Source organism: Drosophila nasuta, chromosome 3 (assembly GCF_023558535.2).
Source record: "Drosophila nasuta strain 15112-1781.00 chromosome 3, ASM2355853v1, whole genome shotgun sequence".
In the NCBI taxonomy this organism is placed as follows: domain Eukaryota; kingdom Metazoa; phylum Arthropoda; class Insecta; order Diptera; family Drosophilidae; genus Drosophila; species Drosophila nasuta.
The window spans coordinates 31248148-31374410 of NC_083457.1; the positions used below are offsets into that span (position 1 = coordinate 31248148).

Here is a 126263-nt window from a genome sequence, read left to right on the forward strand (position 1 = left end):
ACGGACCTTGAAATATATTTTCGGCTCTCTCTCTTTCTCTCTCTGTCTCTTGCCGCATTAAAAATTTGTTCGGCTGGCGCGGCACATGTGGCATGAGATGGGATCGGGGCACAGTTGCCCTCAGGATGTGTTCAGGTCTAAATGTGTTTATGTGTTCTCATGTGTGTATGTGTGTGTGTGGGATCGGAAATGCGGCGACGCATGGAACCTGTTCCACACTGATTTTGCTTTGTTAGAAGGCCATTCTAAAATTAAATAACGCATCGAATCTGTGGGGTAGTGGAGATGGGAATGGGATCGTGTCATATTGGTCTCTAATAGGACACAAATAAACACGAACATAAAAATACACACAATGAGTAGTCGCTGTTTAACCCAAGTTATGGATTTATGTGCGTTTTGTTTGCAGGCAACAAAGCGACAGCTATAAGATACTCTATTATTATATTTTCTATTTTATTTGAAAATGGCGTAATGCGAGCGTTGCCAGACTTTGCATTCACATGCAAATGTAAATACGGGCGATCGTGATTCGCCAATTAAGTTGCGATAGTGCTTAACTATCGATGGCGTCGATAGTACTATCGGTATAGCTCCACTTTCAGTTTCATCTTAGTTGCTGTTAATTGTAGTTTTCCGAAAATTCTTTTTCAGTGTCATAAAAACAATTTTCATATGATTGAAAAGCTGTCCAAATGATGGATGTGCATTGCGAAATATTTAATAAAGTGCGTGGGAGGGGTAAAAACGAAAACCCTTTAAACGCAATCAGTGAAGATCTTATGTGCTGGCTGAAAAAATGCACTGATTTTGGCGCCATACTTGTGAAATGAAAAGCGCTGAGCTGAGAGATTAAATTACAAGTCAAGGCAAGGCAAGGCAAGGCAAGGCAAAAAGACAAGACACGTAAATCCTCCCCCAAAGGAAATGAAGAAATCTTTGATGAAATGCGGCAGCTCAAGCGCCAGACTCGTCACGCACAAAACCCCTACAAGGCAAAAGGGGGCAAGGTGTCCATGGTGGAGAAAGGGAGTGAAAGATGGAAGACGGAAGATGGAAGAAGGAAGGAGTATGGAAATGGAAATGGGGAAAATTACGCTGCAACACTCACGCATGAGATACATTTCAGTTGCTCAGCGCTCTGCTGTAATGTATGAGATACTTTGGCTCTGTCTAAATTAAAAAATTCCATGGAGAGCCGAGCACATTATAATGCTGCTGCCGCTGCTGCAGGATGGTAAAAGAAAAAAAAAACAACAACAAAATACAGCAAGTAAAGAAAGAAATGTAATAAAGACATGAGTTGTGAAATTATTAAGATGATTATGAAAAACGAGACGAGTCTGCTGCGAACTGACAAGGAGCTCAAGCAACCGACGATAGACGATGTAAGTTGTAGCATAAGTCTGCCTTCTTAGTGGTTGATGGAATGAGGAGGCATCTAGGAGCTTCATAGAAGGCTCCCAAGGGAACGATTTGTTTGTGAAAAAGACTTCAATTAACCTAAGATACGACAACATCTAAGAGAAACAGCTGGAATGCCAATTCCAAACAACAACAAAAAAAAAACAGTTGTGAGAACGTCTACGAATTATGCATATGACTTGATTTCCCAGGAATGCTGACTTATTGGAAAAAACGAGCAAAGGGAAGTTAGAATTCAGATAATGAGCTGATTTATTTGCATTATTAAAAGCAACTTAGATTAGACTGCAACACTGCATTGAGTATTTTACAATCCAATGAAAAGTGCTTAGCTATAATGCATTTTCAAATATGAATGCATAGTAAAATCCAATTATACTATATATCCTAAAGACATGCAGAAAATCAATCACACGTTGGCAATACTGCCAGCTGTGTTTAATAAATATATCATACAATTTTGTCATAGGACTGGGAACCTCTTCAGATTCCAATAGAAAGACAACTGGAAGCGTTGACAATCAACATTACAACACAAAAGATTTCTTCGATGACTTTAGATGCCTACGGAGCATAATTTTAACTTGAAATTGACTAGACAATTCTACAATCAAAGGAAACCTCAGCTTAATTATTAAATAACAGAAAAGCAGATTTCTTACTGGAAAGTAAGCTTTTCTTCTCGAATATGCAACGAATTTGCATTCCAACAGAAAGAAATTTTGACTTTTATTCAATTACTATAATCAACTGAAAGTTCAACTATCTTATTAACAAAATAGAAGAATATATATTCATTGACAGCGAAGCAATCTACTGAAAGCTCTGCTTCCAATTAAAAAAAAATTAAAATAAGATTTTGTACGGGAAAATAAATGTAAATTACACTTTAATCTTGAATGAATTTGCATTCCAACAAAAAAACGAATTTGCGCAGGAAGCTTTTAAAGTCGAATAGAATTTTAAACAAATTTCCAACCACTGGAAGCATTGACAGCGCAGAAATCTACTGAAAGCTCTGCTTCCAATTAAAAAAAAAAACTGAAAATAAAATTTAGTACAGGAAAGTAAATGTAAATTCGATTGGAATCTTAAATGAATTTACATTCTAACAAAAAAAAACGAATTTGCACAGGAAGCTTTTAAAGTCGAATAGAATTTTAAACAAATTTCCAACCACTGGAAGCATTGACAGCGCAGAAATCTATTGAAAGCTCTGCTTCCAAATAAAAAAAAAACTGAAAATAAAATTTAGTACAGGAAAGTAAATGTAAATTCGATTAGAATCTTAAATGAATTTACATTCTAACGAAATTTCCAGCCACTGGAAGCATTGACAGCGCAGAAGTCTACTGAAAGCTCTGCTTCCAATTAAAAAAAAAACTGCAAACAAGATTTTGTACGGGCAAATAAATGTAAATTACACTTTAATCTTGAATGAATTTGCATTCTAACAAAAAAACGAATTTGCACAGGAAGCTTTTAAAGTCAAATAGAATTTTAAACAAATTTCCAACCACTGGAAACATTGACAGCGCAGAAATCTACTGAAAACTCTGCTTCCTATTAAAAAAAAAACTGAAAATAAAATTTTGCACGGGAAAGTAAATGTAAATTCGATTGGAATCTTTAATGAATTTACATTCTAACGAATAAACGAATTTGCACAGGAAGCTTTTAAAGTTCACTAGAATCTCAAACAAATTTCCAACCACTGGAAGCATTGAAAGCGCAGAAATCAACTGAAAACTCTGCTTCCAATTAAAAAAAAAAACTGAAAATATGATTTTGTACGGGAAAGTTAATGAAAATTTCACAGAAATCTTTAATGAATGAAACGAATTTGCACAGGAAGCTTTTAAAGACGAACGTCTACGCGCTGACACATTTAACAAAATTGAATACCCATGGTGAGTAGATTCATATTTTCGAGTACTCTCTAGCATGTACTTTGTGTACGCTGAAAGCGTGGAATTTTCCATAAGCTGCAGCCCAGTCATTTGGGGGTTGATGTGGTGTTGGTGCGGCATCAACACGGGGGTGCATTCAGCACACATCGCATCGCCAGATGCCGGGCGCACAAACAAAAAAAACGGGAGAGAAAAAGCAAAATTATTTGTACCTATCGCAGAAGGGCGAATTTGATCGCTTGTTGCTAAGCGGCAATGGTAAAGGACAAAGGCAGCCGGCAGTCAGGACGAGCACTCGTAACTGGGTGAGTGGGTTCAGGACTCAGGACTAAGAGCTAAGGACTCGACATGCGCTGCTCTCCCACTGACTCACTGACTGACTGAGTGATGGACAGAAACTCGGTAAAAACTCGGGGGTTGTTGCACAAATCGCATCATTAAAATAGCTGCAAAATCTGTTTAAACAAAAAGAATGTCGAAAGCCGGCTGCGTTGGGTTGTTTCTTCAATGGGTGGCAAAGCAGCAGCAACCCTCAAAAAGGGGCGACAACAACAATCGACAGCGACAACGACAACAACCACAATGACAACGACTAGAACAACAACAACAGCGACGTCGACGTGTGCTTGTGGCTGCTGCACCTTTCATTTTTCGGTTGCAAATCTTTTTCTGAATTTGCGTCATCAACATCATCATCATTGTTGTTGTTGTCCTTCCCCTGACGAACGTGCCTGGCACGCATCGCTCTCACTTTACTACTGCTACACATCGAATATCCTTTCGCATCCTGGCAGGGCAATCTCGTATGAGTAACTGACATAATTAGGTCTTAACTGGAAGTCACGCGTCGCGCATTCGTAATCCAAGCACGACCCTCGCTCACTCTCACTCTCTCTCTCGCTCTCTCTCCGTCTCACTCGCTCCGCTGGATGTCCATGATGACGACGATGATTCTTTTGATTTCGAATTCAAGGTCACAATTCAATATTGGGCTGCAACTACTACAACACAAAAACACAATTAACCACTCAGCGTTAGCTGCGATTTAACCTTGACGAGACTTCTAGGGCCCGGGGGCGAGGTCGAGTGCAATTTTCGTTTGGGTTGCTCAATTCATCACGGACATATTGAAGGGGCCACTAATGATTAAAAAATGCTCAACTTTGCCAGCGACTATGATTTTGTTATTGTGGGGAGTGGCGAAATTTATTAAACCTTCACATTTTACTACATGAGAAGGAATTAACATATAAATTATGTAAAACTTTAAGTTGAAATCTTATTGTTTTTTACACATTTTTAATGGAAAATCCAAATAATATGAAAAAGCCAACATCGACATTAAGAAATTTTACCACTGATATATATTATATTTTCCAAAAGTAACCTAAGCAACTTCTGTATTTATTTTTTAAATTGGCAACAATTATTTTTTAATTCTAATTTCATCAAAAGGCATTTTTTTTAATCAAATTGATTACTGGAAATTTATTATTATTTGCTTAATTAAAGTTCTGTTTTTGGAAAACATCACTTAAGCACATTTTTAAGGTATACAAAAAATACACCCTTTAACCGCAGAACTAATCTTGCTTTGTCTGAGGAAAAAAAAACTCCTTGAAATGACTTGACAAATTACTTTGAAATTATGCACTTTAATATAAAAGAAAATAGATTAGTCACGCAGCCTTTTCTTCAGGTATCATCTAGAAGAAAACTACTTGATTTGAGCTATTGCATTTTTTTTTTTTTTGTAATTGTAATCCCATCACATTTTGGGTGAATTTCTCGCACACACACACATTCACACATTTGCTGCAAATAAAAACGCAATTACCTAAATTACAAAAACAAAAAGAAGAAACACCAAAAACGTTTCGGTGATTACATATTTTACAGTTACAAGCGGCGCCAAGGCTGCAAAGGCGTATGTATTTATTTTTCCAAGTTTTCGTCAATTCGCTGCCGGATGCGTTGGAGAAGCGTGACGGCAAGGGGTCCCTCTTTAAATGGGTGGAAGGGGGACAAACAGTACATGCAGGCAGGCAGACCTTGAAATCCAGCTAAGAAAAAGCAAGTCAGCAGGCGTTCGGTAACAAAACACACACAGCCGCACTTACTTACTCCTTCTCTCACTCTCTCGCTCGCGCACACACACACGTGCCAGCCGAAATGGATGTTTGTTTGTGTGTGTGCTGTGTGTAATTTAATTATGGGCTCGGCCTGCGCGTGTGTGTGTGTGTGTGTGTGTGTGTAAGCACTCAGCGGAGTCTTTTGCGATATCGCATGCGATATTTTTGTGCATATTCCAAACGAGAGGCGATATTTCATTGATATAAGTCTTTGTTTGCCAAGTATTCCATGCGATACTATTTCCATGCATATTTTTTGCTCTCTTCTTCTTGCGATACCTTTTGTGAGACGCTTTTAATATTTGAATCGAGAAGCAGTCGAGACGCGTGCGGCGGCGGGTGGCAAATTGCCAAAAATTGTACGCATATCCTGCTGTTTAAAAGTCCTGTCCACCACACACACACACACACACTCGGTTGTTTTCCTGGGTTTTCTGCCCCTTTTTTCCCATTCCTTCCCATTGTTGCCTTATTTTGGCTCAAGCTGTGCACATTTTCGGTTTGATTATCGAACACAATATTTTTTCCGCTTTCGTCGCTTCCTCTTCCTCTTCGTCTTTTTTTGTTATTTTTATTTGTATGTTTCTTTTTTTTCGCCATTACTTCTTGTCGGCCCATAATTGACGATTGCGCCATGAGTTGCCGCAATTTGTGCTCCAACCCGCACCCCTCACCCTCCCCCCTTGACCCATCTCCACGCACTCACAGGATGGCAGCATCATCGTGAGTTTCGGCTTCTTGTCATTTAGCTTTTGCTCCTTTTTAATAAAATTGCATCGGCTGTTGGTCGAGTAAACACATTAAACAGATTTCAAAACGAATTTAAATATTTGCTTGGTCCCAAAAATAAAAAGGCAGAAATTAATTTCCAATACGGAAATTGTAAAAAGTAATCAAAAACGGCAAATTTCAATGTGATTAAATGGCCAAAAAAAACAACGTGTGCTGCGAAATTGAAAATGCGCAAAACAAATTTAATTACGACAATTCATAATTGATTGAGGCAAATGTTAACGAAGCAACGATTGAAATCCAATCAACCAGATCGATGGTATTAGAATGGGTTATCGATAAGCCAAATAGTAATTATCTTAATTGACCGATAGTCAGAGAGCAAAAGTTACGTTGTTGCATATAGAGTAAATAAAAATAAGCAAAATTGCTTAAATTTCAATAAATTTGTTGACATTCGATATTGTCTACAAATTTGATTAGCGTTTTGTAACGATATGCATAAATTTTAAAACGTGAATACGTATAGTAAACTATATAGTAGAGGGGAAAAAAGCGTCAACAACAAAAACTGAAAACCAATTTCAGCGGTTTCTGCGGCTAGCGTTAACAATAGATCATGAGCCGAAAATGGAAAATACATGCATTAATAATAATAATAAAAGTCGTAAAAGAGCAGTAACCGTTAAAGCCATGAAAACCCGTTAAGCGCACGAGCAACACCCACTCACAACACACACACACACATCGACACACACATACATATATACACACACTTTGACACACAAGAGATATGTGATAAAAAAAGAAAGAAGCAGCTAGAGCCAAAAAATATTGGTAATACAATGGTTCAGCCCATAAATGGCATTACAAAGACACACACACACACACATACTAATACACACACACACGCAGATATATTGAAGTATTTTTTATGGTCTCTTGTGCGTTGGTTCATTCGTGCGTTTCTCAATGCTATTGATTTGTGACGCTGCCTAATCAAAAAATATAAAAAAACGACAAGCAACAGAGTTAAAAGAGCGACATAAACGACTTTCCAATACCCTGCACTTAAAATACAACTATGAGTATATTGTGTGTATTCTTTAAATCATGTCTTATTATCAAAGTACCTTAAGTTAGCGACCGCAAATAAAAGTTATTAGTTTCAAGATAAAGAAGAGAATCTTTATATATGGGTAATCCTCTGGCGAAATTTGTCGTCAGCGATATTTTTTACAGTGAAAAAGACATCAATAAACTGAAACGATTTTAAAAATAAGTATTAATAGAAATAAGAATGTTATTCTTAAAGCTCTGAATTATCACTAAATTTAGAGCTAAGGTTGATTTTAGGATCCTTTTTTTGTTTTACGATTATGTACCTAAATTCTTTTATTTTTGCAATAATTTTAAAACAGAAAAATAATTTCAAAATCATTCGCAGATGGTGTCGCACAACATTTTCGCTAGAGAATTACGCATATTCATACCTTTTATTTTAGAATTTTATAAAAATATAAAAGAAGTACTTTTGTGTTTAACTTTTCTTTTAATTGAAGAAAAGAGGCATTTATAAATTAATTTGATTTCAATAAAAAAAAGAATTATTAACTTATACAAAGTGCAAAACTACTATTGAGACTCTTTTATATGCTCTATATTTTGCAATCTTCAAATCATCACATATTATATTATAAATTCATATTATAAGTTCATCGATATACCTTTCCACTGCGGTGCAGGGTATCGTAAAAAGCCATAGAGAAAAGGTGTACAAAATTAAGGAAGCAACAAACAGCAGCAACGCCATAAAGCGAAACGACGACGAGTCTCAGTTGTTGTATCTGAGCGCCATAGAAACTTGTGTGTGTGTGTGTGTGTGTATCCGTAAGATACTCCTGCTAACCGAAATTGGGTTCTGACTTATTGTTATTATTGTTGCTGCCAATCCATTTGGCAATGCTCAAGTCGATCTGGGCCAAAATGAAGCCTCAAAAAACCGAAACGAAAAGAAAAGAAAAACAACAAAATCAAAACGTCAAATGTCAAACGTGTCCATAACCACTGCCAATTGTTCAGTGCCCCTTCCCCTTGTTGCTCTGTACTCCACTCCACTCGTTTCCATTTTCATTTCCCTGCCCTTGCCCCCAGGTTGAGTATGAGTGTGAATGTGAGTGTCACACCTAAAATGAGACGAAAAACTAGTTTTCACTTTCGTTTCCAATATTATTATATCTTTTCTTTTGACTGCAACGACTATTTAATTTGTATTTATTTCTTTTTATTGTTGCCTTTTCGCTTGATTAACTTTTGGAGTAGACGTGTTTCGGAAAACAATGAAATCCCATTGCAAAACTCATAGAGCTGAGCTGCTTACTAGAGAAATAATGCATTATATAAAAGACATTAGTAAAAGAAGAATAGTAAAAGATTCCAAAGGATAATTGAAAGATTTTTTGAAAACTTAAATTCCATTATGATTTATACCACTTTTTTGATTATAATTATTCAATATCTTAATATATTTTGATAGATCTAATTGTCATACCCTATCACTCAGTTTCGAAGCAACCTTATAAATCTTTCAACCCATTTGATCTCACACTTTTTTAAAGTTAGCGAAATGACATTTTAATATGTTAATTTTTATATTCTTAGATATTTGGTTGGATATTGCTAAGGCTTCTTACTTGAGAAATATTGAATTATATGGTAAACAGCAAATACGTAATAATACTCGAAGAATTGTTAAAGACTCATTAAAAGATTTCTTAGAAACTTTTATATTATTATATTATATTTATTAACTACCTATATAAATATATATTTATATTCACCTCTAATATTTAATCGTATGCCAATAATTTGTCTCCCACAGTTCCTAAGCAACCCTATAAATCTGTCAACCCATTTGATCTTGCACTATTTCAAAGCTAGCGAATTGAAATTTTGATATGTTACTCTTAATATTCTCGGATATTTGGTTGAATATTGCTAAGGCTTCTTGAATTCTTCTTGTTCTTTTCAATATGTTTTTACATTCTGGCTATTTATATGTCTCCATCTCCCTCTCTCTCTGTCTCTCGCTGTTTCTTTGTTTACTCATTCTTTTCTATTTCTTTTCGGTTTTACGGCCTGCATGCATTTTGAGTTTTATTTTAGACACTTTTTAGTTGTTGTTGTTGTGTCTTTCTTCTCTTCGGTTGTTGCTGTTGTGCTGTGTTTTAGAGCCACTTAGAGGCGTTGTTGTTGTTGTTGTTGTTGTTGTCCAAGCAACAGACACTGGATTCGTCTGTCGGATTGACGAACTGACGGACTGAGTGGATGACTGACTGATTGCATGACGAACTAACGAAACTAACGAATCAACCAAGCGAACGATGCCATACACACACAGCACACACAACACACACACACATCTAAGTACAAACAACAACAAAAACAACGTCGACCTCTTAAAAGGCTGGCAACGTTGAAGAAACACAATAATGGGCTCGAACTCGGCACCGACCGGGCCTAAGTTTACTTTTGCCTTTTTCACTTTTGATATTTTGACATTTTCATTTGACAGCTGATTGAAGGGCCGCATGAAGGCGACGCGACGCTTGCCTTAGCAGCGACGTCAGCGTCGGCGTCGGCGTCGACAGCGAAGCAGTATGTTTCGATTTCGATTGAACTGAACAATACGGAATAGAGCGAGACGGAACGGAAGGGAACGAGACGGGAGATCGGCAGTACGACGAAACGTTGAAGCAACGAAGCAACGCTGTTGCTAGGTGCCGTATTGGGGCAGAGCGACGGTGTCAAGTGCCGCACAGTGGCACAACACGAAAAGCCTTTCATATTTTGTGTACGACAATAATATTTATTTTTTTATAAAAATTTATGTACAATAATAATTGCATGCAGGTCACATTTTTTATAAAAATTTTAGTACAACTATAATTGCAGATTATATTTAATCAAAATTATATCCTGATATGATATACAAAAACAAATAAATTATTTAGTTTTTTTTCGGAATATTGCAAGTTCAGAAAATTTTGATTTTGTAATTATAGAAATTATAGAACACATTTTAATGGAATTTAATAAAATATAAAAATTCGAATTCATATGATAACTACTTAAGGGGCTGTCCATATATTATGAAATCACTAAGAGTGCGGAGTGGGTGAGCGAAATGATTATGTTCCTCGAAGCATTACTTTTGATAATATGGGGGGTCAAAAATCACGAAAAACGTGATTAATACATAAACGATATCAAATGTCACATCAAATTTTTATTTTTATGCAGCAATTCACGTAGATCAACTTCAACTTTTAAAACTTAAATTCAAATATTCGGAAGATTCCAATTTCTGATTATTTTAAATATTTTACAGCTCAAAAGTTAGACATATCGATTAGAAGAGCATTAATAACTATATTTTACAATCGATATGCAAAGATATCATTTTATTACTCAGGTGAAGTAGTAATTTTGAAATATTAATGTATTTATTCTCATAAATATATATTTCAAAATGTGTCACATTTTATTGCTATACGATTTTTGTATTTGTATATATATAATTCTTTTATTGAAATAATAAAGAGTTGTTCGAAAGTTTAATTGTCCATATATGTAAATGATAATTTTCGCAACAAAAAAAAAATGTCATATAAAATAAATGTTATACCAAGAATAAATATTAAATTATTTGGTATACGCAAATCTATTTGAAGTTATTATTAGATTGCATTCTATATAACTATGCCTTGTACCACTGTGCGTTGGCTAGTGTGAATCGACGGGGTTTCTGGTTGCGGGGGCGTTTTCAGCGTTCAGCCCATATGAATGTGTGACATGTTTGTCGAAAATGTTCAATGTTGTTTGGCTCTCATTGTTGTTGTTGTTGCTGCTGTTGTTGGTTTGCCTTTTGCCTGATGGATAGATGGACGGGGATGGGGTGGGGAAGGGGAGAGGTTAGGTGTTCATTTGCTGCAGGCCAAGTTTGCGCCTAATGGCGTCGCCAGCGTTTACTTTTAGCGTCAAGTGTCGCATGCGTTGTTGTTGTTTATGTTGTCGTGCCTGGGTGTGTTTTTTCTTCTTTCTTTTTTTTTTGTGTCTTTTTGCCGTGTTTGTCTAACTGCACTTGACAGTTGGTGAGCATTAGCCTTATTCAATTTACTACTTTGCCCCGCCCCGCTCCGCCCCATCCTCGCCTCCGTCCACATCTTTGCCTCCGACTGTGACCGACCCCGTTGGCCACTTCGTGTCCAGCTTGGTTGGAAATTAAATGGTCGCCAGCTTCTTGGAATCGCACTTCATCTTTGCATTTAATTGCCCCAAAGGCAGCGGGTTGTGTGACCTCTGCTAATTAGCTAACAAACTTGGCTTTTATTTCCCCCCACCTCAGTAAACTTCTGTTGCCTCTTCACTCTCGCTTTCCTCGTCATTATGCTATTTAATCGAAAAGGTTTTTCCCTTTCATTAGCTGCAGGTGAAAAGAAATTGTAGTGGGCAGTAAAAGTGGAGGAACTATTAATCTATTATTAATGCGTTACATATTTTTCACTTGCAGATCTTTTTATTTCCAGAAATCATTGCATAGAAAGAAGACGACGAATAAAGAATACTTATAAAGAAACTTGTGTACGAAAATAATTATAAAAAGAAAAAAATCAATCATTACAAAAATCAAGTTTAGATTTGTTTTGTTTATTGCATAACTTTAATGTTTTTAATCGATTTTATGGATGTTTTCAAGTTGGTTATATAAAGTTATTTGTGTTAATGTATACAATAATTTTTTTTTTTGTAATCCTAAATCCAAATATTTATGATTTATTTTACTCCTTCATTTATTGCCTGGGGCGAATAAGCATCTTAACTTCTTTAAGGTCAATCGAATACCATTTTAGCTCTTTCCCATTTCTTACATTTAAGTTACTGTAAAAAATGCAAGAATGTATATATTGAATGCACAAAAACCATTTGAAATATAATATTTACCACTGCTGATAGCAATTTTCGAACCACCAGCCAGAATGCTCATAACTAGCACAGCTATAATTGTAAATAACGTCATTGTCGCGATCGTATGTTGAGAATTTCATGCTTCGGTGGCGTCTAAGGCAATCGTCAGTGCTTGCATTTCCATTGTATTTACCCAAACGCAGTCGGTAACCATTCCTTTCGTTAGCTATTTGAAAGTCGTCGTAATGAGCGTAATATGCGGTGCCATTTAAGGCAACCAAATGCACATAAAGCTCGTGGGGTCGAGAGCTCGTCAGACGATGGATTTTCTCCAGTCCAAGGAAAAAGTCGCTTTGCATGGAACCGAAGCCTTCACGATAGGTGGCCCAATCTCTATTGAAATCCTCATCTCCACCAACTCGCTGTTGTATGACTATCCCACCTGGTCCAACTAACTGACTATCGCATAGAACATCAAAGGAACCTAAATCATCAAAGTTGATTTCGTGTACACCCGGAACATAGGGAACACAACTTGATGGAATTTTATTTTTTAATTTAATAATTTCTGACTTATTTTGACTCGCCTCTGTTTGTAACTCTACAGTTTTCTGATTATTTGCCACACTTTCATCCTTTTTATTAGGACTAGAATTTATTTTCTTGAATTCATGTTCACAATTTTCTAATTTGTTGGATTTTTCTGCTAAATTCTTTGTACATTCTTCAAAAAGTTGTTGTATGTGTAAATCAATCTGAGACTGCAATTTCTCACCAAATTGCAGACTATTATCTGTCGTTTGTATATTCTTTTTCGGCTCTTGTAATACTGATTTATCACTGATATTAATCTTTGCAATTTCTTTGTCCTTCTCAAGAAGACTTGAATTTAGTTTTTTGATTTCAACATTTAATCTATCTAACTCCGCAGATTTACTCGCTAATTCGTCTTTATATTTCCCATTGCTCTCTGTTAAAATACTATCTATTCTCTTTTGGAAATCGATTTGAGATCGCAATTCTTTTATCAATGCCTCATTCATTTCCTGCTGAACTAACTTTTCTCTTAAGTCCTTTATGATTTCATCTTTTGATTTGCTTTCTTGTAGCTCTTCGCTCACTTGGTGCAAGTAATCTAGCATAGGCTTAACAACGGAGTAAGTATAACTGCGACACTGTTGTTCCATTTCTCGGTTCAGATCACAAGTCTGGCAGAGATAAAGAATATTCACTTTACACACTCACTTTACGAATGTCTTCTCTCACCTCGTCCATAAAAGCTGCAGCAGCGGAGAATTGTTGTGCTAAAAGTATCACAACTACATTTAATAGAGAACGTCTCATTTTGACTTGACAACTACACTCGATGAAGTACATAAGAGAACTAATTTCGAATTAAATTGCATTTAAATATGCGCATTTTCAGATCAAGTGACGCAAAAGTCTCAATTGATTAATCAGGTCTGATAACCTATTCAAACGCACATCGGAATTTGTCAGGAAAATAGTTGCATTTACTGTGAAGAATATGCATTGTAGACATTCGATTAAGCGGACAGTTTGTATGTTTTAATAATGTGAGTTTAAAATTGTAAACTTTACTCATTAGTGCGATGCATTCTCTAAGGTAGATTTCCTTTTAAGTTGGAGGACTTTGATAGTTCCACCAGGAGAGTTTTCACTGTATTTACGATTATGTACATTGGCCGTATTATATATTGATAATACAGAAAAGTACAAAATAAAAGTACACAGCCAAGATTAGCATGAGTTAGACATTGAGTGCTGTCTTTATAGGAATAGGGCATCATACCTGATACAAATACAATGAATGTCACAAAATCTTTGCAGCTCATTTTGAATTTATTATTTATTGTTTTATTGTTTTTTTTGGATATCCGCAATCCATAGGCAACAGATTCTTCTGAGATGTTTCAGTTAATTGCTCTCTTCTCAGCTACATTGAATCCCGCTCTCTTCAGCTTAGCGACTGTTCAAGAGCACTGCTTCTGTCTGCGAATTTCAAAGCAAAGTCGCTCTCGAGTTTCAGTCGCTTATCAGCGAAATGCTGTTGTCACTGTTTGTCTCTAAGGTATCAAGCTGCTTTGGTGACGTCATTGCCAAGTCCGAGGAGAACAATTAACACACAATGCAGAGTGCCAAAGCCTCTCTCTTGTTAATTTTTCCATTAATTAATCACCTGAAATGGCTGCATCTATTAGAATATTGAATATTAATGCTAAATATTTATTATATTATTGAATATTGCACTTTTATTGAAATATTTCTTCGACTCACAGCATTTTATATAATATATATATAACAGATTTTCAATTTCGATTTTATAGTTATCTATAATTATATATTCACTATATTGGGCGTATCATCATAGTAAGTTCTTTAACATGGACGCCGCATATTAAATTAGAAGGGAGTCCAGTTCGTTCACTGTATACAAAAGCAATACAAAATTTATTAAAAAGATGTGTATATTAACTGTACACAAATCATCTAAAATATTTACCAAGTAGCGCAATCCTTGTACCACCAGCCAAATTTGTTTAAAGAAGCACAATTATCTTTATGCTTGTCATTGTCTCGATCGTATGTTGAAAATTTCATGTCTTCATATAGTTTAATGTCGCCTTTAGAGTACGCTTTAAAGAGTTTACCCAATTTCAACGCGTATCCACTGTTTTCATCAGATATTTGAAAATCGTCATAACGAGCGGTGTAAATGCTGCCATCTTTGGCAATCAAATACACATAAAGCTCGTGCCGTCGAGAACTCGTCATACGATGGATTTTCGGCAGTCCAAGGAAAAATTCGCTATCCAAGGAGCCGAATCCCTCGCGATAGGTAGCCCAATCTCTATTAAAATTCTCCTCTCCACCAAAAACTTGATGTCGAATGACTAACCAACTACCTTCAACTCTCGAGATATTGCTACATAGAACATCGGATAAACCAAAACAAGGAATGTTAATCGCATGAATGCCAGGATTACTTTCAAAAGGAGAACAATCTAATGGAATATTATTGTGCAATTCTCTATTTAATTTATCATTTTCCGCTTCACATAACTGGTTATCTTTTTCTATATTTAGCAACTTTGCTTGACTCTCCTTGAATTGCAACTCAACTGTTTTTTTATATTTTGTTACATTTCGGATCTTTGCATTATATCTCGAAATACTTTTACCCTTTGTAAGAAATATTTTATTTTGGTTGATTTTCTCAACTTGACAATCTTCATATTTTTTAAGAATTTTAAGCTTAAATTTCTTCAATTCAATAATTTCTTCATACTTCTCAACAAGGCTAGAATTTAGTTTTTTCATTTCAACATTTAATCTATCTAACTCCGCGGATTTTCTCGCTAATTCGGTCTTGCATTTCTTATTGCTCTTAGTTAGACTATCTATTCTCTTTTGGAAATCGATTTGAGATCGCAATTCATTTATCAATGCCTCATTCATTTCTTGTTGAACTAACTTTTCTCTTAAATCCTTTATGATTTCATCTTTTGATTTGTTTTCTTGTAGCTCTTCGCTCACTTGACCCAAGTAATCTAGCATAGGCTTAACAACGGAGTAAGTATAACTGCGGCACTGTTGTTCCTTTTCTCGGTTCAGTTCACAAGTCTGGCAGAGATAAAGAATATTCACTTTTAGCACACACTTTACAAAGAGAGGAAATCTCTCTCACCTCGTCCATAAAAGCTTCAGCAGTAGAAAGTTTTTTGTAATAAGAGTATCAAAACAACAGTTTTTATAATTCGATTCATTTTGAGTTTGAGAACTGCACTCGATTCAGCGTAAAACGGAACTAAACGATGCCGAATTAAATTTAAATTTATTGTGTTAAATTCAAACTAGGCGAGACTAAAAAACTTATTTGTGTAGCCTACGAAGTGCAAGTCACAGCAAATATCAAAATGATTTGACATTAAGAATTGACCGAGGCTATTTTTAAAATCGAGTGTGATAACCGATGGCATGCAAAGCATTATTTGGCAATCATATATAAAAGCAGTTTTAACTCTCCAAACTTCATCGAAAACTCTAACTAAAAATGTTGGGTGTATAATAACTACAGATCAGATTGAATTTCAGATTTCATTCATTTAAAATGTAACTTAATTTTTATATTGAAATGTAATATACAATGAAATATTAAAAAAAAAAAGTGAAAGATAACTCCTTTTTATTCAATATTTCCAAAGAAAATCATAATAGTAACGGTTTCTGAAAAATATAATATAAGAATATAAATAATTTATAACTACAAATAATATGGGATCTTAAATTTCTGTGTAGAGAAGAAAGTCTAAATTGTAAGTGGTTATAATAAGTTATAATTTAGCGGACCAGTATCGAAGCCAGCAGCAATCACAATAACAAGCGACAATTTAAAGCTAGAGCCGAGCGAATTTTGGTACATACAATGCTAACAATAGTTTTTATGATTCTTGAAAATTGGGTTGCAATCAGATAAAAATTTTGAAGTTATTTAAAAAATTCTCTTGTATAGGGAAAAACGGCTGCTTACTAGGGGTCTTAGTTACTTTGTCTGATAATCTGGTATGCTTTGCACTCTACGGTATATTTCTCACTATATCTATATACCAAATATAGCCTCTGGAATATTTTTAGTATTTTCCCGCATATTTATTAGGTATATTTTAACCGGTATAAGCACACTGTTTTGCTTTTATTTGAAATGAATTTATTGCTCTCTCTTCTCTGCAACAGTGAATTCCACTCTCTAAAGCTTAGCCAATGTTGCTTCCGCCTGCGAATATCAAAGCGAAGTCGCTCTCGAGTCTCAGTCGCTTATCAGCGAAATGCTGCTGTCACTGTTTGCCTCTACGGTAGAAAGTTTCCGTGCTATCGCCCTGATGACGTCATTGCCAAGACCGGGGAGAACAATTCAAGTGTGCCAAAGAGAAATTTTGGCTATTGTCAATTTTCCTGTTGATTAATCACCTAAAATTGCTGCATCATATATGTAAATAGATCAGCAAATGAATTGCCGTACTGCAGCTGTTATTGATAATCGAATATCGAATTTTAAGATCATCCTCTTCTGCTTACAATGACAATTAACACACCAATTGGATTTTCATTATAAACATATCGCCAGCAGTAAATTTCTAATGAAATATCTCTTCGATGGATAGCATTTTATTTAGAAAAATATTCACAAAACAGAGTTTTTTAATTCCCATTTTGCAATGATTAATAATTATGCCATTATATGGGGCGTATCAGCATCTTAAATTCTTTAATATGGACGCCACATATTAGATTGGACTCCATTCCATTGTGATTACTGTGATGCAAAAATAAAACATTCATTACAAATATTTGTATAGAAATCTTCAAAAATATTTACCAAAAAGAGCAAGCTTTGTGCCACCAGCCGTACTTGGTTAACGAGGCACAATTAAAATCACGCATGTCATTGTCTCGATCGAATGTTGTGAATTTCATGCCTTCATGGTAGCTGAGTGTGATGGGATCATGGGAATTCCATTTACCCAAATTCAGCACGTATCCACTGTCTTCATCAGATATTTTGAAATCGTCATAACGAGCGATGTAAATGCTGCCATCTTTGGCAACCAAATGCACATAAAGCTCGTGGCGTCGAGAACTCGTCATACGATGGATTTTCTCCAATCCAAGGAAAAATTCACTCGTCATGGAGCCGAATCCTTCGCGATAGGTGGCCCAATCCCTATTGAAATTCTCCTCTCCACCAAAAATTCGCTGTTGTATGACTAACCAACTATCACAAAGAACATCGAAGAAACCAAGACCAGGAACGTTGATCTTATGAATTCCATAATTGCCTCCAAAGGAAGTGCAATTTGATGGAATATTATTGCGTAATGTTCTATTTAATATATCATTTTCTTCTTGACATAACCGGTTGTCATTTTTTTTAATTAGTAACTCTTTTTGCTTTCCCTCTAACTGCCACTCAACTGTTTTCCGACTATCCATCAAACTACCGATCTTTTCGTTATTTCTTGAAATAGTTTCATCCTTTTCAATAAGACTGGAATTTAGTTTGCTCAATTGAACCTCACAAGCATCTAATTTGTTGGATTTATCAACTAAATCGTTTTTGCATTCTTCAGAAAAATTTGATTCTGTTGTTATTCTGTCAATAATAGTTTGTTTCTTTAAATCAACCTGAGATTCCAGTTTACTTAATTTTTCGACTTCAGTTTCACACAATTTAAGATTGTTCTCCGTATCTAGTATTTTGTTTTTCTGATCTGTTAACTGCAATTCCGAATTCTTTTTGCTGATATTCATTCTAGCAATTTTTTTATTCTTTGTAGTAAGAATAGAATTTAGCTCTTTCAGTTCAGCATCTAAACTATCTAACTTCATGGTTTTACTCTCTAATTCGGCTTTGCATTTCTCATTGCTCTCAGTTAGACTATCTATTTTCTTTTGATAATCGATTTGAGATCGTAATTGCTTTATTAATGCCTCATTCACTTCCTGTTGAACCAACTTTTCTCTTAAATCCTTTATAATTTTATCTTTTGCTACGCTTTCTTGAAACTCTTCTTTCATTTGACGAAAGTAGTCTAACATTGAGCCGCATTGTTTTCCCATTTCTCGGTTCAGCTCACAAGTCTGGCAAAGATAAAGAATATTCACTTTTAGCACTCACTTTACACATTAAATATTATCTCTCACCTCCTCTATGACAGTTGCAGCACTAGAAAATTGTTGTACTAAGAGTATCAAAAATATATATTTTATATTTCGATTCATTTTGATTTTGACAACTGCACTCGATCCAGCATAAAACGAAACTAAACGAGTCCGAATTAAATTTAAATTTAATATGTTCTCAAAGTGCAAATCACCGGAAAGATCAACATGATTTGACACTAAAAATTGAGCATGTTTATTTTTAAAGTCGAGTGTGATAACAGATGACCTTCAAAGCAGTATTTGACAATTACATAGCATAATATTTGACTTTATGAACTACAGTGAAAGTTCTCATAGCAAACATCTCTTCTAATACAACATTTTTTGAGTTGAGTAAACTTACGACTCCACAATATTCTCTCACCTGCTTCACTTATTATTCGAAAGTGTCCGGCCAAGTGAGTTGTCACTGTAGCTTATAGAATAAAAATTGCTTCTATATAATTTCCAAATACTGCTTTGCTGGTATGTGCCAAGTAAATATATATGCATCTGTATGTCGAAATCATAGATCAGCATGAGTTTAATCTTGGATTGTTATGATTTTATAGTCCCGAGTGACGCATGACTAAATGACGCACAATGAGATAGTGACGCTTAAGCTCAAGGTAGTGTATCAAAGTGTAGTTCAAAATCATGTATTATTTTGTGGATTGTGACTATAACTTGCGTTCAAAAACTGTTTGCATTGGTTAATGGAAGTGTCTCGAATTTGAGTACATACAATAATTACTACAGTATTTGTGACTCCCGAAAATTTGGTTGCGATCGGATTAAAAATGTTGAAGTTATTTAAGAAATTCTTTTGTTTGATACTTACTTTATGATATATTATGATTGGAGTACTATATAATATTAATTTGGCATATTTTCAGAATAATACCGCACTGATTTGCTTTTAATACTAGAATGAAGTGAGTGAACTGCGTCATCTGATTTTCATTTTTCGCTAAATAATACAGTTAGATCAAATTTGATCTATGTACGTGAACTACTTTTTTATAGTTTTGATTGGTTAGTTTGTGGTTTAAATTTAAATTCTTTCACTTTCTGAAATATGTATTATCACGTTTTGCAGTCATGAACAGTTCGCCAGCCTCATTTCGTTGATAAACTGCTGAACACTTGCTCAAACTCGAGGCATACTCATTCGTATAATTCATATTTGTGAATAGAATGTGGCAACTGAGACTCTTCACGTCGAGTGTTATGCAGACTTGCCGTATAAGTATACATTTAATGTAATTGTGTAATCCCAGGAGAAAAACATCCCAAAAACGTTGCTGTCGTTGTGTTGCAGGGTAGAGACCTATTGTAGATGAACTGAAGAACAAATTACATTGCCATTTCCACATTTCTGCGGGTGCTTCTCGTGCTTCTACTTGTTTTGGCTGCACTGCGTTTTCAGTGTTTTTTGTATTTTATTTTATTTTATTCTCATTTTTTTTTTTGCTGCTGAGATTCTTGAGTGCTTGAAAGCACCATAGGTCGTCGCCAGCTATACGAAATGGGAGGTTAGGAGGTAGATAGGGAGTTGTTGGGTTGCTCGTACAATACACACACCATATATAGAGAGTATAGTACTACCTCTTGGGTCGAGGTAGTCGCTGCGTGGCTGGACGAGCGCTTGGAGTGGCGTTCAAAACGAATTTGCCACAGCACTTGAGCGCTTAACAAGCTGCCAAGAAGGACGCAGGACGCTGAACGCTGAGCGCAACGCGAAGGATATGGCAACGCTGGCCATGTAATATTCAACAACAAACAGCAACAACGGCTGCGATAATAATGACGGCAAAAACAATTGCAACAACGGTAAACAAGCATTCGCTCGACACGCTCGCCACTTGAAAGGCAGGCAGCAACAACAACAAGGTGGCAAGGGTGGCAAGAAGACTCCTTCAAGGGAGAGAACAAGCATGAGGAGCAGAAGCAACTCGAATGGCAACTGCAGGAGGGCTCTACACAGAGAGAAATTACTATATACATATATGTATATTCATTAGCCATGAGATTAATAATACTTTCCCCAATATTATTAATATATTTCATTTTTTAAATGAAATTATGTTGAATTTTATGAATTTCAAATAAATTTAAAATACAATTTGAATAAATATCGAATATATTTTAAATTAAATTTTGTTGAATTTAGGAAACATTTTCCCTTTGTGCATTTTTTTTGTTTTGTTTTTCAATTAGTTTAAGTTAGTATATATAATAATTAATATAATGTGTAATATTAAAAATGGTAGTTCTTCCTCTTAAACTACTTTTTAATATATGTTAAGGCAAAGGTTATTTCCATGTGTTTATAGCAGAGTCTTTTAATAAAAACTTATAAATAAACATATATACATAACATTTAATATTACTTATTTTTCGCAATTACAATGTGAACTAAGTTCCTTTTTTTCTCATTCTATAATTTAGATTGCATCGCTATTGAAAGTTCATTTTTTTTAGTTTGAATGTAGTTTGTAGTTTTTCGCTCGGTGTAGCTAGGGAGTGTGAGTTGACATTATGTAGAGAGTTCACTGTAGTAGCACGCAATCACGCGCACTCGCTGCGCTTAAAGGACACCCAGACACACAGGAGGCACGTCAGGGATCGAAATGGGATGGGTGACGGTGAGGTTGCGGGGTAGGGTTGGGAGGCTGCGCTGCGCTGCGTTGCGTTGCCCATTGTTGCTGTGTAATAAGCATTAATAGGGTGCTCACCGGGTGCTGGCGTTGCTGTTGCCGTTGCTGTTGCTGTTGCTCCTGCCGGTTGCTGTCCTATTCATTCCGAAAGTTGTTTTTGTTTATCTGTCAACATGCAACGGCGGCTGCACAAACAACTTGCCACCAGCCACGTTACCATGGGGCAAAGCTGCAAATAATAGATCTACATAGATACACTTACATATATACTATATAGTATGTATATATACTTGTCTATATACAGTCTAGTTCTTAACTTTAATTCTAATTGGTTTCTGTCGCGGAATGTGGCCAGTGGAAATGACAAGAATGTTGTGCAAGTGTTGAGCGATTGCCTAATAAATTGTTCGTTTTTGTGGCGTGAAATAAATGAGTTCAAGTAGGTTTTTATCTGCAACTGCCTAATTACAAACTCTACACAATTTCTATAACACTTGTGCAAGATTTTTACATTTCCATATAATAAGCATTTATATAAACTTAGTAAAACTATTTTAATTTAGAAAACTATTTTACTTATATTGTCATTGTCAGTATACAATATATAATATTATATATTAATATATTAATATTTTGATTGTAATAGTATATTATAGTATTCAGTATATTTTAAACATAATAGTATAATGATTTACCAAATATACTTTTCGGTATATTTTAGTATTCATTTGGTGTAATTCACCAAATATTATTATATTCATTTGGTGTAATTTAAGAATAATACCGCACTGTTTCGCTTAACTTAAACTTTCTTTCTTATTATACAAATACTTATTGACTTGAACTATTTTTCTTTTATACATTTAGCGTTTGAATTTATGGCTTGACATATTTGTGGCAATGGCTTTGGCAAATTTGCCCACAGTGCCACGTCAGCATCATTCGTCAATTGCCAGTTTGCTTACCCAGCGTCATCTCCATCGTCATCGTCATCGTCATCCCCGTTCTCCATTCTCCATTCTCCATTCTCCATTTCTATTTCCATCTCTGTGCTATGCTTATTCCCATTAGCGTTGCTTCTTTCGCATTTCTTGCTAACATTACGTTGATAATAATGATGAGAATTGCGATGATGCCGATGCCGATGACGATGACGATGATGATGATGATAATGACAGAGAATGAGAATGATGTGAATGACGTTGGCGCAACGTCAGCAGCGCGTGTGAGAAATCATCTTTTTAATTTTCACAATCAAATGTTGTTTTTCTTATTATTAATAATCTTTTTTCCTCCCATTCTTTTTGCCGCCCATTCGCATTTGCCAGGCTTTGGCATCGAGTGCCATTGGCAGTGGGAGTTCAGTGCTAAGGGGCAGGGACAGGGGGAAGGGACAGGGGCAACGCAGCTGGCCAAAATTGTAGCTGTCGCGTTGTGTGGCAGTCAAGACAGACAGACGGACGGGGGCGACTGTTTGCAGGGTGGGAGGGTGAGAGTCACGAGTTTTGTTTTGTGGTTTATTACACGCAAATAAATTAAATTTATGTTTGTTTCCATTTCCCCTTTCCCATTTCACTACCGCCGCTCGCCTCTCTATTCTCCTTTCCCTTCATCGCTCTGCGTGTGCACATTTGTTTCCATTTGCGTTTTGTAATTTTTCCTATGCGATTTTCCCAAACACTTTTATAAACTGCCCCCACCTCGGATACTACACTGTAAGAAATTAGAAGGAATACATCTTATGGTATATATTCTAAAGGGTATAACTGTCGCCCACCTCTGCTTATTATTATTTTGGTTAAATTTACTTTTGCAATAATATTTCTTATAATTAAATTGTTTTCATTATAATTCGATATAAATTATTTTTATATTATTCGTTTGATGAGATTCATTTTAGCAAGCATAAAATAAGAATAAAATATTTGCATTTTAGGCTTGTCTTATAATATCTATTTCCATAACTGATTCAATTTGATAGTAAAAAAAAATGATAATGCAAAGTTATTATTAATTTGCGAAATATTTTACTTACTATATGTACTGAGAATTTCAATCACTTGAATTTCTCTCAGTGTTTTGTTACCTCTCTCACACTTATACTCTCGCCCTCATTTCTTTTTTTGTGTGTCGTTTTTGATTGTCTGCAGCTCTTTATTAATTTGATCATTTTATGATTGCTGTTGTTGTTATCGTTGTTGTTGTAATTAACCTTTTGTCTTTCGCCCGTTTGCTTGCTGCTCATTTGTTCGCTTTGCTCTATTTGCCTGTCCAGTGCCACTTTCTCTTCCCTTTCCTCGCCTCTAAGGGTCCCTTTGTCTGTCTGTCTTTGTGCTAGGACCAAACTCCAGTCCCAATCCCTATACCATTGCCATTCTCCTTCCCATTCCCAATTCTCCCCATTGGCACAAAGGTCTGGGTACCCTTACCTTTTGACCTGTCGTTGTTGCCGTGTGTTGTGTTTGACTTCTATTTTTGGCTCTTTGTCGGCAGAGATGGACACACGAAACACTTTTTAGTGGGCAATTATGCACTTGACATTTGATGAGGGCTCCCTCTCTTTCTTTCTCTGGCTTTATACGCCCAGTGGATGTCAGTTGTACCTGTTGACTGTGCTGTGCTTACCTGTTATGCAGTCTTCGTGTAATTATCGCATAAACAACACTGTGTGAATGAAATCCCCAGGGCGTATTTCGGATTGCGGCTAGTTAGGAAAATTCTCTTAGTATCATTTACTCAGTGGGGTTCTGCTTCGATTTTAGGTTGATAGCAATTGTATTATATTATAGTTGTATATTTGGTGCACGTTTAGAAGCCTGCATTTTTAACGAATTTCTGACTTTCAAGATTTCACCATAATTTAATTCCGAGCTCAACAATATTTTCCGGTTCACTGAAATCAGATTGTTTTTTATTTAAATTCTCCAAATGAATTTATTTTGTTGTTGCTCAACATTTTAATTCTTATATAAATTTATATTAAGATTTTTCCTCTTTTGGCGTCAATTGAGCATTAAAACAGCCGGGGCAAAGTAACCAAACGTTGGCAAACTCATTAAAATTTTACGAACTTGGGCGCAGTTTTTCACATTTTATGACTTTTGCCAGCGTCTTTTTATCCGGCGATTCACTTCTCTCTCTTCCCTTCCCTCTCTCTCTCTCTTTTCCTCGCTCTTCATGCTGCGGCACTTTGTCTAATTTCATAGCGAAAACGACTTTCAAGGACCTTCAAAAGAAATTCCAAATTTTGATCACGTTACGTTTTTTAATTGTTCCCCTGCGGCGTGGCTCATTTAAAAAGAGTCCGTCCCCTCTCTAGGCTTGACTGTTCCTGGTCCTACCCTCTTTCCCGTTTCCCCTCCTTGTAATTGAGACCTTGGCATGCGTGTGAAGAATTCTCGGTTGCTTATTTAAAATAGGCAGAAATTACTTCAAACTTTTATTGAGATTCGTTTTTTTGCCAGATATTTTATTTTGTTTTTCCTCTTCCAATTCCAATTTCCATTCCCATTCACGTTTTGTTGTCTCTTTTGCCTTTTTCCAATAATTGCATAGAAGTTTTACGAGGACACCCGACGCCCCGTCAGCGTTTTTCAAATTAGCCTCAAGCAATTTAAATGCTGTAAAATATATAAAAATAACATTAAGTAACCCAACACCCAAGCATTTTGTTCCCTCTCCTTCTTCATCTCTCTCGCAAGCCATCATCATATATGTATGTATGTTTTTTTATGATACATCTTTAGCTGACGGTTAGCCCTTAAGGGACTCAAGCCAAGGATGCAATTATTCTTATGCGAATTGCCTATTAACTGACAAATAGCCCCATTTCAGTCTGATGAGTCACTTTTAACGCTGACATAAACTTATTAGCGATACATGGCCTGTAAACATATACGAATTTATTGGCTACACTGCGAGAAATGCGGATGAAGTATTTTTGCATGTTTAAATATCTATATCCATATCTATATCTATATCTATATCTATATCTATATCTATATCTATATCTATATCTATATCTATATCTATATCTATATCTATATCTATATCTATATCTATATCTATATCTATATCTATATCTATATCTATATCTATATCTATATCTATATCTATATCTATATCTATATCTATATCTATATCTATATCTATATCTATATCTATATCTATATCTATATCTATATCTATATATATCTATATCTATATCTATATCTATATCTATATCTATATCTATATCTATATCTATATCTATATCTATATCTATATCTATATCTATATCTATATCTATATCTATATCTATATCTATATCTATATCTATATCTATATCTATATCTATATCTATATCTATATCTATATCTATATCTATATCTATATCTATATCTATATCTATATCTATATCTATATCTATATCTATATCTATATCTATATCTATATCTATATCTATATCTATATCTATATCTATATCTATATCTATATCTATATCTATATCTATATCTATATCTATATCTATATCTATATCTATATCTATATCTATATCTATATCTATATCTATATCTATATCTATATCTATATCTATATCTATATCTATATCTATATCTATATCTATATCTATATCTATATCTATATCTATATCTATATCTATATCTATATCTATATCTATATCTATATCTATATCTATATCTATATCTATATCTATATCTATATCTATATCTATATCTATATCTATATCTATATCTATATCTATATCTATATCTATATCTATATCTATATCTATATCTATATCTATATCTATATCTATATCTATATCTATATCTATATCTATATCTATATCTATATCTATATCTATATCTATATCTATATCTATATCTATATCTATATCTATATCTATATCTATATCTATATCTATATCTATATCTATATCTATATCTATATCTATATCTATATCTATATCTATATCTATATCTATATCTATATCTATATCTATATCTATATCTATATCTATATCTATATCTATATCTATATCTATATCTATATCTATATCTATATCTATATCTATATCTATATCTATATCTATATCTATATCTATATCTATATCTATATCTATATCTATATCTATATCTATATCTATATCTATATCTATATCTATATCTATATCTATATCTATATCTATATCTATATCTATATCTATATCTATATCTATATCTATATCTATATCTATATCTATATCTATATCTATATCTATATCTATATCTATATCTATATCTATATCTATATCTATATCTATATCTATATCTATATCTATATCTATATCTATATCTATATCTATATCTATATCTATATCTATATCTATATCTATATCTATATCTATATCTATATCTATATCTATATCTATATCTATATCTATATCTATATCTATATCTATATCTATATCTATATCTATATCTATATCTATATCTATATCTATATCTATATCTATATCTATATCTATATCTATATCTATATCTATATCTATATCTATATCTATATCTATATCTATATCTATATCTATATCTATATCTATATCTATATCTATATCTATATCTATATCTATATCTATATCTATATCTATATCTATATCTATATCTATATCTATATCTATATCTATATCTATATCTATATCTATATCTATATCTATATCTATATCTATATCTATATCTATATCTATATCTATATCTATATCTATATCTATATCTATATCTATATCTATATCTATATCTATATCTATATCTATATCTATATCTATATCTATATCTATATCTATATCTATATCTATATCTATATCTATATCTATATCTATATCTATATCTATATCTATATCTATATCTATATCTATATCTATATCTATATCTATATCTATATCTATATCTATATCTATATCTATATCTATATCTATATCTATATCTATATCTATATCTATATCTATATCTATATCTATATCTATATCTATATCTATATCTATATCTATATCTATATCTATATCTATATCTATATCTATATCTATATCTATATCTATATCTATATCTATATCTATATCTATATCTATATCTATATCTATATCTATATCTATATCTATATCTATATCTATATCTATATCTATATCTATATCTATATCTATATCTATATCTATATCTATATCTATATCTATATCTATATCTATATCTATATCTATATCTATATCTATATCTATATCTATATCTATATCTATATCTATATCTATATCTATATCTATATCTATATCTATATCTATATCTATATCTATATCTATATCTATATCTATATCTATATCTATATCTATATCTATATCTATATCTATATCTATATCTATATCTATATCTATATCTATATCTATATCTATATCTATATCTATATCTATATCTATATCTATATCTATATCTATATCTATATCTATATCTATATCTATATCTATATCTATATCTATATCTATATCTATATCTATATCTATATCTATATCTATATCGATATCTATATCTATATCTATATCTATATCTATATCTATATCTATATCTATATCTATATCTATATCTATATCTATATCTATATCTATATCTATGTATATCTCTGTATCTTTATCTAGTTTATCTGTAATTTCTCTCAGTGCTCCTTACAATATGAAGACATAATAGCAAGCCCATATGATTTTAACGATTGAAAATCAGTATTCTGTCAAATTTAAGTATGATTGAAATTAGCGCGAATTACGATTAATGTAGGGGAAATTGTTAAACGGAAGTCTGTTTTATTATTGAGCATGAATTTATCTGCGAATATTTGCATTTTATGTGGATTCCACCATTTTTAAAGCGGATACATCTAAAATTAGACTAAGATATGCTTAAACTAATATTCTTAAATAAAGTTCATCACCTTTATTCATATATATTATTAAGCTTTCGATTAGCTCGTAGCGCATAATCTATGGAGAGTGTTATGAAATTTTGCTGTGGTAATTATCTGTGGCAAGTGGCAGCAGCAGCTGGTCGTGTTTTCAGCATCTGCCACATGTTTTTGGGTGGGGCGGTATGCGAATTATGCATTATGCACGTGACTTGCCACACGAAGTGGCAAACGTTCGTTGTCCCAGTTTAATTCACGTGCGAATTTATTAGATTTTCATCAGAATAAACAATGCTTCGTCCAACGGCATTTAATTGCTTAATTTATTAATAAACAACTGAGAGCTTCTCGGTCTCATTTGAAACCAGCAGCCAGCTGTCACTACGATGAAATTGACGATTGACGCTGCGAAACCTACAGGAGAGAGAGAGAGAGAGGGTGGGAGAAAAACTTGCGCAACAAATTTGATTTTCATCACAGACAGTGAATTTTCGTCAATTTTCGCACACGCCCAAATGAGTTTTCGCCTGCGAGAAATATGCTTGAAATATGCTTCAGAGAGGGGTAGAAGCAGAAGCTGAAGCAGATGAAGAAGAAGGACCAAAGCTGGCCACGGGTTTGGGATGTAATGCGAGGCGAGTCCTTTGGGAAAATTAACACTCTTTGATTAGCCTGCTGCCTGATGCCTTGCTGGCTGCTTATTACGTATACGCCCTAATGGCAGTCAATCAATGGACACTTGAGCCTTGCGTCAACTCCGCACACCCAACACGCACACGCACACACCGATGTCCTTTGCCTGTTGTTCTTGTTGTGCTTCTTGCTGTTGTTGTTGTTGTTGTTGTTGTTGTTGCTGCTGCTGCTGCTGTCAGGCAGAAAGTTACGCAATTTTTGCTTATTATTTTCATAATCAATATTCAATTTGGGCAAAACACTTGCCAGTCATCAGCACGCTGGCTCCTGTTGCCGCTGAAATGAGCTTCAAAGGATACACACAAGGCAACAACTGCAGATACTGTGACTGCACATTGGGCAGAGATCGCAATAAATACTAATAATTTTGGTTCTATTCATTTTTCATTACAAATAGAATAGAAGTAAAACCAGCATTTAATTTGTTGTATATATTTTTTACGAAATTAAAATTTTAATTTAAAGTAATTGAATTGTATCGTAACGTTCTAATAGCACTTTTGTTTTGAACAATTTCAAATGGTTTTAAATTTGATTATTGATTTGTCTTTGTGGCCACTGTGCTTGGCCCTTGTGCAAATTTCCCTTGTGGCAGCTTCGGCTGCTGAGCTGAGAGTGGTTGTGGCATCAACAGCGGCAGCAGGCTTATAATTAAACATGGAAAACGTGGAAAATGTGGCAAACGTGAGCACAAACAACACTAACAACAATGGCGGCTGCTGAAAGGGAAGCGATGTGGGTGGCAAGGGAGAAGGGAGATGCGGGAGTGGAAGTGGAAGTGGGAGTCACGCGGCAGGCGTTCAAATTGAAAAAGTTATTTTGCATTCGATTATTCCACTGACAGAGAGGCAACACATTGATGCCAACGAGCATCATATTTCAGAGAGCAAACGTTCCCCATCAACCAGACAAGCCATGTCTATGGGGTCGATGCTAGTGCTACCCCACACAGATCATTTCATTTGGGGCTGTGCGGCTGTGGCTTCGGGCATATTTTTGCAATTTTGCGTAATATTTTGCTCATTTACACTTCGTTGCATAGTCAATGGCAATCTCTATCTCCCTCTCCCTCTCTCTGTCTCTCTCTTTCTTTCTATATCACCATCTCTTGTTGTAATTGACCAGCCATTGCTGCGTGGCAACAGGACAACGGATATTGAACGAGGACATCATCAACAGCTCCCAAGGGAGCGTTTTTGTTCTAGCGAAACTTTTGATTGCCATCGAATGAATAAACGAATAAATGAATGAATGACATGTGAGACTTCTCACAGTTAGCTGCTAAATTAGTTAGTTCGTTAGCTAGTTAGTTGCAGTGCACAGTTGTTTGTTGCGCTTTAATGCAGTTGCGATTCATTAGCATTAATTAGCATTTTCTATGCTGAATGTGAGAGAGAAACGATTTCCTGAATCTGAATCCTTCTGTTCTCAATTAAATTATGAGGATACCTTTAAGTTCCAGCTGTGACTTGTTGAAACTGAAATGTGCTTTTTGCACTTATCTGCAAATAGTTAACAAATCATCTACGAGAACCAAAAACAATGAAATAAATCTCTGAGTTGAGTAAGCCAAGTGGATGTAGATTCAACTGCTGCCAAGTGTCTTGTGTTTATCTTCAATAAATTTTGAGCTATGGCCCCTTAAGCAAATTCAACACCCGAACGCAAAGTGTAATTAATATTTCAAAGCGCAACATTTATCAAAAAGGAAAAAAAACACAAATAAAAACAACAACAACAACAAAAACTTACAAACATTTTCGAAAGTTGAGCCAAAAACAATTAATGGCACACTCTAAGGGTCCCCTCTCCCCGCTTCCCTCAAGTCTCTCTTCCACTGTCTGGCCAAACGAAGACAGACCATAACAAAAAATAACAAAAAAAAAAAGGCAACTCCAAACTTGGGAGTTGTAAACTCAAACAAGATGAAAACTCGCTTCGCATCCACACTCGTACATGGATTGGGATTTCGAGCCCAATAATCTGAAGGGCCCCAGCGAATGGTCAGCAGACAAGACACAGTAGCCTCTTGAGTATACACTGAGAGAAAATTAACTGTATACTTAAAAGCTAAATGTATTTGCTTTACAAAGACTTTCAAGCACAAAATTTCATCAAAAACGGTAATAAAAATATTATGTTGTATTTCAAAAATGCAAATGCTCAGAGTAATTATATAGACGGCAAAATAAATAAATAATTGGTTTTGTATTAATATAAAAAATAAAAAAAAATTTTTTATTATTAAAATTAATAAATTCGTTTAAAAAATATACATTTATTTATATAGAAAAATAACTAAATAAATAAAAGGTTTGTGTATTAATATTAAATATAAAACAATATTTATATTATTATTAAAATGAATAAACTGATTTTATTAAATCAAATCAATCACAATTTCATATATTTCAAATTTTATACTAACGAAATGAACCTACTTTTTTCCACTGTGTAGTATTTTAATTCCAACGATTATTTATTTTATTAATTTAAACAAATATTTTTGTTAAAATCTTATGATTGTTGTATAAATGTTTTTTATACTTTGTGCTAGACTTTTTCTCACTGTGTTGTATTTTACTTTCAGCGAATACAAAAATAATAAATAATAATAATAATAATAAATAAAACGAACCAAAAATTTAAACAAGTCTTTTTGTTAAAATCTTTTTAATGTTGTATGTATGTTTTTCATATTTTATACCAGACTTTTTCTCACTGTGTAGTATTTAACTACTCCGCCAAACTTCGCCCACTCCAAATGCCATGCATGTATCCATGGCTTGCATAAAAGGGCCAACAACTGATAGTTAGCTGGGGAATAGGGACGCGAACTGAGGTGGAGACGGTGACGGCCTGTCGAACCCGTTGAAGCCAACTGTGATTAGTGTGGCAATCATAAATTGACCAAAAAGAGGGTGAGGTTCAATCTGTTTTTTTCTTCTTTTGTTTTTTTTAGTTGTGGTTGCTCCGCTATTAAGTTCGCTTTCGGAGTGATTTACGAGTATGAAACATATTCGAACACGAGTATCTGAAGAGACTTATACACTACACAGTCGAGTCTCGATTGATTTTTTGTTTTAAATAAACTAACTGTATATTTAAATAACATTTTCAGATTTATTTAATAGGAAAATCTTTGAGTAGGTAAGCTAACTTACAAATTTCTCGAAAATGAATAAAATTCCTATTTAAAATTCTATAGAATATAGAAACGTATACGTTCTTTTCGTTTATACTCTTATGATATATTTATATTATATTATTTTTTTTATCACCGAACATAGTTTATAGGTCCCTACTAAAATCCCTACTTTTTATTTTATAGTTTTATTAGTGCTCACAGTTTTATTTATAATTCATAAAGATTCAAAAGTATCAAATCATTTGTCTATATTATACATTCGTAGATTTTATTTGCTGTATTTTTAATCAAGCTTAATTTAATTTTAAGTTTTAGCTGACAACAAAGACAGCGAATTATTCATTAATTTATAAGTTAAACCATTTACCTTCAAGTAAATATTGCAAGATTATTTAAAGCAAGTCTAGCAACGAGTGAATTTATACTATTAAAAGGTAACTCATTCCTGGAATCAATAGACTTTGCTTCAAAAGTCAAATTATAGCGCAAAGAGTAAAAAAAAAACAAAGGCAACAAATCAGTTTCATTATTGTCAGTTGGTCATTTGTCTACCTCTGTGTCTGTCTTGGTCTCAGTCTGCTTTGTATTCCGTTTGTACCTCTTTTAGTTCCCCCCTTTCTGCGCCTCATTTGGAGGAGTGTGGAACGTGGTACTCGTATATCTTTAATGGCATATTCATCAGTCACTCGTGATAAAAATCGCTACACATATGTACATACGCACACATCGATACATAAAAACAAGCAAACAAACAAACAAACAAACAGGCAGACAAACATACAGACAGACAGACAGACGACAGACACATATGCATATGGTCAGAGTGAGACTATCTTTTGGGGTCTGGAGTCTCCGGTCTTGGGGGTTTGAGTCCGTCTGCTGTGTCTGGCTAAGGCGCACAGTCATTTAGTTAAGTGGCAGTTGATTGGAACCAGTCGCAGTCATCAGCAACAGCAGCAGCATCATCATCATTATCATCATTGTCGTCAGCGTTATGATGAGGAAAGCCAAAAGCCTATTTGAATTTCTTGTTACTCGTATTTTCTCCAACAGATTTGACATGGATTTTTCCTATTTTCTGTACCCGAAGAAGAGTTGTATAACATATAATATTATATTTTATATTTATATTTATATTTATATTTTTTGGAGTAAAAGATAGGATTATAAAATAGTCTTAAGTAGAGCCATAAAATGGTTATAATCTCTAGGTATCTCTAGGGTATCTCAAAGTCGAACCCACTTGATTGCTGTCTTCTTACTTCTGTTGTTTTTCAGCCGAACATTCTCCTTCCTCAAACTCTTTCAGTTCTCCTCAACTACTCGAAGTCTTTGTGTCTGAAATTGCTGTCATTAATGAGTTACAGATATTACACTTTTATAGCTCGCAGACACGCTTATCCACTCTCCATTCTAATCGTGTTGTTGCTGTCTCCGCTCTCTTCTCTTCTCCTCTTCTCACCTCTCCTCTCTGCCAAGCTAGACTCGGCTACTGTTTTGGGTTAATGATGACTTGTGTATTGTCCGTTGTTTTCCAATATTCTTCCATCGATTTTGTGGCTACTGTTTTTTTGTATAATTTTTTTGTTTTGTTTTTTTTTTCCTCCTCTTTAGCGTTGTCTTTCGCTTCTCTTGAAGAGTCTTCTATTTTATCTGCGGCTTTCTGCCTGATTGATTTTTGAGCTTGTGGATCTAGTTACGGCGATGAGCAATTGCTTCTTCGGTTCGTTCTCCTATCGCTCGATTCCTTTAAATTACTTTAATTGATGGCACATTGCCTACAGTCTTGCATCTCCAACTCCGACTCGATTTGAAGCTCCATTTTCCCACTCCAACGAATGCGATTCCAATGCTCGGCTCAATGATTTTCTTTCATCGTTGATCGCCATCTGTCGTGCAACAGTGATCGATTGAATCGAGTTGGTTCTGGTTCATTTCTAGTCCACTTCAGTCCATGCTCCATTTTCAGGCCTTTCGCTTTATCATTCTGGGGTCAGCGCGTTTAGATCTTGAGCAAGTAATCGATTGATTATCAAGTCTAATAATATAATAGTTGAATATTGGAAAGAATTCGAAATTTTGGTTCATAAAAAAATCGATCGCAATAAATCTAGAAATATATTTTGGTAGTTGAAGTTTTATTAGAAAATAATTTAATAATAAAAAAAAAACGAAAATTGTTTTAGATCATTCATTAATTTAAAAAAAAAAAAAAAATGCAGTGAGATTTTTCGGTAATTAAAGTTTTATTAGAAATTAATTTGGTAATAAAGAAAACACAAAATTCGTTTTGACATAATCTATTAATTTAAAAATTTTTAGTTTAAAACAACTAACTAAAAACCGACTCCAACGCATTGCTTTTAAAGTTCAAAATTAGCTAATAAAATATTTTTAAAATCAAATTATTAACTTGGTTATATAAAATCTATACAGTATATGTGATTATATTCTATACATATGTTATATACAATATCGTATTCTATGAAAAACTGTTTCCAACTAAAATTGTCTCATTTACTTCAAGCGAAAGAAGTAACGAGGTCAAAGGACAGCTGTCAATGTGATCAGTACAGAGGGGAGAAGGGGAAAACAAGCAGCACCTAGAGATATAAGGCGAAACCATAAATCAGGACAAATGAGACCATTCTACGGCCTGTTCGTCCTGACATTTGCCGACAAGTCTAAAAGCCATAACAAAAGTTAATAACATGCAGCAGCGAAATGATAGAGAGAAAGAGAGAGGGAGCAGAAGAGACCAGTTGAGCGGAACGGAAAAGGAGTGGAAGTTGCGAGATGGAAACATGTGCGAACTGTACCTCTAAGGACAACAGTGGTCGGCAAGGACAAAGGCAATAGTGATGGCTAAGGCGAAGGCAAAAGCAAAGGCAAAGGCAAAGGCTAAGGAAGGCAGTGCGCATATTAAAACCGGAAATAGTTGAACCAAGTGCCAAGGCAACCGACTGACGCACTGACACACATTTCGCTAACAAAGGACACGACAACAACAACAACAAATACAACAACATAAAAAGGAGTCGACACACACACACACACACACACACAAAAAGAGAAGAATGAAATGAAATGGGAAGGAAAAAAACGAACTGAATTGAAGCGAATAAAAAGCTCAAATAAAATGCTTTGTCCAGTGCCGAACTAAACGCCGGCGGCGAATGGCAACCCACCCTTAATGGCAGCAGGACATGCAGGACAAGCCTGAAGCTGCCTGCCTGGCAACAGGCAACTGGCAACTGGCAACAGGACGCTGATGTTGACGGCTGCTGCATGCCACACACACACAAAGGACACCGCATAAAATAGAGATCATAATAATGCGAAAACTTGAAACCAAGGATACCCGCCAGGATACCTGCCAGCAATGTGTGCGTCTGCACTCTCGCTCTCTCTCTCGCTCTCTGTCGTCTGTCGCTCAGATTGCATCATAAATTCCAAGGATATGAACCCAAAAAGTGAATCATACCAAAGAGAGAGAGAGAGAGAGAGAGCGAGCGGGAGAAAAGGACTAAGGCGAAAGAAGAATAAATAAAAATTAACTTATTTGCATATTTCAGTGAGCGGGTGCAAAGGATACGCTGCAAATGCACAGGGATACAGCCACACAGGCACATGGACACGGACATGGACATTCATGTAGCTGAAATTAAATAAAAACCAAAAACTCACACACACTCAGGCAGGATGTGCGCAAGGATGTGCGTGCAGCGAGACTTAACCAAGCGTATGAACATTGCGAAATCCTCGCACGCAATTTTTATACTTTATTTTCCATTCTTTATTTTACACCGCGAATCCCCTTAGCACCCTTCGCAGCACTTTGCCTGCGGCTAGGACGAACAGCCTGATGACCTACATGCAAGCTATAATCATTATGATGTTCCAGTGATAAGTTTATAAATGCATTTATAAATAAATAACAACATGCAAAGTAATATTGTATATGAAATTCGAAATTTGCATAAAACATGTGAAGGCAATAAACGCAGTTTCTATAAACACATTTTGCACTCTTTTTCATTTAATTGCCTCTTTTTTAAATTGTCCAATTTTGTATGTTGAAATAGAAAAGTTAAAGTTCTAGTAATACTGATAAATTCTACAGATAAAATACATACAGATATATTATATATTATATTTTAAATTCCTTTTAAAAAAGGTTTTTTTTGTATCATTTTATTTATAATTGTATCTAAACATCTTTTTCAGTATTTAGTTGAACTCAACTTAGGACGAATTTGTATATATTTTCTTATCTCTCTCAAAATAAGTTTCTTTTTAATGTATTCCTTAACTCTTCACAAATGTTCGGAACTTTGAAAGACAAAAAATTAAAAAGCAATTCTTAAAATTTTTTTATCAAAAGAATGAAATGTTTATTCATGTATTTTTTGAACATAGTTTTGAAATTCATAAAAACTTAATAAAAATAAACAGTAATTAATAAACAGTAATTAATTACTGCATTTCATCAAGTTACCTCATAAATTGGAATCACATTTTTACTCTAAGAATATCTTTAGCTCTACAGTTTAAAGTTATTTGAATTCTTTAACATATTCTTTTAACATATGTAGTATAAAGCACTAATTCTAAAATTGTCTTTGCAGTCTAACAACGTTGTTAGATCTTTGTTAGGCAAAACACATATGCACAACTGTAGGGTATTCCGGCAACGGCAAAAGGGAAGTATAGGCCACGAGAAGGGGCAACAACAAACACGAAAAAAAAGCAAAAGCAAAAAACAGGAGAAAAGGACGAAGGAGAACTGGTGAGTGTGGTGGCGTGATTAAGTGATGGACGTGTATGGACACATGCAGCGTTATATTTAGCATACAAAAACCCAAACATATACATATGTAAATACGTGTGTGTGTGTGTGTGCCAGAGAGAGAGAAGAGTTTGAGGTAGTTGACGAGTCCTTGCGCTTTTAATCATAAATAACAAAGGACACATGGCGCGTAGATGCTCGTATAGCATTTAGCTTTCAACCAAACAAAAGCTTGGGCCACCCTCGAGGGTCGCTTCATGTTGACCAAGAACACACACACATGTATGCCTGTTGATAATACTCCAACCAGTGACCATTGTGGCCCCCCTGGTTTTTGTTGCTCTCCCCCCGCTGCCTTGTTGCCATGCGCTTTTCATTTCCGCCTCATGGACGCCAAACATGCCATTCGCTGCTGCTCGTCGTCGCTCGCTGCGATTCATAGCTTGACCTGGCCCCAGGATATATATTTGAAGAGGAGGGGGAAGGGTCTTGTCCTGTCAGCGCTAAACAACTGCGCAGTTGTTGCCCTCTCTGTCTCTCTTTCTCTCTCTCACTCTGTGTGTGTGCAGAATTTTGATATTAATAGCTTTGGACAGTTTTATAAACGCCTTTCGGGGTTAACATGTTCAAGTGGTATTCATATTTTCCACTGACCGACCTGTCACTATTGTGTGTGTCAGCTAACTGGCAAAATGAAACCCCAAGTGGACCACAGCACTTGGTTTAGATTTACCAGCCAGCCAGCCAGCCAGCACTTTTTTTTTATATTTTTGTTGCCTCGCCTTGGAGCAACTGCAACTGGAGCTGAGCTCTTGTCAAGCTGAGTGCACAATTTATTGATCAATGATCCACACACACAGACACAATTAGAATTTATCTTTTGCGAACTTCTAATAACACACTCGTTGCACTTTGCTTACACATAAAGTATCTTAAAGATACTCAACACAATTTTCAACATAGAACAAGTAAGAAATCTAGAGATCTGCTTCCTATCTCGAATGTACCAAAGTTATATACCGCAAAAATACTAAAATATGCCAAAGGCTATATTTTGTATATTAATATAGTACTGTATACAAAATATACCACTGAATTCAAAATATAGTAGATTGTACCTTTAAATCAAATTTTCTATCATTAGAATAATATTTTGAAATCAAAATTTATTCCACATTTACCATTCTAAAATAAGTGCAATGAAAATTCTGTTTTTTGCCTTAGAAAACTTTTCGCTTTATTTGAATTGTGCTCTTCAAAATATAATATTAAATCGAATTGTAAAAAATTAGTTTACTATAATAAAAAAACTTAATAATAATATTACGCACCATAAATAAATTTCAGTTTTCAACTTTTTACTAACTTTTCAACTCTTTTCTTCTCAAAAGAAGCTTACAATTTTCTTGTTTTTAAATCTCTTCGAATTAGTTTCGACTCATAATGTTAATTTTCTATGTTGAGTTAAGTGAAAACTGTAGTCACGAATATATTTTGATTTCCAATATATGAAATTATGCACGGTTCGAGCTCAAAAGTGATCCACTTTATTGTTATTTGATGGCTCAGCTATTGTCTTAATGAATTCAAGAGCTGTTTCTGATAATTTATGCTGATTGCAAGTATCTACCAGATGTTTAGATAACACTGATCGAAATTTGTTCATATTCATTAAAAAATTGCTATTAAATTTACATATTTGATAGATTTAAAATGGAGTAAGGCAAAGGTGAACGTTATTTCCTCAAATATAATTTCGATGAACTGCGATTGATAACTGTTAACATAAATACTTTATTGTCGCTTTGCTTGTAATGTAATAAGGAATACTTTATTATTTAAATAAAATTAATGAGTTGTATGAACTTTATATTCTCAATCATAATTTTGATGAAACGCATTTGATAACTGTGGTAATAATATTGTAACAAAATGTTCTATTTAAATAAAATTACCGAGTTGTATGAACTTAAGCTTAAATTCCCTAACGTATGCTTGCAGTCATCAATGTGTTTGATTGTTTTTTCTAAACAGTAACGAAGCAATCCATTTGGAATTTTCCAAGCTGTTGCTGTTGATGAGGTTTTTCCTGAAACTGTACACTCATCGCTCAGCGCTTGATTGAATTAAGGCGCTGCGATTACAATGGTGTTGTTGTTGTCTTTTGGTACAGGCGATAAAATCGAACGGTAGTCCTTTGTCGTGCCAAGGACGATAGTCAAGGCGTCAGCAATTGGGGGGTTGTTAACGGGCTGCTTTAACTTCAATTCAGCTTCAACGGCAACTTCCAGAGGGTTGCTTGCAGCAAAGACAAAACGCAGTTTCCCGAATTGCGTCTCAGACGTTGAAAGTGGTGTCTTTTCCTTGTGGGAAAACTGCAAGCTTTTTCGCTACGTGAAGTGTACAGTTACAGGAGCACAGGAGTTACGCAGCAACCACCAGGACTTTATGCTGCCTTTCGTCCTGCGCAGCATAAATTACGCATTTCCATTTTTGTGTTTCTCTGGGTTTTATTTTTTTTTTGGTTTTGTTTTTGAGCTGAGTGTGTGTTCTTTTCGCTGCGACGCAGTTGGCGTTTGTTGCTTATGATTTATGTGCTGTGATGACACACAGGACTCAGGACCAGGCTCAGCCTGAGGACGTACAGTTGCAGCCAACTCCGACTCCGACTCCCAACTCCAACTCCGAGCGTCTTTCGCTGCTCGTTGTAAAAATTACACGCAAATTGCACGCAACACGCAAAGCCGCATGGAAATGACGGCGAAAATGCCACTCATGCATGCGCGATAGTTGCTGTCACCGAGCACCCAGTTACGCTACACTGAGAGAAAAGTTATACCAAAAAAAAAATATCTTTTAAATTTTAATTTTTAGCAGCAATAAATTTAGTTGAATTCACAGTAGACTTAATATTTCAACTCTAAATCTAAATTTATTGTGCTTTAATTTTTTATTTCATTCCATTTATTTATTCTCATTGCTTATCAAACTATGGAAAGCAAATAGTGCATATTCTATTTTTGAGATGTGATAAAACTAACATTGAAAAGTTTTCTTACTAAACCATGCATGGAAAGAAAGAATTTCAGATCTTGTGGTCTATATTTTTAAATATTTTACTACCTTGCAATTTATACAAATTTCACTTTAAGATTTTCAGTTTTTTTTGTTCTATTGCTCATTATATCCAAAGAAAGAACCTAATGTATAAATTCTTTTAATAAAAATAATGAGCTTTATAAAAGAAATATATTAGATAATAAATGTTAATGCGAAATTTATATAAATTTTACTGAAAATTATGAACATAATAACCACGAATTCTTTTCATTAGAAATAATGAGCTATATCACAAATACATAATAAAAGCTAAAGTGAAATAAATGTATATAAATTTTGTTCCTCATTTTAATATTTTAAAGAAATTGTTTTTGTTTTTCATATTTTTCTATTTACATTTTATTTAAGTACTAGGGAAAATTAATCTATGCACCAACAAGTAATTTTGGATTTCATTTTGTATTATAACATAAAAAAACAATTAATGAAAATTTATTTTATTTATTATCTACACATTTCAACCGTTTTAAATTTGCTGTTGACAGAATTTCATCGCAAATTCAATTTTAAAATTTTCAAAAATTCTTTAAATTTTTTTGGATTTTTTCTCTGCCTACATGCTTTCGTATCCCTATCAGCGTTAAGTCGTGCGTCATCCTTGACGGGCAACGGCGACACATGCGTGTCTCTCCCCATTCCCCGCTTGATATATCTTAGTGCCAAGCATAAATACGTTCTTAAATGCTAATCCTTAAATGCGAACACCTTCTCCACGCACAAAACCACCAAAGTCTCCTTCTCTATGTATGAGTCATGCTCTCCTCTCGACCCTCCTTTTGCAACAATTATCGGTCACTTGAGCGAATGTTGCGGTTGCGGTTTGCACTACGAATTGAAGTTGCACCTAAACGGGGATTACAAATGACCATTGAAATTGAGCTCAACACTAGCAATTTTATCAATTGAATGCGATCTTAGAGCATGCATACAAAGCCGATAAATTTATATGTATATGATAAGCCTATCATATAACCTGGGGAGCGGAACATGCTTTTCTTGATCTGAATAAAAGATTACTTGTGTCTATATTGGATATAAAGTGCAGCTTTAATTTCAGTTTCTGACATTGTTAAAAAATATGCATATTTTCTTTAATAGGCAATATAACTAGAATTTTTAAATATAACTTAATGTGATACAACAAAATGCACTGGAAAAAAGTCCAATTTCTAAAAGAAAAGAAAATTCGTCCTAAAGATTCTGTTCTTAAAACAAGACCGTTTTAAGAACCTTTTTTAACGTTCATCTGAAATACATATGCCAAATTCTTAAAACAATAATATTAGATTTACAAAATTCTGTAATCCATCGAAATGCTTATGTAGCCTTGAGTGTTTTTATTCATAGCTCATTTAGTCATCTGTCGCGATCATTCTCCTTAATTGCATTTCAAGAGAGGATGTCCTGGGATCAAATACGAATCCATAATAAGGATTTAATAAGTAGAATGATTAACATCTGGGGGCGCCAATTAAATAATAAAAAAAAAAAATAAATAAAAATTATAATGCAATGTTTTATTTCATGTTATAATTTTTTGCCTTAAAACTATACAATTTTGTTCTTTTTAATAAAGAGAATTTGAATCATATATCAAATGTTTTTGAAATGAAGGTTTCTTTTCAAACAATAAGATTTTTCGACCAAAGTTCTCAGGTTAAGACTAAAATCTTCATTTAATATCGTATTTTTTTCTTAAAATAACAAATATAAAAAAAGAAAAAAACCTGCACTTGAATGAATGTTATGATTGGTAATTTCGGTTATGAAAAAAATACATATATGTAATTAGAACTCAAAGCAAAAATTCTGATTAAATTGAATTAATTGCAGCTGTGATTTCACTTGGGCTCAATATTTCGATTGAGCTTAAACGCAAAATGAACAAAATAACAATGTATGAATGAGATTTTAATATGAGTTAAAAACCAACTTAAGTGCTGCATTAAATTTGATTGAAAAATTGGCCAACAAGCTTTAATTTTCAATGAGTTTTCACTGTGCCGTTAGCAGCTGGCCATTTGGTTTTATTTTTCGCCCAATGTTTTTGACATTTTTATGGCAGGAAAAGTATGGAAACAACAAAAGCAAAAAAGACAATTTTATAAATACATAGACGACGTATGTTATTGGGGTGTATGTTCGGTTCGTGTGTGGCACAACGGATGGGCCTGCAGCCGCAGTTCACTTTTTAATCACTTTTCATGAGCTTTTAATTACAAGTCCGTAGTTAGTCCGGGTTGGACTGAAGCTTGGCCGAGCTGCGAGTCTGTCGGAAATTTATGAAAAAACCCAAACGCATAAAATGCTTAACAAGCCAACGGTGGCTGAGGGTGCCAACGGTGTTTTTGTGAGAGCCGCCGCAGCTGCTAAGCTTGCAGATACCCTGTAATGTCTGCGCCTTTTATACTTTAAGTAAAAACTTTGATTTGAAAATTAATGTGATTTATAAAACATATTCGAGAGCAGTGAAAAATATGGAAAATATTCATGAATGAATGAATATTGAATGATTAGGGGCTGCATACTGATTGAAAATATTTTTAATATTATAATAAATAAGGTATTGTTGGAATATAATATGCACAAAGAAGAAAATGTCCAAGCTCTAAAATAAAGAACATTTGTCTTAAAAAATTGTGTTCTTGAAATAAAACCACTTTAATAACAAATTCTTAAAGCATTCGCCCTAAAAAATATAATATTTTGTTTAGCTTGTAATAAGATTTTTGATCGTAAACTTTAAAATTGTTTTCTTTATATTAATTAAGAACTTCGTATATTAAATGTTTTTGAAATCAAGATGTGTTTTCTAAAATTTGAATTTACATGTTCTTGACTCTTTTGATGACAAAATCTTTATTTAAAACTTTTTTTTTATGTTTTATTACTTGATATATAACAATAATTATTATAATTACTGATGATTTAATGATTTAATATAATTTGAATGTGTTTTAGAACAACTATTTTTATGCCTAAACTGATACTCCTACTTTATCTGATAAGCATGCAATTGAAATTGTTTTTACCATTGTTGAATATGAAAATATCGTGTTATATTTTTAAAGGCATCTCTGGTGCAGTTCTAAAGTGTTGGAAATGAATTATTTACGCCAAGCAAGGAGAGAGAGCTAATGTAATTTTCAATAGCTAAAATCTAGACCTGAAACTGACCGATTTTCTTGTTGCTGATACATTTAGTTAAATCAAATACATTTATTCTAACGTATAAGGTATGTTGAATGTTGGTTTACCCCATGAGGAACATAACGAGCAAGTCTGTAGATTGTCTAGTGAAATCATTTGGTCTCCTCGGTGTCTGCTGCTTAGTCAATGCACGTGATGTTTACAGGGTATCGTTGGGTGGGCATATCCGATACTATGCGAAACCTCCCGCTACTGTTTTCATAATAATAATGTGTGAAAGGATATTAATTATGAAACAAGCGAGAGGCAGGAAGCTCTGGCAATAAAAACAGCAAGCGACAGCCAACACCATGCGTGACCAACACCAACAAAAACAACCACAACAACAACAGCAACAACAACAACAACAATAAATGGCAATACTCATTACAACAACAAGAGCAACAATTGGAACAGAACCAATCTTGTATACAATATATTGTATTTTATGCGAATGGCCACATGACCATTTGTGGTGGTGGCGGGCAAAGCGGTGGAGAGGGGGACTAGAGAAACGGAAACGGGAGCAACATGTGCAACATGTCGAACGGAAGTGTCGGCCATATTCCACACACGCACACTCACACGCACACACGCATATGTACAAACATACATATGTAAGCCTAAATAGGCCCACGTCTCGCTACCTCTCTTCTTCCCTCTCTTTCTCTCTTTCCTCATAGCACATCATCTGCCCCATTTCTCTCTCTCTCTGTCTTTCGTTCTGTCTCTGTCGCCCACGTTCAGTGGCCAGGACAAGAGTCATTAGGAGCTGGGCCAAGTAGATTTTTATGTAATGTCGCTTGGTTATTGCTTTTATACATTTATTTTATTTCATTTGCCCCACACACACACACACATATCGAACATATACGCACAGCACATGCGGAAATTTCATATTTCTCCTTTTTTTTTTCTTTTTCGTTATAAGTTGTAGAGTATACGCAGCGTATGCATTTTGAATAATGTTTGCCTTCTATGGAACTTGATTAAAGAAGTCGACATTTTTAAAAAATGCCAATTATTTATTTGCTAATAGTTGAACACATTTTGCAAAGTGAACGCAGTTTAAATAACAAAAAAAAAACGCGAGAGAAATCAAATTTGAAATCCATTCCTCTACAAAATATTATATTTCTTATATAATTTATCTTTAAAAAAAACCATAGTTTTTATATAATTTGTCTATAAATTTTTCCGTTTTAAGTATTTCTATTTTAAAGAGTTTTTTAATTAATATGATTAAAATAAAATATAATATTTTTAATGAACTGAACCTTTTCAAAAAGGTTTATAGGTTCCATTTATGATATTAAAAAATATTCTCTCAAAGGTATTTTTATGTAATATTGAAAGAATTATATTTAAATGTTGCGTTTAACTATTGCTGAAATTTCAAAATATTTAGCAAAGTAATTTTGTGTTTAAAGCTTTGAAAGTTAGTTAATTTAATATTGATATTGATTTTAGAAATTTAAAGATAATATAAGTTTGAAATCGATTAAAATGTTTTTAACTATAATAACATAGTAATATTTTTAATATACCCCTCTTAGTTAGTTTTAAAAATCTGACACTATCCGAATTAGGCAACGAGAACGAATGTAAATTAAGCAATTCCGTATTGAAATAATTCTGATACGCTCCAATTTCCCAAGTTGCTCATTAAATAAAAGAATTTGTCAAAAGTTTTATTAAAGTATTAAAATAAAACACAACATTACGATAATGAAATAGTACAATCGAATAAGAAAGTAGAATAAATAAACAAATTCACTTTTAAAATATCAAAAAATGGTGCAAGGTATTTGCAATTCGAATTCTTTGGTTAGCAAGAGAAGCCCGACAGCGAGCAGAAGGCAAAATTGAAGGAGGATGAGGAGGAGAGACACAGAGAGTGGGAGTAGGAGGAAAAGCAGAAGCTGGAACAGTTCGCCTGTCAATGACAGCGTCGACGTCAACATCAACGTCAGCACTGACTGTCGTCCATCAGAGGATTGTGCGTCAGGCAGACGAACCGAGCTGACAGAGAGACAGACAGACAGACAGACAGGCAGACAGACGATGATTCAGTCAGTGAGTCGGTTGGAGCACATTGCCGCTTCACGTGACACTGACGAGGATGCCTGGGATGCCAAGGATACCAAGGATACCAGTTGGCAGTCTCTGTCGCCCACGTTGCGGCTGCCTCCTGCGTGTAATTGCCGTTGTAATGTGGCCCGAACGCGAATATAATTGCTAAAATGTTGCCTGACTCCAAAACGAATCCGACAGGACGTGCCAATGGCCAATGGTCGCTCATTGCGAAACAGAAACAGAGACAGAGACAGAGAGAGAGAGAGTGAGAGGGAGAGCGACAAATGCTACGACACTTTTCCATTTGAATTTAATTTTAATTTACGCCCAACGGCCGCTTTTGGCCCCCGGAAATTGGCAATGGCAATGGCATTGCCAGCGAGCATTCCACATGCCACACAAACCTAGAGATAGTCTAGAGTCCTCTCGCCAATGTTCCTGCCACACTTCTCACACTCCTGTTTTCTGTCGCTGGCCAAATTCGAGAGGTCGTTCTGTCCGCACCGTTGAGTTAATGAGAGAACCGCCGCCAGACATTTGTGCAACTGGCCAAATTGTAAGAGGAAGTCTAATTGAAGCAGTCTCCCTCCACTTCCCCTTCCTATTCTCTTCCCCATCCACACCTGCTTCGTTTTAGCAATTACTTGACGAATTGAAGCAAACAAATGTAGATTGGAGTGCACATCTCTATATATCTATATCGATGTCTATCTATACATATTTACAGAAATATTAATCAAAATGTTTACTACACTTATAGCTGTAACTGTAATCTTAATCAATATCTATATTTAAGTATATATCGACAATTATTTTAATATCTATGTATATCTTTATCTTTATCCTCGATGTCCAATTCTTTATCAACCAATTTTATTTATATCTACTACAAAAACTTGTATCATTAAATTTTATCAATAATTTGAGATTTAATCTTAATCGATATCTATATTTAAGTATATATTGACAATTATTTTGATATCAACTACAAAAACTACCCATTCCAATTTTATTTATATCTACTACAAAAACTTGTATCATTAAATTTTATCAATAATTTGAGATTTGATCTTAATCGATATCTATATTTAAGTATATATTGACAATTATTTTGATATCAACTACAAAAACTACCCATTCGTATTCTTTATCATCATCTGTACATATATGTATCATTTATATCTACTATAAAAGCTCTTTTTATAAGCGTGTCATATAATTTAACCATTATCGCTATCTAATTTCATTTTTTATCTTAATCAATATCTATATTATGTATAATTATGTATCGTTATCTTTATAACCATTTCTATCTAATTTAATATATATATATTTAAAAAAAACTTGGATTATATTTGTGTAATATATTTATCTAATATTTCAAACTAATTATTTATCGGATATTATATTTATATCTACTATCCGGTAACTTTTATTTCAATTATTTCAAATTTTATATTAATCAATAAATTTATTATGTATCGGCTATCTTAATCATTAGTCTATCTAATTCTATATCTGCATATTTCATTTGTATCTACTACATTCATTCAATTTAATCTTTAACTAATTCTTTATCGGCAATTATATTTCTATCTATAACTGACTCGGTAACTATTATCTTAATTATTATCAACATCCGCAATTGTTATTTGTGTTTATAATTATGACAACCCCGCCTTTTATATCTGACAGTGCAATCATACGTATTATCAATATATAAACTTGCCAAATTAAAATAGCACAAATTTTTGTTTCTACCTTTTTTTATAGAACATGTCACTCATTTTTTTTTATAATTTAGTTTTAGTCGAATGTAATAAAAGTTAAATTTGGGTGTAAAGCGTTATTTTATTGTGAAATTTGTTTAGCGGACGAATTTTTGAAAGCTATTTTTCAATATTTCTGATGAACATATAATTTTAAATATAAAAGCTATGTTTATTTATGTATCTGTATATATGCATCCATATCTACAATAATTATTCATATCTATATGAACTTTTATAACTTCATTAATGATATCATATTTATATCTACAACAAAAACTACTCTTCTAACTATATATGAAATTGTAATCAATAACGCTATCTATTGCATTTATAACATAGTTTTCCATTTGGAATCTCAATCAATATTCATACGATACAGTGCTCTGCATTTTTATTTTTATAATTGTATATTTTATTATGTCTGTATCTGTAATCTTAAACTATATCTATATCTAATCATTTATCTGAAATTGTGTTAAAGTTCGACGGAAATTTGATGAGAGTTTAAAGAGTTTGAATAATTAATCAATACAAATTATCACAATCGTTTGAAATGTTTGTCAGAATTTTCCACAATTTCCACCCCTACGCTTTCCCCCATTAATTATCTGTCTTCACTGCGACCGCTTCGTAGGTAATTTTCCGCTGCTGCAAAGTCGTGCTCAGCAGCGCCGACTCATTAATTGTTAATGGCAATTAACAGAGAAATAAAACTAGAATACAGCTTTAAAAGAAACGCAGTTGGGAACAACGAATAATGAATGCTCTCCCATTTATGTGTTTTGCGTTCTTTATATTTTGATATGTCTGAAATCCTTTTAACCCTCTCTCTGTCTCTCTCTTAGTTTATGATCATTTGATCATTATCACATACATAAATATTCTCTCTACCTTTTAAACCACCCTTAAGAATGCCATTGTGATCTGGATCTTTTTTACTCTCTCGCTTTTGATCGCTCGTTCAGTCTCACAACTTTAAGATCTTGAGATGTTATTTTTTATTTTCTTCATTTTTTCAGGGAGAGCTAAGTTCACACTCTCTATCTCTCTCTTTGATATCTTCCCATATGCTAAAAGTTTCTTTTCTAAAATTATGTTCCTCGTTCTTCGTGCTTCATTGAACACCGAAGCTGCGAAGCTCTCACAGCAATTATAGGGTATGGTCGTCAAATGTTTGCACTTATTAAAACATATAGGCCCAGGCAAATACTACGTAAAGCATTACGGGGTATTAACATATATGCAAAAGATGGGAGATGGAAGAAAATTTGTTTTCAAATTTAGTAAAACTATTAACCACGCTATGTTAATTTCATTAGCATGTCTCCCCACAGTCTTTCTTGTTTTAGTGACCGGGTTTTATATTTATCTTATTAATTGCGCTAATTAGCCAAGCACTTAGCGTATCTTTACTGGATTTTCAGTCTGTCCCTGACGTCAGCGTCATCGAATGATGTCGCCAACTTAATAAATCAGTTTGAAATTAATTTTCAATATGCTAGTGATGCATCTTTTTCTTTTTGTTTTGTTTTTATTTCTATTTCGGTTCGAGTTTCTTTATCGCACACAGCTGGATGATTGGGTAAGGCAAACCTACCCAAAGCGCTACCTGAGTGTGAGTTAGGGTAACTTGATCGCTGAGTTACCTGAGTTCAGGGCAAAACACACATTTTGCAATATTGTTGTACATATTTTGAAGCGAGTAGAATTATGTTTTATTATTAAACAATTGTCAAATGTATGGAACAAAAATTTAAAGAAATTATTATTTAGGTCTGGTTGATAAAAATTCTCTCATCATATCGTTTCTCTCCTGCAAAAGTTGATTGCGTTGTCTTTGTATATCATTCGCTTCGATGAGTGCTATGCGAATCGAGCGTAATTCTTCAAGCCGTTGAACTTCCAATTCCTCTGCCAGATTCAGATACGGGCTGTCCACATCTACATCTTGTTCTTCATTCGTTGCTGTTGTTGTCGTCGCTCTATCCGAAATGATATCACCGAAATTGGATTCGTCGAGCATTTCATGGGGATAGACATCATATGGTTCGGCTTTGATCTCAATTTTTTCCTCCTCACACACGGTCTCATCGCCCTCGGATGACATCCATTCGCTGGATTGATTGCTCCCACCATCGAGTATCGCATCCATGGTATGAAAATATTCCCAGTTCGGTGCTTCCATGAGATTTTTTCGTTTAATATTGTTATACGTCCGCTTCATGTTGCGAAATTTGCGATCCAACTTTATGTAGCTGGTTGAGATGCCATGTTCCTCCATCTCTCTGACAATGTGTTGCCAAATCACAGTGTTTCGCTTCGGCTGGCCATGAAATTCCTGTTTGTACTTCATGTAGAGGGTAAGCAACAGCTTTGTCTCTTTGTTCGTCCATTTATCTGCGAATTAAGCATTAAAATTAGTATGAAAACAATTTAAGGAATCAATTTCACTCACAAGCCATGTTCAACCACTGGCAATTTAATGAAGTTTGATCAGCCGTCAGCTGTTTGAGTGCGAGTGAAAAAATCGATTCAGGGTTGCTCGTTATATCGATGTCTCACGACACGCAAAATATCGCATCCTTAATATCGATACTTTCAACTCATTTATCGTCGTCCCGTTTGAAACGATAACTCTTCAAGGATAATTGTGATCGATTGCATAAAAATTAAATTGGTATATAATGCAGCAATTTCTATTTTATTTTATTAATATTCTCATAAAATTGTGTTCAGCTGATTTACGGATCAGAGTCCATTGAGTTTTGTGTTGCGTCATGCCAGAATTGTTTCCATGTCTTTGTCTCAGCTGTCGTTTCATCCCCGTTAGAAGCAGAGCTTTCGTTTCGCTCACTCTGCATGTTCTCAAATTCGGCGAGCTTTTGCAGACGCAGCTTCCACCGTTGCTCAAGTTCGTGTGTGCTGTAAATTGAGCTCTGGCTGTGCTTAGCCTTCGGCTCAACTTGATCTCCCCCCGAAAGCTCCACAGCACTGCCTGTAGCTTGTTCAGTTGATCGTGCTTGAATCTGGTCTCCGTCGCCGGCTGCAAAGTGGTGTTCAGCTGTGTTGATCAGCTGAATTGTATCAGCTCGACTGGAAGCCGAGTTGGCCGACATGCTGGTAGAGAAGTAAATGATGAACGATTTTCGAGTACAACTTTGCAAAGCTAACTCTGTTGTTCAGTAAATCGACCCGCTTACTATGTACTATATAACTGAAAAATCTCAGGAACATTATAGTCAGAATGGTCTGTCCTAGAACTTGATTACTTTTCATCTCGCCAAATACAACGATTGATTCAGTTGAGAAGAGTATTACATAGTCGGGCATACTGCAATTCTTTATTAATAATGCTTGGTGGAACTGACTTGCAGTTTTGTTTGCAATACTCGCAACTGAATTATGTGGATTGCCACATAAACAGATCATAAGCACCTGCTCTCAAGCGAAATGCCAAGGTTCGCACACTTGCCACAGCAATTTACAGTTACAGCTAACTAACTGAGAAATATCAAAAGTTAAGCAAACTTTAAGTTGGCCTAATGCATTTGCTTGGTTTTGTCAGTAGTATATGTATTATTTGCTTTTGGGCTCGTTTCGACTTGTTTGTAGCGTTTCCCTTGTCCCTCGTCCCTCGTCTCTCGTTTCGGTTTCAGTTTCAGTTTCTGGGCAACATTGGGCAATGCAGGCACACACACACAGAAACACACCCATTTTTCTTAGAAGAGGAGAAGAGAAGAAAAAAAACTAAATAAATTTGGGTGCGTTAGTCAAACACTGATAAAAATCATAAGCCAAAGATGAGAAGTAGCTCGCCTGTCCATTGTGGGGAGCACACTCACACTCACACTCACACTCTCATACATCACACACACACACACACATGCGCAATTGTACGTGTCTGGAGACCAAACATTAGGACAAAGCCAAGCTAAAATATATTAGGCCAATTATGTTTCGGTAAAAATTTACATGTACTCGCCTCTCAAGTGGCCTCCTCTTTCCACCTTCCACTTGGGCGATATCACGATGCAGCCATCGAAACGTGCAGCGGCATAAAACGAACCCACAACCGAGACACACCAAAGTACAAGTTGCCAGGGTGTTGCCTATTCTACACTATTCCACTTCGGGCTTATTCAATTTGCAGTCTATGTGAACTCGGTTAGTGCTGAAGGTGTTATGAGGAAATTTGGTAAGGTACTTTCTAGAATCAAATACAGCAAAATTGCAATTATATTAATCGTTAAATAGTGCTTTATTCTGTGTATTTCAACTTCAAATTATTTTGAATATTTCATTAATTTGTTGAAGTAAAGCCACTTAGTAGTATTAATACAATAAATGAATAGTTCAATGAACAGTTTGTGAACTTTACATATAAAATGAAATATTCTAATTAATTATATTATTAATTCTAGTATAATTTTAGCTCTTTTCTCATTTCGTTGAAATTTTTTAGAGTATTCAACTCTCGACTAGGTCTTTGTCGTTTCTCTTTTCTGTTATTATTATCGCAGATTTTTCTATTTTCTATCTACGGTCATGTGCGCTGTCTACTATCTGGACACAAGCATCGCCAACGTCTACGAATATTCATTTGTTCTTTTTCGTTTTTATTATTATCTTCTTCGTTTTTCTCTCCATTTTTGTTCCTCTCGATTCTGAATAATACGAAGGAGAGAACGCATTATGAATGGCTGCACACCAGCCGAGGCGTTTGTAATTAATTTTGAGGATTTGAATTTAGATATTTGGCGATAACAACGTCTCTCCGCTCATATCAGGAATATTCATACGGACACGTACACACCATGTCGGAGTACCTGTCAATGGGTCTGCCTGCAGTTCATCTTGATGCCTCCTCCTCATCCTCCTCATTCTCCTCGTTCTCCTCCTCGGTTGGGTTCAAATGTGTTCATTTCATTTTATGGGTCAATGAGCAACCACTCGGTGATAATTAGACATCAGATTGCTGGGATTATTGGGTTACATTGCGCGTTGAAGGGCTTTAGTGTGGGCAACGCACAACACAGCACACTTGGACGCATAATTGATTCTTACATCGGACATCATTAACATAGTTAGGGCGCAGCTTCTGGGGAAATTAATTTATTCGGAAATTGAGAAATCATTGAATTCTATTCGACTAACTCAAGAGGATTCTGGGAAGTGTGTGTGCATATGTGTGTGAGTAGAAGGTGTCAAAGTATGCAATAGTTTGTGATTTATTTAATTACTAAAGCGAATGTTATCTATGTAAATGCTTTAAACTTGAAATAATCGGAAATTTTAAGTACATGATTGCAATACTAAATTATTGAAAGGTGTGGTAGTAAAAGATACTAAAGTAGTAGTAGAGTAATAGAGTAATCGGTATAAAGCACAACCAAATAATACTAAAAATAGTCAGAATTAGGTTTAATAAAATAAATGAAGATTCTTGATGACAAGTCGGAAGGAAGAAAACTACTTAAAAAACCAACAAATACGGTTTATACATAAACTGAAACTAGTATAAAGTAGGCTTGGAAAAATAAAGTTTAACATAAAGAAATAATCATGAAATGAATGTACTAAATAAAAGTTAAATAAGAACTTTTTAAACCGCAAAAAATATTGCATGATGGAATAGTTAAAGAGAATTAAATCCATATTGAAAGCCAATACATATATGCAACAACTGAATTAACTTATTTAATAATGTCCCACAAAGTACTATGAATAATAATAATAATAATTTAATATACTAGACTGAGTTCCACATCAATAAATATTGCAAATAAAATTATAAAAATTGACGTAATATCAATTTAATATTTTAGCTCTATCACGTTTACCCAACTCGGGTCTAATTTGTGGTTAGCATCTGGCTGGAACATTGAAGAGATATGCTTGAGTTTGGTCTCCGTAAGAATGGAATTGATAAATGCAGCCTATAAACATGGCTGATAAGTTGATATTTATCAAGGCGAGGGAGAAATGAGGAAAAGTGGAAAAAGGAAAAAGGGAAAAAGGGCTCAAGGCATCATTTGGCCTGGCGAGTGGAAATAGAAAATGACTTTCGACACGGTTATCAATAACCGGCTATCGATATTTTATGAAAATTGATACGGCCCACAAGCGCACACACACAGCCTCATCTCCAACCATCTCCATCATCTCTCACCATCGACATCAGCATCCACCCTGCTGAGAGCGTTACGAAATAAAAATAAATAATAATAGACATTATTACAGTTGATGCCAGCCTAAATAGTTTCGATGCCTCCTTCGAACTCTGTGTATGTGTGTGTGTGTGTGTGCGTGTGCACTGTGGAGTCCTTTTACCAAAATGCCACTCATAAGCGCACTAATCCGTCAAAATTTATTGCCATAACTGGAGAGATGGGCATCGAGGGCTGCAGATGAGCATGAGACACTCGTCCAGCCAATTGATAACGTGCGTGTGAAATTTATCAAATAAATTGAGGCCATAAATGTCAAAGCTGCGCATGATTCATAGACAGGGGGAGTGGCAGTGAGGTGTGCGTTTTGGTAATGCTGCTTATTAGGCAGCTTCCGTTGGCAATCAGAAAGCCAAGTCAAGTTGACAAATTCGCTTGATTTCGATTTCGTATTTCGCAAGCAATGACAATAATTCATGAAATAAGTAAACACACTCAATGTGGCAGATAAGTTTTTTTTGAGCCTTGATCTTTGAGTTCTGGTTATTTAAAGTTCAGCAAAGCGTAGCAACTTTTATTAAATTTGCGCTCTCAATCGATTTGCATAACAGGGAGAATAAAAAAACTGAACGCATTTTGAGCGCTATTATTAAATTTGGTTTTCGCATTGTGCGAGCAACAAGCTGCGGGGAAGCTGCGACTGTTGCATGGTTAATGACAATGCATTCAACGCCCCCTTTGGATCACACAAAAGAGCGAACGAAATATGAATACACAGACATTTCATATTCAATTTCGAATACACTCATGAATACTGACATGTATTCGCAGTGCTGTTCGCCACACTGCGAGAAAAGCATGCAAGATTTTAGATGGTTAGTTCTTTGCTAATATGGATCAGAAAATTTGTATATTAAATTTAAAAATCATTTTTGATTATATTTTATAGTAAGTATAACTTATATTGTATTAATTTGTTAGCGCTTGTCTGAACTAATAAGTTAGTATTTTTTATCAAATTGGTATTGAATGGAAGTATTTTTATACATTTTATACAGTATTAAAAAGTAAAAATAATTTTCTTCAATACCATAAAGTTTTTTCCTCAACTATTATTGTATAAAAGTAGTTTTATACATTTAATACATATTTAAAAAAGTAAAAATAATGTTCATCAACATCATAAAGTTTTTTCCTCAACTAATATTGTATAGAAGTATTTTTATATATTTTAAACATTACTAAGAAAGTAAAAAATGTTCTTCAATACTAGAAACTTTTTTCATTTGATATAATTAATAATAAAGTACATTTTTAAAGTTCTACTTTGAACTTAATTACTTTTTAAAGATTTATCATATCATTGCAATGGTATTTATTTTATTTAATCCCCTATTTATAATCGACCTCTAATCTGCCTCAACTTTGTTTCGGAGTGTCCATTTGATTAATGCGTGAGCTTCAGAGTTTTATTTGCATTCTGTAATGTAATATATTGATGAAATTATATGTTTAATACCCAAATACCAAGGTATATTGGGTCATAAGCAATGTCCAGCCATCCGTTAACTATTTAAACTCTGACCACGAACCCTGACCAATATGGCCAGCTAACCGAAAGGCAAAACAAATAATGTGCTTAGACAGCATCATCAATTAGATGAGAAAATTGTAACCGATGCCAATCATAGCCCAACAAATTGCTAGACAGAGAAACCGACACAGCTCTTAATAAAAGTCAATTGGCAACCACACACACAAGTGTGGGAGGAGGGAGTGAATGGGAGGCAGCATCTAGAAATGGACAAGAATATATATTTGAATAAAATGTCTTTTTATCGCACTTAGAGGCCATTTAGTAAGCTAAATTATACGATAGACAAAGAGAGAGAGCAGAGAGTATTAAATTGATAAAACCAGGCAAAAATGTAAAATGCGATAGAGACCCTAAATGAGAGAGGGAGAAAAGAAAAAGAGAGAGAGAGAGACCGAACCCAAATCCAAACCCAAAGACGAAACCTGAAACCCAGAAATCGCAGTCAAATTGGCCATGTTAAACCGCAAACCATTTGCCTTGCCTTTGCTTTTGCTTTAGCTTGGCTTGGCTATTGTTGATGTTGATGTTGTTGCAAGTTGTATAGTTGACCCGACTTATCTTCAAGTGGCAACGGGGCAACGTAAACTTGCCACAAATTGGCCAACAATTGCTGCTTTTGCTGTTGCTATTGCTGCTGCATAAGTCCAATTTATTTTTGGTTTTCTTCTCATTTGTTATTGCTGTTGTTGGTTTTTCTGCTGTTTACTTCAAAAGCGAAAAACAAGAAGCAAAACCAAATCGAATTAAGCCAAATCTACATAAGCTTTTTCTCTCTGTGTGTCACATTCGCTCGCCCGCTCACTCACTCTCTCCCTCTCGCTCTCACTCTCCCTGTGTCTTTCCACCTCCCGCTCTCTCCTTTTTCACTCTGTCCCACTCTCTTTCGATGGGTCCACGTCTGCCTACATAACCCGCAGTGCCTCTCTTGCCATCTTCCATTCGCTCCATTTGTTGCTACTGTTGTTTTTGCTGTTGCTGTTGTTGTTGGGCATGAATTACATTTCTCTTTGCATTCGCTTTGTAGCTGCTGCTGCCTTTTACTCTATCTTATGCAGCGAGTCTAGTGAGTTTTTAATGCATTGTGTTACACTTTCCTATAAATAGTATAAATAATTCAATGGTGAAAATATTCATGTACTATATAGAAAACTTTAAGACTACGATGTTGAAATTATATTCTTCACGTTTAACACTTTTTTCATGTATTAAAAACAAGCAGGAATCGGATTTATAAATCTAACATCTGTCAATGAAAAAATAGCTAATATTTGGATAATTATTTTACATTCATTATATTTATTTTAAAATAACAATGAAAGAAAAGAAAAGAAATAGTATATATTTGAAATATTATATGATATTAATCATATTTTAAAATAAAAAAAAACAAATTTTTTTCATCGTAAATTCTAACATCCTTAAAAGTTGTTATGTTTTGAATACAATGTGGCTTAAATACACCGAATTAGTCTGAAGCGGTGTCAATGTCTGGATTTTCTTAACCATAAGTCCAATTTATTTTTGGGTTTCTTCTTATTTGTTATTGCTTTTGTTGATTTTTCTGCTGTTTACTAAATGTTGGTTCAACATTCCTAAATTCGGTATTAAAATTTAATAACAAATGATCATTTTTTAACACGCTATAACGATTTGTTTTATTCTAGCGAATTGTGATTAAAAAAGGTATTTCAAAGAAAATATAATTATTTTAAAAGGGTATTCCATAGTCACTAGTGCGTCGTTGATATGACTTTTTTCATGAGTTTTTTGTTTTTGTTGTGTTGTATTTTTTCTAAATGCTAATTTATGGGCATGTGTTGCCATTTGGTTGCCGTTGGGTAATTTTAGTACCTACCAGCAACAACAGCGCCACAGCAGCAACAACTACAACAACAACTTCAATTGGAAACAGGAAATGCAGTAAAGCGAAATAAAAAGTTGAGTAAATTGCATATTTATGAATCTGTCAATTGTTTATACTAAGTTTTGGATCGTTCTGCTTGCTCTTCTTGTTGTTGTTGTTTCTTTTTGTTTCCCAGAATTTCACATTTTGTTAGTTTTTGTGCATATTTTTTTGTTTTGTTTATAGTTAGTTTGTTGCGCTTGTTTCCCTCTTGATTGCTACCTTCCCTCTATTCATTCATTCGACTTTTTTATATTTTTTTTTTGCATTCGTGAACCGCCTTAATAGTATATACCCATAATATATGATCCCATTGCTGTTCGAAGCGCTTCGCGAGGGTTTCGCAGTTTCGGTTGAAGTTTCAGTTCCACTCTGTCAAACATCGGTAAAGCCCCTCATCATATCCTGTTGATGATCCTAACTATGCAAATGATTGACTTTAAAGAATTTCATAAACTTTTAAAAAGTTACTTTGATGTGCACATTGCAATGCATTTCAAAAATGGAGAATAATACTATATGTAAGAATTTATTGAAAAATTACATCTCTTAGAAAGTTTTTCTTTGTATATTAATTTATTATAATGAATTTATATAAAAAAATTGTTACAATTTCTTAATTTCTTAGTTTTTGTTATTATGGCCATTGATGATACTAACATAACAATGAAATCAATCATTAACATTTTAAAGTTTTTGTTTTTAATATAAGCATTATAATGACTTTACAAAACTACAGTAATACATAGGCGAAACTATTAATCACTTAAACTATACAAACAATTTGAAAGAAATTTTATAAATGTTAATAATTTAGTTCAATATTTTTATTAGCATTTATTAAACGATTTTGGATATTCTTTGATTGATTGAAAAAATATACAAATAGTGAATAATACAAATTTTCTTGCACTTTCAAGTAAATAAACTTTAAAGAATCTCTCAAATTGTTAATTTGTTAAAGCAAGTTGCCAAATTGTAAGTTGCCCCTCAAGTGCAGACAATGCCAACCTTTGGCTACATAATTGCTGTCATATCTTAAGCAATGTGTAGTATGTTATGTGGTAGATAGAATTTGTGGCATGTGGCATTTGGCTCAATGTCTGTCTGTGCAATAAACTTGAATCAATAAACCGAACAAAACAACTTCCATTGTATTCGACAGTCTGTCCATCCATCTGTCCGTCTGTTCCGGCTTGGGTTTGGGTTTGCTTCGGTTTGGCTCTGTTTCCCATTTCATGCGAAAGGCATTAAATAAGTCGAAAGGTATAACACAAACCGGCAAACAAATACGCTCTCGTCCCGGCCAAATGGTTTGCCATGTTCGACAGGGGAAGCAGAAAGATGGAGGGGCGGGGGAGGCGAGTAGGAGGCGATGCAAGCGAAACAGTGAAAACAAAAACAGTCGAAATTCCTTCACAGAACATTTATTTCGGTTGCTTTTTCGTTACACACATTGATTTTCAAGGCGGCAACAACAACAACACCAAGCTCAGCAAAATGGGGAAGAACTAACAAATGTAAAGAAACAAGAAACACAAAAGCAATGCAATAAACTTGAGCACGGTAAATGCTGAACGTATTTTGTATCTTTTTAGATACCACAACTGATCTCTCTGTTTCCTCCTCCCTCTCTCTCTCTCTCTCCCTCTCTCTCTCTCTGTCATAAGTGCTTGCATCTACTACAAATATTTGCATTCTCCAGACACTTGAAACTGGCTGAAAACCGCAGTAAACTAAATCGAACAGCTTAGAAAGTGGCTGAGGAAATTGCTAGAATGTAAAGAAGTTTATTTCGCATAATAGCATCGCTACAGATTCTTTATAAATCCTTAATATTTCCATATTACATATTACATTTTTATAAAAAATTCTAATTCTAGAAAAAACTACTTTATTTAAAAGGATGTTTCCCTGCACTGAAGTGAGTCCAAATTTAGTTTCATTTATGCGAACTTTACTCTTTAGTTATTATAATTTTTGTTCTTATTTGTTACTGAATTAAATGCTGAAGAGTCAACAAAGCCACACTGCATCAGTACGTGGAAAAAGCTCATTGTGCTAAAACAACAAAATTGAATCAAAGAACTTTGTCGAAAATACCCTGTAAACACAACTAAAATTAAATGTTGCAGTTAATATGAATAATTAATTATAGGATTGCTTACGTCTCTCAAGTTGTAATCTATAAGTTTCGCTGAGTTAACAATATACCCGCTCTAAAGTCAAAATGCTGGGTATAATTACACCGGTATACCGTTAATTGTGAACCACATCCGCAGGCATTAGTCGCAATGCGCCAACAGTGAGTAAAAAAAAAAACTGACCAAAACAAACAACAGAACGGTGGAAAAAATAGAAGAGAAATGTGCTGAGGTAGGGAGGAGGGAGGGGGTACAACTTAGTTTGTAGTAAGTACGTTAAGATAGGGAAAGAATCAACGAGTGAAATTCATTGTGAATTCTCATTAGCAGCAGGTAAACACATTTCTGGAACATTGCTTTTAATTAGTGAAACAGACAGTTCCCTGTCACGGCCCCTCAACAAGCTAAGGTGACCGACAACAGCAACAACAACAAAAACAACAACAACAACACGAAGGGTGAACACCCGGTGCCTTTTTAATTGCGAGAACGTCAAAACATTTACCAGATTAACGCAATCCAACTTGAAGTAACAACAACATGCACAGGAAGAAACTACACATTGCCAAAAACAAAAAAATACAACAAAAATTACTGTTGAATGTATTCGACCGACGGATATCCGGTACTGTTGAGTGTATAGTAATTAAAGATTAAAAGTTTTATGTATTTCAGAAAAACTTCTTCCTACTTATTTTCTAATATAAATTTAATCCAAGTCTTACAAAGTTGTTACCAAATTTTCAGAGAATCAAAAATATAATATTTAAGTATGAAACACCAATTCATTGTTATGCCCTTTACAGCTTTAGTTATCGGGTAGGAAAGCAAGCGAAAATGGAAGACATAGAAACTGAAACAGAAGCAGAAGAAAAGTGAAAAAGAAAGCCAAATGTCTGTCAATAGAGTGCAGGAACCCGGTGGAAAGGTAGAGCAATTGAATGAGGTCGTGTCAGGGCAGTGAAGGGAAAGGAAGAGACGAAAATACATAGAGGTGAGGTGAGGGCACAATTCGACTTTTATCTGATAAACTTGCACTAATTTGTGTACGCTTAGCGAGGACATCGGAGGTGAAGGAGTCGAAGTCGATGTCGAAGTCGAAGTCGATGGGAACTGAAAAAACCGAGGGAAATGGAAAAGGTCGAGGGAAAGAGTAAGGGAAACAAGGGAAGCGAACAGATGATCGTGACGCAAATTGACCACAACAACGAATAAAAGAAAAACGAATAATACTCGAATACTTGAGTACTCGAGCAATAAAAATAAATATCAACCTCATGAACGAAATGCCTTTTTTTCATTTAATTTCAATTTCTCTAACCAAAGTTTGGATACATCTCATAAGTCTGTGTCTTTTGTCATCGGAAACTTAGAATCTTCTTAAATGTAGTTCAAGAACTGAAATTATAGTTGAAATAAATATTGTTTCTTATACTGAATTGCATTGAAATAATTATTTTGTATTATTTATTATTATTATTATTTATTATTATTATTCAAAGAATCATCATGCTGTCTTTACTTCTTTTAAATTTGCTTATTTTGTATGAAAACTTTCAATAGTTTTATAACAAGAATTTTATTTCTTTTTAAATAAATTCTTTTGAATAATGTTTGATTAGTTATTATATATTTGTTTTACTTGCTGTTAGAGTATTTGTTATTCGTTTGTGCTGCAACGCGCATACAAATTGTTTTTCCACATTGTGCTGGCCTCACACATTTCGCTTTGTAAGTTGTTTATTCGTTTCATTTCTTTGCTTTCGGGGCGTAAGTTAAGTGTAATATATATTTTTGGTACTTTGTAGCGCACAGATACATTTAAAGTCATTCAGTGCAGATACGTAGCCGAGAGTACGGATGCAGAGACGAAGAGACGATGATTGCAGCAGGGACTTCGAAAAGGGAATGTTAAAGTGAAGCAGTGACGGGTAGGGTCGGGTCGGGCGGTGAGGAGGGGCGGATAGAAGGCAACGAATTAACTACAAACGACTACACATTAATGCCAACTTAACAACAGAAGCCGTCCAAGCGACCAACTGAAAGAGCAGGATAGGAACGGACAGACAGACAGACAGACAGACAGACGGACAGACAAATGGACTGACAAGCAGACACGACGGACGAACGGACAAAGTGACGGACAGAGGTTTTGCTGGACAGCAGAAAAACACCAGAAGCTATCGAGGCAACGACGACATGCAAACAGAACGGATATACGAACGACTGAAGCTGCGACCAAGAGCGAAAGAGGGAGCACGAGGAGGTGGAGAGAAGAAGAGTGAGTGGGATAGATACACAGATACAAGATACAGATACAAGATACGGCCATGGACATGGTCATGGCATGGTCTTGGCTTTGGGCCTGGCTAAAATACGAGACACACGCACACACACTCGTATTTTATGTGTGCACTGTGTTTATTTTCTTTACTTCTTTTTCTTTCATTTGTTTTCTTTTTTTTTTTGTTTAGCTATATTTTTTGTTCTTTTTTTGGGCTGCAAACGTTGCGCATTCTTTAAAATTAACATACTATATACATACTAAATACAATCGCCAAAATCAAAAGCGGATTTGGTTAGAGTGAGGATCGATTTCAAGTGCCAATTACAACCTCAACGAGGTCAATTTACGACACTGCTTTAGAGTTCTGCTTAGCTTGCTATGTGAATAAGCTACTGGATTGAAGATGTTAATGGCAATTATCATTTTATGCTTAATAAGTTCATTCAAAACAATTTATCACACTTCTCTAAACTCATTTAAATATATTAGTAGGTCATTTAAATCCATTGATTGCATAGTTATTGTAATAAATTACAATTTAATTATTTATTTTTAGTATTTCATTATAATTTTAGTATCTATATGTTCGTATTTATTTTTTAGAACTTATTTAGCATTTTAGTATGTATTTATATTTGTATTATTTATTTCGTAGTATCTAATTTGTATTTCGTATTTATTTATTAGTATTTATTAAAAGTATTTTTATATTTTTGTATGTGAATTGATATAAATTGTATTTTATTTATTGCTTTTTGAACTTAACTATTGTAAAAGTTCTCTAACTTATTAATATTAATTAATTAGCTTTTAAATAGTAATCCAGTATTTTTTTAGTATTTAATAAAAATGTTGGAATTTACTTCTTACTGAGTATTTTAGTATTTATTTATTAGTTTTTTTTTATATTTATGGTATTACTTATTCCGTATTTAATTACAATTTTTATATTTATTTATTAGCATTAAATTAATATTTGTGTATGTATTTTTTAGTATTTAATTAATATTCTAGTATTAACATAATATTTTGGTATTTCAGTACTACAGTATTACAGTACTTATTTTATAGTATTTATTTATATTTTAAAATACCTTTAAGTATTTAATTAGTGTTTTAATATTTATTAATAACTATTTGGTATTTTTTAAAAATTTTTTATATTTTACTATGTGAATTGATACAACTTATTGTTTATAGTATTTGCCTTGTCTGACTTGATCTAATAAATGCTTACATGAAGCAACAATAATGTTGAACTAAACTATTGTTGGAGTCGCCTACAAATAATAACATATATGTATATACTTACTTGCTTACTTTTCGATGCAATCTAAAAAAGGGATTACGAGCGATGCCATGAGAATTTTATAGACTGACGACGACTTTACAAAAGACGCAACTCGGAGATGTGTGTGTGATGAGCCTGCTTAGCTGCTCTTGGCACACTGAATTGTTGTTTAGACAAAATCCTTGTTGCGTGCGTGTGTGTTGCCATATCAGCGGCATATCCAGCGTAATCCTTGGCAGCACAAGTAGAAATAGAAGCGAAACAAGCAGCCGCGTAAGCCAGCAAACAGCTTTGACAAGAACCAACCACACACACACACTCACACATCCGTTTAACAGGGTTCAATTATCCTTCAAATCCTTCAAAGTTTTGTACAGCGAAATGCAAGAAATATACGCATAGTACTTGTATCTAGTATCTTGTATCTTATTAGCGCTCTCAACTTGGGTTTGACATTAATCCTCCCCATCGCCCGCTACAGTTGCCCGTTTCGTCTGCCTACACATCCAGACAATGGAAGTCAGAACTTGGCCCTGAGTTGCGTTTGAATTTGTTGCAACTTCAACTTGGTTGCACATAAGCCGATGACGATGACGAAGACGAAGTTGAAGTTGAAGTTGAAGCTGTAGCTCAACTTGAAAGACGCCTTCGCTTTGTCAGTTAGACCACGTCTCCGCATCCGCAGCAAAATGAATGTAAAGAAATGAAACCAAAGTAAACCATTATAACAACAAACAGCTGAATAATACGCGCAGTGAACAACCAATTATCGACGACGAAATACCCTTACTGCTAAGTTACTTATGTTAGTACTATAGCTCTGAAAACATATTAGTCCAATTTATTTTAGATTTGAAAAGAAAAGTATAAAAATAAAAGTCGAAAAGTCATTGAATTTATTTAGATTTGAATTGAATAAAAGGAAATATCATAAAGTTATTTGTTGTACCATAAACTATTATTTTGCAAAATACAAACTCTAAGATTTATTTTTATTAAGTGGACGAAATTTAAGTTGAAATTAAGTTTCAGTTCACTTTTTGATCTCAAATATAAAGAGTTGTGTTCTATATTTTCATATTTAAAGAACAGTAATTAAAATTTAATAAATAAATTTGCAATACATTATACTATATAATATATAAAATGGGGACACATTTATAGTTCACTTAAAACTGTATTAATGCTAATGAGATCATAGACAGATTGAACAAGAAACTTTATTATTGTAAACTTAATAAAAATCGAATGAAGAAAAATATGTGATGGAAAAGAATATTGAAATTCAAAAATACAAAAATTCTAGCAATCTATAAAAAATAATAAAGGCTAAGAAACTGCTTTCAAATGTTTCAGAATTTATTATTAGCTATATATAGTTATTATTATTTTATTATTTAAATAATATATAACACACTTTAGCTAATTTCAGTAAATTGATAAATCGACCGATGACTGGCAAATAAAGAGTAACAAGTGTCAGGCGCAACTCACATAGCCCAAAGGGCATGTTAGGGTATAGTTTATAAGCCACACAAGAACCGATTCCGATGCGTAGCTGCAGCAGATTAAATTCCAATCCCAAATTGTTTTTGTGCTCCGTCAAGAGGGCAGCCTAGCAGGGGGAGGGGTGGAGCAAGTGTGCAACTGGCTAATTCCCGCATGCAATGAAAACAATTTTTCTCTACGAGCTGCATTTTCAAACAAGCGCGTTGATTTTTATCAAGCTTATTATATGGGTCGGCAACGAGGTGAGCTGACTGAGACGATGCAACCCTTTTTTCTTTATTTTTTTTTTGTATTTTTGTTGTTGTTTTTTTTGGGTTCTTTTCTTGGGTTCTTAAGCCGGGCAGCAGCAGCAACAGCACAAGCAATGATAGAGGGGCAACCGCAGCGAGTTGAATGCCACATATCAGGCAGCGGCTCAGCTGGCTTGCATCCTGCCTGCCTGCCTGCGCCCGCATACCAAAATCCCTTGCCCCTTGCAGCACGCTTGCCGCATCGCATCGCGTTGCCACAAGTGCAACGCAGCGCGAAATTCCACTCATTTTTTAACAAGTTCTCGGTCGCTTTTGTTGCCCAACAATGCGAAGGTTAAGCCAGAGCCCAATGGAGTCGCTTCACTTCATACATACATTGTAGTCGAGACTCGGTATCATCAACTGCAACGGCAACGGCAACTGGCGGCGACAAGGGGCAACTTGCTGGCTTCCTCATCGCTGCCTTGGTATCTCTCATTTTTTATGCGTAGCGCTTGAGGTAACTTAAAACTGCCGCCAGCAGCCAACAGCCAGCAGCCGACAGCCAGCATAAGTTCGAGTACTTGCCACATTGTCAACGTCAGTGGTCGCTGGCTCCTTCCCCCCTTTCCTCCTTTCCCCTATCATCTCAAGCTAACATTGAACACAATCAGCTGTTGCTGTTGTTGTTATTGTTATTGTTATTGTTTTTGTTGACGGGTCTTCAAAGAGAATCTATCTCCGGGTACTGACAATGTTTGGCACAATTAAAGCTGCTTTTGCTGTTGCTGCGACTCAGCTGACAGTGCACAGTGGGCACAATATGTACAATATATGCATGAAAATATTTTACAAAATACTCTATTCGAAATATTTATATATGTTTGTATATTTTTAATGAAGCCTCTCTGAGACAGACGATCGCTAGTTATTATCTCTTAGCACGGAGAGAGAATATTTATATATACTATTATAATCCAATCTCGGATCTTACGTTATCAGCTAAGTTCGAATACGTTATATTATATTTTTATAAATATATATGAAAATATATTAATTTATATTGTATATACATATATATATAATATATATCAAACGAATCGAGCAAAGATTTTCGTAGATTGAAATGCATTATTTAGTTCTATATTAATCTTGTTTGAATGCAGTCGAAAGAATCGAAATGGGCAGATTAATAATCAACGCAGTTTTGTTACTGATAGTGCACGAAATATATTTTGTAGCCACAGCTACCGATCAAGAGGTGAGAGTACAGTGTAACTAAAAGAATGCTAAAAGTTAAGTATTTTGTTCTTATTAGACGTGCGAATCCGATCGACTTATGGAAGAACAATGCCGGATTCATAATTATAAAACTGTGAAACCTTTACTTGACTATTTTAGACAGGTTAGAAATGAGTTAGAAGACAAAGAAATTAAGGAAAATAAGTTAAATGAATTAAATTCGGATCTTATGGAAAAGTATCAGGAAATTGTAAGAATTCATGAAAAATTTGTGAAGGAGGCAGCTCTTTTAGATGAGTATAAAAACAAAGTAATTAAAGGGGAAAATGATTTGCAATTATGTAAAAATAGAGTTGATAAGTTAGAATCTGAGATTAATTTACAACAAAATGTAATTGTGAAAATAAAAGGAGAATTAGCTGAGAAGTCCACCAACTTAGAAAATTGCGAAATTCAATACAAAACTCTTAATTCTAGTTTATTTGAAAAAGATGAAAATATTAAGAGATTTAGTGAGAATATTCAAAATATAACAGAACATCAGAAAACAATTGAATTGCAATTAGAGCAGAGTAAAACTAAATTAATAAAGAAATATAAAGATAATCAGCTATGTCGAGCTGAAATTGATACATTGAATAAGACTTTACTTAATACTCTTATCCCATCAAGCTGCTCTCCTTTTGGAGATTCAGATGTTCATACACTCAATGTTTCTGGAATAGGTTTCTTCGATGTTTTATGCGATAGTCAGATAGCTGGACCTGGATGGATTGTAATACAACAAAGAGTTGGGGGAAATGAGAGTTTCAATAGGGATTGGGCAACGTATCGCAAAGGTTTCGGTTCCTTTGATAGTGATTTCTTCCTTGGACTCGAGAAGATACATCGTATCACGAGCTTGCAGCGTCACGAACTTTATATACATTTGGTTGCTCTGAATGGAAGTACCTACAACGCTCGTTATGACGACTTCAAAATATCTGATGAAGACAGTGGATATAAACTGAGTTTGGGTAAATTCAGTGGAACTATTATTGAGGATGCGATGAGATACCACGAAAATATTAAATTCACAACATTTGATCGCGACAACGACACTGATGATGGTAATTGCGCAATTGACTACGAAAGTGGCTGGTGGTACAGGAGATGTTATAATTGGTAAATATTCAAAATTGTTATTTTTGATGGAATACGCATAATTATTAATTTTTATTTTTTTCTTACGCAGTAATTTAAATGCACCATTTGGACCAGATCTAAATTGGTACAAACGAAATCCATTGAAAAATGCTAAGGTGCTAATTCGCCCCAAAAAAGCGATGAAGAATTGAGATGTGAAGAACTAAAATTCCTATATTCGAGTCTATTAAATAATCATTTATATATAATTGTTGCATTACGAATTTGCTTTCGTAATAATTATAAGATCGACTATTGAATGCAGCGATTTATTTTTGAATTGAAATATTTTGGGTTTTAGTATATTTTATGTTTTGATGTAGCAAATTGTAAGTCTCTGGAATAGAGCTGCGAATACTTAAAAGTAAGTAAACTTACGAATTTTCTGTATATTCATTTTCAAGCGAACCATATTGAAGGTAAAGTAACTTAATAAATTATCTACACATCTTCGTTTCTTACCTTAACATACAATAAACAGATTAAATTAATAAACGCGTTGATGTAGCAACATCTAATCCCTTTAATTCAATTTGCAACATTTAAATTGAGATGATACGACAATATTTTCTCTTCTGTTTACCCGATGAGAGAGAGTCTATCTCTCATTAATGAAACATTCAATTGCTTTTATATTAACACAGATTAAATGTTAAGAGCAGATTTATTTGTAGATTTAAGTGCATTATTCAGTTTCATATTGATATTGTTTGAATGCAGTCGTAAGAATCGAAATGAGCAGATTAATAATCAACGCAGTTTTGTTACTGATAGTGCATGAATTATATTCTGTAGCCACAGCTACCGATCAAGAGGTGAGAGCACAGACGTCATACAGTGTGATTAAGAGAATGTTAAAAGTCGAGTATTTTCTTCTTATCAGACATGTGAATCCGATCGACGGATGGAAGAACAATGCCGGATTCATAATTATAAAACTGTGAAACCTTTACTTGACTATTTTAGGCAAGTTCGAAATGAGTTAGAAGACAAAGAAATTAAAGAAAATAAATTAAATGGATTAAATTCTGATCTTATGGAAAAATATCATGAAATTGTAAGAATTCATGAAAAATTTGTAAAGGAGGCAGCTCTATTAGATGAGTATAAAAACAAAGTAATTAAAGGGGAAAACGATTTGCAATTATGTAAAAATAGAGTTGATAAGTTAGAATCTGAGATTAATTCACAACAAAATGTAATTGTGAAATTAAAAGGAGAATTAGCTGAGAAGTCCAACAACTTAGAAAATTGCGAAATTCAATACAAAACTCTTAATTCTAGTTTATTTGAAAAAGATGAAAATATAAAGAGATTTAGTGAGAATATTCAAAATAATACTGAGCATCAGAAAACACTTGAATTGCAATTAGAGCAGAGTAAAACTAAATTAATAATGAAAGATAAAGATAATCAGCTATGTCGAGCTGAAATTGATACATTGCATAAGACTTTAATTAATACTCTCATCCCATCAAGTTGCTCTCCTTTTGGAGATTATCCTGGTGTTCATGAAATAAGAGTTTCTGGCATAGGTTCCGTCGATGTTTTATGCGATAGTCATTTAGCTGGACCTGGATGGATTGTAATACAACAACGAGTTGGGGGAAATGAGAGTTTCAATAGGGATTGGGCAACGTATCGCAAGGGTTTTGGTGAAATGGATAGCGACTTCTTCCTCGGGCTCGAGAAAATACATCGTATCACGAGTTTGCAGCGATTCGAACTTTATATACATTTGGTTGCTCTGAATGGAAGTACCTACAACGCTCGTTATGACGACTTCAAAATATCTGATGAAGACAGTGGATATAAACTGAGTTTGGGTAAATTCAGTGGAACTATTATTGAGGATGCGATGAGAGACGGCGAGGACGAGAAATTCACAACATTCGATCGCGACAACGATGAAGATTTAAGTACCAACTGTGCGAACTATTTCAATTGTGGCTGGTGGTACCATAATTGTTATAATTGGTAAATATTCCAAATTGTAATTTTTGATGGAATACACATAATTATTAATTTGTATTTTTCCTTTTGCAGTAATTTAAATGCACTATATGGGTCAGATCTAAATTGGTACCGACGAAATCCATTGAAAGAAGCTAAGATGCTAATTCGGCCCAAAAAAGCAATACATGAAAAAGTCATGAAGGAGGTAGTTCAATTCGATGAATATAAAAGTAAAATACAGAAAGGGGAAAACGATTTGCAATTGTGTCAAAATAGAGTTGATAAATTGGAATCTGAGAACAATTCCCAAAAAAAAATCATTGACAATTTAGGCCCAATTTCCAAACTTTTCGAGAATTACGATAAATGTAAAGAAGAATTAACAAGTGAATCCAATAAGTTATTACATTATTAAAAAAGTTCAATTCTAGTCTTCTTGAAAAGGATACACATATCTCTGAATATACTGCAAAAATCCAAAATGTAATGGAATATCAGGAAAAAATTCAGTTGCAATTGGAGGAGAGTCAAAGCAAGTTACAAAAGCAAGATAAGAATAATGAAATTTGTAATGCAGAAGTTGATAAACTAGTTAGATTTGTCAACGCATCTAGTTGCATTCCGTTTGCAAACTCTCCTGGTATTTATAAGATACAAGTTTCTGGAGTTGATTTCTTCGATGTTTTATGCGATAGTCAGTTGGCTGGGCCAGGATGGGTTGTTATACAACAGCGAGTTGGTGGAAAGAAGAGATTCAATAGGGATTGGGCCACCTACCGCGAAGGCTTCGGTTCCATGGACAGCGATTTTTTCCTCGGTTTGGAGAAAATCTTTCGTCTGTCGAACTCTCGACGCCACGAGCTTTATGTGCATTTGGTGGAACTTAATGGCACTATATACTATGCTCGTTACGACGACTTTAAAATATCCGATGAAAATAATGGATACGCACTGAGTTTGGGTGGATTTATGGGAAATGTTTCTGATGCGATGAGAATTAGTGAAAATCTAAAATTCATAACATTCGATCGTGGCGACGATAAAAGATGCGCGGATCATTACAAAAGTGGCTGGTGGTACAAGAGCTGTTATAATTGGTAAATATTATTTATTTTAATTTCTAAAGTAATATAATAATGAAGTTTTTCTAATGCAGTAACTTAAATGCTGTCTATGGAACAAACTTTAATTGGTATTTGATTTTGTTCTAATGGATTAAATAAATGAATACTCGAATATAGAATAAAATTTATTTTACGTTTCGACTTATATTCGGATTATCCCAATGAACGAAATGAGTATATACTGTAATTATAATATTTGGCACAAAATTGATTTTATTGTAGGAAGTTTAACATCTGACTATAGGATTATAAATAAATTAAAATAAAAAACACTGTTTCACTGCTGCTACAAAAGATAATATAATATATATGTATAGAAATATTATGAAATTGTATGTCAAGGCCTCTTAATTAATAAAAAAAAGAAAAACTGGGTCGCGTTTATCGGTCTTTTTTGATGTTACATCAACACAAAGGTGGCAATTAAAAATCGTCATCGGGGATGCTCGGTAAAGCTGTAAGTATCATAAATTCTATCGAAAATCTTTCAGGTTAGTCATCAGGAAGCAGACAGTCTTGTTTCTTCTGACGCTTTGGATAAAAAGTCTATAGTATCATCAATTGACCTCCTCTGCTGTTCAGACCTTTCAATTAAATCCGAACCAATTGTATATGTATTAGTTTTAAATTCGCACAATTTGACTGTTCAGAGCTGAGTTCTTCGTCGATTGAAACGAAATATTTAGTTCCATATTCAAGTTCCATGAGTGCAGTCGAAAGAACTCAAAATGGGAAGACAAATAATATTAAACGCAGTTTTGTTACTAATAGTATACGAAATATTCTTGTTGGCTACAGCAACCGGAGAAGAGGTGAGAACAATTACTCCAAAAGGTAAAGAAAAGTTAACTCTAAAAGCGTAAAAACTTTCTTTTTATCAGCCGTGTCAATTAACCAACAAACAAATTGATGAACAATGCCGATCTTATGCTGATAAAATCTTCAAGCCAATACTAGTTTATTTAGAAAAGAGCGAAATAAAGGAGAAAAAGATAATTAAATTAAATTCCAATCTTATGGAAAAGTATCGTGAAATTGTACGAGTCCATGAAAAAGTAATGAAGGAGGCATTTCAGCTAGATGAGTATATAAACAAAATATTAAAACAACAAAATTCTCTGCAATTGTGTGAAAACAAAGTTAATGAATCAAAAACCGAGATTTTTTACCAAACAGTAATAATTGAAAAACTTACACCAAATATGACATTTTCTGAGAATATTGTTAAATGCAAAGACGAATTAGAAGAAAAATCAAACGATTTGGAAACTTTAGAACTTCAATTCAATAATATAAATTCGAGTCTTAATGAGCATAATAAAAATATTTCGTCAAACGAAAATTTTCAAAATGCAATGGAATATCAGAAAACAATTGAGTTGAAATTAAAAGAGAATAAAGAAAAATTAGTAGAGAAAGAAAAAGAATATCAATTATGTCAAGCGAAAGTTAGTGAATTAAATGCGACTGCAAAGGAAACGAGTCCCTCTGATTGCATTCCTTTTGGAGAGCATCCTGGTATTCATCAAATCAAAGTTTCTGGCATTGGTTTCATCGATGTTTTGTGTGATAGTCAGGCAGCTGGACCTGGATGGATCGTGATACAACAGCGAATCGGTGGAAGCGAGAGTTTCAAAATGGATTGGGCAAACTACCGCAGAGGCTTCGGTGCATTCGACCAGGATTTCTTCCTGGGCTTGGAGAAGATCTATCGTCTGACCAACTCTCGTCACTATGAGCTATATGTGCATATGGTTAGTGCAGATGGTAAAGTATACTACGCTCATTACGATCACTTCAAAATATCTGATGAGGATCATGGTTACGCATTGAGCAGCCTTGGCAAATTTAATGGGACTGCTGGTGATGAGTTCAGAATGCAGGAGAACATGCGCTTCTCAACATTCGATCGAGATAATGATACGAATGATGTTTTAAATTGTGCTGACGTTTACGACAGTGGCTGGTGGTACAGCAGTTGTTTCCAATGGTAAATATAGCAAATGCGAATTGGGTGTAATTCGAAATTAATTATTTTTCTAACTACTTTTTATGCAGTAATTTAAATGCAGTTTATGGGCCAAATCTAACGTGGTCTACGTGTTATAATCTAGTTCTCAAAGAAGCAAAGATGCTGATACGCCCCAAAGAAGAGACGAATAAGTAATGGCAATTGATAATGTAATATTTATTTTTATAATGAATTGACTAAATGTGTATCTTTATAATGCTCAATTTAAAGCTGTAAATTTGTGTTTGTTCTCATGTTTAGATGGCAATAAATGTGTAAAATAAAAGGATTGTAATATATATTTCAATATGTTTACCTTCGCAGCAACAAATTTTTGATCCGAGTCCATGCTGAGAATCTCCATTTGAGCTGCAATGAAACAGTTGGTGCAACCGTTGCGAATCTTTTTGACTCAGACCAGAACTCATTGCGATATTCCTGAATACTTTAAATGTACTAGAAAATCATACCCAATTGTTGAATTAAACATATGCTTCACAGCCACTAAGTAAAAGTGTTACCAAAGAGGAGGAAAACAAAGCTGCTCGAAAAGATCTATCGATTAAACAATCAAGTTTTGCAACTACTTCGTGTGAGTTGTGATCAAAATTTCGGTCTAAGAGCTTGATTTTATGTGGCATTTTCACTTTTTAGATATGACTCTTTTCAGAGTCTTTCTGTACATTTTATTGTAACTTAAATTTGAGTATCTATCCTAGCTTGTGATAATTGAAAAGGCGAAAATAAAATAAATAAAAAACAATTGAGATAGTTAGAGTAGAGTAGGCTCGAAGCGATATTATTCTTAAATATACAGCAAAAATAATGAAATATACTGAAAGTTATATTACAAAGGCCAAAGAAAGCGATGTTATTCTTAAAATATACCAAATTTATATACCACAAAAATACAAAAATATATCAAAGGCTATATTAGGTATATTGATATAGTAATATGTTATATTCAAAAATATTTCTGTAATAATTTCGACAAATTTTATCTGCTCGCAAACAAATTTTCAGGAATCTTAAATTTTATAATTATTATTATTATTGCTCGATCTTAAATATTAAGCTCGTTACTCGATTCATGTCGATTTGCGGAGGCGGAAAAAAGCGTGACATAAATTAAAAACAAACTTATTGTGCCTGCAAACATAACAAGTACTGTCGACAAAATGATATCTCTATATCTTATAGTTTTTGATATCTACATAGGTGCTCATACGGAGGTGTCTTGACTATTGATCCAGAATATATATATAGTACTTTATAGAGTCGGAGATGCACAAAGTTACGGGTATAATCATAGTGGAATAGCAGAGCGATCTGCAATCGTGTCCAATTAAAGTTGAATTCTAATACATTAAATTCCAAACTATTTAAAGAAAATATACCAAATTAATTTTATTTTTATGTTTAAAAGGTACAATTTAAAAATTTCAATTTTTACCTAATTGAGGTCGAAAAAGTGGCAGAAAATCAGAAATAAATTAATAAATCTACGGTAAACAGCGGTGGCGAAATTAAAAAAAAAAAACAGCACAATAATAATAGTATACCTTCTTTAGTGGCTTTAATAGTGATTACTCCTTGGTCTGCACTAGATCCGACAACACGAGCATTAGTTTGTCATCGATGACAAATTAAATTTTAAAGTTTCAAATGTCTCAGGAAGACATTGTGAAATTATAAAGAACATATGACTCCAACAACTACAATGCTCGTGAAACCTGTTACTATGAATTTCACAGTTGTTGGCGTCACGTTAAATTTCTATAAATGGTTAATATTCTAAGTGACTATCAAAACGTGCATTATTATGAATATCTTAATAGAACTTGCGAGCAGAAGCAGCCCCGATTATTATAGGAGAGACCAAATTGACCCACCAAATATCGTGAGAGCTGCCGAAAATGTCCTAATCAAATAAAATTTATTATCAAGAAGCAAGCAGTATCGTATCTTGTATCAACATATATAGAAAGTCTATATATAGTATCATTAATTGACCTCCTCTGCCGTTCAGACCTTTTAATTAAATCCGACCCAATTGCAAATTCGCAAAAAATTTGACTGTTCAGAGTTGAGTTCTTCGTCGATTGAAGCGAAATATTTAGTTTCCTATTCATCTTTCTTGAGTGCAGTCAAAAGAATCGAGAATGGGTAGAAAAATAATAAAATCAGTTTTTTTACTAATTCTACACGAAATATTATTTGTGGCCACAGCTGCCGCAGAAAAGGTGAGAACAATCCCACGATAAAGTGAATAATAGTGAACTCTAAAAGCGTTTAAACTTTCTTTTCGTCAGCCGTGTCAATTAAGTAATATACCTAGCGGATCAAATATTGATGGAATTCTGCAGCTGCTAGACTGCTTACATATTGGAAATGAGTTTGAACTAAGCAAAGTGCATGAAGATCACATAAAGGAATTAAATGTTAATTTTATGGAATATCAAGAAATTGAAAAAATTCATGAAAAAGTCATGGATAAGGCAATTGAATTAGATGAGTACAGAAACAAAATACTAAAAGGAAGCAACGATCTTCAAGTGTGTCAAATTGAAGTTGATAAATTAGAATCTGAGATCAATGTACAAAAAACTACAATTGACAGACTAAAAACCAATTCGAAACTTTTTGGGGAATATGATAAATGTAAAGGTGAATTAATACGTAAAAGAAATAAGTTAAAAAGTTTAAAGCATAATGTAGATATTTTAAATGCTACTCTTATTAAAAAGGATGCATTAATTGAGAAACGTATTTTAGAATTGCAAAATATAACTAAAAATCAGAAAACAATTCAATTGGAATTGGACGACTACCAAAATAAGTTACGATTGAAAGAAAGCGATATTCAGTTCTGCCAATTTAATTTAATTTTCCGAAATGATACAACTCAGAAGCGACAACACACACGTATTCTAACTAGTTGCATTTCTTTTGGAGACCATCCTGGCGTTCATCAAATTGAAGCTTTGTACTATGATGTCTTCGATGTTCTATGTGATAGTCAGATAGCTGGGCCTGGATGGATTGTAATACAACAACGAGTTGGAGGAAATGAGAGTTTCAATAGGGATTGGGCAACGTATCGCAAAGGTTTCGGTTCGTTTGAGAGTGATTTTTTCCTGGGTTTGGAGAAGATCCATCGGTTGACAAGTTCGCAAGATCATGAGCTCTATGTGCATTTGGTTTTCCTAAATGGCACCATCAAATACGCACAATACGACAACTTTAAAATCTCGAATGAGGAAAATAGTTACGCACTGAGCAGCTTGGGCAAATTTAAGGGAAATGTTGTGGATGAGATGAGAAACTATTTGAATAGCAAATTCTCAACATTCGATCAAGACAACGATACCGAAGACGTCCACAATTGTGCAGAGCACTTTAAAAGTGGTTGGTGGTTCACGCATTGTTATTATTGGTAATTATTCCAAATCGTCTAATTTACATTGATAATTAATAATTGGGTTTTTTTTTGTTGCAGTAATTTAAATGCATTATATGGAAAAGACCTAAATTGGTATCCACCATACGAGCTTAAAGAAGCTAGGATGATGATTCGCCCCAGAAAAGTGAAGTGAAGATGGTTTATAAATTGCAATTGAAAATCTGATTTGTAATTACTTTAAATGGTTTAATAATTTATTAAATAAAGCGTCACTATAAAATAAATTAATCATTTGTGTTGGAAGTCAGATTATTTTCTTTTTGTATATGATTTCTCAATAACATTGCTGAAATAACTTTATTATAAAATATTGCACATTAAACTTACTTAATAAATGATCTACACAATCCATTCCCTATTTAAATGTCCAACAATTTTTTACGAACAAAAGATTAAGTAAGCAAGCGCCCGTTCGGATTTGCTGATGACGTAAAAAAGCGTTATGAAACGGACTAGAGAGAAAAAAACATTTAGACGAAGACTGTGACTATCAGTAAAGAAGAGAGTACTAATCACTGATCCATATAGCATGATGATTAGTTAGTATTATTATTGAGAGAGACTAATGATTGTTCGAAGAGTCTGCTGAGGCGAGTTTACTGCGTCATCTTCAGGGAGAAAAAGCCGGGAGCAACTTTTGAATTATTTCTTCTATCTAATGCTCGTGCTTACAGCTTGTTGTTTTCTAGAATTCTACAACCTTTCCTATTTTCGCGTTCAGAACTTTTGAGCTCCTGAGAAATTCGTTGGCATGCATTTTTTATTTGCAATTACACAGTAACATTCCAAAAAAAAAAATCAAGCGCAAAACAGAAAAGGATGCTAGTTGCTTGGTTAAGTATAACGGAAGAAGTTGCTATTAGTCAAGTGGAAGCAGTTGCTAGTTCGTTAAGAGTATAGCAGAAGACGTTGCTACAATTCAAGGAGACGCAAACGTTAAAAAGAAAAGGATGATAGTTGCGGTCATACAGTTGCGTGTTTGTAGGCGAGTGCAAGCGAGTACGCAATAGTCAATTGCAAAAACAAGCGCAGACTGATCGTCTCTAACCCTTAGATGCACTGAGCTATTTAAGTATTCGTTCATTTGCAAAAACAAAGAGCAAATCTCAACAACAACTGTGTTGTTGATGATAGACCAAAGAAGAGTGAGTGCGATAGCGCTATATATTTTATTGATGCTAGACCAAGGAAGAGTGAGCGCGATTGCGCTATATATGTATTTTACTTGCTTTGTAAGTATTGCAAATTGATATACAAGATTTAAGAATTGTTTGTAAGATTTTGAATTGTATGTGCAAATTTGTAAATTGCTGTTTTATAATGTTTTTTTGTTGATTATTTAAATGTTTTCTATTTAACGAATTAATTTGGTCGAGTTAACTTTATCTCAATCAAAAAAGTTACCTCGACTAAATCAATTCCTTTTTCTTATATAACTTTGTTCATGTCAGTGTTCTTTGCGAAGATATAAAGTTAAAGAGTTATAGGCAAAGCTGTGTGCTCAGATCTATCCATAGAAAGGGAATGTGCATCACCATTCTTATTAGCTTCTTAAGCAAACGAAAGTTGTACTCAAATAAGCAGTCCTAGAAATATAGAATGAAAATTGAAAATCAAAATCAAGACCTATCCCAACATTTTTGTGCAACCGATAAGAGATTGAATGAAAATTGAAAATCAAAATCAAGACCTATCCCAACATTTTTGTGCAACCGATAAGAGATTGAATAGCCGTCATCGCAAAAAATTACGTACATACCACATACTATATGTATGTAGATGATCTCACTTCTAATCAGCTTCAGCTCAGTGCTTCATGAAAGTAAATTATCTGTTTATACCCTCTATATATTCTTATTATAGTTCTTTTTTGAAAAATAAATGTATAAATTATATAGTTTACGCTTTGTTTATTTGTGGAGGTAAGAGCATCTGCTGGTCGATCAAATATAAATTTATTATAATTTAAATATTCTTTTTATACAGCCAAATAAAACTTATCTGAATTGTGAAGTCAAAGTCGAGAGCATCCAATGGTCGATCGAATATAATAACTATGAATTGAAGTATAATTTAGAAAAGCTCGGATTTTCTGGTGTACAGTGGAAATTTTCTTAACGGGTAGCTCTATTAAACGAACTCTTCCATTAAGCGGACACCTTTTGCGACACTTTTGTTCTGGGTTTTCGTGAATATTGAATCAGCTATCATAAATACTAACATATATAATTATTAATGCATATTTCGGTTTGTGTAATTTGAATTCAATTTTTGATTGCTTTTTAACCAAATTTGACCACTGTGTGCGCTTTGCTGCTATCATTGTTGTTTTGCTTTCTTGCTGTTGGTTGCTTCTTTCTTGTTATGTTTTCTTTTATTTTATTTTTTTTTTGTTGTTTTCTGTAACCTTAGAACTTCTCAAGTTGTTGCTGCCTTTCTCGCCGCCTTTGTAAATGGGCATAATACCGGAAACCCACAACAACGACAGCGACAACCAACGACGACGACAACAAACTGAATAACAGCTGAGCTGAGGCGTTTGCAATGCGGTTCGCTCTGCTGCCTCTCACTCATCATCATACGAAGCGGACAGACAGACAACACCGTATAAAACGTCATGTTTAAAGTTCCTATGTAACTCTCTATACCCCTTCCCCACCCCATTGAAACCCCTCATCAACTCTTGGCGATCTTTTACATTGGTTTAGTAGGAAAAACTTGCCGTTGGTTCCGGTGAAAATGCAGAAGAAGCCTTCAACTTAAACAGCTCCGTTTAGCCCCACAATTAATAGAATACACACAATTCCACACTCTTTAGTATCTCTTTGTTGGTTGCTTGTTGTAACTGGCAGCATAATTACCACATATTTTCTGTAAGTGGCACACAACGCAAAACTTCCCATTTAGTCCAAAGTTCTTGCCACTTACTGGCTAACTGACTGACTGCACGGGAAATGAGATTCATTCTTTTGCTTTTTTGCCACATATTTGCCTGGCTGACTTAAGTATAAATAATAAAAACAAGTACGAAATTTTGAGTCGGGTGTGATGGACTTTGAAATACCCGCAACCCATTTTCATTAAAACAATATTCTACGAATGTACCGAATTATACTAAAGCTTATATTTAGTATATTGATAAAGTAGTACATTCAAAATATACCATAGAGTGTAACATATACGATTATCTGATGGTCTTTATCATAAATAATAAAATAAGTATGAAAGCTTAAGTCCTGTGTGATGGACTGTGAGATATTTTATTCTTAAAATATACCTAAGGCTTTTGATATATGTATATAATCATAATTGAACAAATGTTTTCACCCAAACAAAAAAGTATTTCTTAAATACCTTCAACAAATATTGTTTGATCGCAAGCATATTTTCAGGAGTCTTAAATACTTTAGTTATTTTTTTATGTTCGCGGCTCTAGCTTTAAAATTATGATCATAGATGGTCACATATTGTCCCGGGCGTTGACGCTGATCAATTTTATTTTCGTTAAATTTTCCTACAAAAATTAAAAAAAAAATCAAAGAAAATGCTAAAGATATTATTCAAACTTCAGCATTTATACATAAAAAATATATATTTTAAAAAATGTTTCACCTTAAGCATTAGGTTTTTTTCTAAAAAAGAAATATAACAAATTGATATTTTTATTATCACAACTGTATATATTTTATAGGATCGGAGATTCCTCCTATTGCCTGTTGCACACATTTTCCTCTACATGGGTTTAAAAACCGAAGCACAATTAATTCTTCAAACTAAACCAATTCAGCTGTTTAATGTTTAGCTAGAAAGTAATTCGTTACAGTTTATCATCAAATAATCATTTAATGGCATCGTGTGATTCCGGCTACTTTTTAATCAGTTCATAATTATGCCTATATTAAATTAAGCTGCAGCCATATCGAAATGTTCCAGCACAGATCTACTCATAAGTGGTGTAATTAATAGAATCGACTCAACGACAAAGCAATGCGAACAACGATACAGATAGAGATAGAGTGCGTGGGGTATTGGAATTGAACGGTGGCTCTTTTATGCTGCATTTAAGGTAATTTACATAATTTCATAATATGCAAATTGACGCCGGCTAGATCGAAGATAAAACCCATTAAAAGCAAACCAACAAATCAGCAGAGTTCCGGGCTCCACTCGAAAAAACACAAAACAAAAACAAAAAACAGGCGGGAGGTCGTCAGCTCAAATAAATTGCAGATCGGTATCTTTTGATGCGTAATTAATAACTGCGCGTGAAAAACAATGAACTGAGGGGAAAAATGAAAAGAGAAAACACACGCATGTGCTTGTTGCCAGGGCAAGGGTTTCAATTTTAAACACTGGACTGTGTCCAGGTAAGCAACAGCCGCAGTCGCAGCTTGTTGTTGCTTCTGGGTATCTGTATCTGCATTCAAGTATCTAGTATCTTATGGCTGAATATTTGTAATATGAGAACTGGCAGGCCGCGCCCTCGCCCAAAAAAAAAAAAGAAGGAAAAAAACTAGTAACCACACAGCCCAGATGAAATTCAAAAGAAAAATCTCGAGAATAGAATAGAAAAGAAAGCAACGACAACAAGTTGTATAGAAAAGTTGCTACGCAGAATGAATGGCATTGTAGAAAAGCAGGGAAGAATAAAATAACCCTTGGGACATGTCGTGGAAAAGCCGAGGAAAACTTCACTCAAGGGTGAACCAAAGTCTTGTTTGTTATTGTTGTCATTGCGCCCAGACACGCAGCTAGGGGCGAGACGAGGGTGACTCAGAGTGAGATGCACCCTACGCTCTTGCCCTTAGGTAGGGGAAGCTCAGCTTCATTGATAGATTGCAATTTCTCCACAGCAACAAAAGAAAACAACAACACAAAAAATAAAAGTGAAACCCCTTTTGTTTCGAATTTGTAAGGAAACTATTTTCTATTTCCCGAAATTTGCGTAACAATCAACTTTCTCGACTCGCCTGATTTATAGATATTTAATAAAGCGCTTTCCCAGGCGAATCTTAAGCTTGCCGCGCATTTCATTTGCATGATAAAAGTTCTCAGACACTCTCGATAAGTGAGCGCAAGAGAGAGCTGCCTGACAACTGGGTGTCTACCCCGGCAATAACAACAAGACATTTTCGCTGATTATCTCGTCAGCTAGGCACCAGAGGGGAGGAAGTAAATTCATGGAAGAAGAAAAAAAAAATAAAATAAAAGGAAAAAGGAATTGTTCCTTTTCAATTTTTTGGCTTTTGTTTACAGGCCGGCTTTCAGCGATGAAAATTATGACGCAATTTATAGTTTTTCATTTTTATCGCCGCCTTGCGTTGTGTGTGTGATTTCCTTTTGTTGAGAGGTTTTAAAAAAGCATAACTAAGATTTATTTCCGGATTTGTGAAATTTACACCATATGCCAGCAGACTCGCATTACTTTCCCAAATGCCCAGCTGGCCAAAACTCAGTCAACTTCTTTTTAGAGTCGTCGGCACATTTGTAAAGAGAAACTTTTCATGTTTTTTTCCCCCCGCCTGCTCGCCTTGTACTATATATATACTAATACATCAAAAGGATGGTGTAGTAACTAGGGCCTAAATCCCATTGATACTGTGAAACCAATTGAATACAAGTAGGTGAGCTGGGCTCGACTGTGCTCGACTGTGCTCGACAGTGCTCGACTGTGAGATACCTATTTTCAATAAAAGCCAAAACATTTCGGAATAATTTTAAAAATAAACCAAATTAATATACTAAAAAGGATACAGATATAATAGTATATAACAAAAATTTATATTTGGTATATTAATATACTATTACATTCAAAATATACTGTTCATAATATACTATTATATTCAAAATATACTTTTCATAATATACCAGATTATCAACCGACATTATGTTTGTGCCATATTCATAATTTGCTTAATAACTGCTACAACCAAATTCTTAAGTTCCTTATGTTCCTTATACCGCTTTTCATAAAAATGTCGAAAAAATGTTTCTTCTTTAACTTACATCCAGACAGACGAATATGGCAATATCGTTTCAGCTGTTAGGGTCGATCTAGAAACTATACTTAACTCGTATCTATTTTTTAGAGCGAAAGATGTTCTTATCAACCTGTTATATAAATTCACTGTGGCTGGTATAAAAATGTTACGTTTATTGCAGCTTTAGCACATTAGAAAGCTGAGCAGTAACTTAAAAGCTCTGTTATGCTTTATTTACCGATTTGGCCAGCTTTCAAAGAGCATTGAATGCTTAATACATGCAACCGAACAAAATAATACAAATTTAATAAATGAAGCTTGAAATTAGATTTCAGCCGCAAATAAACTCGAGTTGATTTTGTTCCGTAAAGATTGAAATCTTTATGTTACTTTTTTATGGGCATAACTTTCTCATTTCCATAATTTGTCCGTTGTTATCTCTTCAAGAGACGACAGAATTTGTTGAAAGAAATATATCACGACAATTATACATAATTCAACTGTGAAATTTTATATTTTTTGTTGCTTTATTTTATTTGGTGCCTCGGGGCAACATTACGTAATGGCAAACTGACGAAACAATAATTCAAGTCAATAAAATATGAAAGATGACGGCAAGAAATCCCACAAAAAAGGAAAAAAACAAAAGTTAGTTTTATCGTCGAGCATAATTCAAAATCCCAAATGGAGGAACTTGTTTCACGCCATGTGTAATCTAAAACCAGAGGCCTGAGAACATAAAGTGCACGAGATACGAGACGAGGAACATCAAGTGAATAATATAGGAAAATTTATGCTACTTGCCCCATTCTAATGTCAACGCGTTGCTAAATAAATAACAAATTTTAGTTTACGACTTGCTCGCCTGACCTTACTCATCCCTCAAGCTGGCTGACCTGAAACCGAACCCAATTTGTAATATTTCAGGCCGACAAATGGATCATTGGACAGAGCGCGTCACAGCATAAAATAAAACTAAATCAAATGAACATAAATTATTAAATATTACTCGTATAGTAAACAAGCAGCATAGAACTGCGTCTTATCTGTGCTCAGCAATAAAATATTCCGAGAAGTCTGTCAATTTGTGTTGACTTTGAAGTTCGACAATTAAAAATCTCATAAATCATATTCTAATTAATCAATTGATTTGATTGCTTTGTAGAACAGTAATCTTGTTTCTGTTTAGTTCGATTTCCACTTTTTATTTCGGGGTTATGAAACTTGAAACTTCGAATCGAACATCGAGCCTTTTTATATTTTTAATAAATCAAGAAATTGCATAAATCGTCTATCAATTATTCAATTTATAGAGTTGTAATTCTATACAAGTTTAGCTCTTTTTAGACACATGCAAATCCATTTTCACTTTAAATACGATGAGCTTGAGGAAATCACATAAATCTTTTACTAATTAAACAATTGATTTGGTTGTTCTTTGAAATTGTTATCTTGTTGTGGTTTAGTTCTTTTTAGACATATGTACATAGATCTTATTTCATTTTCAATCGCAGCATTTGAAAAATACTATAGAATCTCTACTTCCTGAGCTAACAGCAACAACACTAAACATAAGGTTCTAATTCTAAAGAAAGGGGATTCAAACCTTTTTAAAAACGAGAACAGAATTCTTTTTTTTTAAGATCAAAAAAGTCTTAAATCAAGATCTACAATCTTCTATTCAATCTAGAATAAAACATTCTTAAATCAAGATTTTAATCTTAAAATGCAAATTTAGTATGTAAAATTATGATGAAGATTTTTTCAAACTAAAAATCCTATTTCAAGATTGTTTTTTTTTTAAGGATTGCAAAAATCTTAAATCTAGATTTCTTTAAGCTTTAATCATCAAGTTGGGATAATATAATATAGTGTCATGTTAGGTGCAATCTCTTAAGGAAATTAACAAAATCTCAGCATTTGTTGAGTTATTTTATATAGCTGTTCTTTTTATTCATTTTTAGATCTCTTTTCAGTACATGAAATTAGGAATTATGTCGTGCCTAGTCTTGACCATCTGTTTAGTTGCTGTTGCTACTTATGTGTAATAAATATGTTGCCAGCAATTGGTAAATTAAGAGAAATATATCAATTTGTTGTGCAACCGCAGCTGCGCAGCTGGTTAAAAGATGCAGACCTCAGACTCTCTCTCTCTCTCTTTCTCTCTGTCTATTTGTCCAGACGAGCAGACAGACTGCAACTGCAACTGCAACTTGGAACATAAATCATTTTCATCGTCGACGCTTGTTGCAGCGGAGCGTTTTGAGTTCGCGTTCTTGCCACATGCTGCCAAATGTTGAGAGATGTTTCCACACGCCGCATCGCATAGCATCGCATTGCATTTGCCGCCCGCCCGGTCACCCGGCTACCCGGCCACCCGGTCATTCGTTGCATTGTCGAAGTGCATCGTGGCAACGCCTCCGTTTCGTTTGTCTTTTGCCTGCCACTTCCTCCGCTTCCCTTTGCCACAGTCAACGCCTTTGATTTATGGGCCAGCTTCCAATATAATTATGTTGTATCCAAAATATATGCAAGCGCTACAAAAATGTGGCAATGTATTTTTAAACTAGAAACAGATTTTCAGCATTTTTGAAAAATTGTCGCTCTTTGTTACGCTTGCCACAAAATGATTCCTTGAGCTGCATTTTTAAGTCAACGAAACCTTCATATTCACTATATTTTTTAAAGTCAGTTATTTCAATCAACCAAACTTCATTTCATTGTGTTCACTTGAATAAATTTCACTTTCACTATGGGAAAGTGTATCCACACTTCGATAGTCGCTGCCACAAGAAAATTTCCAGTTTTTATATGAACTGGGTTAGCATTGAGGCGCCAAAGCCTAGGCTCTAGGCTCTTTCATTCTATTTTAATTAAAATTTAAATTGCCAAAAAAAAAATGATAGAAGATAGAAGAGAAACATAGAAAATGTGTTGTGATTTATGAGAGCAACTTCAATGCACCAGCAACGAGGCCTAATCGAAGCCTGTGGAATTGGGTGCCAGAAATAAAAATCAAAATCGAAATACAGAAATGTAGAAAAAGATGATCCGATATTTTTGGGGTTTGCCAGAAATTCAAATATTCACATGTTCTCGTGGGCTGACAGACATTTCAATATTTATTCAAGGCGACCAAAATATGAACAGAAAATAAAAATGTATAAATTCGTGGAATTGTTTTCTTATTCAATATTTGAGTTGAAAGAATTATGCAAAGCTTCGGATTTTTAAACCTTTCACTTTTAACGCGTAACACGCAGAAGGATGCATCTTCGCACATACAAAGTATATATACCATATATATATATATATACTTACAAATTTAATCTGAACCCTTAGTATAGAATACGAAAAGTGTCCGAGTATCGGGATTACTAAGCTTTTTTATACGTCTTGTTTTTTCTTCTGTTCAATATTTATGTCAAAACTGTTGACTAAATAAATTTTAACCTTGAAATATATTTTAAGCTGCCTCTAAAGTCAGCGTCGCCATTGCGGCGATAAGCAATTGAATCTCTCTCAGTAAATGAAGACGGTGATATAGACGGAGGCTGAACTCTGCAGGCACCTATGAAAAGAGGGAAAGAGAGAGAGAGAGAGAGAGAGGAAGAGAGAGAGAGAGAGAGAGAAAAAAAGAGAAAGAGAGAGAGTGCTGATCAGCGGACTTTAAAGCTATGTGATATTATAAAATATATTGGCCCATTTATAGTGCCATAGATACAATGCGCTGTGATGTAACTTCGCATGAATTTCTCTTCTCTAATATTACAATGCACTTTTATTATACACTGTTGTGAATTTATACCCATAATTTGAAAAAAAAAAAAAAAATCACGAACAAGTTGCTGCCACTTCTAATTTCATTATCAAGAAGCCTTTCTTAGACAGGCGACAGAAAATTGACAGTGTCGGTTCTCTCGACATTAAAAGAGACTTTATTTGCTATCACCATTTCTCCCACTACGAACTTTTGAGCTGAACCCACATCCGTTGATCACGTGTTAGCTCGAAAATCACTCAGCTACTCAAAACTGAATTCTTCATCGATTTAAATTAGGCTTTTAGTTTCAAATTCATCTTTTAAGTGTGCAGTCGAAATATTCAAAATGCGCAAAATAAAAATGAACTCAGTTCTTTTCTTGATACTACTTCAAATATTTTTGGTGGTCACATCTGCCTTCGAAGAGGTGAGAACAGTTACATAAAGCAGTGTAGTACAGTGAGTGATAAGAATTTTTACATTTTCTTCTTATCAGACGTGCGAATTCGACCGAGAAATGGAAAAAAAGTGCCGGATTCATAATTATAAAACTGTAAAGCCTTTGCTTGATTATTTTAGACAAGTTCGAAATGAGTTAGAAGACAAAGAAATTAAGGAAAATAAGTTAAATGAATTAAATTCTGATCTTATGGAAAAGTATCATGACATTGTAAGAATTCATAAAACATTCATGAAGGAGGCAGCTCTATTAGATGAATATAAAAACAAAGTACTTAAAGGGGAAGACGATTTGCAATCGTGTCAAAACAAAGTTCATAAATTCGAATCTGAAATTAATTCAAAACAAAATATTATTGTGAAATTAAAAGGAGGATTAGCTGATAAATCCATCAACTTAGAAAATTGCGAACTTCAATTCAAAAATCTTAATTCTAGCTTAATTAAAAAAGATGCAAAAATAAAGAGAATTAGTGAGAATATTCAAAATAAGACTGAGCATCAGAAAACACTTGAAGTGCAATTAGAGGAGAGTGAAACTAAATTAATAAATCAAGATAAAGATATTCAGTTATGCCAATCTGAAATTGATACGTTAAATCGGACATCAGAAAACATCAGAGAACAACAGAAAACAACTGAATTGCAATTAAAAGACAGCGAAATTAAGCTAATAGATAAAGTGAACGAAAATCAGTTGTGTCGAGCTGAACTTGATACATTAAATAATACATTACTCAATAGTCTTATCCCATCAAGTTGCTCTCCTTTTGGAGATCATCCTGGTGTTCATGAAATAAGAGTTTCTGGAGTTGGTTTCTTCGATGTTTTATGCGATAGTCAGTTAGCTGGACCTGGATGGATTGTAATACAACAACGAGTTGGGGGAAATGTGAGTTTCAATAGGGATTGGGCAACGTATCGCAAAGGTTTCGGTTCCTTTGATAGTGATTTCTTCCTTGGACTCGAGAAGATACATCGTATCACGAGCTTGCAGCGTCACGAACTTTATATTCATTTGGTTGCTCTGAATGGAAGTACCTACAATGCTCGTTATGACGACTTTGAAATGTCTGATGATGACAGTGGATATAAACTGAGTTTGGGTAAATTCAGTGGAACTATTATTGAGGATGCGATGAGAAACTCTGAAAACAAGAAATTCACAACATTTGATCGCGATAACGACAAATCTTATAAGGCTAATTGCGCAAAAATCTATAAAAGTGGCTGGTGGTACAGGAAATGTTTTGATTGGTAAATATTGCAAATTGTTATTTTCGATGGAATACACATAATTATTGATTTTTGTTTTTTTTATGCAGTAATTTAAATGCACCATATGGGAGAAATCTAGTTTGTATCGATTCAATGACATTGAAAGAAGCTAAGATGCTAATTCGCCCCAAAAAAAGCGATCAAGAAGTGATAAATTGAAGAGCTGAAATTCCGATATTTGACTCAATTATGTAATCATTTATATATAATTGATGCATTAAAAAATGGCGTTCGGAATAAAAAAAAAAGGATCGACTATTTAAGCGGCGATTTATTTTTATAGTTGAAATAGAACAGTTTTATTTTTTAATTTTATGTTCTTTTGATGCTTTCAATAGTTCAATATATATATATCCTTTCAATCAAACCTTGAATATTAAAGTAATATTGTAAATGATCCACACATATTCGTTTCTTATCCAAACGTTCAATAAACAAATTAAATTAATAAACTCGTTAAAGTAGCAGCATCTAATGAATTTAATAAAACTTTTTTTAAATTGAGATCACACAATCTGTTAACCCGATGAGAGTCTATCTGTTATCATTGATGGACCATTTGCTTGCGTTTAAATATTAATATTAAATATTAAGAGCTGATTTATTTGTAGATTTAAGATTTATTTATTTACATATTCATCTCGCTTGAGTGCAGACGAAAGACTCGCAATGGGCAGAATAATATTAAAAACAGTTTTCTAACAATTTTGACTAATAACACGTAAAATATTTGTCGTTGGAACATCAGTTGAAAGAAAGGTAATAATAATTACATAAAGTGTATAACAGTGAGTGCTAAAAGTGTATTTAGTTTCTTCTTATTAGACTTATGAATTCGACCAACAAATGGAAGAACCGTACCAGATTTATAACTATAAAACGGTCAAGCCTTTCCTCGATTATTTTACACAGGTTAGAAATGAGTTAGAAGACAACAAAATTAACGAAAATAAGTTAATTGAATTAAATTCTGATCTTATGAAAAAGTATCATGAAATTGTAAGAATTCATGAAAAATTTGTTAAGGAGGTAGCTCTCTTAGATGAGTATAAGATCAAAGTAATGAAAGGTAAAAACAATTTGCAAAAATCTTAATTCTTAATTCAATACATTAAATAGAGCATCAGCGAATATTAGAGAACAGAAAATTTGAATTGCAATTAGAAGACAATCAAAATTTGTTAAGAAACAAAGACAAAGAGGTCAGCTATATCGAGTTGAAATTGCTAAATGAAGTACAACTACTTGCATCCCAGTCGGAAAATATCCAGATGATCATCAACTCAATGTCACTGGGATACGTTTCTTCAATGTTTTTTGCGATAGTCAGTTAGCTGGACCTGGATGGATTGTAATACTTTAACGAGTTGGGGGTAAAGAGAGTTTCAATAGGGTTTGGGCAACGTATCGCAAAGGTTTCGGTTCCCTTGAGAATGATTTAAGAAATATTATGGAAGTGTCTTATTCGCTCAAAATATCTGACTTTAACATATTTGATGAAGACTGTCGACACGCACTGCCTTTGGGTTTATTTCGTGGATCTGCTACAGACCCGTTGAGATACCACAATCGCGACAACCATAATTATGAGGATAATAATGTGGAATCTTGGCTTAGTGGCATGTGGTTTAATGCTTTTTTTATTGGGTAAAAATATAAAATTTTAATTTCTGATAAAATTTACATAATTATTTTAATTTCTTTTTTTTATTTCAGTAAGTTTTGCAGATTGGTTTCGCGGTATTATTTATCTTTAAGAAATTAAGATGCTAATTCGCCCCAAAAAAGTGATGAACAAATGAACAACTGATGAGCTGAAATTGAGAAATTTGACTTTGTTTTATAATCATTTATATATTTGATGTATTCGTACAATTGTTGCGTTCTTGATAAATATACAATTGACTTTTTAAAGTAGTGAATTATTTTTGAAATGCCCCTTTGAAAAAGGTCAGTTTTTATTGTGTCTTATATGTAATATCCAAATATGTATTTTCACCTTCCGCTATGATAAGAATATTGGACTCAAGACTTAAACATTAATATAATATATTTGCTCACTAATAATTGCTGTATATATGTGCAAAGATCATTGCGTCGAAAAGAGCCACAAATATTTTGGTGCTTAGCTTGATGCAAGTTTGACGATTAGTGATGAGGTCATCGAAAACTCAGTTGCTACACAAAGAGAACGAATTAGGTTTTTTAAACTAGAATAAAAATCTAAGTTAAAAAACTTTTCGATCTGGCAATAAAATTTGTAAGCGTAAATTCCAGTTTCAAACAATCTTTTGATCCTTAATCAATGTTTTGTGATTGAATGCCAGATTTTTGTAGTATTTTCTATTGCATAAACCATACAAGATTTAAAACTAATAAAAGATCTATCACATTTGAATTATCTTTAAATTTTGAGGCAGAAACTACGAACTTCTAAGTTCAAAAATGTCTTGAAATAAATCTAGAATATTTAAATTGCAACATTTTACATGCTTGAAGTCTCTATATAATAAAAAGCTCTATAACTGTTTACTAGTATTTTATGATAGTCCTTAATCGAGTTAAAGCTGCTAAAAGGTAATTTATTTCCTATATCCATTGATGTACAATTTTATTTAATTTGTTTGTTGGCTTCAATTCGATGTTTAAATGCTGAACTGATCTCATCTCGGTTTCCCTCTGTTTTATTTCCCTCACAACTCAACTTCGCTTCTTTCGTTGTTGGCTTCGTTTTAATGTTGGCTAAAATCAAGAAAAAGCAACAGCAACAACAACAACGAATAATATGACTTTAGCATCGCATAAATAAATCTGTCAAGTGTTGCGCATAAATATCTTGGCAACATGTTGTTCAGTTTTCAGTTCGCTTCGCCTCGGGATTTTGTTGTTTTAGTTGTTGTGCTGTTGCTGTTGCTGTTGCTTTAATTAAATGCTGCAATCAAGTGCGTAGCGCGATATTTCCAATGAAAAATTACAATGCAACAGCAACCGAAAAAAATGTGGCAACTGACAGAGCGGGAGAAAAGGGGGAACGCGGATTGCTCACCATTTGGCCGCGGGCTTCGCCTCATGTTTGTGCATTGAGAAAATTTTGTGTCCGCTGCACATTTGTTGACTTTGCCACTTGCCACTTGCCACATTGTGCCCCACCACTGCCCCCTTCGCACAGACCCTTGTCAAACTGCCGTTTTGCCGTTGCGACCGCAACTCGCAAGTGGCCAAGCAACCGCCCCCTTCGCCCCTTTTCTCCCTCTTGCCACAGTGCAACAAAGCGATTGTCCCTCAATAGTTGCTGCTGTTCTTGCTGCTGCTGTTGTTGATGTTGCTGATGTTCCTGCTGCCCTAACGAACGGCCCCAGTGAATTAAATTCATAATTAATGCGTTGCATGCACGCACACACATACACACTAACACACACACACACATACAGAGAACGGACACGTAGCAGCTACCGTTGCCTCTTTGTTGCCTGACACGTTTATTAAAACTGATTTTTTATGATTTTTTTTTTTCATTTTTATTTTTACTTTTAACATGCATGCGAAAGGCCTCCGAGACAGAGCACATTAGCTATGGCAAACAAATTGTCGCGCTCTCCTGCTTTTAAATATAAATATAAATACGTAAAATCTTCATTTATTCACAGAGAAAAATCAATCTTGATTGAAAAATCTTGATTTAAGAACTTTTTGATCTTAATAAGAACAATCTTCAAAAAAGAATTTTAGGTTGAAACAATCTTAAATCAAGATTAAAAGCATCTTATTTTAATATTAATATCTTGATTCATGAATGTTTTATTCTAAATTAAAATTAAGATTACAAATCTCTTAAAAATTAAATAATTGCGTTTTTGTTTCATGAAATGTTGGAATTCTCTTCCTTTAAAATTATAAATATACAACAAAATATATATATAAAAAAGCACGCAATCATTTTTTACTTTTTTTAATCAATCTAAATTTAAAATTGTTTGATCTTAATTTAAGATTTTGCCTTCATGGTTCAGTTTTGAAATTTTTCCATTCTTGAAACAAGATTATAATCTTTTATTTCAAGATTGAGCAATCTAGATTTTTGTAGACTCTCAATCTTTATTTAAGAATTAACATTTCGGGTTCAATTCAGACATTAAACAATCTTGATTTAAGATTTTATTCTTGTGTGTGACACTTATTTTTTCTGTGTTCCTAACACTTAATCACATATTTCTGCAAATTAAACGCAATAAAAGTCTTGAGTATTTTTCTAAGTATTTAACAATTCAGAAATGTTAAAATTCTCATTTTTCATGAAAGATAGTGTATAGAGTATTCGTTGCATTCGATCCAGCTTCATATTCTGTGCTTCACTTTTAGCATATTTCATACCAATTTCCTTTTGCTGTTCATTCCTCGTGCACATTTTTTGTGCTGCATTTTGATTTGGTGCCAAAAGCAATTTGAATTTATTTCGCATTTGTTACGCTCTTTCGTTTTTATTTCAGGCAATTTTGACCTTACAATAAACAAAAAAAAACAAAAATTAAGAAAGACAGAAAATTGCAATACGGAATAAATTTCTGTGATAAAAGAACTAAAGTTGATTTGGCTTTGTTTATTCAATTTGCCAATCGAGAAATTTACTTAATTAAACATTAAAGATTAACAAATGATTATAAATTGCACAGCAATATAATATACGAGTTTGTAATTAAGCACATATTTTGATAAACCGAATGTAAAAAGCATAAATTAAATAGCATACTTAAATTTTGCCATGCATTTTATGATATATATGTGGCATTTTTATATAGGGTTTTGTTGTTGTTCTTGTTATTATTTCGAAATATGCAAAAACTTTAATGCAATTAATTGCGGGTATCTCGCATCGCGGGAAAGGTGTACAATTATTTATTTGCATAGAGAAAAATCCAAACGGAAAAATGGCACGTAAAAATGCATTTAATTATAATTATTGCGTTCCCACTTAACCCGCCCATTCCCTCAGGGTTGCCACCGCACCTCACTTTAGCGCACAGTGCTTTTTATTGCTCTTTGCAATACCCTGTAATTGTCAGAGAGCGGGGTAAGTATGATAACCAAAGCAATAAAAGCATAGATAAAGAAGTAATAATTTGTAAGTAAAAAAGTCAATAAAACAATTATTTAGATAAGCATGTAGTAAATTTTAATTTAAAAAACCAATATAATAATAAATGCAAACAAATAAACAAAAACTATAAACTTGAGAGTAACAATAATAAAAATATAAAAACAAATAAAAAAGACGAAAAGATTTCAAATAAAAAAGTATGACAAAGTAAATAAAAAACTATTCGAAATAAGAACATCTTCTTTTATCGAAAGTTGTCCCAACTTTGCCTTAGCTTCATATTACGTGGTATCTAGCAGTCGTACTCCGCACCCTTAACTACTATTTGCGGCGAAGCAGCGCGGAAAATTATAGCAAATATAAATAATAAAACAAAGTGCACAACAGACAAATGATAAAGTGTATTAAAATGCACGCAAATGCAGCGAGTCAGGCGGGTGGAGAGAGCTGCAACTGCAATTGCCACGCCCCCTCCCTACCCATTATCCAGTAGCCCAATTAAATTGCATGGCACGCAACAGGACGCATGAGTCGATAAATTTTCTTGCTCCTTCCTCTCAGTGTTTTTGTCTCCAATCGTGAAAATGAAGAAAATTTTCATGTGTGTGGCAGCCTCTTTTTATTGTCAAATAATTATCTTTTTCTCTCTGGCAAATTTTATAAATTTCACTTTAAAACGATCTCGATAAGGTAATTATAGCGTTTGTTAAACACCGCCTAAGTGTATATTTTCTTTAAGATGATATTCTAAGATATTTGTTTATTTACTTTATTTTACTTTTTTCATTTTTTCTTTTTGGTAATTATTTTGAGTTGGGTTTAAATAATCAAAGTTTAAAGTTTATATAAGTATATATTTGTATTTTTCCATAAACAACAGACAAATCAGCCATAACTTTATAAGTTGTGTTCGCACAGAAATATATATAGATAGAATTCAAAAATAAAATAAGTAAATATTATTTATATATGTTTTGACTAAATTTTTGCGACAGTTCCTTGATTTTATTTAATCTGCGTGCATGATTTATCTTAGTTTTGCTGTTTTCTGTTTTTTGTATTTTGCTTAAAACAAAGACCAGAAAGGTTTTTGCAAAAGTGTCAGAAGCATTTAATTGATCGTCAAACGAAGCTCATAAAAATGAAGTTCGGTCTCCATTCGCCGTAAGAAAATGGGAACATTGCCAATCCGAAACCAAATAAAAAACAGACAAAACCAAAACAAAATATAATAAATAAAGAGCAGGGATGCTTTTTGGGACTCGTTGTCGTTGTCGTTGTTGTTCTGCCCAAGCTCTGTTCACCCGCTGTGTGAATTCCTGCTGGCATGCAACAGTAGCCAAAGGCAGTGACGACTCTCCCTTCTCCCTTCCCCCTGATATCCCCTGTCTCATCGGATTGTGCAGCTCCTTGGCAGCGATCTTGGCCGTGAGCATCTGCATCTTAGTGCGGCATCTCAGCGCATGTCATGTCTCGTATCTTTTGTGCTAATCGTAAATAACTGTCGAAATTTTTTGCTACTGTATGTGATTTGAGGATGAAAAGGAGTTTTTGCCAAGTGGCCAACGGATTCAACTTCTGTCCCTGTCTCTCTCTCTCTCTCTCTCTCTCTCTATCATTGTCTCTGTCCCAGTCTCTGGCGTTATCTTTCCACTGGGGACTGGCTCGCCAGTTAAGAAGGCCTCTTTTTGTGCACACCTTAAAAGAAGCAAGTAAGAAAGCTACAGCTCAAGTGTGCTCGACTGTGAGATACCCGCTACCATAAAAGCAAAACAGTGCGGTATTCATTTTAGGATATATCGAATTAATATATCAACAAAAATATTAAAAATATACCAAATGCTATATTTTGCATATTGAATACACTCCAAATATACTATAAAATGCAAAACATACCGTATTTCCCCATACAAATGTATTTAAAAAAAAAAAAATTGTTAAATTTTTATCCGATCGCAAGAAAATTTTCAGGATTTATTTATTATTGTCAAAATTCGTAACCATAGCCTCAAAATAACGCTTACAGGGGCGGAAATGGGCGTGGTTTTTACCGAAATTATCTCTCTATTACTTATTTTCTCTTAGATCTAGGTGTAACATATGTACATTTCATGGAGACACAAAGTTATACCAAAAGCGGGTATAGAAACTCACCTAAGATAATGCCATCTGTGTTTGACTGCAAAATATACTAAATTGATAAACTACAAAAAAAATATATATAAAAAAGGCGATATTTGGTATAGATATAAAGAACTGCATTCCAAATATATCATGGAGTACAACACATAACGTATTTCCCCATACAAAATTATTACTGAATTAACTTTTTATATTTTTGCCAGATCAACCAAAAAATAAATTTGTAACCATGATTTGATTTTCAAGAAATATAATTATTTCTTATTTGCTGTAATTACTAGTTTTGATTATGTGTTAATAATTTAGATTGGTAAATTTCCTTGTCAACTAAATTCGTTTTAATACAAAATTTGAACAAAAGTTTGATGTAAATAGATTTCAAATATCGGATTTCGAGCTATTCCATTGCTGTTTAATGAATATTAAAACCTTAACTGCAAATTTCAATTGAAAATTATCCAGCATTTTAATTTACTATTTATTTATTCGATTTTAAGACTGTCGCCTTGCCTTAGTTCACCAAATTGTTATAGCCTTTTAGCATTTGCTGTCGGGTGTCCAAAGCTGACTTCAACAAGCGGCAGATACTTAACTTCTTTGCTTTTCTTACTTTTTTTTTGCACTCAGGCACACTTATTGCCACGCAGCTCAAGAAAGCACACACACCTATGCATAAATATGTATAGTATGTAAAGAAACCGGAGTTGAAGCTGCGTCTTTGCGGCTGAAGCTTCATGAAGTTGGGGCCAGGCTGAGGCCGAGTGTCGAGTGAAAAACATGTTTGGTTATAATTCTTCTTTTATTTTTGTTGCAGCCTTTTTTTCTTGCTGCATACCCTATACCCATTAAAAGCTGCAAAGTTGCCTCGCTGCTGCACAGATTTTGCGTCTTCCATCTATCGAAGTAATATAGTTGATTTATAATCAGAAACAATTGAAAAGTAAAAATTTGATTGTCAGTAAAATTTGCAGTTTCTGTTGTTATAATTTATCAAAAATTACAAAATTTTAAAACTCTTTCAAATTGTTCATTATTTTATAATGTACTTATGTATTTGTTAATAATTGATGGGTATATGCCAGTCGAGCATAATCGCCTTGGTGTATTCTTGGTTTTTATTATTCTTGTGTCTGCTTGACGTTGTTGTCGTGCGTTTTTTAGGCTTTGCTTTCTTTATGTTTTGGACATGTATCTGAAAGATACTTTTTTTTTGTGTCTGACGTGTGAGTGTGCGAGTGTATGTGAGTGTGAGTGCGAGCATCGGAGCTTGATGACGCTGACAAAGGTCTGTCCGCCCCAGCTTCATGCATGGGGCTCGCAGACCCCAGCAGCGACCCCAAACCGCGTCCATACGCGATTTTAATGAAGCACTTAAAAAGCATAAATGAAAATAAAAACCCAGCAAAGGCAACACAAACACACACACACAGTCCCTTTAAGCTCCTCCCGTAGTCGTAGCCCACGCAATTCGAGTTTGAAGCCCATCTTCACAACGACAATTGATGTGGAGCCTGACTGACTGACTGACTGTCCCAATGTCTTGCCTCAGCGCAATTATTACACTCTGCTTTGACTCCTTTTTACTGTCCAAGTTTGCTCAAACAATAGTAGTCGAAGTTCGAGCTTCGAAATTAATTCTAATCTAGCAAATTACGTTTGCTTTCAGGGATGCTGAGGACCATTTATGTAGTCATAAAAATTAAAGACACCGTTTCCACATATCCCACAGCTGACCCCAGAACCATTCGGAAAAAAAGAGAAAATAAAAATAATAAAATACGACAAACATTAAAAACATTAACAACAGCATTAGAAATACGGAAAGATGGGGCCGGGCCACTCAATGGGTATCAGTTGTTGGGCCAGTCGCATGCTATTGAATAATTGATGAAACCACTCTGCGTACTTACGATACGTCTGATAAGAATTCCATGATCTCTCATTGTGACCCTTGGGGCACAACAATCTAAAGCCGATTCATGGCTAAATAATGCCCCCATCCAACATGTTCCCAAAATCGTCCATTAGATCTCTGTTATAGCTTATAAGCACGCATTTCCCTCTGCCATTGGTCATAAAACCAATCGCAACTTTGACCCACACATCACGAATCTTTTATAGTTATGACTTTATTCCGATTTATGTTCTGAATGGAACCAAAGTTCAAGTATCTTTGTGCTACTAATTTAACAGTCAAATTATGCTGAACCAAGATCTGAGGAATCTTCTATAAAAAAAAGTTTTAAGTTATCTAAATTACAGTAATAAAATAGAGTACTTTTGGTAAAATATATTTTAGGCGGTATATAATATAATATAAAAATTAAATACTTTGATTTGTGCAACCCTCAGGAAATTTTTTGGTAAACCTGGTAAAAGGATTAACGATGTCCATATAATAGCGGTATAATTAAAAAAAATTAAAAAATTCAAGAATATCTGATTAATTTGGTATGGTTAAAAAACGCATTTTTAAACTGTTGTCTTTAAAAAAATGTATAGCTAAAATATTGAATGAATATTACTTGTTATATTGTATTTCTTTGATTTGTGGCTGAGCTTTAATACTTAAAACAATTATACAATTTATACTTAAAACTAATTTTATTTTATTTTGATATACAAAGATCTTCGTACTACTACGCATATGAAATTTTTCATATTAGGCTTCATTTGTGGACACCCTACTGCTTTGTGAGTCACCCCATTGCATTGGCTGTTGGATGATTTCTCGCCTACTTTTGCTGCTGTTATTCGTTGTTGTTGTCGTCGTTGGCAGTGGGTGCACTCGGCACCAATACCAGCACAACGATGTGCGTGCCATGTGTGTTTGTGTGTGTGTGTGTGCAATTGTAGTTGTAAGTGTAAGTGTATAGTAGTGGCTGCGAAATGGGTTCATTGCACGTAGTCCCCAAAACGACCAACTGGCCGAGCAACCGAATACCCTCTTCGCACCTTCCCTCTCCTTCTTTGATACCATCACCCATTTCGTCAGTCGCTAGGCAGTGGTGCTCTTGTTGTTGTTGTTGTTATAGACTTAGCTGCGTCTGTGGCTACGGCCTGTTCGCTGCCTCTATCTCTGCCTCTGCCGTAGTCGCTGTCGCTGTCGGTGTTGTCGTCGTCGCATCGGTCATCGTGCATTTGGCGCTGCATTTTGCTCAGCACTCATCGCTGTTTGCTGCTGCTCTTTTGTTTCGCATTCGCATTCGCTTTCGCGGAGAGCGGCAGCCAGCACAAGTTGCTGCTGCTCTCCGCTTCTAATGCGGCCCGACTCGACTGCTCCAAGCCGATGTTGCTGCCACGTTGCCACCTTCAACATTTCGACGAGGCTGTGGCAAACATGTACACACACACACATACAGCAACACAGGTACATATACATATATATGTACAGAAAGTCATTTATACACTGAAAGAATACGTCAGACCATTTGATGTTAAAGAAAAATAATTTATTGTATATGTATTTAATGATTTTACCTTAACAATTGAAACTAATTCAAACTTTTTCCAAATCTCGTTGAAATTATTTATTATTTTTGTCGACTGCATTTCTCGCAGTGCTCAAACACATGCAAGTGGGCTCCAACGTAGCCATTGACGTTGACGTCGGCGTCATCGTTGTTGTTGTTTATCGTTGCCTTTCTTTTGCGGGCTGCCATCATTTGCTTTGCCTTTGCTTCAATGTCTCGTTTTATTTTTTTCTTGGCTTTTTTCTTCATTCTGCTTTTGGTTCATTTTGCTGTTTTTATTCTTGTTTTTTTTTTTTGTAGGTGTGTTTGTATGTAGTATTTTGTGTAGCTTTTTTTTGCAGCTCGCTCGGTTTCTGTTTCTTCCATAAGGTTCGCTGCTGCTCTGCTGTGTCGCTGGTGCGGCCTCTGTTTGCCGTTGTTTTGTCTCTTTAGTTTCGTTGCCTTTGTCTGTTTTGTTGGTTGTCGCCTCATCTTTGTGTGTGTGTGAGTGTGCGTGTGTGTGTGTGCGGGGAACACACAACAGCGGTCTCCACCGACATCGCCCCCGCCCATCCCCCATCAACACCTTACACACATACACACACACACAGACTGTAAAGCTGAGGCGTCGCTGCTGCCGAACTGTTGCTGCTTTTTTTTGCGCATTCTGTCTGTTCTCTCTTCTCGCTTGCATTTTGTGTATCTCATCTCGTGTGCGCTTTCGCCGCTTTTGCGCTGCTTTTGCCTCTGCTGCTATACATTGCTTTCCAATCTCTCGGCATCGCTGCGCCCCAACAACAACAGCAGCAGCAGCAACAACAACAACAACAACCAACAATCGTCGTCGTCGTCGTTGCCCCGACGTCGTCATCGTTTTCTCTATTTTCCTCAATCGCTTTGCCTTTTCATTTTCAATTCGCATATTTTGCAAACTCTACTTTCAGTTATTCGCCGATAATTGATGTCAAAGGACGCAGTTGTGCTCCGCTGCCGCCGTCGTCGTCGTCGCCGTCGCTATCATCGCCTCCAGTTCCACATCGCATCCACATCCACATCCACATTCGAATCCACATCCTGTCGCCATGCCCAAGGAGGATCCCTTCGTGAATCGTGCTCAGCTGTTGAAGGCCATCAAAAAGTATCCAGAGATTTGGGACTCCAACAACAAGCTGCACTTGTGCCGCAGCGTTACTTCGCCCATGTGGAACGAGATCGCCGAACAGTTCGGCGGCCATGTGCCTACAGGTGAGTGCGACAGAGATCGCAATAGCAGCCACAGCAGCAGCTGAGTGCAAGTTCGGTCTGTGGTCAATTTGTTATTGTTTTGCTTTTGCGCTCTCTCTTTCGCGTTCCGTCTTTCTCTCTATCTCTTACTCTCTGTCCAACATGTACATTTGGTTTTATGCTTTGCTTGCGTGCGTGAGACTAAAAATAAATGCATCATACGCATCGTGTCGTGTCACATTTTGTGCAATGTTCTATTGGACTTTGGCTCATGGGGTTAAGTGAATGCAATAAATGTGCATCTGCATTGAGGAAGATCTTTGGCGCTACAGTATAGTGTCGATTGGTGCACACCGAACATTTTGCAATTATTTGTAATGTGTATTTAATTTATTTAATTAATTCAAATTATTGATTTTTTTTTAAGTTTAAGCAAATATTTTTTAGTAAACTGCCGATAAATACAACCCCAACTTTTACCTTTGCAATTATCTTTAATTAGATATCAATTCAAAATATTTTTGAGGTTTCTTATATTCTTATAAAAGGATCTGCATATACTTGAATATACTATATTAATTTGTAAATATGTTTTAAAATAAGAAAATTCCCGAATTTCAAATTAATTTCGTAATTTCCTTAAGAATTCGATGGCAATTAATTTAAAATATTTTGGTTTGAATTGTTTTGTTAATTCTTCTTATGAAAATTCTACTGTAGTTTATATGCCAGTTTTATAGGCGAAGATAAGCTCCACAAACAAATGAAAACTTGAAAACAATATTTTATTTATTATATTTGGGTATATTTATATATTGGAGAAAGTCTTCTGTTTCATTTTTCTTCTATCTAGTAAATTCTTTTAGAAGTTTTCTTGTAGTTTACAATTCTTTCAAATAGTTTTCCATAGAATTAAAAATTGTTTTGATTCTGAAAGTTTTGAGAGTTATTGATATTCTTCTACAAATGTCTAGAAATATAGTGACTTTCAACGGCCTTCAAATTTATTTTTTTTTATGTCTACTGCTGAAAATGTTGATTTTATAGCTTATATTTGATTTTATAGAGACAATTTTCTACTGGCCATATAAAATACTTTTTAGTAGGCTTAGGAAGCTTTCTTTGTACTCGTAATGATGAACTTTTTTCTCTCGCATTCTCTTCCTCTCGGGCAGTCAAATTACAGTCGATTTGGAGCCAAATGAAGTATCATTATCACAACTTGGTGCATCGTCAGATCCTGCACAAGGAGCGCTTCAATACCAAATGGGAGCACTTTGAGCCAATGTCATTTATGTACAACATAACTGTTGCCAAAATTGTGGGCGCCCAGTCGGGAGCTGTGAACGCTGAAGCGAACGCATCGTCTGCCAACGCCGAGACAACGTTGCATGTGGAAGGATCAACGCCATCAACGTTGCCGCTGCCGCTGGCTTTGCCACCGCCATTGCCCAGTGCCACACATGGACGCGGTCGTCCAAGCGGCAGCTTCAGCTGGTTGCAGACGCAACCTTCAACGCCTCCGGTCAGCGCAGAGTTGCCACATCTGATCCAGCAACCGCCTGCTCATGCCATGACGTACACGGCTTTCACCGGGCTTGTGCCACCGGCTGTTGTCACCGTGGAGGCAACAACCACGCCCACGCCCACAGCAACTGCGACGCCCTCGCGCAAATTGGGGCGCCCCAGTTCGTTGCACAATAGCATGCGGGGTCGCATCATCGATGCGATCAAGGCGCGCCCCTCGCTCTGGGCGGGTCGCCAGCGTAGCGAGAAAGGTCAAGGACAAAGTCGCACCTCCGCCGTGTGGAAGGAGGCGGCTCACGAAATGGGATTGACGCCCAGTAAGTATTGAAGATACTTTTCAGATGATATATGAGATATTTGCACCAACTATTTGTGTATATTTAAAAGCTGAAAATCGTTTTAAATATAAAATTGCGTGAATTTTTTCGAAATTTTCTCATCTGCAAATTTATGATTTGCATTTTAAGTTTGCTTCGATTCGTCGTGCACTTAACAGATTATTCATTTATTGCAGCTCTCATGCAGACGCGCTGGTCGATCATCAAGCAGCGTTACGTCGACGAGCTGCAGAAGGAGCGTCATGCGCAGTACGGACAGCAGGGATTCCGCTCCAACTGGGAGCACTTTGATCGCATGTCCTTTATGCGAGACATGCTGCTGCGCAAGGTGGACGAGCGGGAGCAGACTCGCGAACACATCCAGGAGATGGTTAGCGAACAGCAACAACAACATCCGCAAACACAAATACAAACCCAAGCCCATCCGCATCCTCAATCCCAATCCCAATCCCATCCGCAATCGCATCATCAACTGGCGCAACAGTCGCAGCATTTGCAGATTTATCGACCGCCAGGTTTAGCGGAGCATGCCCAAGATATGCCAATTGGACTAGTGCAGCATCAGTTGCCACATCATGGGGCACTGCATCTGCATCCGCATCATAATCATCATCATCATCATCTTCATCATCCGCTGGTTGCGGGCGTTGGCGGCGGAAGGCGTCGGGTTAAGCACGAATCTGATCTGGAATGGGATCCCTTCGAGATGATACTGCATGTGCAGGGAAATGGAGAAACGGCGGCCAACTAAAGTAAGACTGAGAGCGAAATGGGAATGCAAGAGAGAGACAGAGAGAGAGAGAGAGAGGCGGAGGCAGTTGGAGAGCGGCAATTTCTACTATATATTATAAATATATCGCCAGATGTAAAATTAAGTCTATTACAATCCAATTTGTATATCTAGTTTACCACTTTGCTATCCAATAAACATCACTTCCAATACACAATACGCTTCTTTAAATTGGACATTGAAAAACAAATCAATCTTAATCTTAAACAAGTAAGTAATCTACACTCGGGTATGCTCGACTCTAAGATAACTGCTCCCTTTTTAAATTGAAATTATTAATTTGCCACTTGCCCAAATCGTTGTCGCAATCGAATGTTGTGAATTTCATGTTTTCATGTTTTACCCAAACTCAGTGCGTATCCATGGTCTTTATCAGATATTTCGAAGTCTTTGTAAGGAGCTAAGTAAACAGTCCCATTCGAGTCCATGTATTTTCTCCAATCCAAGAAAGAAATTACTCTCAAGGGAACCGAAACCTTTGCGATACGTTGCCCAATCCCTATTGAAATCCTCATTTCCCCTATCCAGGTCCAGCTAACTGACTATCGCATAAAACATCGAGGAAACCAACTCCAGAAACATTGAGTTGATTAACACCAGGTTAATCTCCAAAAAGAGAGCAACTTGATGGGATAATATAATTGAGTAAAGTCTTATTCAATGTATCAATGATTATCTTTATCTTTCTTTATTAACATGTTTTAATTGTCTTTTAAATGCAATTCGATTGTTTTCTGGTGTTCTCTGTTATTTTCTGATGTCCTACTCAATGTATCAATTTCAGATTGACATTACTTAATAACTTAATCTTTCTTTATTAACACAGTTCGCTTCTCCTCTAATTGCAACTCCATTTTTTGATTGATTTTTTTTCAATTTGATTTGATTTCTTTTAATTAAACTAGAATGGAGAGTTTTTAAATTAACTCCACAAGTTTCTAAGTTGGGTGAATTTATCTGCTAATCCTTTTTCTATTTTGACAATAGCATTTTATTTTGAATTCTAATTTCTCAACTTTAATTTGACATAAATGCAAATCGTGTTCCCATTTAAGTACTTTGCTGTTATATTCATCTAATTAAACTGCATGCTGTTTTTTTTAAGATCAGAATTTAATTCATTAAACTTCATTTCCTTCATTTTACTTTGCTCTAACTCATTTCTAACCTGTCTTTATTTTTTGGTCGATTTCATATGTCTAATGAGAAAAAAATAAATTCACTTTCAGCACTCACTGTAATACACTGCTTTATGTAATTATTATTTCCTACAACTGATGCTGCAACGGCAATTATTTCATGTATTAGTAACAAAACTGCATTTATTAGTATTCTGCTCATTGCGATTCTTTCTAATGCACTCGAAGAAGATGAATACGGAAATAAATAATGCACTTTAATCGAAACATTTAATCTGTGTTAATAAAAAAAACAATCCAGCATTCGATTGCTTTTATATAAACACTTTAATGATAAGAGATAGGCACTCTCATTGGGTCAACAGAAGAGAATATTGTCTGATCTTTCTCAATTTAAAGAAAATTTTATTAAATTGATTAGATGCTGCTACACCATCAAGTTTATTAATTTAATCTGTTTATTGAATGTTTACTTTACTATTCAATCAATAATCATAAGTTCACTTACTTTTAGGTATTTGCAGCTCTATTGAAAGCATTTAGAAACTGACAATTTGCTTATCAAAACATAAGATCTAACAGAAACTGAACTCTTTCAACTTTTAAAAAAATCGCTGCATCAAACTGTGGATCGTTTAATATTCAGAACGCAAATATAGAAATTTCAGCTCTTCAGTTGCTCACTTCTTCATCGCTTCTTTGGGGCGAATTAGCATCTTAGCTTCTTTAAGCTCGATTTTATTTTTCACAAGCCAAACTAGATATTTCCCATATGGTGAATTTAAAATACTGAATAAGAAAAAACAAAAATCAATAATTATGTGTATTCCATCGAAAATAACAATTTGCAATATTTACCAATTAGCGCAATTTTTGTACCACCAGCCATTGTAACGAAGTGCGCAATTACTATGAGATTCGTCGTTATCGCGATCGAATGTTGAGAATTTCATGTTTTCGTGGTATCTCATCGCATCCTCAATAATTGTTCCATCGAATTTACCCAAACTCAGTTTGTATCCACTGTCTTCAGCAGATAATTTGAAGTCGTCATAATGAGCATTGTAAGTACTTCCATTCACAGCAACCAAATGTAAGTAAAGTTCGTGACGCTGCAAACTCGTGATACGATGTATTTTCTCGAGCCCGAGGAAGAAGTCGCTATCCATTTCACCGAATCCTTTGCGATACGTTGCCCAATCCCTATTGAAATCCTCATTTCCCCCAACTCGTTGTTGTATTACAATCCATCCAGGTCCAGCTAACTGACTATCGCATAAAACATCGAAAAAACCTACGCCAGAAACTCTTATTTCATGAACACCAGGATAATATCCAAAAGGAGAGCAACTTGATGGGATAAGATTATTGAGTAAAGTCTTATTCAATGTATCAACTTCAGCTCGACATAAATGATTTTCTTTCACTTTATCTATTAACTTAGTTTCGCTCTCTTTTAATTGCAATTCTTTTTGTTTCTGCTGTTCTCTAATATTCTCTGATGTCCGATTTAATGTATCAATTTCAGATTGGTATAACTGAATATCTTTATCTTGCTTTATTAATTTAGTTTTACTATTCTCTAATTGCAAAGCAAGTGTTTTCTGTTGCTCTGTAATCATTTCGATATTTGCATTAAGTCTCCTGTTATTTTCATCCTTTTCAAATAGACTAGAATTTAATTGTTTTAATTGAATTTCGGAAGATTTTAAACTGTTGGATTTATCTTCTACTTCCTCTTTACATTTATCATAAAGTTTAGAAATTGGTTTTAACTCGTCAATCATTTTTTTTTTTGGAAATTAAATACAGATTCTAATTTATCATAAGTATTTCGACACGATTGCAAATCGTTTTCCCTTTCCCTTACTTTGTTTTTATACTCATCTAATAGAGCTGCCTCATTAATGAATTTTTCATGAATTTTTACAATTTCATGATACTTTTGCATAAGATCCGAATTTAATTCACTTAACTTATTTTCCTTAATTTCTTTGTCTTCTAACTCATTTCTAACCTGTCTAAAATAATCAAGCAACGGTTTCACGGTTTTATAATTATGAATCCGGCACTTTTTTTCCATTTCTCGGTCGAATTCGCACGTCTGATAAGAAGAAAATGTAAACATTCTTAGCACTCACTGTACTACACTGCTTTATGTAATTGTTCTCACCTCGTCGAAGGCAGCTGTGGCCACCAAAAATATTTGAAGTAGTATCAAGAAAAGAACTGAGTTTGTTTTTTATTTTGCGCATTTTGAATATTTCGACTGCTCGCGGAAAAGATGAATTTGAAACTAAAAGCCTAATTTTAATCGACGAAGAATTCAGTTTTGAGTAGCAGAGTGATTTTCGAGCTAACACGTGATCAACGGATGTGGGTTCAGCTCAAAAGTTCGTAGTGGGAGAAATGGTGATAGCAAATAAAGTCTCTTTTAATGTCGAGAGAACCGACACTGTCAATTTTCTGTCGCCTGTCTAAGAGAGGCTTCTTGATAATGAAATTAGAAGTGGCGGCAACTTGTGCGTGATTTTTTTTTCAAATTATGGGTATAAATTGTGTGTAATAAAAGTGCATTGTAATATTAGAGAAGAAAAATTCATGCGAAGTTACATCACAGCGCATTGTATCGATGGCACTATAAATGGGCCAATATATTTTATAATATCACATAGATTTAACGCCCGCTGATCAACACTCTCTCTCTCTCTCTTTCTCTTTCTCTCTCTCTCTTTCTCTTTCCCTCTTTTCATAGGTGCCTGCAGAGTTCAGCCTCCGTCTATATCACCGTCTTCATTTACTGAGAGAGATTCAATTGCTTATCGCCGCAATGGCGACGCTGACTTTAGAGGCAGCTTAAAATATATTTCAAGGTTTAAATTTATTTAGTCAACAATTTTGACATAATTAATGAACAGAAGAAACAACAAGACGAATAAAAAAGCTTAGTAATCCCGATACTCGGACACTTTTCGAATTCTATACTAAGGGTTCAGATTAAATTTGTAAGTATATATATATATATGGTATATATACTTTGTATGTGCGAAGATGCATCCTTCTGCGTGTTACGCGTTAAAAGTGAAAGGTTTAAAAATCCGAAGCTTTGCATAATTCTTTCAACTCAAATATTGAATAAGAAAACAATTCCACGAATTTATACATTTTTATTTTCTGTTCATATTTTGGTCGCCTTGAATAAATATTGAAATGTCTGTCAGCCCACGAGAACATGTGAATATTTGAATTTCTGGCAAACCCCAAAAATATCGGATCATCTTTTTCTACATTTCTGTATTTCTGTATTTCGATTTTGATTTTTATTTCTGGCACCCAATTCCACAGGCTTCGATTAGGCCTCGTTGCTGGTGCATTGAAGTTGCCCTCATAAATCACAACACATTTTCTATGTTTCTCTTCTTTCTTCTATCATTTTTTTTAATTAAAATAGAGTGAAAGAGCCTAGAGCCTAGGCTCTGACGCCTCAATGCTAACCCAGTTCATATAAAAACTGGAAATTTTCTTGTGGCAGCGACTATCGAAGTGTGGATACACTTTCCCATAGTGAAAGTAAAATTCATTATAGTGAACACAATGAAGTGAAGTTTGGTTGATTGAAAGCTCTATAATAACTGGCTTTAAAAAATATAGTGAATATGAAGGTTTCGTTGACTAAAAAATGCAGGTCAAGGAATCGCTTTGTGGCAAGCGTAACAAAGAGCGACAATTTTTCAAAAATGCTGAATGTCTGTTGCTATTTTCAAAATTGAGATTCGACCTATTGCCGCACCCTTCATTCCTTTACAAACCTAATCTACAAGAATACAAATATATTCGTAGAGTGAATTTTTCACAATAAATTAAAGTTAATTTCATAAGTGCTCATAATTCGATCTGCAAGCGCATTTAAATAAATATGTTGACGCAAATAAATGTATGTATATTCACACCATACATATGCAAGTCATTGTGCATACGGGTGAGTGTTATAGTATATAGAGCGCTATCGCACTTACTCACTTGCGTTTTATCATCATCAACATACATACAAACAAACACATGTAGTTGTTGTTGTTGTGATTTAATCTTTGCTTTTGCACATGCAGATGAATATTTACGTCTGTCAGATAGACACGATCATCAAACTTTTGTTTTGACAAACGACTATCGCGCACTCGCTTGCAGTCGCCTAAAAATTTGAGACTGAGCTTCATACATCAATGCAACTAGCATCCTTATATGTTTAACAAACTAGCAACTACTTCCACTTAACTAATAGCAACTTCTTCCAATATACCTAACCACAAGCAGCATCCTTTTCTATTTCACGCTTGCTTTTTTCAACCCTTTTACTGTGTGATAGACACGATCAGCCAGCGCTTGTTTTGGCAATTGACTATCGCGTACTCGCTTACACTCGCCTACAAAAGTGCAAGTGTTTGAGTTTAGAAGTACAGAACTTCCTTTGTTATACCTAACCACAACAAGCATCTTCTACGTTTTCTTTCTTCGTGTGATAGACACGATGAGCAAACGCTTGCTTTGAAATATCGCGCACTCACTTGCACTCGCATGCAAAGCTTACTTTGGGAAATGTAGATGGGCTCGCTGTTAAAATGCGATGCCAATAGAAATTTGTGTGTTTCATTTTGGTTGGTGTACTGAGTGTTGTTTTTCTGTCAGTAGACTGGAAAATCACCTGTCTTTAATCGAATTGAAGTGGAATTTATTACTGCTCTTATTTGTTTTACATGCAATAATAAATCCTTATTGTTTTATTTTTTTTTTTGGAAAATTAATTAATAAAATTAAAAATATTAATGCCGTCAAAGCTTAAAACTCAGCTGTACTTCAGTTTTCTCAAAAAGTTGTTTCAAATATTTGTTTGAATTTTCCTAAAACATATTTGTGTGTGCTTTTTAAGAGTTCTACTATCTTATCGAGTTTCTTACCCATTTGCTTCCTATACCACATTTGGTGGTAAGGAGTCGATGCCTTAGTTGGCTGTGGAACGCGTAATTCCAATCACGTGCCACATACAGCACAAAACTTTTGAAAACTGTAAAAGCGTTTATCAAAAAACCTTCCATCTATTCGTTCGCCATCCTGCGAAGGACTTTCCATGGCAGCCACCTTGGAGCACTCATCAGGCGAACATAATTGGTTAGCTTGTCAAGCGAAGGATTCCGCAGCCACTTGGCTCGAGACGAGAGGAAGGGAAGATACTGTATCTTCAATAATAAATGCATTTCACTGTCGAATTTGCCGCATTCTGTGCTACACACGTGACTTAAATAATTCACATCGCATTTAGCGGCGTTTTTGCCTTAGCTCTAATGGCCCCAGCGATTTGCTGCGATTGCCAATGGGGCGGATGGCGGTGGGCGGTGGGCGTGGCATGGCATAGTGCCAGGTAAGTGGAAACAAGTTGGCTACGTTTTTAGTTTACAGGGCGAAAATTTGCCTAAGAACCCCCTCCCTCTCCCCCTCTTATAAAGTAGTTTTGCTCCAACTTTTATGCGCTGTGCATTTATCAACGCCAGCTTCCCGAAGAGCTCGCAGATCGGAGCTGTGAGTTGAGACACGAAACACTACAGCAGCTAGTCGAAACACCAGCTGAATAAGAAGAGGAAGAACAAGTGCTGCCAGCATGTTAAAGTTTCCATGTGTCTGTGACTGTGTCTGTGTCTGATGATGGAGCGTTATTTAAATGCTCTTTCGATGCGTGCGTGCCAAAATGTTAGTTGTCACCTCGATGTTCGAAGCGTAGCCGGATTTCAATCCAATTCCGTATAATGCAATCATCATCATCAGATATGACTACTTTGATTTCAAAAGCTTTCAGAGCCTTAGTTTATTTATTGTAAATTAAAGTAAGTTGTTTTTGTTTTTGATACATTTTTGATTAATTTTGTTATTTATTTCATTTTCTTATGAATTTTCTTAGTAATGTAATTTTCTATATATTAGTTTTAAGCGCAATTATCCTGCTATATGCTTAGATATCCTTTTAGTCCTTAGTTTTAATTATTTTTATTTAAATCTGCGTAGAAATATATATTCGATTTTGAATAACACAACATTAAAGTATGCAAATATTTTATTAAAAACTTTTTTCATTATATAATTTCCTTAGGTAATTTTATATAAGAAATCATAGAAAAACCAATGAGAATAGAGCTCTAAGAAAAATGGTATGTCTATTTTTTATCATAAAGTCCGATGTTTTGAATAACATTTATATGTTTGTATTTATAAAAAAAACTTTACAAGAGTTTTGAGATCTTATATTTTTTGTTTGTTAATATATTTATATTTATATTATTATTTATTTTTTTTAGAGAATAATTATAGTTTTTAACCCATTAAACTGTGATGTTAGAAATACATACATATGTACACAATATAAACTAAAGCTTTTTATTTTACTTACGTTACAGGCCTGCTGAAAGTCTCAGAAACTTTAGAAGATTTTTAAGCAAGCCAATTTAATACAATTTAAGGTAAATTCAATACAGAAATGCCATATTCTTACTGTTTTTTGAACTGTTAATTGACCGAGTAAAAATGCATTTTCATGTGCTATTCAAAGTTTGTAAATTCAGTTCTCTTACCATAGATACATTTATTTATTATATTTATTAAGTTAAATACACATATACATTCAAGATGCTAAAGCACTAACAACAATTGCCTTCGGCTCTCTCAAATAGATATTTTCTTATTTGCCGGGTATTCCGGCAGTCGAGTCCCGGTGATTTGTAAGCTTTATCTATGCTATGATGCGAGTGTACGAACTTTTCTCTTTGGGGGCATCTTAATAGCTTTCTAGTGGGACGTGCCACAGCGAAAACTTTGTATGCCTAAATGCTTGGGAGGTGTTTTCTTTCCGCAGGAAATCCCAAACGCACACACACACGCACACACACACACACACACACTGATGCAGATGATAAGACTGCTTATGTGAATTATCGCACATTTGCTGGCATTGCGAGGCGAATCTTCTAGCCATCCACGTGCCTCGCGCTCCACGCTTCACGTTGCGGAAAACCAACACAAAAAAAAAAGAAAAAGCATATACTAAGCATAAAGAAAACTAGGAAAACTTGTCTAAAAGTGAGCGCTACTCATATCTCTCAGGTGGCTGGGAGCGGGTGAAGCGCATGAAAAACTTTTAAATTTACTTTTGCCAAGAGTTTTTCCGGTACCGTGCGCCTCTGGGCCACGCCCTCACACCCATGCATATTCATTTCAAAAATCCACACACACGCACACACACACACTTGCCAACAATTTTTGTTTGAAAAACTTGCGAGTCTCCCTCCGCCAGGTTTGGATTCAGTTTTGTTTCGTTTCGGTTTGAAGTTCGGTGTTTTGGGTTTTCCCTTCCCCTTGATGGCAGCGTTTAATAGAGCTTCCAAAAAATTTGTATATTGCACTGCTGCCTGCCGTTACATGTGCTACAAATTTCCAACAACCTCCCGATTCCCATTCGCCTTCACACACATCTCTTGAGGCAAACGAGCGAGCCCCGAGAGCAGCTTGCCTCGCAACGAGGACAGAAAGCAGAGGCAACAGGACCCAGGACTTTAACCAACAAACCAAAACCAAAACCAAGCCAATTCCAATTCCCCCAACTTTCATTTGGCGTCAACGGCGTCTAGTGTATGTTCTATGCCTATGTCTGTGAATCGACTTCACGTACTGTGGGCCAATAACGTGTCGAATTCGACAAATTTTTATAATGATGTTGTTAAAATATTTTCAAATTGTAGTAAAAATGCATATTATGTTTTCTTCCTAAAAATGGGTTGTATAAGTTCAAGTTGTTCAATTTCAGAAGTAAATTCATAAAGAAATAGCGTAAATTATTTAACTTTTTCTTATTGCAAGTTTCTTTTAACTTGTCTATTAATCAAAAACTGTATTAAATACATTTATCCCATTTTATTGTACACTGAAAAAGAGACCAAGTTCAATAACTTTCTTCTTGATAATTGTGTTCTTGAAAAAAGACCATTTTTAGAACAAATTCATAAAAATTAGAGCGTTAGAACAGTCTGAAAAATGCCAAATTCTCAATATACCACAAAAAATACAAGATTTGGGTTACAAAATTCTTCAATCTATCGAAATTTCCGTAACGTATTTCTTTGACTTTCAGTCTTTTCTCAACTGCAATCTAAGAGAAAAGGTCCTGCGTTCAATTGCTGCTAGCATCGATGATAAATCTATTAATTTGAAAAATAAATGTTTTCGTGTTAAAAAAAAATGAATATTTTAAATAAGGAACCTTGAAAAATATGAAAGCTATTTCTGTATTTTGTATTTTTATTGCTTATAAATAAATTTGAATTTTAAATAAAAAATGATTTGCTTTATAAAGGAAGCTGTAGCATATGTTTTATTTAAAACTGAAAACTGATTGGCATCATTTTCATTTCTTTTGATTTATGAGCTGCCAAAATTTAACTTAATTATTAATCAAGGTTTTTTGCTGGCTGCAGCTTTATTTTATATCTCATTTTTTCTGCATTTGAGTTCACTAGAGATGATATGTCGTCAATTTGTGCCACTGTGCAACTGACTGCGTCTGCTCGCATTGGGAAATTGTTTGCTGTGAAATGTTGCTTCACATATCCTGCAGCAATTCGTAAACTAATTCTACATACGTGCCACTGTCACTCACTCGTCTTGCCCCCTTGCCACACTGTGCGTCATGTTTTGATTGCGTTACAGGGATACATACTTTCCCTTCTGCTTCCCGTTTTTCTTTTTCTTTCGTGTTTTTTTTTCCTTTTTGCTAATAAATAATTGCATTTTCACCTCAAGAACTCACTGACATATGGCCAAAGGCAGATCGAGAGACTCAACGCAGCAGGTAAGCGGAGCGGAGAAGGACGAAGGGCGAAGCACAATTCAATTTGGTGGCATATCCGTTTTGGGGGCAGTTGGCGAAAGGGGTTTAGAGGGGGGCGGGGGACAGTGTGTCTGTTTTGTAATTCCATTTCTGATTTCATATTTAGCTGTCAGTGCGAAATGATTCAATTTTCTAGATTGTTGTTGGACGCCAACCAATTTGCATGTCGAGGGCATTGCACGAACATCAGACGGATGCAACAAACACTGAAAGCGAAACAATTTCTAATTTATCACAAATGCTCGATTGAGGCCAAAGGAGTAAACTTACATTTAGCATATTCACGAAAACGTTCGAGCTTAAAATACTCTTTTTAAACTTGTCTTTTAACTTTGAATAAATGTATATTTTGGATTTGCAATTTATGCCTACGCACATTAAGTTCACATCATAAAAATCCAATGCAAGTTTTCTGATCATATAAAATGCTTCATTGAAAAATGTCTATACAACAAACGCGAAATACTTATTACTGACTCAAATAGCTGGGGATATATTTAGCGTTGACTTAAGTCTCCCATCTATCCATCTATCTATCTATGTATCTATCTAGCTATGTATATCTGTTACTCTTTGCCTCTATAACTTACACTCCTTCTCTATATTTCTCAATCTCTCTATATTTCTCTATCATTCTCTCTATCTCTCTCTATCTGCTCACTCTTACCTTCTCTATCCATCTCCCTTTCTCCATCCCTCTGTCTCTATCTCATTCTCTGTATCTTTCTTTTTATCTCTATCTCTTTCTCGCTATTTTTCTTTTCTGCGTCTCTTTCTGTCTGTCTTTCTCACTATCTGTCTATCTTTCACTGTCTCTGTCTCTCTCTCTCTCTCTCTCTCTCTCTATCTGTCTATATTCTTTGCTCCCTCTCTCTCTCTTTCTCTCTCGATCGAGTTGCACTGAACTCTCAGCTTCGAGGAGTGCAACAAGCCTCTCTCTTTGAACATAATAAATGTTATCGCTTATCACTATCATTGCCTTGGTAAACAAATATTCGCAGTCGTTGAACTCAACCGCCGTCACTAAGTTTTGAAAAGACCTTGAAGTAGCTCTGCGCTGAGCAGCCAGCGCTTTTAGTTAATCAACAATTACTTTGCATTACAAATTTTCAAGTCAATTTGATGATCTTTAATATCTGACACAATTATTAGTTATTATTATAAAACTAGCTAATCTTTCAAAATTTCACTAGCTATAAAGAACTTTACATAACATAACAATTTTATTTTTATTGCGTTAAGAAAACCCTAAAGTATATATATTTGTATATAAATATTTTTTATAAGAATCGTTAGTTACATGACGAAATAATAAAGGTAGAAATAATTACAAGCAGGGTAGAAAGGTATTAATAATTTGTCCCTGCAGGGAATGTATATTACAGTCAGAAGAAAACATCTCCGACCGAAGTATATATATAAATTCTTGATCAGCGTCGGCAGTCGAGATAATATAGTCATGTCCTTGTGTCCGTCTACTGCAAACGTGTCTTAGTTACATTGACTAACAATCTGGTAAATTTTGTACTCTATCGCAGATTTCGAATATATTTTTCGATTTCGCTATATTTTAATATTTTGGTGGTATATTTGTAGAGTATAGTTTTATTTACAATGGGTATCTCACAGTCGAGCACTCTACGCTGCAACGAATTTTGCAACTCTACGTATTTTGAGACAAAAACTTATGCAAAAGGTTCTGTGAATTTATGTATGTGTAATGCAGTTTAGAAGCTAAGGCCAGCATTGCGATGATAAGCAACTGAGAGTGAAGAGAGAAACACGTGCAGGCATGATGCGTGAAAGACTTAGGAGCAATTATATATGTATATATACTTACTGGACAAATAGTTCGAAACAAATCGAAAAAGAACAATCTTGTCGATATTGCACGACTACAAGATACCCAGTCCCGTGAGTTTGAAATTTTATTTAATGAAAATCTTAATTGACAGAATACTAATAGTATGTATTTATATGTTCAAAATTGTTTTCAATATGATCATTTGCCCTTAAAACTCGGAAATAATTCAACAAGCAAAAATTAATATATATGCTTGGATTTTCCTATCTAATAAAGAAAAATACTATTTAAATAAATTGATGCAAGCTCAATTCAAAAATTTAATAATTTTGTTACCCATCTTCAGCTGAGCAGATTTAAGGTGAGATCATCAATATCTTGACTCCTTAATCCTGACTTCAATATAATGTCCCCGTAATATATATACGTATATATAATACATTTTATTCTTACACTACACAGTTTTCTAATTTTAAGTATAATCAAAATTCGGCTAAATAAATTTCTCAAAAACTGTCATCACTTATAATTTCATTAACAACAAGTAAGAAAGCTACAGTCAAGTGTGCTCGACTGTGAGATACCCGCTACCCATTTTTTAATAAAAGCAAAATATTGCGGTATCATTTTCAAAATATACCAAATATACTGCAAAAATACTAAAAAATATACCAAATGGTATATTTGGTATATCGATATAGTACACCATTCATAATATACCATAGACGGCACAATGTACCAGATTGTCGGCCAAAGCAACGCAGACCCCTAGTAAGTAGGCGCTTTTGCCCATACAAAAGTATTTCTTTAATAACTTCCACAATTTTTATCTGATCGTAACCAAATTTTCAGGAATCATAACTACTATAGTTATTATTGTATATACCAAAATTCGTAACTCTAGCTTTAAAATTAGGTTTGTTATTCGATTTTTTTGATTTGCGGAGGCGGAAGTGGGCGTGGCAAAAATTTGAAACAAACTTGATCTGCGTGCAAACAAAACAAATGTTGTCGAAAAAAAAATTATAGCTCTATCTCTTATAGTCTCTGAGATCTAGGTGTTCATACGGACAGACGGACAGACACACAGATGGACAGACGGACATGGCTATATCGTCTCGGCTGTTGACGCTGATCAAGAATATATATACTTTATAGGGCCGGAGATGCCTCCTTCTACCTGTTACATACATTTCCTGCCGGCACAAAGTTATAATACCCTTCTACCCTTTGGGTAGCGGGTATAAAAATCCTCTCTTAGAGATGCATCAGAAAATTGACATTGTCGCGACATTGACAACATTTGCTATCGCCTTCACTTACGCTACGAACTTTTGAGCTGAACCCACATCCGTTGATCACATGTTAATCTCAAAATCATACAGCACTCACAACAATATTCTTCGTCGATTTAAATTAAACTTTTAGTTTCAAATTCATCTTTTCCGCGAGCAGTCGAAATATTCAAAATGTGCAAAATAAAAATCAACTCAGTTCTTTTCTTAATAGTACTTGAAATATTCTTTGTGGCCACAGCTGCCTTTGAAGAGGTCAGAAGAATTTTACAAAGCAGTGTAGTACAGTGAGTGCTAAGAATGTTTACATTTTCTTCTTATCAGACGTGTGAACTCGACCGAGAAATGGAAAAACAGTGCCGGATTCATAATTATAAAACTGTAAAACCTTTGCTTGATTATTTTAGACAAGTTCGAAATGAGTTAGAAGACAAAGAAATTAAGGAAAATATGTTAAATGAATTAAATTCGGATCTTATGGAAAAGTATCATGACATTGTAAGAATTCATGAAAAATTCATGAAGGAGGCAGCTCTATTAGATGAGTATAAAAACAAAGTACTTAAAGGGGAAAACGATTTGCAATTGAGTCAAAACAAAATTGAGAAATTAGAATCTGAAATTAGATCAAAACAAAATATTATTGTGAAATTAAAAGGAGAATTAACAGATAAATCCATAAACTTAGAAAATTGCGAACTTCAATTCAAAAATCTTAATTCTAGTTTAATTGAAAAAGATGAAAAAATAAAGAGATTTAGTGAGAATATTCAAAATAATACTGAACATCAGAAAACACTTGAAGTGCAATTAGAGAAGAGTAAATCTAAATTAATAAATAAAGATAAAGATATTCAGTTATGCCAATCTGAAATTGATACATTGAAAAGGACATCAGAAAATATAAAAGAACAACAGAAAAAAATTGAATTGCAATTCAAAGATAGTGAAACTAAGCTAATAGATAAAGTGAGAGAAAATCAGCTATGTCGAGCTGAGGTTGATACATTGAATAAGACTTTACTCAATACTCTTATCCAATCAAGTTGCTCTCCTTTTGGAGATTCAGATGTTCATACACTCAATGTTTCTGGGATAGGTTTCTTCGATGTTTTATGCGATAGTCAGTTAGCTGGACCTGGATGGATTGTAATACAACAACGAGTTGGGGGAAATGAGAGTTTCAATAGGGATTGGGCAACGTATCGCAAAGGTTTCGGTGCAATGGATAGCGACTTCTTCCTTGGACTAGAAAAAATACATCGTATCACGAGTTTGCAGCGATTCGAACTTTATATTCATTTGGTTGCTGTGAATGGAAGTGCCTATAACGCTAGTTATGACGACTTCAAAATATCTGATGAAGACAATGGATATAAACTGAGTTTGGGTAAATTCAGTGGAACTATTATTGAGGATGCGATGAGATACCACGAAAACTTGAAATTCTCAACATTCGATAGCGACAACGACGAAGCTGGTGATGGTAATTGCGCAGTTGAGTATGGAAGTGGCTGGTGGTACGGCGATTGCTCTAATTGGTAAATATTGCAAATCGTTATTTTCGATGGAATACGCAAAATTATTATTTTTTATTTCTTCTTATGCAGTAATTTAAATAAACCAAATAAAAAGATATACTGGTGGGTGGAAAATAAGATCGAACTTAAAGAAGTTAAGATGCTAATTCGCCCCAAAGAAGCGATGATGAAGTGAGCAATTGAAGATCTGAAATACAAATATTTGACTCAATTATGTAATCATTTATATATAATTGGATGATGATAAATAAAATAGCAATCGACAATATAATGCAGCGATTTATTTTTAAAGTTGAAAAAAAAAACAGTTTTGTTGTTGTATTTTTTGTTCTACAGATGCTTTCAATAGAAATGCAAATATTTAAAAGTAAGTAAACTTATGATTATCGTGAATATTTATTCTTTCAATCGAACCGTGAATATTAAAGTAATTGAAGTATAATCAAAATTAAAGTAGTACACATATTGGATTCTTAACTAAACATTCAATAAACAGATTAAATTAATAAACTCGTTGATGTAGCAGTTCTAATCAATTTAATTAAATTTTCATTAAATTGAGAAGATCAGACAATATTCTCTTCTGTTGACCCGATGAGAGTGTCTCTCTCTTATCATTAAAGTGTTAATATAAAAGCAATCGAATGCTGGATTGTTTTTTTATTAACACAGATTAAATGTTCCGATTTAATTGTAGATTTAAGTGCATTATTTAGTTCCATATTCATCTTCGTTGAGTGCATTATAATTATAATTATTATTATTATAATACATGAATTATTTGTCGTTGTAACATCAGTTGATACATAAAGCAGTGTATAACAGTGGGTGCTAAAAGAATATTTTTATTCTTCTTATTAGATATATGAATTCGACCAACAAATGGAAGAACAGTGCCGGATTTAAACCTTTGCTCGATTATTTAAGACAGGTTAGAAATGAGTTAGAACACAGGAAGCTTAAGGAAAAAAAATTAGCATAACATAAATGAGGGTTTCATAGAGTTTGGGCAGCGTATCGCAAAGATTTCATTTTCCTTGAAAGTGATTTCTTTCTTGGATTTCCAGCGTCACTAAATGGAAGTATCTACAACGCTCGTTCTGTCGACTTCAAAATATCTGATGAAGACCATGGATACGAGTACAAACTGAATTTAGGTAAATGGAATGGAACTCTTTATAAAGCGATGCGAAGCAATAGGCATCTCTTTTGAACAGTTTTTAATAAATGAGCAACCACATCGACAGGATAGATAAAATTGAGGTTACGTACTCGGAATACACGCAGACATAGACATTTGTGAATACAATGAATGCCAGCGTACAACTCGTACAATGTATATTCGTTTGGAATTTGAATGTGAATGTGAATGTGAATGGCATTCAGCGAAAGTCGTAAACGCATTTTAATTACCCGGCTAATTTCAACTATCCAATTGCCTTGCAAATATGCACATTGTGCCGCCGTAAGTAGTTGCATTCCACCGAGTGGCAAAGCGACTGCTTTCGACATCCTTGAAGTCGTTAATGCCGGAAGTGTCCTTCGTCCTTCGTCCTTTGTCCTCATGCTTATCCTCATCTGCATTCGCATCGTTGTCGTCGTCGCACGTGTGCCAGCATAAAATAATGCGACATTTTTATGGCCCAAGCGCGAGTGTCAGGCGAGCCAAGTTAAAGCGTTGCGCTCAAATTTATGAATGAATTCTTTCGGGGTAGTTAAGGCATGTCTCGACCGAGTCACAGGTAAGGTCATAATTCAGCGCCTCAGCGAGCCGTTTTCCCTAATTTCCCTTCGTCTCAACTCAAACTCAAACTACTCGCACACTTTGCGCTCTTCGCATAGTCGAAATTTCCTTGCCAAATTTATGTGCCAACGTGATGCAAATGTTCCAGGCTAATCCTGCAATAAATGAATTGCTTGCTCTCTCTCGCTCTCTCTCTCTCTCTCTCTCTCTCTCTATCTGTCTCCTGTTTGTCTGTCCTGCAGCTCTGCAGTTCCAAATCCATTAATATGGATTGCTCTATCAATATGCCATAGAACTGCGACACAACTATTTATATTATAACTGTGTGACTGCAGAACATGTAAATTACTGGCAAGAGAAGTCATCTCCGAGCCTATAAAGTATATATATTTTCTTGATCAGTGTCAACAGCCGAGACGATATTGCTATGCCCGGCTATAAGAGATTTTTGGTGGATACAATAACAACCACAGTATTTGCGATACTTGAAGATTTGGTTGCGATCAGATTTAAACTAGTAAGAAAGCTACAGTCGAGTGTATTCGACCGTGAGATGTTTTGTTGGTATATTTGAAGAATATACTTGTAGTTTTATTTACAATGTATATCTCACAGTCGAGCACTCTCGGCTGCAACGCATTTTGCAACTGTACTCGTATTTTGAGACAAGAACTGATGCAAAAGGTTCTGTGAATTTATGTATGTGGTAATGAAGAATAACAAATGAACGAATCTGTCAAAACATAACAGTGTTGATGACGATTCAGAATATATATTGAATATATTTTGTGAGCTCGAAAATGTGCGTGGCATACATTTCGCCTTTGAAGAATTTAATTCTGTTCAAATTCAACAATTAAATAATTGGTGTAGGTCAGTGAATTATGATTTTGCTGAAGCGTTCTCCCAAAAAGACGTCATTCTGACAATTGTTGCCAAGCTGCTCTTCAGTTTTGAGGCAAAGGCCAGCAATGCAATGATAAGGAACTGAGAGCGAAGAGAGAAACACGTGCAGACATGATGCGTGAAAGACATAGGAGCAATTATATATACTATGTAGTTACTGGACAAATAGTTCGAAAAAAATAAAAAAAATAACGATTGCTCGACTACAAGATACCCGGAATTTGAAAGTTTATTTAATGAAATTAATTATTTCGCAAAAGTAATAGTATTTATTAATATATTCAAAATTGTATTCAATATGCTCATTTGCCCTTAAAACTTGGAATTAATTTAACAAGCAAAAATTTATATATTTGCTTAGATTTCCCTATCTATTGTTATTTGCTTTAACTATTCTAAATTCTAAATACATTAAAAAATCTTGTATGCAACAGAACACAAAAGCCAATCATAATAAAGTTATACCATAAAAATAGAATTACTTTAAGATGCAACCTCAATTCGAAAATTAAATAATTTGTCACCTTATCTTTAGCTCGACCGTGATATACCCATTAACCATTTTAAGTAAAGGCAAAATATATTTAAAATATACCGAATTAATATAACGTAAAGGTTATTTTAGGTATATTGATGCAGTACTACATACCATAGAGTGTCAAATATACCAAATAGTCAGCTAAAAAAAAGTAAGACCCCCTAATAACTAAACGATTTTACCAATATAAAAATATTTCTTAATTAATTTTCGCACTTTTTATCTGATAACAAGTATATTTTCACCTCGACAACACTTATAATGTTTGCACGCCGATAAAGTTTTAAATTTAATAATAATAAACAAAGTATTTAATAATAAATAAAGTATTTACGATATTTATTATAGTATTTATGGTATGGAATTTGGCTCTTATCGGATAAAAATTGTAGAAATTATGAAAGAAAAACTTTTGAATGGTAAATTACGCCTACTATATATATATATATATTTTGATATAATTTGACATGTATGGTATATTTCCAATAAAGAACTTCATAGATATACCGAATATGGTCTTCGGTATATTTTAGTATATTTATGGTTTGTTGTATTTTTTGAAATATTACCCCACTGCTTTGCTTTTATTCAAAATATATAGCGAGCTTTTTTTTTATTGTTTATGTTTTCTTTATATGAAATAGAATATTTTTTTCCAACAAAAGTATTTTTCAATTGTATTTATTTAATGTTTTCACACTATTGAATTTGTTGCAAGATATAAACGAGCCAGCAAATTTCATTTGTCATTTACACATTCGTTAGTTCAATCAGAGTTGATCGAAAGACCTTGGTGAATAATAAATACTTCAACTCTTTTTTGATCTATACACTTTTTCATCAAGATATCTAGAAAAAGTTTGCTAGAAATTTCTTAATAGTCGTTATTTTGAGTGACTTATCCACGACTAGAAAGTGATAAGAAGTAACATTTAAAACATTTTGTAGGCGTCGTCACAATGTTTTGGGTTAAGTTCATTTATTGTTGTTTTCTTTCTTCTTTTTTTTTTGAAGGTGGTTATGGGATTCCATTTTCGGGTTACGTTATGTTCGGTTTGTTTCTTTATTTCATTCTTGGCTACTGTTTATTTGATTGTCATTATTTTGTGTAAATATTGACGCTCTTGTCATGCCCAGTAGCACTCAACGTTAATTGATTTCGAATTGGAAGCCACTCTTATTGTTATTACAACAATCTATGTAGTACTCCCCCGCAGCTGGCGACTGTGTATTCAATACAATGCTCCACACCTCGGCACTTGCATAAACAAACAGGCGATAGACCAGCAGCAAAGCAGCAGCAAAAGCATTCACAAATACACTCTAACCCGCAACTGGCACTCACACTCGCACTCACAACTCACATTCAATTACCATAGATAAGCGCAGAGTCGAAGCGAAAGCCAAAGCCACTGCCAATGCCAATGCCAGTGGCATCCACAGTCAAAGCCTCTTTCAGGCCAAGTGCCCACTTTGTGTCGCCCAAGCCTCCATCTCTGTCTCTGTCTATATCTCTGTCCCAGTTCCTGTCTCTGTCTACACAATAATCTGTTATATAGTTAACGCAATACCCCCATTTTTATTTTAATTTATTTATTTTTTTTTTTTGTCTACCTTTTGTCAGCAACACTTCATTGTAGAATTGTGGAAAAACACGATTATTTATAAAAATTATTTTTTATTAAATTCTTTATTAAAATTTGGTATATTTTATATATTTTTATATACATATAATTATAGTCTTTTATTTCAAAGTACTTAAATCAAATAAGTTAATATTTATTTATATTATATAATACATAATATTCATATTCATGTTAGTTCATCTAAATCTAACAATTCGGACTACTTTGCAAAGCACATAGAAGAAAACCCAGCCCAACATTTCTATAAATAAAAGCGGACAACTGTAAATATGTGCAGATAATGTTAAAGATACAGCTTAGTCTCGGACTCCAAGATACAGATAGAGTTACATAGCATAGCTATAAATGGGTGTATCAATATTTGTTTATACTTTTCGTGTTTCTTTTTTTTTTTTTTTTTTATCATGGTGCAAACACTTTAGCCATGGCCCAAAGTGTCTGGGTTGAGGTTCTCGTTATGAGTTCTTAGTCCGCCCGTGTTGGAGCGTTTATCTTATCGGAGCCAATGAGGCAGGTATCAGGTAAAAGGTATAATACCACAGATATCGCTTGCCTCTAATTCCAGCCTCTTCTTCTGCGCCTCGTTGTTGTCTCTTGTGTTTGCTCAATTAATACGAACTTTAATTGAAAAACAATGCAATTAACTAAATCAGTTAAGCACGTCGCAGCGCCCTGGCGCCCCCTAGATAAACTCGGTAGCACCTCAGCGACCTCGCTTTACCAGCTGCAAGTGAATATATATCTCGTGTAACGTCTTTGGAATACTCTGCAGTGTAGAGTTCACAAACAACTTTACTGTGAGTTTTCGTATTTAAGAATTTCTCCGTTATGGAAAACTAATTTGGATATTTACTTTTGTTGAAGTAAAATATAACAAATGAAATATCATTAACAATAGTATAGAATAAATGTAATTATTGTTTGTCATGCATTTTAAGTTTTTATTTTTGTAGATCACCATATAATTCATATAATATAAATAAATATTTGAATTAAATTGAAATTATACATTTGATTAATATCGATTAAAATTTGTATTTCAAATAAATACTTTTTATTTTACAGCTATAGTATTTTAAGAGGAATATCAAATTCATTAAAATGCAATGTCTTCTTTCTGGCATCACTTTATTTTCAGATCTGGCAACACTGAGACGCAGACGCCAAGTTCTTTATAAATTTAACATGCCCAGTGAGCTACACAGACACATTTGAAGTGTGTCGCTCTGCTTCTTCTACTTCATCTCCTTCTACTTATTAAGCTTGCTAAACGTGCTTGAAAGCTTCATGCTGTTGTTATTGTTGTTGGCTATTTGCTTTCAGTGTTTTTATCTAAATTACTTTTAATCGCCATTTAATGTTTTTGTTTTTCTTGTTTTTCAGTTTCAGTTTCATGTTTTATGGCTGCGTCTTTTGGGCGGTTTCTAATCTAATTGCAAAATGTAAGCACCCAAAGCATATGTGTGTGTGTGTATGTATGTGTGTCTGGAGAGATGTTTGTGTACACTGTACACTGTACATTCATATATATATCAAGGCCTACCTTCCCCCCTCAGTTGTTTTGCTCCCATCCAACTGTAAATAGATTGCGCGCTATCTGAAAGAAGAAACAAAAAAGTTGATTCGCTCTGCAAATTGTATAAACAATTATAAACAAACATACGAAAGTGTTTTTATCATGGCCTAGTTCTACTGTAGATATCATTTGAAAATCCCTTGGAAAAAAAATAAAAATGAATGGCAATAATACGCTCCTCATTGAAAAGTGACTTTGCAATCGTCTTTAACAACGTTAACCCTTTTAAGCCCCATTACGCTATATGTATAATTGCGTCAACATCTATTGACGCATTTTACGATTGTCGAACGCTTTCCTCATATCTGTTAATGGTTCATGATTATACTAGTATGGCAATAATTCACATCCGTTGTCCAAGTACTAAAGATATTTTGCTTTCTTTACGTCAGATGTATAGCAGTTAGCTACAAAATATTTCTTTTATCGTTTAGTGCTTCTCAGATAGAATCTAAATGAATTTATTTTCATTTCTACAAGGAATAAATGAATGATAAAATAAGCATAAAAAGCTCAGTTCTGATAATAAACAGTTTTACATCTAATCTAATAATTCGTTATTAAAATCTTCAAACAGTTCGTTGACTTTGTGTCTTAAATAATACTTTAGATTTAAATAGTATTATTTAGCCTCGGATGAATTGTTTTCACTTTCATCCACGTTTGTTTTGTCGTACCTAAAATGCAAAATCGATTGCCGCATGAAGCTAATTAATTTACAGACAACGTTTCTCGCTGTCTATGATATTCAAAAACTGTTCCCAAGAGCCCCAAACAACAGAAATAAAAACAACAATAACAATGGTCTTCGCTGTTTGTTTAGTTAATCCAAAAGCTGGTTTACAAACCAGGCGCCAAACATGGCATACGAATTAATTGTCTCGGTGTTTGTATTCAAATTTCTAAAAAAAAAATCCACTTATTTTTTGCTTTTCTTCGTATTTTCGTATTTTGTTTATTTATATTATTTCTATTCAGATTGCAAACGTATCAAGCAAGAATAAGAATGCGAACGTGAAGCAAAACAAAAGCCAATCTGCTATTCTGGCGCCAGTGAGAGTTTCATTTTGTGCCACTGTACTTCCAAAAAAGCTCAACAGCTGATGGCAAATTTGTTGCTGACCCTTTCGCACATTCATCAGGGATCTGGGATCTCCTCGCCATTCTTCCATTCCATTTTGTTATTGTAATGTGTATGTATGTACATACGTATTTACTTAAGCGCGGTTGACAAGACAAAATACAAAAACAATTTTTCTGCATACAACAACAATTTTGCATCTTCTTTCATATTCTCTGCTTTGGCGTTGAGCCTAACAACGACACTGTCTAAGTTAGTTCGTTAATCGAAGTGCATGTTGTTGTTGGTTTGTCAAAAAGCCTAATTGCTTAAAATTAGTTGTTTTTTTCGCTGCTTGCTGAATATTTGATATTACAGAGGCAAAATTATTGTGAACATTATTTTTTTTCAGTACACGTGTCCCTGCTTTGTGGGTGAATTGTGTGTAGAAATAGTAAAGTTTATTTTGAGTGCAAAAATTCATAAAATTGACTTCCAAAGCAACTTTTATAATAGTATTGTTGTTTCTTCTTTATATTTACTATATTAAAATGATGCTCAATGTAAAGTAGTTTCACTATTTGCATTAGTTAAGTCTTGAAACGAAATCGCATTAAAAATGCTGCTGCCTAAACACACAAGCATTCTCCCATTCCCAATTAATTTGAAACTATTGTTTCTGTTGTGATATCATGCGTCGACCGAGTGGCTGTCACTGCTATAAGCTATGTACAGCTTTGCCTGTGTCATTATTTTGTTTTTGTTTTCATTCTTTTTTTTTGTGTTTTGTCTTGTTTTTGTGTTCGTTTGAAAGCTTTAACAGATCGCTGCGTCGCGTCGCGTCGAGTCGCAAAAACAATGCACGAGCACTCAACGAGTGGGCTGCGACGCGACAGCGCTGCTCGAGCGTAGGAGGTGTTGGCGCGTGTGTCAGCATATTGAATAGGTCGACCCCCAGCTTTGGGCATGACAACAACAACAACTACAACAACGACAACAACAAGTTGAAGACGAAGCACAGCAAACAAACAACGCGATCTGTTCGCAGACCAAAGACGAAAACGTAAAGCGATAAGTGACAGCCTGTCGGCTCCCTTCGCTATCGCCCGCCTTCGCTCTCCCTCTCCACATCACTCTGCCTCACTCACTTCGATCTATGCTTTAATACTCATTCGCGTCTCTGCCGGGCGTGACGAATTTAGCGGGGCGCGCATATTGCGTCTCTTTATGTTTTTGTTTATAATTTCGTCTAATATGCATAGACGAGGCGCATGAACGACGCGGAGCACTGTGCAGCAAATACCCTGTAATCAACCGTTAAGCCTGGGCTACTTTTAATCTAGGTTTCCTCATGTACAAGTGAATTTATATACCCCAAGCGAGGGTGTAAAAAAACAAGCTAATTTAATCGCAGATTCACACACCACATAGGAGTATAGGAACGAGTCTATCCCATTGTCGCTATTAGTGTGTATAAGTGGTAGAGGGGAAATATATATGTATGTACTTTTTGTAAACAAAACGCTGGCGGAATTTGAATTTTTGCCGATTTCAAAATCATTCGCTCAACAACTTCATTTTTTCATCCGCTGTTTGAAATATGTATGTATATATGTGCATATATAGTCTATTTGCGATTTCTGTAGTCGTCCCACTTCGTTTCGAAAATATTGTACAATCTGCGGTTCAGTATTTTGTCATATCATAAATATCATTTTTATTACATTTTATGTTTTCTGCCTTCGATTCGCTGTCGTTTTTTGGCGTCGTTTCATTTGCATTTGAACTTTTGTTTGCTTTTAATTAAGCATATTTAAATTTTGTGACTTTATGATTTTTACTCAAAGCAACACCAAATCAAATGGGTCATTTCGATAATATAACCAAAAATAGGCATCAATCGATTGATTTAAGATCTCGCTCTTGACCATTTGACTCGACACGTGTTAGAAACTAGTTTGAGATTCACTTTAGAGTAGTTTACAAAATATTTATTTGAATTTATTATTTAGAATTAATGATAATGCTAAGTGGAAAATCGAAGGTCATATAAAATATTGCTCAGCAAAACTTTTGGGAACACCTCACCAAATCTTTCTACAAATTACTGAATATCTGAGTGGCGAATAAAACAAAATAAAAGCTTATTATTGTTTTTATTTTGCATTTTTTCGTTTTTATGATTCGCATTTGTATTCAATCTCGTTCATTCATCGATTCATTTGCTCATTCATATCGTGTGGTATATATTCCAAAATCCAAATGCGTTTTTGTATTTTTCGGTTGTTTTTTTCCAGTTCTATTTGTTTATGCAAAAATGTTGTTGAGCACCAAACAACCCCTATGCTGAAATATTAGTTTAAAGTTGAAAATTATTAGCATTATTTTCATTTGAAGTTTACATTGAATTTAATAAATTTTAAAAATTGAATATTTGGTTGTTTTGATTTATTTTGAAATATTTATGAATATAAGAAGGTATTAACATTTTCTTTTGTTCCACTGTCCGTCAATGCGAAGCTGCCGAAAGTGTGCCAAATCTATTAAATTTCAACTGTTGATAAACAAGAACGAAAAACAATAATTTTGCCGCAACGAATGCTGAATACTCTTGTACTCTACAAATGAGTTTTCCTAAGTTTATTAGGAGGAATTTTCATAAAGATATTCGTCAAGTTTCACATACTTTTTCCATATTTAAAG

The 126263-nt window shown here is 34.4% G+C and overlaps 11 protein-coding genes across 14 annotated transcripts; 6 read left to right on the forward strand and 5 right to left on the reverse strand.

Annotated features, from left to right (window-relative positions):
- The first annotated feature begins 3211 nt into the window (after positions 1-3211).
- LOC132790600 (ficolin-1-A-like) lies at positions 3212-69971 on the forward strand. Of its 3 annotated transcripts, none has more exons than XM_060799180.1 (4): positions 3212-3335; positions 68496-68762; positions 68832-69838; positions 69898-69971. In XM_060799180.1, the coding sequence occupies exons 3-4, from the start codon at positions 69228-69230 to the stop codon at positions 69950-69952; spliced, it is 666 nt and encodes a 221-aa protein (XP_060655163.1). In that variant the 5' UTR covers positions 3212-3335; positions 68496-68762; positions 68832-69227; the 3' UTR covers positions 69953-69971. The 3 variants fall into 3 exon arrangements, 2 of the variants coding, with proteins under 2 accessions (XP_060655163.1, XP_060655161.1); XR_009632814.1 differs by lacking the exon at positions 3212-3335 and adding an exon at positions 67507-67600 and having other exon boundaries at positions 67669-68762; XM_060799178.1 differs by lacking the exon at positions 3212-3335 and having other exon boundaries at positions 67802-68762.
- LOC132790251 (angiopoietin-related protein 7-like) lies at positions 11908-13532 on the reverse strand. Its single transcript, XM_060798729.1, has 3 exons — positions 13433-13532; positions 12203-13374; positions 11908-12139 (listed from the first exon to the last, which is right to left on the reverse strand). Exons 1-3 carry the CDS (start codon positions 13508-13510, stop codon positions 12052-12054), a joined length of 1338 nt encoding a protein of 445 aa, XP_060654712.1. The 5' UTR covers positions 13511-13532; the 3' UTR covers positions 11908-12051.
- On the reverse strand, positions 14459-15804 carry LOC132792119 (angiopoietin-related protein 7-like). The gene is made up of 2 exons (XM_060801361.1): positions 14691-15804; positions 14459-14614 (listed from the first exon to the last, which is right to left on the reverse strand). Exons 1-2 carry the CDS (start codon positions 15743-15745, stop codon positions 14536-14538), a joined length of 1134 nt encoding a protein of 377 aa, XP_060657344.1. The 5' UTR covers positions 15746-15804; the 3' UTR covers positions 14459-14535.
- LOC132790246 (angiopoietin-related protein 1-like) lies at positions 17343-19736 on the reverse strand. 2 transcript variants are annotated; one of them, XM_060798722.1, is made up of 4 exons: positions 19635-19736; positions 18890-19008; positions 17565-18826; positions 17343-17501 (listed from the first exon to the last, which is right to left on the reverse strand). In XM_060798722.1, exons 2-4 carry the CDS (start codon positions 18965-18967, stop codon positions 17423-17425), a joined length of 1419 nt encoding a protein of 472 aa, XP_060654705.1. In that variant the 5' UTR covers positions 18968-19008; positions 19635-19736; the 3' UTR covers positions 17343-17422. The 2 variants fall into 2 exon arrangements, with proteins under 2 accessions (XP_060654705.1, XP_060654704.1); XM_060798721.1 differs by having other exon boundaries at positions 18890-19086; positions 19635-19731.
- On the reverse strand, positions 48903-49834 carry LOC132792863 (uncharacterized). Its single transcript, XM_060802377.1, has 2 exons — positions 49686-49834; positions 48903-49627 (listed from the first exon to the last, which is right to left on the reverse strand). The coding sequence occupies exons 1-2, from the start codon at positions 49690-49692 to the stop codon at positions 48996-48998; spliced, it is 639 nt and encodes a 212-aa protein (XP_060658360.1). The 5' UTR covers positions 49693-49834; the 3' UTR covers positions 48903-48995.
- LOC132790790 (fibrinogen-like protein 1) lies at positions 65516-67090 on the forward strand. The gene is made up of 3 exons (XM_060799481.1): positions 65516-65619; positions 65677-66764; positions 66835-67090. The coding sequence occupies exons 1-3, from the start codon at positions 65539-65541 to the stop codon at positions 66935-66937; spliced, it is 1272 nt and encodes a 423-aa protein (XP_060655464.1). The 5' UTR covers positions 65516-65538; the 3' UTR covers positions 66938-67090.
- Positions 69972-70565: 594 nt separating the features above from the next.
- Positions 70566-72162, forward strand: LOC132791217 (fibrinogen-like protein 1). Its single transcript, XM_060800058.1, has 3 exons — positions 70566-70677; positions 70747-71855; positions 71924-72162. The coding sequence occupies exons 1-3, from the start codon at positions 70594-70596 to the stop codon at positions 72030-72032; spliced, it is 1302 nt and encodes a 433-aa protein (XP_060656041.1). The 5' UTR covers positions 70566-70593; the 3' UTR covers positions 72033-72162.
- A 1851-nt stretch (positions 72163-74013) lies between these two features.
- LOC132791448 (fibrinogen-like protein 1) lies at positions 74014-75545 on the forward strand. The gene is made up of 3 exons (XM_060800371.1): positions 74014-74119; positions 74189-75312; positions 75376-75545. The coding sequence occupies exons 1-3, from the start codon at positions 74039-74041 to the stop codon at positions 75470-75472; spliced, it is 1302 nt and encodes a 433-aa protein (XP_060656354.1). The 5' UTR covers positions 74014-74038; the 3' UTR covers positions 75473-75545.
- A 22338-nt stretch (positions 75546-97883) lies between these two features.
- On the forward strand, positions 97884-101539 carry LOC132791069 (myb-like protein Q). The gene is made up of 3 exons (XM_060799852.1): positions 97884-98754; positions 99909-100577; positions 100775-101539. Exons 1-3 carry the CDS (start codon positions 98592-98594, stop codon positions 101347-101349), a joined length of 1407 nt encoding a protein of 468 aa, XP_060655835.1. The 5' UTR covers positions 97884-98591; the 3' UTR covers positions 101350-101539.
- Positions 101540-103031: 1492 nt separating this feature from the next.
- On the reverse strand, positions 103032-104804 carry LOC132791432 (microfibril-associated glycoprotein 4-like). The gene is made up of 3 exons (XM_060800341.1): positions 104701-104804; positions 103386-104631; positions 103032-103316 (listed from the first exon to the last, which is right to left on the reverse strand). Exons 2-3 carry the CDS (start codon positions 104312-104314, stop codon positions 103208-103210), a joined length of 1038 nt encoding a protein of 345 aa, XP_060656324.1. The 5' UTR covers positions 104315-104631; positions 104701-104804; the 3' UTR covers positions 103032-103207.
- A 9896-nt stretch (positions 104805-114700) lies between these two features.
- Positions 114701-116359, forward strand: LOC132790384 (fibrinogen-like protein 1). Its single transcript, XM_060798881.1, has 3 exons — positions 114701-114804; positions 114874-116090; positions 116160-116359. The coding sequence occupies exons 1-3, from the start codon at positions 114724-114726 to the stop codon at positions 116263-116265; spliced, it is 1404 nt and encodes a 467-aa protein (XP_060654864.1). The 5' UTR covers positions 114701-114723; the 3' UTR covers positions 116266-116359.
- The last annotated feature ends 9904 nt before the right edge of the window (positions 116360-126263 follow it).

Excerpts from the sequence above, each read along its gene's own strand:
- LOC132790384 (XM_060798881.1), top strand. The coding sequence starts at position 114,724 with ATGTGCAAAATAAAAATCAACTCAGTTCTTTTCTTAATAGTACTTGAA. Across the intron at positions 114,805-114,873 it reads CCACAGCTGCCTTTGAAGAG|ACGTGTGAACTCGACCGAGA; the intron begins GTCAGAAGAATT and ends TCTTCTTATCAG. Across the intron at positions 116,091-116,159 it reads TACGGCGATTGCTCTAATTG|TAATTTAAATAAACCAAATA; the intron begins GTAAATATTGCA and ends CTTCTTATGCAG.
- LOC132792119 (XM_060801361.1), bottom strand. The coding sequence starts at position 15,745 with ATGCTAGATTACTTGGGTCAAGTGAGCGAAGAGCTACAAGAAAACAAA. Across the intron at positions 14,615-14,690 it reads TACAAGGATTGCGCTACTTG|TGAACGAACTGGACTCCCTT; the intron begins GTAAATATTTTA and ends TTTTGTATACAG.
- LOC132791448 (XM_060800371.1), top strand. The coding sequence starts at position 74,039 with ATGGGTAGAAAAATAATAAAATCAGTTTTTTTACTAATTCTACACGAA. Across the intron at positions 74,120-74,188 it reads CCACAGCTGCCGCAGAAAAG|CCGTGTCAATTAAGTAATAT; the intron begins GTGAGAACAATC and ends TCTTTTCGTCAG. Across the intron at positions 75,313-75,375 it reads TTCACGCATTGTTATTATTG|TAATTTAAATGCATTATATG; the intron begins GTAATTATTCCA and ends TTTTTGTTGCAG.
- LOC132790600 (XM_060799180.1), top strand. The coding sequence starts at position 69,228 with ATGGAATATCAGGAAAAAATTCAGTTGCAATTGGAGGAGAGTCAAAGC. Across the intron at positions 69,839-69,897 it reads TACAAGAGCTGTTATAATTG|TAACTTAAATGCTGTCTATG; the intron begins GTAAATATTATT and ends TTTCTAATGCAG.
- LOC132791217 (XM_060800058.1), top strand. The coding sequence starts at position 70,594 with ATGGGAAGACAAATAATATTAAACGCAGTTTTGTTACTAATAGTATAC. Across the intron at positions 70,678-70,746 it reads CTACAGCAACCGGAGAAGAG|CCGTGTCAATTAACCAACAA; the intron begins GTGAGAACAATT and ends TCTTTTTATCAG. Across the intron at positions 71,856-71,923 it reads TACAGCAGTTGTTTCCAATG|TAATTTAAATGCAGTTTATG; the intron begins GTAAATATAGCA and ends CTTTTTATGCAG.
- LOC132790246 (XM_060798722.1), bottom strand. The coding sequence starts at position 18,967 with ATGAATCGAAATATAAAATATATATTTTTGATACTCTTAGTACAACAA. Across the intron at positions 18,827-18,889 it reads CTGCAACTGTCATAGAGGAG|ACTTGTGAGCTGAACCGAGA; the intron begins GTGAGAGATAAT and ends TATCTTTGCCAG. Across the intron at positions 17,502-17,564 it reads CACAAAGCTTGCTCTTTTTG|TAATCACAATGGAATGGAGT; the intron begins GTAAATATTTTT and ends TTTGCATCACAG.
- LOC132791069 (XM_060799852.1), top strand. The coding sequence starts at position 98,592 with ATGCCCAAGGAGGATCCCTTCGTGAATCGTGCTCAGCTGTTGAAGGCC. Across the intron at positions 98,755-99,908 it reads CGGCGGCCATGTGCCTACAG|TCAAATTACAGTCGATTTGG; the intron begins GTGAGTGCGACA and ends CCTCTCGGGCAG. Across the intron at positions 100,578-100,774 it reads CGAAATGGGATTGACGCCCA|CTCTCATGCAGACGCGCTGG; the intron begins GTAAGTATTGAA and ends CATTTATTGCAG.
- LOC132791432 (XM_060800341.1), bottom strand. The coding sequence starts at position 104,314 with ATGATTGACGAGTTAAAACCAATTTCTAAACTTTATGATAAATGTAAA. Across the intron at positions 103,317-103,385 it reads TACAAAAATTGCGCTAATTG|TATTTTAAATTCACCATATG; the intron begins GTAAATATTGCA and ends TTTCTTATTCAG.
- LOC132790790 (XM_060799481.1), top strand. The coding sequence starts at position 65,539 with ATGGGCAGATTAATAATCAACGCAGTTTTGTTACTGATAGTGCACGAA. Across the intron at positions 65,620-65,676 it reads CCACAGCTACCGATCAAGAG|ACGTGCGAATCCGATCGACT; the intron begins GTGAGAGTACAG and ends TGTTCTTATTAG. Across the intron at positions 66,765-66,834 it reads TACAGGAGATGTTATAATTG|TAATTTAAATGCACCATTTG; the intron begins GTAAATATTCAA and ends TTTCTTACGCAG.
- LOC132790251 (XM_060798729.1), bottom strand. The coding sequence starts at position 13,510 with ATGAGACGTTCTCTATTAAATGTAGTTGTGATACTTTTAGCACAACAA. Across the intron at positions 13,375-13,432 it reads CTGCAGCTTTTATGGACGAG|ACTTGTGATCTGAACCGAGA; the intron begins GTGAGAGAAGAC and ends TATCTCTGCCAG. Across the intron at positions 12,140-12,202 it reads GAAAATTGCTATCAGCAGTG|TAACTTAAATGTAAGAAATG; the intron begins GTAAATATTATA and ends CATTTTTTACAG.